The sequence below is a fragment of the Diadema antillarum genome, unplaced genomic scaffold, assembly GCF_040938485.1.
Source record: "Diadema antillarum isolate AM-2024a unplaced genomic scaffold, OU_Dant_1.0 seq00001253_RagTag, whole genome shotgun sequence".
NCBI classification, from domain to species: Eukaryota; Metazoa; Echinodermata; class Echinoidea; order Diadematoida; family Diadematidae; genus Diadema; species Diadema antillarum.
Window position 1 is genome coordinate 725,456 of NW_027272039.1, and position 115,344 is coordinate 840,799.

A 115,344-nucleotide genomic window follows, 5' to 3' on the forward strand; every position below is an offset into this window, starting at 1 on the left:
AAGAGCTGCAGGTGTTAATTTGTATTTTCGACTATTTCAGAATGTTGGCATGCTTGACACTCCATGATACTATGATATTTGTGAAATGATGTCACAAACAATTGTGACATTGCAAGGCATTTTTGACATCACAAAGCAATTGTGACATCACAAAGTAGGCCCTACTTGTGACATCGCGCGCTGCTTACTTTGTGAAATGTTACACAATAATTATTGTGACATCACAAAGCACGTGTGACATCGCGCGCTGCTTACTTTGTGAAATGTTATAAAACAATTATTGTGACATCATAAAGCACTTGTGACATCGCGAGCTGCTTACTTTGTGAAATGTTACAAAACAATTATTGTGACATCACAAAGCACTTGTGACATCGCGCGTTGCCTACTTTGTGACATGTTACAAAACGATTATTGTGACATCACAAAGCACGTGTGACATCGCGCGCTGCTTACTTGTGAAATGTTATGAAACAATTATTGTGACATCACAAATCACTTGTGACATCGCGAGCTGCTTACTAGTACTTTGTGAAATGTTACAAAACAATTATTGTGACATCACAAAGCACTTGTGACATTGCGCGTTGCCTACTTTGTGACATGTTACAAAACGATTATTGTGAGATCACAAAGCACTTGTGACATCGCGCGCTGCTTACTTTGTTAAATGTTACAAAACAATTATTATGACATCACAAAGCAATTCTGAAATTGTATTTGACATCTCGTCCTGCTTCGTACGGTCGCTGTATTATATATAGATCCCTCAACAACCACCACACGATTTCTCCCCTTTTTCCCCATTTCTCGCTTATATCCTAAACAAATTGTATACAAGTACACGTGTGCTTGCTATCATTTACTGTTACAATAATTATATCACTGCTTCGCGACAATTGTTGTAATGCTTTAGTGACTTTCCTTTAGATTCGATTTTGCTGAAACTGTCTGTTTGTTTTTATTTTACTCAAAGCCAACTTGATCATTGTGTGGCATCCACGATAAGTGAAGGTTTGTTTAAATGCTTATGAGAACAGTAAAATCTGGTTCGCAATGTTGACATATAGGTCTGTGGGTGTCAAACTTACGAGCAGTAAGTGCTGTTTGCGTGATATGAATCTGCCATTTGAACGTAGTGACCAAGACCAAAGACACAGAGAGAGAGAGAGAGAACAAAATTTTTGTTTTGTTTTGTTTTGCTTTGTTGTTTGTAAGTCTGTCTTGTTTTGCTGCGGTTTTTTGCTCTTTGTGTGTAAACGCGCAGACGCAGCACTGAGGAATTAGGCTTATACAAGGGGTCGGCAATCTCCATAACAGCGTCGGTTGCGCGCTGGAATACAGCGCAGGAAACTAGAGAATATGTCAGAGGTATCAAGAGGAAAGGGACAAGCAATGGAAATAGAGAAAGAACCCCACTCTTGACTAAAATGACAGCGATAATATGACAAGAATAAACAATCACGTCATCTTCCATCAACAGAAAAATGGATAGATGATGTAATGGACAAGTCCTCAAGAGGTTAATAATGTCAGGGCTAGAAAATACTTGGTATTAATGAGAAATTATGTTGGAATATAAGTCGTATGCCTTACGTACAATAATTATACAACCTATCGACCTGAGGATATTAGTACTAGTACTAGTACTAGTACAGGTGTACTACTATAAAGACGTAGGCCTACAAAAATAGCTGAATAAACAATTGAGATTATAAACTCTCCAGATTTGTGATGAAATAAGCAGGGTTGTAGCAGAGTCCCTCTGTATTCAGATGAATAACAAAGTTATCGTCAACTGCGACGAACTTATATATATACCACGTCAAAATCTGTGAACGCAAAGCTACTGCGCAGGAAGCCATACCAGCTCGTAACCGAAATATAATAGCTCGTTTGATAAATAAAATGGAGTCACCGCCGATGTTAACTTCATCTTTTGTTTTGAGCCTTGACTTTTTTCATTTCCCAAACATTTATAATTCCTTCCTCTGCCCTTTCATTATACCACAAATTGCGACATAAAGTTAGTCTATTAATTGAATCCATATAACATTTCCATGATGCATGATCGCGTAAAGCAGCCACATGCTGTCTGCTGCATTGTATTGCATGTACCCCTCTCGTCTCGACCCGATCACACGCTGTCGCTGGCCTAAAACGTTACGCTGAGTCCTGAAAAATATATAGATTTACTTTTTTAAGGACGTAAGAAACTCATATCGTACAGAAACGTGTTTGTCTGATAAATTGAATCGGCTTCTTTGTTTGTTGTCACATTTTCATGCAGTTTTTCCAATGTTACTTTACTATCGTCGCAGGTACATTATTCGCGGACAACGTGCGTGATGCGGATGTTTTGCTCCGTGCTAAGAGCATGTTTAAAACTAGACTGACCTAGAATAGTCAATGCAGGCATAGCGTTCAACGTTAACTTTCAATGTGCGATTTACGTGGAATTCTGTACTTTCTTCATTGGGAGTCCACATCTCCTGGACTTCTAAGGATTCAAGGTGATTCGTGAACATTCTTCGGACTTTTAGGGGGAATCTAAGCGACAGGAGGATCGCGTGCGAGCACTTCGTGAAGTCGCACGATAAACTACATACCAAACTCTTTGGATAGTATTGTGCACGGTTCACGTTGAAATTGTCTCTCTCCGCTTCTCAATTGCTCACGTTGCAGGACGTAAACATAGGAATTCGGATGTGTTGTATACAGTGTGATACGCGATTACGCCTGTAACTCCCGTTTCTCTCAGGATTGACATTAATTTGGATTTCAGACATTGTCGTATATGCATGCAGACTGCCTCGATTGAAACAGGTAAGTCAATGTTAATGATTTTATTCCCTGTTTGTGGCGCCACGTTTGGATAACGAGTCGTTTGTTTGGTGGGGGAGTTGTGATCGTTGGCGTTGCATTGGTGCAGTGTAGTACTACACGCCAGTCCATTGCGTTGCACAACTCGTAGGGGTTCCTCACTGCTGCTCACATACACTATCGTGTTTTATTGCTCTGCCACTGCCATAGACTGTGGAGACGTAATGGTGTGATGGATTTGGCACACTGACAAAGGTGTGTGTTGTATGACTATGGTGTAAGATAGATTAGGAATCCATGCTGATTCTGTAATTGTGTGTAGATGCAAGATCCTAAAATGACACAGATACAGTATACAGTACCATTCATTGCTGATCATTATTGCCATATGAATGAGTGCTTCACATTGTAGTCTAGCAAATTGCTGGCAAACAGTAAACAGTAGCTAATATACACTGATACAGTAGATCTGTTTGCAATAAATTTCTGGTATCATCTTTAATTCAGTGTAATGTCAGTACAGTATATCCTACAAAAACTAAACCTGATGTCAAATGGTTATATTTTCATGCTAAACAAAATTGATTATAGTAACTGGCACAAGGCATTGTATTTATCCTTCAAGTATACTGACATATTCACTGCTAAAATTCCTCTGGTTTGTTTGAGTGTGGGAGACTGGTATATAAAGTTTCTCTTTGATATTGTGTGTGCATAATTTGTGGTAAAATGGGCTTGAATAAACTTGACTTCTTGGATTTTCAAACTAAAGACTGAATACAATTGTGTTCATGTCTGGTTGAGTAGAGGGGTGATATGGTATATGAGTGAACTACTTGCATTGAAAAAAAATGCTGTTATGGTTTATAAGCATTTGTTCTTGTCATAAAGGGAAATATGCATCCATGTAGATATAATGTCTCTCCACAAAATCCCTTTAAGTCTGGTTTGTTGTATTTGAATTGGTGTTGAAAAGAATATGTAACATGCATTGCATAACTCCCATATATTTATCATTGATATTGTAGAATATGGTGTGTAGTGTTTATATTATGCTACAACCAAAAGTCATTGTGAAGGAAAGACTAACTCATATATTGTGATGAGACAATAGCATTCATTATTTATCATCTTTTGGATGGGAAGCCACTCAAGCTTTTATCTCTTGTATGTACGGTACCAGATTGTCCTGGTTTCTTTGACCACTACAATGTAAACACTGACTTCATCTTTTCTTTTTAACAGCTGGTATTTAGCTTTTTGGTATTACAATAGTACATGTGGAATTTATTGTTTTTTTTTTTCTTATTGCCTTTATGTATGATAATATCTTTTACTATACCATTTGAATACTTAGAAGATTCAACTGATTTAGTGGATGCTACTAAATGTGCCTTCTAGTTTTACTCATAGCTTCAAGCAGTGTTCATGATATTTTTGTCATCTGTTTTAGGTTTTGACAAGTTTTGCAGCTAGAGAATCTTGGAGAATCATAAATCCACAATCATTACTCTTTCATGACATTTATGATCTACTTTAGGACATTTATGATATCATTTATGACATTTTGCAATAGACCGACCAGTTGCTTTTTAGGTATGCATTTGGAAAAGATGTAAGGCAAAAGAAAATGAATGAAAATAGGAAGAAGAGAAAATACTGAAAGAAAAAATGAAAGGAAGATAAGAATTGGAGAGGAATCAAAAAGGTACCTGGAAAGTAGGGACAAACTCAGTACTGTCACAAATTAATTTGCAGTAGTCAGATAGATACAGAAGAACAGCAAGATGTGTACAGTCACATGCATTTGCACCTATACAATGCCAAGATGCACATTTCAGGTTTGATCTATTCATTTACAATGTACATTTTCTTTCTCTATCTATTTTACTGGAACAATTCTGTTATGGCTGATTGACTTCTTGGCAGTTGCACAATGTAATGCTTTGTGTAATTTTGTATTTGTTTCTATCTGTTGATTAACTTTAAATCATGTGGTACTCAGGCTCTATGTACACAGACTACTTGGTCTGTAGGAGGTACATTATGTAAAAGCACAGTTTACTGTAGTTTTGTTTTTGTTGAGGCAGATTGTTGTTGTTTTCTTTGTAATCAACATAAGTTATTTGTACGTAATACAAATTGTAGCTGCTTTACATTTCAGCATGAGGTACAGTTGTACATGGATTTTTTGTTTCTTTTTTTATTGTTTCGTTTTATAGAAATTACTAAAATATTACTTGAGGACTATGCCATACAAACATAGCTTTTTTTTTTTTTTTTTTTTTGGTTATGAAAGCCATTTTATCTACCGAATCAAGGGGACTGATTTTTGTGCTAAACCACTAATTTATGATGTAACAGGATGCATTTTAGGTGCATTTACATTGTAGGCCTACTAGTTGCATTGTCCTTTTACTCAACAAATAAAGTAATTGAAAAGATTATCAAGCAAGCATACTGAAATCAAGAATTTGACTTTAATGGGGAAGAATACTGGTTAGTGTGCAATATACTATTTAATATCTGATCTTTGTTGATAAGGACATACAGTAGGAACTCTTGAAGATATGGTATAATATACAATGTATGTATGATGAAGAGTGCTTCTTTGTAATGTAATGTAACAGTGTCAAGTGAAGCACAGATTGCAAGTGAATATTATATGGCTATACATATATTTTGGATAAGATTAGGTCACACCACTTTTATTATTAAGAATATCTTAAAGAACTGAAGAAGGTAAGCCAGTTCTTTGTAGATTTACTTTAGCACTTACTGTGCAGCTGTAGCATGACCAATACCAAAGTAATGATAACAATGTTCGTACATTGTAGTGATAGTCCTCTAGTGCTGATTAATGGTCTAGTGCTGTTTGATATTACAGGAGTACTAATGATGTAAATTGATGATTATTATCTTTATCCTGATGTGGTTATGAATACCAGCAATGGTTTCAGATCTTTAACATGGGAAAGCAGATATGTGTATCAAAGTCACAAAGGGGTGTGAAGTTCAGACACGGGGTTGCAGGTAAAGTGTTTCATGTTGTGGTTTATGGTTTCATGCACATTTTGTAGGCCTAGGCTTACGACTTTCTTGACATTCATTGATAGAGTGATTCATATGGCCCACAGACTTTTTCAAATACAGTTGGGAATATGCGTATATCTGCCTTTCAGTTTAGCGGAATGTTCCCAAATTAGAAATTAATGACCAGCATTCCATGTCGTTCACAGGTGTTAAGATACTCAATGCATTTTTTCCCCTTGAACCGAAGATGTGGAAATGTGATGACATATGATGGAATAGTCAACAGTGCTACCTGTCCTTTTATATGTTTCTTATAAAGTATGCGGACAAATGTTTGCCATGGAGTTGTGGTCTGAGAGTGGGGCAGGGCTGTATCATAGTTACAGTGTATATTGTAGATCTGTGCTGAATGTGAAATCTGTGGTGTGAGAATTGGTTCAAAACACATACCAGACATATTTCCTCTCAGCAAAGAACAATATTCTTTGTAGATGAGATAAGTTTTCCAGAAACAAGATGATTTTAGCAAGGAATAACAGATACCTGACATCAACAGACGCCTGACATTTTGATTAAATATCAAACTGATTTTTCATTTCACTTTTTGCCGATATCATAATATTTTGTCTCTGCTTTTATCAAGAAGAACTTTACTGGTGTATATTCATATACATGTACCATGTAGATCTTCTTTTTTAATCACAAGCTCTTATTTGGAACAATGCATAATTTATGATGTGTACACATAGGTCACTGTCCAAGAGAATGCTTGGCTATTTCTTGCTTTTGTGGTAAGGACATGAAATACAATGGTATACATTGTATTATGCACCTTGCAAGTTATACAGTGTGTTGCATAATGTCATGATATGAAAGAGTATGTGGATTTTTTATTACTTATTTTTGTAGATTTTTTGAAATGGATGCCATTCTGTAAGAATATGTTTGTGGTAACACTTAATAGTTTGTTCCCAAAAATATTTCTCTATGTTGTGGTGTTTCTCTCTTTTTTTTTTTATCCTTTTGATTTAATGCTGCCATTACTTCTTTTATATAATGTTTAATGATGCGAAATTTTAAGAAAATAAAGCATGGCACAACGTTATTTGGGGACAAAATGAAACAAATCCAAAACCTTGTGACTTGAATAAAAACAGACGTGTCAGACAGAAATGTTCCTGATATTGATATCGCTGTGCTATTAAAGGGCATTAACGTGATTCGTGTCTGTGTTGCGTTTCTTAAAATAACTTTCAATATCGAGTCTTCTTAGCGTATATATGGTCTGTCCTGTCTCCTCCTCCTGCCTAGCTTTAATTGTATTTAATGGCTGTGTAATGCGAATTTGATTTGGAATACCTGGGTGCTACAATGGCTCGGCCGTATTTGGTGACGAGGTATGTACCAACTGCGACTAGTTCCTAATTTTTGTCACATCATCTTCGTCTGAGTCAGGCACGGAGTGCCGGCCAAGTAGGAATGAATGAATGTGCAACTTGGGACGGGGGACTGTCACTCAGCTGTTGCATGACAAGGTTCTTTCTGTGCATCCTCTGCCGCCTCCTCCTCCTTCTCACGTTCTCTCTCTTTCTTTCCTAGTTTTGTGGAACAGGGCCAAGGCTGATACGGTGTAGTTGTATAGAAGCAGCGCATCCTGCGGTATGATTATTCCATGTTGAATCATTGTCAAGAGCGCTTGCTGCCACAAGGCTGTCCCGACTTGCCATCACTTTCATTTTCAAAGTCGTGGCATTTCACAGTCACAGGCTGCAGAGATCTTCTTTATTTGAACATATATCCATTTAAGGTGATATTTTATCGAGTCATTACAATGGCAATTGACACACTATTTAAGACTGTTGTTACATGTACGTGAAGAGGGGGTGGGTGGATGTTGCAACATGAGTTTCGGTGTATTCTTGAAACTGCTGTCGTAGACAGATACAGTATCTTAATGCCTCAGTTTTTACAGCAGGCAGGGGATTACATAGTATTAAAGTGCTTTACTGTATCTTAAGAACCTGGTCTGCTGTTGAGTTGCAACAAGCTAAATCCTTGTACAGCAAACACATATTGGTGATGAGACCAATGAGGAGCTACTGCCCAGCAACTACTAGATACCTCAGGACAGACTATTTGCATTTTGTAAGGAATGTTATTTTGTTCGAGCCTCTGTCTGTATTGTGCAAATGAAGTGACTAGATCTCATTAGCCCTCTCAGTTTCAGAGAGAAAAAAATAAACAAAATATTTTTTTCTAGCAGAGCAGGTAATCAAGTGTGATTGGTTGGTCCTGCCTGTCCACAGCTGTCCCAAAATTTAAATGAACCCACCCATATGCTCCTACCAGGTGTTACCAGCACAGATATGAATATGTGGGACCATCCTTACAGCCATAGTAATGATGGAATAATCAGACAGGGCTTATGGAGGGATAGGTCACCGTACAATCCTCAGTGAAAGAAGTATGAAACAAAGCAGACATTGTAACATATAGCTATATTATACTTTCAGTATTGAGTCTCATCGCAGAAACTAACACACTGCATTTTCAATTTATATTAACTGTTACATGACTGTAGGTCAGTCAGAGATACCTACATGTAGTTTGATGAAAAGGAATGGCTTTTCCGTGAAAATGACTCATCAGTGCAACAAATTCAGATTATCTGACAGAAGAAGTGCCAGGTGTCATTAAACATGGTATTTGTAAGGACCTAAAAAAAGTGATCATGTTTGCATAACTGTCACATATTTTGTGTAATGAGTGAGTGTGGAGCATTGCACAATGACCAAAAAGTGATTTCCTTCTTTCGAATACTGTTATAATGTAAAAAAGAAAAAAAAAATCTTCTTCCTTCAGGGATATCATTTCCAAAAAAATCCATGAAATGTAATGAATAGTCTTGAGGAGATAAGTCACTGACACACACACACACACACACACACACACACACACACACACACAAAACAAATGTACTGTATTGACAGTTTGTGCTCACAATTCTCAAGTGGCTTATACTGTACATGTAAATGCATCAGAGGAGTGAGCAAGGCTGCAATATACATTGTATGTGGCCAAGCAAATGTTGTGTGAAGATACAGTGTTTGACTTTTGACAGGCTGTCCAATTATCAGCACTCTGTATTCTTGTCCAAGTTTGTCAAAAAGATGCTACATGTATACTTCTGCATTGTTTTGCTTTGTTAAACTTCTTTGTAGGGTGCTGATTTCTTTGTAGGAGTGCATTTCTCGATTTGAATGTTGTGTAAACGGTGCTATTGCACCAGCACTGCTGGAATGTGTGATTAAAATACTGTGAAAGGATTATGTATCAAGCTTAACTGCATATCACTGCTGGTTGTGTACATCGGAGTACTTAGTATGTGTACGATGCTTCGTGTACTACAATAATTTTCAGCAGTTTTATTCAGAGCTTATGCAATGACGGATGTTTGAGTGGGCTTTCAACTACACTGTAAAAGGGTTGTTCTATTCAAAGGGGGGGGGGGGGAGAAGGAGATGGTAGTGTGTATCAATTGTTTCTCCTCTTCAGTTCACACATTTATGAAAATTTTTTTGAGACCCCCTTTCATCAGCTAACATTTTATTGCTGGACACGGTTTCTCCTGTTGTGTTTCAACACTAGGTGGTTTCTCCTGTTGTGTTTCAACACAAAACCTAGTGAGAGGGTTCAAAGTGGCAAGCTTTATTACACAAATTTGAATCTCGTGGTGATGAAACTTTTTAGAGGGCAATAAGTCTTTCTTCATTGATTGCATTTGTACATATAGGCCTACTTATAAAATGATATTCTTGTCCCTTATCATCTTATATTTGTGTAATGAAATTCCTTAATGCTGGCATATATGCTTTGTTTTGGACTTTAAACTACATCATATTGTGCTTTGTTTGTCAGCAAGGATTATTCGTAGTCGGTTGAGTGAAGAACAACAGACAAAACTTGCATAGATGGTGCAGGCTGTGTCGTGTCTGCCCATCTTGACATGGTGTGTGACTGGATATTACTGGGTCGATACGGCAACACCTTCGTTAGTCAGCCAGTGTGGTTTCCCGCAAAACACACACAGAGGCTCATAGCAAGGGTTATTAATGTGGGAGAGGGTCAGCATCACCGCATCGCACATGTATGCACAGTACGCTGTCGTCTTCTTGGTGAGTTTTTATGTAATATCAAGAGTGACGAGAAACTCGGCCCTTTGTTCGATTAACCCCTTTATTCACCGCATGCATCATGCCTGCATCTACCATATGTGCAGACAAGCGGCCAAAAGCAGCGCCTAACTTCTTGGGGGTGGGGGGGGGGGTGGGGAGATATTGTCTTGACCACAAAATGCCTGGCATGTGGAAACTACTTTCATTTTCAAAGGGAGAGGTGCTGCTTCGGGTTCCACTCATTCTCATCCAGCAATGCATTGACAATGTACCGATGAGCTTGCCCAAGCTTCAATCCCCTTATCCCATGCCCCCCCTCCCCTCCGCTTTGTTCCTTTTGATGATAGATGCACATCAGGCATTTTTAGTTGCATTCTACTGCCTTTGTTGTCTTTCGAGTACCACCATGGTTTATGAAATTAAAAAAAGAAGAATGCACCGTTGTCTGATGCTGTTTGATATTTATTTTAGCTGTTTCTTCTTTTTCTACTTGTTGGCAGTGTGTGCCAAGGCACTGAGATTTTGCAGCAGAATTCATTCTTTCTTGTTCAGGTGTGGCCGATGGCGATTACCATGACTTTTTCTTTGAAACTGGAGATATAATTGGTATGTTGAATGATGTGACTGTCATCAGCTATTTGTATTTATTACAATTGCTTTTGTCTGTGTATATAAAGTACCATGAAGTGATTTGTTTGAAATTAGATTCAAAGGGGGTTAATCCATAGTATGGCAGTTTTGACAGTAACATACAATTGCTTCATTTACCTTTCCTGCTACAGCTGTACATTGTATGTCGTAGTACATAAACTTCTATGTTCGTGAAGTGAATTATTGGAAATGCTGTACAATCAGTCCAAAGTTGTGTAATCAAACAGTTCCTGTCTCACGTTAGTTGTCTACAATCTTTGCTGTTGTCATCAAATCATGCACAAGATCTCATACTGCAATACTTCATACGATTTGATTATTGTTGCCCTACAGTTGCACATGTGTGTGTGAGACGATGAAGCCGTATGCTGTTTCAGGTGGGATGATGCAATTCCTTAGATTTGCTTTATTTCTTTTCAAATCTAGATACATTTTATTCATAGCTGATTGTGTGATGGTACAACGTACCATTCAAACCAAATCGAACAACTGAGTGGAAGGAGTGCCGATGTGGACTATGGAACTCAATTGTTCGATGAATTCTTAGTGCATTTCATATCTTTGGATGATATCATCATGAATGATATGTTTTTGAACTAGTTTACAGTGTACACATTTAATCTTAAAAAGAGAAATGAATAATTCTTACAGTTTACAATTGTGCAATTTAGTACACTGTGTGTGCATACATTCACTTTTTTTTTTCATAGTTGATTTCGCATGATATTAAATGTTACTTAACGTTTTCGATCTAGTAGGTATTACATGTGCATTACATTAAAGTATATGATGAATAAAACAATTTTTTTTTGGCTTGAAATTTTGTGCTGTAATGGGTGATATTCATGTAAACATGTAGCAGAGGATGTGTCAACTGACCGTCCAACTGAACTTTACTATCTCTCTGCTATATCACTGTGATCAGTGGGAACCCAGAATGTAAACATGCATGCTCGATATTTGGCGAAGAGCAAACTTAATTATTTGTCTACAGATCAAAGTTGCATCGTGTCAGGAGTGAAGACTCTTCACAAAGTCTGTTATTACACAACTTCTTGTGAAAATCCCTTGTGGTGTTTTTTTTGTTTTAATGTTTTGAAGCCTCCTGTTCCCCTCCCCCCCCCAAAAAAAAAAAAAATGAAAGCAAAAATTATGGTAAAATCCAGTCTTCTTTCGTCATCACTACAGAGCAGACATAACATCATTGAAAGATTAAAAACATTAAAAACAGGAATAGAATATGGTAGGAACCGAATTTTTCAGTGGCAAATTTGACAGGGTATGTTTTCTTGGGGAAATAATGATTTGTCTCTTCCTTTTAATCCTCTATGTTTACAATGTCTGTTTGTACTGTGTATTTGCTTTACTGGCAGTTTGTAATTTATTATTAAAGTGCGAGTTTTTAATAGGTATGCACCACAGTGTAGTTTTGAGCAATTTACAATGTTGGCAGTCTGTGAACTCGAAGAGTTTGTGGGATAACACCCAAATGTATTATTCAGAGTTGGATTCAGACATTTTCTGTGTTGTATCATAACAAAGCTATATTTAGGCATGATAAGGCCCAGATCTTAATCTAATAGCTGCCATATATAATCTCTCCCATGATTGCCTTATCAAAGGATTTAATCTGTAGAAGGCATGTTGTGTCCACAAGCTACTGTGCACTAAAAAATTGTAGATCATGCAATTAAAAACTGCAAAATGCTTTTCACTACGTATTGAGCTTTCCAGTCTATGTTTTCAAGGTGTTGGCAATCCCTGATTTTTAAGAAATATTTATTTATCATTATTGTTATCATTATTATTATTACTATTTTTTAGGGAGGGTTGTATAATGTTGAGAAGTGCTTCACACACAGTTTAGCAGATCTTTCCATTGGGGCGACCTCTTATTCTTGGCAGATCTGTGTACATGTAGAGGGAGCTGTCGGCCGCGACAGTACTATTAAGCTCGGGGGACTTTCTCTGGGTGAGCCGTGAGTGTGTAAGGAGACAGTACAGTATGTACTGTATGCAGTGGTTTCGTTTGGGTTGCATACCGCTAGGAGGCCTCATCGAGTGAACCTGACCTTGTGGTTGTGTTGTAAGGTCTGTGTACTATCCTGGCTGGGGCCGACATGCGGATACCGTTTGATTCTGGCATTTATTTTTCAGCTGGTTATCATTTCCCCCCATTGTTTCTTCATCTTTCATCCCCGTCCATACTTGTTGGCACTTCGTACTGGAAAACTCATGTTGTACAGATATATTCTGGGCTGCAGTTTATACAGTGTAGGCCCTACCTGTACAGTAATGCACATTCAACTTTAGTGTACATACAGTGTACACTGTAATCATACAATGTATATATAGGCCAGAGAAATGCTATTGTAAGGTGGCTTGATGTGGCTTCTGTGAAGCATGTTCCCTCACTTTATAACTGCTTTGCACAAGGATCTTTACATACTATTTACAGACATGTATGTATTGTGTACGAAATGCTTAACAATATATGTGATATGATAATACTTTTTCTTCGGCCTTGACCACCATCCCCCCCCCCCCCCCACCTGAAGACCTACTCTAGCTTTCCAAATAAGGTCCTGCTGGGGGTCAAGTTGATTTCCAGAGAGAAGGAAAAAAAATTGTTGTAGGTCATTCTGCCCTTTGCAGACAGTTATGAAATTATTAAGCTTTAATACCAAATGTAAATTTTCTCCAAGACTTCGAAGCAGTGGAATTATATTTTCTTCATCTCTTTCTCTCGGAATCTCCAACTTTTGAAACTCTTTCTCTTTTCACTTTGTTTAATATACTTGCAGGTTTATAAGCTTAACCTGTAGAAAAGTGGAAAAGATGTATAAATGTGCCACAAATGTCCAGTTCAAAAAAGGAATTTAGGTCATCTTTTCAAGGCTTGCTAGTCATTACAGTATGTATATCTAGCTACTGTGTGTAGATGCTGTAAGAGGATTATGACAACATTTCTGGGAATAGAGGTTTTACCCCCCTCTTGCAAAAATGTTGGCCCCCACACCAGCTGCTTTTTGTGCCCATTCAGCCCCCTAACCAGCCCTTTGTAAAGGGGTTTCATCCAGCAGGACTCCAGTGCTTGCTTCTGCCTCACAGAGAGGCTAATCACTGTACAAGTTTGTCCAGCTGAATAGAAGTGGGAGTGGTCATTTCTACCTGGAAGTCCACTAGATGAATGAAGTGATGTCCTTTGTAAATTGATCGTATACTTTGTATCTTTTCCCCCTGAAAAGGAGGACAAGCATGTATTTGTATTACAAGGTCGGGATCCTTGATCAACCACAAAATTGTTGTTGTTACCTTTTTGTAATTATTTATTTCATGTATTTATTTGCTTATTTATTTATTTATTTATTTATAAATTTATTTATTTCTTTGGTGTGGGCTGGAGGAAGGGATACAGGAATCTGCTCTATTATTCCAGCTGTTGCTGACTGCTATTCAAAATAGTATCAATAATAATGATATCAATAACAGTGATATGTATTACATTAAAACAATATTAAGACAAATCTAACCAGAGTAAAAACAGAGGACCGTCTTCAGCAATGATGACAGGAATTATGACCTTTTTGATATGACGATTGTCTAAATATTGACAGTGATATATGGTAATGATGATGATATGAATACATTGTATCATGCTCCTACAAATGATGTGTTTTGAAACTCTTCCACCACCTACTGCAAGGGATTCTGTTCTCTTAGTACACATAGGCCCGAATTCACGAAGGTGGTACAAATGAAACCATGGTTTAAACCATGGACAAAAACCATGGAGCGCCAAGTGTCGCACGAAATATTTCATTACGATATTGGTCATTGCGTCGACAAAATGACCGTTTCGTTAACGAAATCATCATTTCGTGGACGAAATGTTCATTTAGTTACAAAATAATGATTTTGTGGACGAAATGACTGATTTCGTAACGAAATATTCCATGCGACACTTGGCGCTCCATGGTTTTTGTCCATGGTTTAAACCATGGTTTCATTTGTACCACCTTCGTGAATTCGGGCCATAGTGCTGACAGTGTGTTTGCATAGGGGGAGAAGTTACCAGTGATACAAGCCTCATGTCACAATATCCTGGATACAAACCATTCATGCAGCTTCCCACACTGTTGATTGCTGTGATAATTTGGATTATTACACGTTATACAGATTTACAGGTTGTATGTCACAACTGCTATTATACGTTGTACATGTGTGTAAACATTTATTCTGATAGTATTTGATCTAAAAAAAATGTGCGTAAATGAAAAATCTGTAAATCTGTGTATAAAAAGAGATTCTATTTGACTTGTTGGTTGGATGTGGCTGTACCTGTATGAAATGTTGTCATGTGTGCACACATCTTTAAGGAATGAGGCTAATACTGTGTTTCAGCTGTGGCGTTCCCACGAATGCCTCAATCCCTGGCCGCAAAGTGCGGTGGAGATGGCCAGCACGCAGACATCCTCCACGCCTCGGCCGCTATTTTCCCTTCCTATGAGGATGTAGTACAGACATTATCCTTCAAGACTACATGAAACATAAATAATGCACAGATGAGTCTGGATGGATGGAAGCTCAAGTTGTTGTTCTTTCGGGGCTTGGAAATGAGCTCCTCGTGAAGCAATTTCTCACAGACCTAGCCCTGGTGTGATAGAAGATCAAAATATGTATTAAAGACCTGATTAATTCTAAAGATTGTCCTTCCCCTCTCCAATCTCTACCCACCTCCTCCCAAAAAAGAACAAAAACAAACAAAACAGGAATTTGTTTTGAAGAGAAAGTGTGCATAAGTATTTTGTGATCTGTATTTCATTTGAAAATAAACTTTATCACACGAAGTAATAAATTTCAGAAATTGTGAATTGTAAAATTCATATAAAAAAACTTCATTAACTTTTTTTCAGTGACTCATTTGATAACACAAATTTTCAAATCTTGATATCTTCTTGAATTCTTAAATTAACTTTGGTCTAGGGTAACTCAGATTTTCTTTAAAAACAGTAAAATGCACAAAAACAGTGACTCTAGTTCATAATTGGAAATACATAAAAGGGATGTCTTATTGACTAAAAAAAAAAGAGAAAAATATTTGAAATTTCAGCAAGTGGAACACTAGTTTTCATAGAATTGAACTTAGATAGTAAACAGTCTGTAGCCACGTGCTGCATAAAAGAAAACACTGAACATTACAAGTATTCTGTGAATGAATAGGGCCCGACATTGTTCAGTAATGATATCCATAGTACAAACTATATATCAGTGATATACTCAGTGTTATGTACAAGTATAGGTTATACTTACAAGACCAAGAGTATTCTGATACATACAATGTACGTACAGGCCGTATTGACTGTAATTTGCTAGAACGTGCCTTTCCATGCAAAATCTCTTTTCATAATACTTGGCAACGATCACTTGGATATTTTGTATCTTCTAGTTCAAAATATTGATGGAAACCTACTCTCAAGTGTGGATGAGGATTTGGGCGAGTGTCCACAAAATGCTCAAGAGATTTGACCGTGTATTAAAGCATTCAGTGAGCAGTAAATGTATCCCTGCATATAGGTAAACACTGTCAATGCAGTGCGCTCTTTCCATGTGGCCCACACCTTTCATGCCATGCATCCACACTGTCCATGCCATCTGTACTGTCCATGCATGTGGAGCTCTACAGAGGACGAGGAGACGTTGGGACGTCTTACACTTCCCCTGGCTGACTGGACGGAGTCACTGTCCTCTGTGGGGCGGATTGCCGGCTGGGCAGACGGGGAGAGAAAGGAGCAATGTTATACGGTTGTCCCTTCTTCTCTCTCTCTTTTCTCGGTAGCACAGCAGCAGCGGCGGCGGCGGCGGCGGCGGCAGCAGCCCCAGCATGCCAGGGCTCCAGAGGCTTTGCAGGGCATCCATTGTTCCCACTGCTCACTCCCTCCCTCTACTCTCCCTCTTCCTCCTCCTCCTCCTCCTCCCCGACCACTTCCAGAGGATTGTCTGCCGCCGTTGCGCCCCGCCTGGGAGAATGTACAAGTATACTGTGTGATGGCACACTAAATTTTCTTGACTTCATTCAGGGGGATTGAACTTCAACCCATGTAACACTAGCCACTGGTCAGGTATAGTTTGCACTGGGAAAATTCTTTGAGGCAAAGTTTAATCAAGTAAATGTGTTGGCCGTCAAGATCCCTTCCCTCCCCCCCCCCCCCCCTTTTGTCCCCTGTCATCTTTCTTTTTCGTAGAATTTGCCATTGGTTGGTTAACCACTGCTCCCATTGTATGCTGAGCATGATGAGTCAGTTGTGAGCAACATGCAGCTTTCTCCCGATGGAATTTGTCTCTGACTGACTGCACACTTATAGATAGATACTTTATATACCTGATTCATTGGAAGGGGGGGGGGGGGGGAGGAAGGGCAGTAAAATGATATGAATGCTAGCTGTTAAGATATTTTCCATTGTCATTGAATGTGGTCATGTTTGTGCCGACTTACGATGGTTATAACCTTTTGCTCTGTCTGTATGGTTTGTGGAACGTGACTACAACTAGGCAGCAATGTCATAACTTTCCAGAAAGGACATAATACACAATTTCAATGATGTTGATTTACATAGTATCAAATGAAATACACTCTGCAATGATTTACTCCTTGAACTAAATCTAATTAGTATGATTTTTATTTCGTATTGTATGCAGCACATTTCTAGAGGATATTGAAGTAATATGGATGATAAAAGGCAATGTCCAGCCTTGGCTTTGAATAAAAACAGGATCAAACTCGTAGAACACTTTACATTTCATATTCTGATCAAGGAAGATCAAGATCAGTATTATATTTGATAATAAGAATGTGATAAATTTGATCAGTGCATCAACTATTAAGGTGTGAAAACTGACATTATCCTCATGTCTTCATGGATGGACTTTATATTTGCTCTTGTGGCAATTTGCTCCTGTCGTATTTTTTTCCCCCCAAGAATTTCAGGTTAGGGTTAGAGCTGTGATAGGGTTTTAGGTTAGGTTGATGTGAGGATTAGGATTAGGGGAATGATTACATTGTATGTTTGTGGGTAGAATATATATGTTTGGCTTAGCGTGCAAATATTTAATGGGAACAGTTGTCCCATGAGCATTGTCGTGCAACTGTCTTCGTGACATTGTAATGAGCACAGAGACCATAATATGGCAGTGTGTTTACATGGTGGTTATTGTGTTGAGTTGCAGCATTCTCTTCACATTCATATATGATGTTTGTACTACAAATTTACCTGCATGTTTAAGTGGCATAGTAATTCTTTATGGGATGAAATAATCAAGTATGTATTAGGCATATAAGCTAGAGCGGTTGGTAACATTTGATAGTCTGTGCTGTCAGCAGTTTTGTTCATGATTCTGTGGTGTGTATCATATATGATGGAATTTTTTTAAACTGAAGTGTCGTACCATATGGCTTGTAGGATTTGCAAGTTTTATTTGTTGTTGCTGGCATACAGTACAACTCTGTATATAGGGCATCATATAAACTAGTATGACTTTGCAGATAGTATTTATATGTCACTGGCACTGCTTCTTTTGAGTGTGTAGTCTGATTTCATGCATTCTTCATTTTTTTGTCGATTCAGTACAATGTATGTATGCCAGTGTTTGTCATTCAAGGGTAACAAGGGCAAATGGCAATACTCTGTAGGCCTACAATTGTACTCTGTGAGTACTGGTGTATGTTTTGAGTGGTATTGATGATAAGTGAAGCCTGAGTTAGTCGCACACAGCATACATGTACCAAACTTTGAACAGAACAAAAATGTGTGTACATGCTTTGGAATTTTGAAAGTGAAATTGAATTGTACAAAATGCTAGCAAAGCCTTCTCTTGTGTCATGGAAAAGACTTCTTGTATCAAAGATTCTTGCTTTTCTAACTGAGAGTTCTGCTCAAACCAAAGTGTGTATAATTTTGTATGCAGATTGCAACAAATTTATGAAATTCACAGTAATCCTGTGTAAAGACTGTGGTTTGAAATTTCAGAACCTAATGAATGGCTTCAGACAGTATTGAGTGAAATCTGGTTTTATGTATGTATAGTTCTTACCTTGATTGCCTTGTGTGAGAAAAGATTTAAATAGCATGCCTGTATAGACCATTATGCTTTACATGTAAACCATTTTGGAAAGCAGGAGTTTGACAAGTACAAGTACTGTTTTAGAGATGCCATATATTTTGCAGGGTTTGTATCAAATCTGCAAATTTAGAAAGTTGGGACCTATTCGTGAATTTAACAACACATGGAAATATTGCTCTGATTCTGACATGAATGTGACGCGCACACGTATGCACATGTACTGGTATGCAGTACACAGCACATTTAACAAGGTGTTATTGTACTCCACGATCATGAATTTAACCACTCAGGAACTTGTTAGGTAATCCTGATAATTTTGCAAAAAAGTAGACTTGCTATATGTTATAGGACCCTGTACAGTCACTTTATTTTTGTGGAAAAGAAATGCTCATGCGATACACTTGCATACGCTGCCTTTCATCAAGTTTCTATGTTATAAAATCTCATTATTATTATTCTACTCTCTGTTCATAAAGAGAGGTCTTTTAAAAGTTTAATGTGACAGCAATGCGATTTATGTAAATGTCTTCACATGTTTAGTACTTCATAGACAAGGTTATTTTTTTCTCACTTTGCTGAGAGGTATCAATGCATTGTATTAAAAGTAAAGAGCAAACTATTACTATGATGCATTGGTGTTGGTGCCGTTTTAGAAAGTATTAGTTTTAGGGGGCAGTGAACTGTCAGCGAACAATGCCTCATTATGTTTCACATTGGTCCAAGCATTGTGCCACTTTTTCCCCTGCCATTGTCATCCCTTTTTAGGAGAAATGCCTCAGAAATTAGATGGGTAAGGTGTATTCGGTGGAGCATGTAGTGTAACTAATACGGAGAAATGATTTGTTATGCTTCTCGGGAGATCTCAATCTCTGGCAGTTGAAAGTCACACCCTAATGGCCCATTATGTTTCGGGAAGCGACGCTCGTTTGTGTCTGCGAAGTGCATTCCTCTTTGACCCCCCTTTGTGTCGTGGTCTTGGAATGAATGGAATGTTGTTAAACTGAACATTATGTTTGCACATTGCATTGCTTGTTTAACATTAGAGCCATAAAAAACTGATATATCATGTCTTGTGTTATGCGAATTAGACATGTATTGTCTTTTCTTGTGTTTTTTATTCTCATCTTTGATTCAGCAAGGTCGCATGGCATAAATAAGGTACAGTTCTGTTCTGTTTCATACTTATAACATTCATGTAACCAGATTTGTAAACACAATGCCATAAGTTTGGAATAGACAGATATGATGTGAACTAATACACCTGTACAACTATATGCATGTCTAGAAACGTGAGTATTGCAGGAGAAAGGGACAGTCCAATTACAAAAGCACATATACTGTGTACAACCTTATAAAACGTATGACATTTGAAATAAAAGAATTGTGAGAAAGAAAACGGGAATAGCGGCAATATAATAAAGTCATTTTGCATGATGCTGCCTGATGTTACATTGTTGTATATTCAATAGCTACTCAATAAAAAAAAAAAACCCAAAACCACAAACAACAAACAAACAAACAAACAAACAAAACAACCAGACCACTTGAATTTAACAGATGTGCTAATCTTTTTGCAGTGACATAATGGACTTTGTTTGTGGTCATTTTAAAATAATTCATCAGTGAACCATATTCTATAACTCTGCAGTTTAAGTTCTGTAGTTGCTAGTCTTTCTTATACATGTGGAGAGGTTTTTATTTTGTTTTGTTTTTATTTATTTTTTGATATACCTGAAAGCTTGAAAAAAAAAAAATTCAGCCACTTCTTCCTGGAAGTCTATATGGTCCATTAGGATGGTTTGCAAGAGTAATTCACATAGAAAGAGGATATTGATGCAAAGAAGAATGTGCTGTAAGAAATTGTTATCCTACAGTGTATGTCACTGTCTGTAAAATTACTACAGAGGGTGACAAATGATAACAGTTTCGTACAATTGTCAGGGGCGGATCCAGGAATTCCGTAAAGGGGGGGCGCAAACAATATTTCTGGTGCTACTTCCGGGTTTCATCTCATTTTTTTCTTTTTATTTCTTTTGTTTCAACAACAAATAAAGAGGGGGCGTGTGCCCGCTGCGCACCCCCCCCCCCCCCCCCCCCCCCGGATCTGATCAACAACAACAACAACAACAACGAAAAAAGAAAGGTATATCAACTTGAGTGCAGCTAGGTATGCGTCACTATGGTGCTTGATGCCGTGATTTTCAAGGTTGCCATCACTGCGAGCAATGTTCAATTTAGCTGCCAGGCAATACTTTGGTATTCCCCCAAACAAAGTCACAGACTTGTAATCATACAGAATTCATCTTCCCAGATACATTTTATGTAAGTGCGAGGAATCTTCTGCTGTGTCATAAAGAAAGGCAGACTTCAAACAGTTCACCAGATAAGCCAGTATGCAGAAGTAACATCTTACACTTGGATGCATATTACTATTACAATTAAATACAAAACAAAATTGGACTTGGTAAGTAGAGTTTTAAAGGCATAATTTACCATTTGCAGATGAAACAAAAACCCAGCATTAGTGCTTCAAAATAGTTCTAAAATGTGAGTTAGGGATAGAAACAACCAATGTAAAATTTTAACCAGTATAATCAATGTTAAGTATTGTTAAATATGCAATATGTGAACAATAGTTATAATAAAAATGTTTCAAGACTAAACCATGTACAGTTATGGTTTAATAAGAAAAATGGTGATATTTCCTTATATTTTAGGCTAAAAAAATTTTATATGGTAGAATGTTTTGTGATACAACTGACCTAAACATATGCATCAAAAATGATATCTTGAACATTTTTTAAATCCCTGCTCCCAATGGTACAGGACCTTAAAGTCTTTTATTTCGCTTTAACCATCTTAAGTATGAGGCAGCAAGAGGCAGTATCTAATTGTTAATATTGGCCCTCCTATTTTGTGAAGGAAATGCTTCACACATTAAAAAACAAAAATAAAACATGCACACACACATAAAAGAGAACAAAGTAGGGCCTACACATTCTATACATTGACATGTAGTGGAACTGGAAGACAACTACAGTACATTGTGAACCCTTCCTTGTAAGGCACAAATTCCTTGGTGAGAGGGAGGGAGGGAGGGAGGGGTGAATGGGTGGGTAGGAATCCTGAAACAGAGAGGTATGCACGTCGATAGATATTTTAGGTGAAGGCAACGTAGAGAGGAATCTTGGGTGGCGTGTAGCTTAGCGACGGGCAAAGATGGCTTTCATCAGGGGCAAGTGCTCCAGGAGGACTGGTAATAGCTCAGGACTATTGGGTTGAGGTGAAGTTCATGGCACAGATATGATAACCTTTTTTCCATTGAGGACTGCGACGGACGGGCGGGCCGGCGGTGTCGGGGCCTACTGCTGCCGTCACGGTGCATGGAGAGGGGGAGGCAGAAAACAACGTGCCAACAGGTGAATTGATACTTGTAAATGCATCGTTTAGGCTTCAATTCAAATTTGTGCCGCGGGCCATCATGACAGTTAAACATTGCACTTGCACATACGATGTCACACACGCACACTTACACACGCATAGACACAAGGGAATGAGGGAAGAATTACATATGACACTGTATTGTATACGCAGGAAATCCAGAAGTGTAATAGAGACAGTGCAAGAGAGATCTATAGAAAGACACAAACAAAGTTAAAAAAAGGAAGTGAATTAAATGAAAGGAGAATGAAATGACAAGTGAGCATTTTGTTGCATTCAGAATGACGGAGCTGAAAATGAAAATGAGACAACATATGTGATAGTTTTCAGAATTCCAGGATTAACATGGGAAATAGAAAACTGTGCATGCACAAAGAAGACATTTTAAGCGCTCAGAAATGCCAAACAATTGTACATGTATGAACAAATGAGATTGACACAGACATTTTGTGGTTGAAAAGCAACACTCAGTGCTAGGATTCTGGTTGTATCTGAAAAGAAATCAAATGCTATTTATTGAAATATTATATATGATAGAAAAGAAGAAAATTGATATCTTTTTCAGTGCTTGATTATTAAATTGTTACCATGTTCTTCTGAATTGAAATTCATAGAAAATGCAGTTGTAATTCTAGTAGGCTCGAATGTTGAAATCAACACATCTCATATTTTCTGTGTGTGTGTGTGTGTGTGTGTGTGTGTGGAGCTTATTTGCCAATTATAAAGTGGATTTCCTCCTTTATGCAGCAGAAGTGGATCTAAGCATAATACAATTGTATGTGTATTGTCAAATATCAGTTGTCTGTACTGCATATTGGCAACTTAAAAGTGAGTTTGTCAATGTAGGTTCATTGTGAATGTTCTGCAAAGAATGAATGGTGGACAGAAAGTAAACAATTATACAAACAGTGGTGTTTTTTAAAGATATTTAACACCCCATTTGACTTGCCACTGTGACTTCGATCTCCAATGCACCCACCAAGTAGGTCTACTGATCATATGTAGCTATGAATGTCACAGCAATAATAAGATGTAACCATTATTTCATTTCATTTCATTTCATTTATTTCCACATTAAAAACAACAATCATTACAGTTTCAAGTCATAGTATAAACATATTCATTGTGGGGGACTAATTAAAGCCTTTCAGGCTTGTTTGGAAAGGGCCCCAAAGTAAATACAAGACTTTCTCAACTTAAAAATACAGGTACAAACTATTTTGAACATTACTAGCTTTCCATGGGGAAAAAACATGTATATTCCCTTTGAAACATGTTTGATACCAGACATGAAGTGATGATATTTTTTATGTGATGTTTTTGCTGTTTATCAGTGATTGTATAGTTATAGGCAATTAAGGAAAAAAGGAGAAATTTGGCCTTGTATACAGTCATGGAATTTGTAGCTTCATGCTTGTATGAAAAACAAACAAAAACACCACCACCTTCATAGAACATTTATCTTTTGTTCAACTAATGTAGAGTGGAGTCGTATGTCCTTCACTAAAGTGTGCAATTTATGAAAACATAAAGGCCTTGACTTCTGGAGACAAGGCTACAAAGTCAAGGCTACAACAGTTGCACATTAAAGGACAAGTTCACCTTCATAAACATAAGAATTGAGAGAATGCAACAATATTAGTAGAACACATCAGTGAAGGTTTGAGGAAAATTAGACAATCGATGCAAAAGTTATGAATTTTTACAATATTTGTGTTGGAACCGCTGGACGAGGAGACTACTTCAGCTTGTGAGTCATATGCGTACAACAGTATAAAGAAAATGTAAAAGAAAATTCAACATATTTTCACTTTTTTCGCATAATAAAAGAGCACTTGACTTGCCTCTTTCTAAAGGCAGGGGGAATAATATATCCCATAACATTTGTCGGTAACGAGTCAGGGGAATGTGTACTTTTTTCAAAAGATGGAATTTTGTTAAGTTTGCACTAAATTCGTGGAATTTTCGTAGGAGGGTGAGGGATTTTGAGGGAGCGATCCCATTGCCATCTGACCTTCTGAGTCACAATGAGCAAAGGTGGAAATGCAACATGCATCTAAACCCCCTGGGGAGAGTGGTGTCGTACTTTTGTGGAAGAGAGAAGAGATGGAGGGAGAGATAGATGGTAGGAATAGAGATGACACAACAAATGAAAGAATCATAACAGATAGATAGATAGATGGATGGAGATAGTTGGTGGGAATAGAGATGGGATAACAAATGAAAGAATCATAGCAGATAGATAGATAGATAGAGAGAGATAGATGGTAAAAATAGAAATGGGACAACAAATGAAAGAATCATAACAGAAAGATAGATAGATAGATAGAGATAGATGGTAGGAATAGAGATGGGATAACAAATGAAAGAATCATAACAGATAGATGGATAGATAGATCTATGGAGATAGATAGAGAAAGAGAGAATGAGACTGGAATAGAAATTTTGAGAGAAAAAGTGAAAAGATATTTAAGGATGATGAGAGATGTGAAAGTAAAAAGAGAATTGACATTCAGTAATAAAAATTTATCTTTAGAGGAAGAAGGAAACAGTTTGAAGAGAATAGAAAGAAAGAGTAATCAGAGTTGTAGAGATAAAAGATATGATTAAACGAGAGGGAAGAAGCTGTTGCGGAAAAAGGAAGAAAAATAAGTGCAAAAAAAAAGTAGTCATAACCCATATTGGGAGTTAGCATAAGAAGGAAAAAATATATATACAGTATAAAGAGAGAGAGAGGGAGAGAGAGAGAGAGAGATTTAGTAGGTTGATAGATATTTGGGGAAATAGAGGGAAAGATTTTTTTTCCGAGAAAGTGCATTCTAGCTCAAGGCCCAAATGGACATGGATTTACCTCTAAAGATGAAGAAATAAAAGAAACAGAGAGAAAAAAAAAACTCCTAAGAAGTAAGGTCTGATCCCATCAATTGCAGGATTTAGATCGCAGGGATGACCCTGAAACAGACAAGTTTAATACTGGAGGGGTAAATATAAAGTGCCTTTGTTTCATTCTCTGTTTACTAATGATAGTCACAACCGTTGTATGTACGAACATGACCTTTCTATACTGAAACTTTATAGGAGATAGATGATTGAGTAACAAATATATTTTTGAGATGTCAAAATATTCACAAAAATATCCTCATCTGTATCAGCAGAAACAAGTGAAGATTACTGAAATTGGTTCAGTGGGACATATGAAAGCAAGAAAAACAGTGACTCATTTTTCTAATGAAATTTAATGAAATTTTGATGATCACTTTTGACCAATCATAACCCTGAGGAATTTTCCAGTAGAATTCTTAGTGCATGTATTCTGTATATGCCATAAATTTTGCGAGGTTTTTATTCTGGCAAATTTTGCGAGTCGGTTGCTATTCGCAAGTTTAAAAACATGCAAAATTATTAACTCTGATCACAACATGAATGCAATGTATATGCATGCATTCATTTCGCTGTGCGTTCCTATGCTCCAAGATCGCGAAAACTACTCACGAAATTGTTGGGAAGTTCCAATTCGCAAAAAGTTAGACTTGCTGTATGTTGTATCCAGTAAGTTGTTTCAGTGGTTTGACTATACATTGACACCATAAGAGGAAGAGGTGTGGCATTTGTAGCTTGACACCCTGTATAGTACACTGTCATCTGCAAACGTCACAGGTAATTTATCATGCACTGGTGTTCTGAGCTGCATGTTGATTATCAGATCATGAAGTTTTCAGCATATCAAGGCGGTCAATGGGAATTCATATCAATGGCGGTCAGCAGTCAGCTTTCAGACTAAAGTGGGCATCACTCTACACACAGTTAAGAATATGTTCATCAAATATGATTACAAAACATTTTTTTTTCAGTCTGAAATTGGACCAAGTGACTGGATTGTTAAAGCCTAATAATCTCCCTATTTGGTGTCAAATACAATTGTTATGATACTGCTCATAAATATAAACCAAACTATAAAAGCATGATTTATTAATATACACATATTATCACAACCATACAATGTATGTCTTTGTAAACTTTATCAATATCAGCTCAAGTTTTTACCATTAATTTGTTCAAACCTGTGCTTCCTGTATCAAATTTTTAAATGTTCATTTCCCAGAATTGTTGAAATATACAAGGTGAATTAAAAAGTGAGGGTTAAAAAAACTAAATCAAGGTGAAGTGGTTTTTGCATTAAGATGCTGATGGCAATAGTGATTTTGTATGTGTGTATGTGTGTTCACTCACAAGAATTGTCTGTTTTTGCATCATGTTGATTTATGAAATTCCTTATTTTGGGGTGTTTGAGAACAAACCTTTTGATATATGTCTTGTATTTCTTAAATTGTGCGCTGTAAGGGTCCCTGCATATTTATTTCACCTCTTGCAGTGCACACCTTGGGGGTATTTGAAAACATATTATGGATGTAATTATGCAGATGAACTGTTCCATGTAATTTTTCCATTTTTGGTTTTGGTATAATCATAGCTAAACCTGCATGCTGAAAGTAAAAGATACAAATGTATTGTGAAGTTTGATGAACATCAATTTTACAAAGATCAAGCAAAGTTAATTCCTAATACTCGTAGATGGTCCCATGTAAGAGTCAATTTAGATGAATGCTTCACATTGTGTTTCATGCACACACAGACTGATTTTAAAGAGCTACATGTAGCCTGCTTATCCATTAAAAAATTCAGATGATGAAAATTGGAGTTTGAGTAGATATTGAGAGGCAAATATGAACTTTTTAATACTAGGTTGCAAAAATTCCCCTCTCTCTACCATCTCCTGCCCCTAAGAAATTTGGAAAAAAAAAGAAAGAAGAAGAACAAGAAGAGAGAAATGAGAGGAAGAGGTAGAAAATAGGAGGAAGGAACACGGCATCACCTGGAGTTACAAAACAAACCTCGCACTATTTCGTGAACGTGATTCACCAATTACTCTGAAAAACTCTTGTGTGCTTGCTGCTGCGCCCCAGCTTCTGTCAAGTTCCCCTAGTGACCTCCAGTTCACCCCTACAGCCCGCTGAGTGATAGTCTCGCACTCCAGACCCCCCCACACGGACATATTCCCCCCACCCCTCAAAAAAAAAAAAATTATGTGATGCAATACATAGCTTTCCCGGTAATGCGTGGAGATGAACTAACGACATCATCAGCGAGCAAAATTTTTTGGAATGTACAACTTGAACTGTTCTTATCTTCTTCTCTGACCAACACACGTAATGCAGTGAGGCCATTTGTTTTTCTTAATAAATGCCGATGTAACATCTGCTACAAGAATTTGCCGAGAGTGATAAAGTCTGTGTGTCCATCGTAGGACTGTATTAGGATAGAAAAAGGGCTATGACTTATATTTATGGTGCTCCTGTAAACAACATTGATGGAAATTGATGGTAAATTTGCGCGGGTAAAGTTTTATGACGCAGCACAGTCACTAGGAGAAATGTAGAGGCTCAGTGTCGTAAACCCTTTTTCATTATCTGCGCTGCTCCAAATGTGCATGCTCACAGCATCCATTTTAAGTTGTCCTTTAATATTTGCAAGTTTTACTTGATGATTACAAAAGTCACCATGCATCAGCTAAAAATCCGTATTTTACAAGGTGTGATCCAGATCTATTTAAATCATTGGCAAGGGAGGTGTGTCCAAGTGATGATGCTGATGTATAAATACTGCACATATTATATTTTCTAGTAAATTTTTTAATCATGGTTGGTGTGCATGCATGCTTAATGAGGAGCTGGTGTAATTGTGTATGCGGTGAATGCAACCTGCAATGATGACTGTGCTCTGTTCATTTGTACTCTGTGATTGCTTGTGCAGATCAAACATCGGATTGCGTGTGTGTGTGTGTGTGTGTTGGTGTGTATGTGTGTGTATGTATGTGTGTGTGAATGAGTCTTGTGTAACCTGCCGTGGGTACATTGAGGAACATTTCAAGATTATACATGTAGGCATGGCTGTATTCTGAGATTTCATGGAAGGGGGGGGGGGGGGGTGGGAAAGCAAAGAACAAGACAAGGTCATATGCAGCAATGATCATGATGCTTGCATGAGTAATCTGTACCGGTAATCATTTTGTCAACAGCTGATGTTGGAATTATTTACCCTGTTCAGAATGTAAGAAAAAAAAAGATATATGTAGCTCACTTCCCTAAACAGGCAAGGACCAATACCTGCCTTATTGGCAAGTACTCATTGATTTTCCTAGTCCTACAGTAAGTTTCAATTGCCCTGATATAGAGGGCAAGTTGATGTGGAACACCCTGCCAGTGCAGCGCCGAACGCAATGCTGCTTTCAAGTCGGGCGTATACGGATTCACTGTAGACTATTCTAGTAATGCATGCCATGAATCATACTGTAACTCGTCCTCGTCTTTGGTTTGGCACAGAATAGCTATAAAGCGTATGACTTTTCGTCACGACGCACTTTTGCCAAGTGTGTGCCTTCTTCGTGCGAGTTCCTGTGAGAGCCACTCGGCAGATTCAGCTGCGTATCTTTTCGCAGAACAAGGATGCCGAGTATGGCTTACTCTGGACTCTTTGTCGCAGTGTAGTGCGAGCGTAGCATCCAAATTCCGTGTGATGTCGTCTTCCGTTCTGTTCTATTTTGTCAAGATAGCTTGACAGATAAAGGTCATGTGTGAATGCATTGTGAGAAGTTTTCTCCAGTTGGTAAATGAAATTTGAATCCAGCATGCTGTCTGTGTCATGTTTATTTGTTTGATTGTTCAGTAATATGAGGGATGTGGATAGTGTTAGAGATGATAAAGTTATTTTACGAATGATGATTTGGCCTCTTTTAAATGGAATATTTATGGAGCATTGTGTTAGTCTTGGTTTGTTTGCAAAGAAAAATGCTCCATCCCCCCACCCCCCCCCCCCAAAAAAAAAAGAGAAAAAAATGTTTGCAAGGAATATAAATATTTAGAAAGACTTTTTATTCATCATTTGAATAGAAGAAGATGAAGATTATAGGCTGTGTTTATCTAACATGAGAGAGAAAATCACGTTTCAAAACACGTTTGGAGCGGTGTTTGCAAACGTGGTTTGAAACGCGATTCTTGGGGAGCCGCGTTTATCTAACCATCATACAATCACGATTCGAGTGGTGTCACTGCGCAGCTGCTTTGCGCCGTTTGACCCGAGAAGTAAAGGTCAACTGCATACCACCAAACATGCCTCATCAGTCACACACAAATAATGGGTGGAGAGCACAACCGGAAACAGCTGGGATTTGACCTTGAGATGTAAACATGTCTCAAAACGGCATTGCATTTATCTACTCACAGAACGGCGATTGTGATCTCAAACGTGTTTCAAAACGCCCTTTGAAAGGCGTTTCAAAATGCGTTTGAAAACAAGGTTGCATTTATCTAACCCCTGAAAATGCCTCAAACGCATTAAGGATCGTGATTCTGCCTCAGAAATTTTTTAGATAAACGCAGCCATAACGTGTATCTCTTAAGGCTGTGAGTGGACTTGCTGATGGTATTCCTGGACTACACACACCAGACAGAATGTATGGGACTGAGGAGAGCCCATCACAGTTTAGAGTGAGTGAAAGGCTGAAAAGAGCTTGTAATTAAAAGAATTTTACTCTTCAGAGTGCAAGTTATTCAACTTATCCGGAAGAGAATGCATGCATCATTTTTACGCCTACAGAGGGAAATGATGAATGAAAGTTCAAACTTGACCAACTGTGCTATCACATTTTGTCTGTTTTGATGTAAAAAAAGGACTAAACTTCTTGTAGCCAAAGAGGAAGTAATGAAATTGAATATATCTCTTAGGGTAATTAAAGTCTGAATGGAGGAACTGTAATTCTGTCAAAACCTGCCTCTATTTTCTTCTGTTTCTTTGTTTGATCAAAATCCTGGATGTTCAGATTGTTAAAACTAAAAATAGAAAGACAGTCTGCAGTATATACGAATGATTTATGAGTTGGCCATGCTCGTGACATCATGGCGGGTCTTTTTTCGGCCTGGGACTGTACTGGTAAGAGAATTTGATTCCAGGGTGATCATCTTGGGAAAGCTCAGTTGAAGTCACATCCCTGCGTTTGCCAGAGGCTGTCTGTGTACATATATATATGCATTCACTTGAATCTGATAACTGATTTCAAGAAATCATTATCTCTTTCTTTCTGTTGTTGTTAGTTACAATGTACATGCTGATAGTTCATTGTGCACTTCATGAACCATTTTCTGTGTGTTGACAGAGAATAGATCTTAGTGTCTGTGGGGAGATATGAAAATGAGACTCTCACTGTTGTATTCCGGGAGAAAGAGTGCTCCCTTTATAGATATGCTGGACTGACGATTTTAAGAAGAAAGAAATCACGTGGGATCAACATTTCAATTCTCCAAATATGCATTGTATTTTGTAAAGAAGGCTTATATATTTAGTTCATTCAGATTTATCCTACTGATTATCAATCTGATTCAAGTTATCCCAGACCCATAGAATAAAAACATGGAATTTTCATTGAATGATTCCATACATTTAGCGAGAACAAGCTTAGCAATCACAACTGCCCCTAAAAAGCTCATTAAAACACAAAAACCAACAAGGGTAAAACCAAACCAGCTTTGTAGTGCAATGCAGGTTTAGTACATACAGTATATCACTTGTATGTTGATTTCTTTGTGTTTGAATCTTCCAGACGATTAAGGTATTTTACATGAGAGTCTGATGCCTCATTCTTTTATATTTTTTCTAACTACTGTGTAGCAATTTTTCGGGAATATGTTTGTTAGAAGGCACGATGCGGCAATAAATCAACAGGGTCATTGCTCGGAACACAGTCGGAAATGCGTAATTTCACTCCTCCACTGCCCCAGTTCTAGGCTGTGCCGTTTCGAGTTTGAGTGCCGTTGCCGTGCTTCGCGAAAAATCTGCTCTCGACATTTTTTGTCGACTTTGCCACTGTTAGGACTGGGTCAGTGGAAAGGCAATATTGAACCAGTCGCGGCAATGTGAAGTTTGACACGTGTGCAGATCTTGCGAGATTCTCTTTTTTTAATGTTCATTGAAGATAAACTCTTGTCCTCATAAAGAATTAAGTCTGTTTTCATCTTTGTTATGGCAAGACATGGAGACAACAATGGTATCTCTTGCAGTCATTTGAAATTTGCAGTAAAGTTCTTTTATCAATGTACGGCTAAGAAGAAAAGATGCTGTGAATGCTCATCATTGAGAAATTTCCATAATCATACATGATCACATTTCTCCATTCTTGTTGAGAAGTAAATGTCAATAATACGTATGGTGAGCTGAAATGTTTGGTGCCTATAATTTGGTGAATTAAGCTTGGCTGGGCCAGCGGAAACAGGTTGTTGCTTCCATGAAATATATATATATATGGCAATAAAGATTCATGGCAGAGCTACAACTGTAGGGTGGAATGGGGGTAATAGATTGGGGATTTCCCCTCCAACAGAAAAAAAAGTAATTGTAACTTGAGCTGTCAATCAGAATACAGTAGCAAAAACTGTATATGACATATATTTTGGGATTCTAATATTTTGCAAACTGGGGCTTGTAAGATCTCTTTTGTAAGTGATTAAATTCATGATTGAGAGCTACCGTGATGAAATGTGAATAAGTATTGTCTCTTTTCAGGTGAAAAAAAAAGTTAGTGATTTACCTCTTTGGACGAGATAAACAATGCATTTGCGTTACAGGAGGCAGTATATTTGTGAGTTGTTTATTTCCCAAGTAACAGTCAATCCAAGTCGAAAAAAAAAAAAAATCATGGAAAAATATATGGTAGCTGCTGTATCAAAGCAGAAATATTGTCTTAGGTACTATTTACACGAGAGAAGAATAAAAAAAAATTGTTTTCATTAACCATCACAATATGATGAGGCATGTGAATATGCATTTATTCAAGCTTTGTATTCTCAGTGTAAGAGGACAGCATTTTAAACGGAATACTCGGATAGTCTTTAGGTTTTATCTGATTATATCTACCATGTCGACAAATGTGTAATTTTTTTTTTCTCTCAATTGAATACAATCTCAGCAGGTAAAGTTTTTTTTTCAAAGCAGTGGTTATAAGAAAGATTATTTGGTTGGATGATAGATGCAAATTCATACAAATGCTTCTTTCTGTGTTTGAACATATGATTTTGGGAAAAAAATGGGAAAAAAAGCTATGCATTTTTTTTTGTTTTTTGAGGGGGTCATTCACAGATGGTTGACCTTCAACTCTTGCAGGATCTTAGCGGGACAAAAGCTTTTGTAGGTGGAAGGTGCAGTGTAACAATGAGTCTTTTGAGGAACAATGAGCCTTGATAGATGGGACTGACTGCAGTGAATGGAGTAAATGACAGCTTCTCTGAATTTGGGTCATAGGGACGGACGCAGCGGCGGATCAGACACCAACTCTGAATGGGATGAGACTGTTACCAAAGCGAGCTGTAGGGAATGACTATAGGCTCCCCCGATGGAAAGCGCTGCACCACCAGAGTTTTATTGATAGCCCGCTTTTCGCTTGGCTGATCGCTGACAAATATGGGCCACTTCGCAAGGTTGTTCGTGCGCCTTTTCAGTGGGCAGTACCTGTACGTCTCATCATTTCCAAAGAGTGAGGGTATTTTTTTCCCTCTCTCTCTCTCTCTTTCTCCTCTAGCTGTTGACAAGGCAAAGCATGTTTTTATTAATACATATTGTAAACTCATAGCCTTGTGTCCTGAAAGGAATATATATACACAAGGGTGGTAGATTCAGGGCTGAGAATCAACACTTCTTGTTTACCAGCACGGGTCATAATGAGGAAGTGGTTATAAATGAGCCAAAAAATCTCTGCTATTGTCGCCGCTTCTCCACACTGAACTTGTCCTCAAACGTTTGAACCGGGCTTTTTACTTGGACTAGCAGCCCCCCCCCCCCCCCCCCCCATTCCCAAGCTAAATAGATATATAAAGATGTTGACAAGTTTGAGAAGGCACGTGCGTGGAATATTCTATTGTCTTCGAGTGTTGTATCAATATTTATAGAACATAATGACTTGAACGACACAATAGCAGTGTTTGAGGTTGCGATATCATGCATCTCCCAATTATCAGCTGCAATGTTGTCCTTGGGGTGACATGATCTTGTGTTTTAAAAATCAAACGTTTTCAAGACAGAAAAAAACCAAACCACTTTGTCATTTTTACAACATTTTTGCAAAATAATATATCACATTGACATCAAATTGTGAAATGAAATGCTGTAATTGTGATGTTATATACAACTCAAATCTGTATTGTCAATTGTCCTATTCATAATTGAGTAGGAGGGTTTTCATGTGACTGTTTAATACCGTATATAAACGTGCAAAACACATTTTTCTTCAATGACAACCTATGCATTGCCATGGGGGAACATTATTATTTTAGGGGAAAAAAAGAGCCATTTTAAGAACATTTTTTTTTCAAAATTAAAAAATGCACACCAAAATAATCTTAGATTGACCTGATTTCTTAGTTTTTGAGGAGCTGACTTGAGATTTGATACATGTGACCCCGAAAAAATATTCTACATGTACAAAACACATATTCTGTCCATGCTAAAAAGTGCTTTATGATGGTAACAGCATTTTCCTATAAAAAGCACACAGAAGTATTATGGATTCTCTCAGTTTTTGGCAGGGGTATTAATCACATTCAGTGAAAGTTCTTGTTTGTTTTTAGGGAAAAAGAGAAGTACAATTTGTACTGAGGTTATTATGTTCATACGGTTGTAATAACTTTTGTAGCATTATAGGAAACCTCGCTTCTAGCTTCTGCATCACAAATTTTCTTGGCTTCAACAACCCAGCTGGCTGGCAAGCTGCTGAAGAAAATGCCATTGTTTGTCACTTAATAGAGTGCTCACTTGTCCACTGTGCTTTTGTTGTTTAACTGGGCCTTTGTTGTGGGGAAATTAGGCTGTGGCTGTATTCTAATACAAGGTTCCTCCCTCTTTGACTTCACTAAATAGTAGAAGTCATTAATTATCCAGCAAGACAAGAGAGACAAAAACCCAATCCAATGTCTGGAGGAGGTAGATGCTGTTCATAGGCCACAGAGTGGTCATGGGATGCCATGTAACTTAGGTTTCTTGAGGCGATTACGTAACATGGCCTATCTAGATGTTGTTGACTTCCGATGGAGTGTGGCATGTTAGCTACATCCAGGCCTCCGCCAAGACTGTGCAAAACCTTGCACTCATTAGTGCCGTTTATGCAGACAAATCTGAATTATTATTAGACCTGTCTTTTTCCAGCAACTTTGTGAATAATGTGTGACATATTGTGGGAGCCGGGCACATTTATATGTTTTTGTTAGGGAAGGGATATTTATTCTCACTAGCGTTCTACCGCAGGAGGACGCATGGAACGCTCGAGGACGATTTTACGCGTATATAGGCGCATCTGACATGATGTGCGCGCTGGTGATTTTTTTCTGTAAGAGAGAGATCGTCCTACCGCGGTAGGACGACTGGCGTCCCTCCGCGTTCTACCGCCACATTTTGGTCACGTCTCATGCTTTGTGTGTACGTGTGTGTGTGTGGGGGGAGCCCGGTTTGGTCGTACGCCGTGTGATCCCAATCAACAGAAGTGAGAATTCGAGCAGCAACGCAACCAGAAGCTGGGTGTACTACGATGCGTATGGCCATTTTTAAAGACTAGAATTACACGGCTTGAAATCGTTTGTGGCCGTATGGATGCCAGTTTAATCACAAATGAGGTGGAAAAATATCGTCGCGCAACCTTCAAGCTGAGACACTATTCTATTGAGATCACTCAAAAAATAAAGTGTAGGCCCTAATTTACATCCAAGGATGAAGTGATTATGATTAAGTAGGTCTAGGCTAGTTAGTACCGGTACCTGAATCCTGATTTCACGACAGTGAAATGAGCTATATAATGTGACATGACAATTCGCGAGTCTTGTGTTGATATAAATGAACGAAATCACTGAAAAAAATATCTACACGTGACTCATATTCTTTGTCAGGCAATCGAATAGCGAGAGTGCAACGTTTGACATGTTAAAATGCCAATGGGAAAAATGAGCTTCAAATATCGAAGCTCCTTTGTTAAGAAAAAAAAACCCGACAAAACAAAACACAAGTCACAAACAGGACATCGTGAAGCTGCATTTTGACAACTCTTATGATTATTTACATAGAATACGGCATGTGCCACGGTCACACACCTTGCTTAGACTCGCCTTTTTAGACGTAAATTTTGGTGGATGAATTTCACTTCTGATGAGCGAATGTAATATCATGTCTTTCTTGTAGTTTGTAGATTGTATTTTGTACATTGTTATTACAGCTTGATCGTCACATTGACATTATTTTACCGACACGGCAGTTCTTTTCACTGTCGGGATACTGTTTTACGGAAATTAGTTCTTATAATGGTACATACACCTACAGAATATTTACCACGCCTCGACGGGCAACTCATTCCGTTTGTAAGGACGCCCAATTAGGTTGTATTAAACGATGTGCAATTTCGTTCCTGATCTCCCTATCATTACAGGAGTATAGGCTGCTGCTAAAATACCGTTGCAATCCCAAGAAAACCGCTGGATTTTACGTTCAATTGGTTGGGCTTTTAGGGGAGATTGCCTGTACATACCACTTTGAAAGACAGGAAAGCAAATTCTTCTCAAATCAGTAGTAACCTGTGATATATTCCCAACAATTCCATTTCAAACACGCTGTTGTTTTCCCGGCCTGCAGCTGCAGGCTATTAACAGCACAATAACAATATGAAGAGAAACGCGTACACTAGTACTATAGTTGAATGATTGAGAACAACAGTTACTGTAATCAAGTCAGTCTGCAAGAGAATCTGTGAACAGTCTACTGAGTATTGCAGAAGAAGAGGTGCGCAATAACCACGTGCTGTCATTCAACATGTGCGTGCCTGGGAAGAACGCAACTTTCATGTTCAGCTCCCACGCACGGTGTCATGTAAGATGTTCTTTGAGTGGTGGGAGACCGACGTGCAATCAACACGTTACGACGCGAAATGTACAGTTGTTTTCTTCTCTATTTTTTTTTTTTTTGAGAAGCACAGCGGTGTTTTCAAACACACTATGTTATGTTAGGTTGGTTTTCGAGGGGTGGGGTGGTGGAGGGGGAGGCGTAGTACAAGACTTTGAGCAAGGAGATGCTACATCTTTCAGTTTTTTCTCGGGATGCGCAGATTGCTGTAATTATAATTATGGGATATTACACGATGAGAGTTGAATTAAAACACGCAAGTAAACGTATGCCCACATACACGCACTGACATAAACACAAAAACACGATATAGTTTTGACGACATGAAATATACTGGTGATCTGTAATTTTCTTAAAATTCAATGATTAAAAAAGTCCTTCCATCTGCCACGTTTCCCTCTCTTCTACATCGCCATTAGGATCAATTTCAGGATCAAATTTGATCATTTCTTCCTCTGTTGTAATTGTCAAATACTATTACATGTACATGTATTGCTCTTTATGATAAACTAACTTACAACTTGGATGGAATTGCCGAATAACCAACCGTTTGACCTTTTTTATTTTCGGTTAAATTACGAATGCCATTACCAGCAAAGAATAAGGGGAAAAAACATTGACGACAGTAAAATAAAAGCGAAGAGCTGATTGTGCGTATGCAGTCTCTTCGGATAGAAGAAACTTGACCCCCCCCCCCCGCCCCCCCCCCCCCCCCCCCCCCCGCCCACACACACACACACAACACACACTAAGTCGTGTGGGCATTTCCACAAAAACAGTTGCCAGACTCCAGGTGCTGGACGAAAGAATGCGCGCACTTCTGGTAATAAACAGCGTATGACATAGCCTGGAAACATCGATCGAACAACGATCAGCTTGTAATTGGCAAAGATCATGATTCTAAGCAACACATCATGATTGTGTATAGCTTTTCTTTTGGCCCATACTAGACAACATCGAACAGTCGATTATATATGCTTGAATACCAGTATTTTAATGCTCACTGAACTATAAAAGGGATTGATTAATCACTCAATCAAAAATGGAATTACAGAAATATTACTAGTATGAAGGGTCTCGTATGCCGAGACAAATTCACTACGAGAATGTTATGCAGCCGCATGCTTATTGAGAGCTACATGTACCCGATTAGACAGCAAAATCATGACAATTTCATGCCCCTCAAAACTGCGTATCCCTATTCAAAGTTCGAAGGAACTTCACCTGTGAAAAAAAAAAAAAAAAATATATATATATTATTATATATATACTGTAAATTTCCACTAAATTTTACTTAGATATTTTGGCTTGCAACTTTCGTTCGGGGTTTTTCTTTTCTTCATTCTCATTTTTATTTCTTTGCTCGTAAAAGACTTCTTGATATCTTCAACTAAGTCATGAGGGGCATTCGATCCATCGAACTTGCAATAACCTCATTCCTTTGAATTGAGTGAAACCATGTGTTTCGTACGGGTGCTGTTCGTTATTCCGAAGGTTCGTTATTCCGAAGGTTCGTTAATCCGAAACACGCAAATTCCCTATACTTAGAGGCTCGTTAATCCGAAAATGAAAAAGGGTTCGTTAATCCAAACATTTGTGGCGTTATTCCGAAGATTCGTCAATCCAAAAATGAAATTCGGAGCAACGAACCTTCGGAATAACGAATCTTCGGACTAAAGAGCCTTCGGAATAACGAACCTTCGGAATAACGAGCTGTAATCGTTTCGTACTTCGGCACATCCACGCAAAGCGTGGCGTTTAGCGATCATGCATGTGGCAGATTTTCAGATTATAGTTAGGGGAAAAGAAACTGGAATAATATACTTCGGAAATGGTGATGTTTAAAGTTAAAGCTTGAAAACAATGCATGTCTATGTTTTATAGTAAACGATAATTAAAAATACCCAACAAAGTTTTGCATTCGCTCTCACAAAAGCTCGCTTGAGAAGATCAAAGTATCCCCCTCTCCTGAAAGGCAGTTGGAGTTTCCGCACCCCCCCCCCCCTTCCGAAGTATTTGGAGATCTGGGCCCTGTTTCATAAAGCTGTTCGTAAAGTTACGAACAACTTACGAGCGACTGGTGATCAGTTCTGATGTGCTATACTTATCAGAATTTCCATAATTCAGTAGGTACCTACAAGAACTGATCACCAGTCGCTCGTAAGTTGTTCGTAACTTTACGAGCAGCTTTATGAAACACCCCCCAGATATTGCGTCCTTGGTATAACATCAGATATTGCGTCCTTGATATAACATAAAGCAATCAATGAACGCTGAACATGGGAATCTTTATTCTTAGGGCAAAATACGAATTTTGGAGCTGCTGAGTATATGTCCCTACTAATTTCTGCTTACGAGCACATAATTCTGTGAGGAATTCAAAGTTGTATTTGATGAAAATTTGTTTTGAATTACGAACCTTCGGAACAACGAACATCATCCCATTTTGACTGGAAGGGACTGGCATTTGTTTTTACCGTTTGGAATTGCAGATCGGTGTGTAAAGAAAGAGTAAAATATGGCCACCACGTAGTATTTTGCGGAATTCTATCCGGACTCTTTGTGGAGTTTTCCGACAGTTCATTATTCCACAGGGAAAGGTTCGATAAAGGGATGGTACAGTTTTGTTTGAGATGGGACTAGATGTTTTTTTTTTCTTTTAGATGAGATCTCTAATGAAATAATAGAGAACACATAATTCTATGAAGAATTCAAAGTTTAGTGATGAAAATTGGTTTTTAAATGGCTGAGATATCAGGGAGGTGGAATAAAGCAGTTCAAGAAAAGTTATAGACCCACTTTGACGATCGTTTGTTTTACACTGTTTTTATATCAGCCATTTCAAAACAGATTTTGCTCAAATGAATGTTCAATTCCTCTTAGAATTGTATGTTCTTCAACATTTCATAAAGGTTGCTTGTGAGTATCTTGCTATGAAAAAAAAAATCACCCAATATATTATACCACTCCTTTAATCGAATTAAGACAAACTTATACAGCAGTGAATAACCTGCGGCGAAGACGGGGGGGGGGGGGGGGGGGGGTCATCGTTATAAAATGATGATGAGAAGGGGGCTGATAAATGACAAGGGGAACACGCAGCCCATTATTTCAAAGAGGATGATCAGGATCAGCAGGCCCGTAGCGGGGGTGGTGTTAGGGTGCGTATACATTATACGCCACCCCCCAAAAAATAAATACTGTAAATAAATAAATAAATATAAAATAAAAGTCTGGAAGGTCCACTTTTTCAAAAAATACCGTAAGACATATTCATAAGCCTCATCTGTATGCACTACTCCAATGTCCACTGTCTCGTTGGATGACCCCGACACCTGACCACTCGGTACCCCTCACCTTACCTTCGCACACAAGTGTGGAATAATGAAGTAACCTATATACAAGAAGCAGAATTTTTTTTCTTCATCATCACAGTTTCGTAAGAAGGGAGAGGAAGAGGAAAAAATGAAAATAACAATGATAAAATCAATTCCACATATTCAGATTACGATTATATTCCAGTTCGTCTCTTGGTGTATATCGTGTATTCGTGTGTGAATTTACGCCTACCGATTGTAGTTCGTTATTCCGAAGGTCCGTTATTCCGAAGGTTCTTTAGTCCGAAGGTTCGTTATTCCGAAGGTTCGATAATCCGAAAAAGTGATAAGGTTTGTTATTCCGAAGGTTCATTAATCCGAAAATGAAGTAAGGTTCGTTAATCAGAAAAGGAAACAAAGCTCGTTATCCCAAATGTTCGCTACGGACCCAATTTCATTTTCGGATAAACGAACATTCAGAACAACGAACCCTATTTCATTTTCGGATTAACGAACCTTCGGAATAACGAACCTTCGTAATACCGCCACAAATGTTCGGATTATAACGAACCCTTTTTCATTTTCAGGTTCTGTAGGTATTATAGGGAATTTGTGTGTTTCGGATTAACGAACCTTCTGTCAGCTTTAAACGGGTATGTGCGTGATTCTGTATGCGTGTGTGTTTTCATTTAATTTTCATTCCTTGATATCTCCATTTTTAAAACTTTTTGTAATGGAGTATACGCTGATGAAAACATTATCAAGTCGCGACTCGACCACTCACCTATCATCTTAACCCATCTCCGCACACACGTACTCTCTAAAAAAATCGAGTGAAAATATGCACTCTTAAAGGAGTGAATACAAAAAGAGTGAATTTAGTGTGAAATTGGAGTGAATTTTGAATGCAAAGTTCATTTTCACTCATTTTGGAGTGACCTCAGGGATCACTCGAAGAATTTGGAGTGATCCCTGAGGTCACTCTAAAACGAGTGAAAATGAACATTTTCACTCAAAATTCACTCGAAACTCACTCGAAATTCACTCTTTTTTGTATTCACTCCTTTAAGGGTGAATATTTTCACTCGATTTTTTTTTAGAGAGATTCAAAGAAGCAGATATTTTTTCTTTCATCACAATAATGTCAGGAGTAGATATAAAATTCATCAATTCCACAAATAGAGATTACGATTGTATTCCAGTTTGTGAATCGTGTGTTCTTGTGTTTGTAATTATGTGTTTACATGCACCTCAACATAACACCATTTTTTCAACATATACATATGGTTACAATTCGTTATTCCGAAGGTTCGTTCTTCCGAAGGTTCATTAATCCGAAAATGAAATAAGGTTCGTTATTCCGAAGGTTCGTTAATCCGAAAATGAAATAAAAGCTCGTTATTCCGAAGGTTCGTTACGGACCCTATTTCATTTTCGGATCAACGGACCTTCTGAATAACGAACCCTATTTCATTTTTGGATTACCGAACCTTCGAAATAACGCCACAAAATGTTCGGATTAACGAACCTTCGGAATAACGAACAGTACCCTTTTATATATCAACTAACGAACCATCACAAAATCGAACCTTCATTTCGGATTGGCAAACCTTCGGAGAATTTAATAGGCCATATCATTCATCATTTTCGGATTCACGAACCTTTGGAATAAAGCACTTTCAGAGCAACACGCTCTAAAACCACCCTTTTTATTCGGGCATTGGGAGAAAGTTCAGAAAAGAATAATCTTTGAGGTATAAGAAATCAGTTTCATTCTTATTCGACACTATCGATGATTTCTAGGCGTGGTGTTCAATTTCCGACAAAAAAAAAAAAAAAAAAAAGAAGAAGGAGGAGGTTCGTTATGCCGATGGTTCGTTATTGCAAATCCGATACACGCAGATTCCCTCTGCCGACTATATAGAAGTTTGTCAATCCGAAAATAATCAACAAGGTTCGTTTATCCCATTGCACTTGTGGCATTATTCCGAAGGTTCGTTTCTCTGGAAATGAAATAAGATTCGTTGATCAGAGAATGAATCACGTCGTACGAAACTTTTTCTGATAAACGAACTTGCAGTATACCGAATCAATTTTCGTTATCAAATGAACGAACCTTCGATCCTTTCTTCCTCTCATTTTTTTATATATTTATTTCTTTTTTTATTATCGAACCTTCTGGTTATTAGGGATAATCAAGAAAAGACAAAATCCTTGAGGCAAGATAAGTTAACATACATGGTTCGACATAGTTTACTTTTTATCGAGGAGTATTCATATGGCAGTGAGTGATATCTTACAAGGAGGTATGGAAAACGTGGAGATATAATCGTAACAAATAAGTATAGTATCTTTTGGTTTAGAATGGTTGATTTTTTTCAGGCACGGTATACATTATTCCGTTGAAAGGAAATTCTGATGTTTCGTTATTTCGGGTGCATGTACGTCACGATACCGACACCCACGAGTCATATTTACATAATATACAGTCCAGGAGTCATACACCTCACGAGTCATACAGCCCTGAGTTCGACATAGATGATGTCCACTGGCGGGGAGGGAAAATACCGAATGTTCCATCCGAAGGGTTTGGAATGCTATTGAGGGAGGTTATAAGTCTCGAGACGAAGTCGAGGAACTTACAGCCTCCCGAAATAGTGTTTCAAACCCTGATGGTGGAATGTTTGGTACATGTTCCCGACAACGAAAGTCATTATCTGTGAGATTAGGCCTATATGGGTTAGTCAAATTATCACACTTTCGTACGCATTACAATTATCGGTCATCTGCTTTATATTTTCACATTGTACGGAATAGGCAAATTTATATCCTATCGATTGCGTGAAAAATATGATCGTACAATCGTTTGGTATCGTTTGTCATTTCTTACGTGAAAATGTTTTCCCATGGGAGAGCATTACAAAAATGTTCTGCCCATGGGCGAACATAACCAATGTGCCTCCATCACGTGACTGTGTTTAGCCAATCAATCAAAACCGGTATTTGAATAACCCATTTAACGTGAGCAAAAAAGGCCTAACGAGACCGACACATTAAATCCCGTGTTGTATATCCATCGAACTCGTGGACTGTTTTTATTTATGTCGAACTCGTGAGCCGTTTTTACCGAGTGTCGAACTCATGAACTTCATTGGCCCAGCGTCGAACTCGTGGGCTCTATGACTCGTGACCTGTATGACTCATGGACCTGTTTTCAATGTCGAACTCGTGGGCTGTATGAGTCGTGGGTGTCGGTCTCGTAGGATGACCCCGTTATTTCGAATCTGAAACACACAAAATCTCCAGATGTTTGTTAAAGAAAATATAAGGATTCGTTAATACGAATATTACTGTGGCATTATCCCCAGGGTTTGTAAATCTGAGAAAAAGTTTGTTAATCTTAGAACGAACTCTCATGTATAGGTCTGCGTGGTACGAAACTTATGGCCTATTAGTTTCGGGATTGCGGAATCTTCAGAATTACACATTGTGTTTCGCTTTCGAATCAACAAACCTTCAAAATTACTTAACTTTTCTTCTTCTTTTTCCATATTTTGTTAAGCGAACCTTCGGAAAACCGAAACTTTTTTTTCTCTCTTTCATTTTTTTTTCTTTATTAAAAAACAAAACAAAAACAAAAACAAAAAACTTCGGATTGTGAACTGTCAGAAACGAACAGTTACTGTTGTTTTTTTCCCTGATCAGTGGTGATAATTGAGGTAATTCAGTAGAAAAGAAAATGAGGCACACAAAAAAACAAGTTACTAGTATTTGAATCCTGACATCAATTAGTGGGTTTTTTTTTTTCTTTTTACCGATAAATGAAAGATCAGACAGATAAGAAATGAGAGGAAAAAGAAAAAATAGCCTGTGATAACGAATCGTATTAAATGTTTGACATCCTTGGTCTTCGCCCTCGGTCTTCGATTTGCTTTCCTTACCTGTACATCCCGGGTCCCCCAGGCCCCAGACTGCTTATAACCTCCAGGAATGCACCAGTGCGCGCGGTTTCCTTTGTTGAATGCTCTCTATTCTACCGCCCCACCCTTCCCCCCAAGTCTGGCACCTTGCCATCGTGGGATTTTTCATGTTTTCCTTCTTGGTCAAGTTGGTGTTCACAACTTTGTCTACGTGACTGCGTTCTGTTTTGTTTCTCCGAATTCGCTGCGTGCTCTACAGACACGTGGTGCACAAACAGTTACTGTATGGCTGTTTACGAGGGGGGTCACCTATACTCACCTGCAAACAGCTTACGGCGAGCAGAAAACGCCAGTTCTCTGCTGGTGGTTACTTTTACTGCCAAAATATTGGGCTTTGTCACTACGGAATACTATTCACACACAAATTGCACTGGAATATTCAAGTACATTGTATAACTACTCGTACTTCCGATCATAGCGATCTCTCGAGTGTTCGTGTTTCATCGAAAAGTAAGTGTTAGAAAGTTGTTGAAACTGCGTAGCAGCGCTAGACAGTCGTTAGTTTAGGGCTTCCGTATGCTCGATTTTTATGGGTTTATTGATATTGGAGCTCAGGGAAAATGTGGGGGAAAAGGATGACTTCAAAATAATTTGCTTGCCCGATTCGGTCAAGCATTTTTTTTCCTTGTTCCAAAACGCTTGCCCAACTTTACTACTAGCTTGTTAGTATGAGAAAGTGTGTGATAGATTGCTTCACATGTCATGATCGTACTGTACAAACTCAAAGAAAAAAAATTACTCGCAATTTTCCTGAAAGTGAGATCGAACAAAAACTTTAAAATGATAAAATTAGATAAAAAAAATGTCATGATCGTGCTGGAGAGAGCCCAAAGAATTTGCTAGATTGTATATTTGTAGTCAGACAAATCACACGCAGTTTTGCTGAGCATGATTTCGAAAGAATTTGACAAAACTTTGTCATGATCGTGCTGTGACAGAGCTCAAAGAATTCGTAAAGTGCAAACAAGTCAAACGCAGTTTTGCTTATGTTGAGATCGAAAGAAAGTGTATAATGTTTATTAATACGATCGTGAGAACTCAAAAATAGAAACGCACCGTTACTAACCCCGCGTGAAACACACGAGCCGTTCAAATACACTACAACATGATACATGTAACGAGTGTATCGTGCATGCATCAAACGTTAGAAAGGTTGTGTCACAGAGATGATCCGATCGATGGGGAAAGGGTGTGCGTGCACCACTTCAGTATCTGCCCGTAGTTGCGTGCACACGAAGAATGAATCATGCCCGTCCTACCGCGGCAGGACGATCAGCGTCCTACCGCGTTCCTCCGCACGATTTTTTTTCCCCTGCCGCTGCGCATAGAAAAAAACGTTCAGCGCGTATACGCGTTCGGCAAATCGTCCTACCGCAAATTTGCGGGATCCCGCGGTAGAACGCTAGTGAGAATAAATATCCCTTCCCTTAGAGATAAGTTGCACTATATGAATTGTGTTCATCATCATCATCATCATCACCATCATCATCATCATCATCTTCATCATTATCATCATCGTCATCATCATCATCATCATCATCATCCTCATCATCATCCTCATCATCATCTTCATCATTATTATCATCGTCATCATCATCGTCATCATCATCATCATCATGCAGACTGTGATACACATGCAAAGATTATTTGTGCTCATTCAGATGAACAGAAACACCCCGCTATTATGAATTGCCAATGACATTAATTTATCAGTCAAACTGCACATACCTGAAATCTACCGAAATGATGACCCTCTCCCTTGTGTTCCGATGCTGTTGCGACGTGAGTTGGCTCAGTCGGTAGCGTGTCTGCCTCACGATCACGCGGCCCGGGTTCGAACCCGAGTCTGGACTGAGCAATGTTGTGTGTAAACATACCGTCCCCTCTAGCAAGAGGCAAAACACTCTGTCCCTCGGATAGGACACAAAATGGAGGTCCCGTGTATGAGAGAGTCACAGCTCATGCGCGTAAAAGATCCCGCTTCATTCATTCATCGCAAAGAGCAGGGTGTCTAACCCGGTGAAGTGGTCCCACCCCACATCCAACTGGACCCCATGGAAGACCAGCTTAGTGTAGCTGAATATGGGCTATCCAGCCATCTTCACAGATGGAAAATGAACAACAACAACAACAACAACAACGTGTGTCTTAAATGATGAGATAGAAAATCTTGAGATTATTTGCTATGAGTGTTCAGATACTCGCCTTGGTGCGAATTATCGCAATATTTCTCAGATGATCGGGACAATTCCAAAATGATTGCAAGATTTCTTAAAGTTTTAGGTCATGATGCTGATTGAGATTGTTATCACGAGTCAGAATTTTACATCTACACTGGCAAAATCTAGTAAAGGTACAGATCACGATGAAAATCTTGCGATTTGAATCATGCTTATTTTTTGTCAGTGTGAAAGCTACTGTTTATTAGGCCCGTTATCATTAGGAAATATCACAAAATGTAAAGAAACTGTGGTGTTTGATACATTCAATACTGCAACTCAATTTTGTGTTATTGTTGAGGCACTGCTACAATTTGACATGCATGTGCAGTTGCAAAACAACCCCAAACTTTTATGGCAGCCCTTGTGATTGATTGAAAGCTATCTTTAATGTCAATGTTATTATGGTAAATAAAAGCAAAGCCATTATGTACATGCCAGCTGTTAAATCCAGCAACTAAAATAATGCACCAAGTCCTGAAAGTTGATATTGGTTCATTGTCGGCCAGTGCTTTGTATTTTGATTGTCTTTTTAGTGCCAAAAATTAAAGCCAGCAGGAATAGAGAGTAATTTCTTTTTATTGGGTCAACAAACAAACAGAAAAGATGAACATTTCTCAATGCTGCCGAACAATAAGATTTTATGATCCTTTCAGAGTGAAGGTAGCGATATCGTCGGGGCTGCATTTGATTGTGCAACCATGTGTTGCAACGAAGAGAAAATAATTTGTATAGAATGTCACCGAACTTGGTGTGTCTGTGTGTACTATGTGTATGTGTGTGTGTGTGTGTTTGTGTATGTGTAGAGACAGGGAGAACATAGACACAATATAGATTGTATGTTAAAGGTCCTGATTACCTTTGGGAGCAGTAATTTCAAAAAATTTTAAGATATCACATTTGATACATTTATATGTGTAGATTTGTTGTATCATAAAACATCCTACCATATAAAACAATTTTTGCAATAAAGCCTAAAATATAAGGAGATATCAGTATTTTTCTCCATAAACCGTAACTGTAGACAGTTTAGTCTGGAAACATTTTTATTATAACTATTGTTTACATTTTGTATATTAAACAATATTTAACATTGATCATACTGATTCAAATTTTTACATTGGTTGTTTCTATCCCTAACTCACATTTTAGAACTATTTTGAAGCACTAATGCTGGGTTTTTGTTTCATCTGCAAATGGTAAATTATGCCTTTAAGAAGTAGCTATTTATCTGTGAATGTAGGAGAAATAGATAGATAAAGAGAGAATGATTGAGTAAGAGGAGAAAGTAGGACAAGGTGAAATGTTCTTTTTCATGATATGTTAAGAATATTTGATCTCACGGCTATTGACATTCACCTTGCCGAAAGTGCAGTGACGACCCGACCGAGAGAGGTCGTCACGTAAGCACCTTCAGTGGGAGAGAGTTGATGGGGCGCAGGGATCCAAGGGAGAGTCATGAAGGTAGGATTAGAGAAAAAAAGGGGGAGAGAAAGAAGAACTGAAAAGAAAGGAGGGAGTAATGAAGGAGGAGGGAGAAAGCTGCTCCGAGGGAGATAGCGTTCAAGACAGCTGAGGGAGGGAAGGATGGTAGAAAAGGTAGAGATAAGAGTACAAGAGGGATCTTGTAACAAAGTGGTACTTAAGCACCTGCCCGGGGCAGGGAAATCCAAGTCGGGCAAGTGATTTGGAACAATGAGAAAAAATGCTAGCCCGCATTGGGCAAGCAAAAAGTTTTGAAGTCCCTTTTTTCACTTTTCCACCCTACAAACCCAAGAAGTCAACCATACAGAGAGGCCCCAAGATAATAACTGTTCAGTGATGCAACACACTTTACTTTCATTTCAGCAACTTTCCAACACTCTTACGTGAAGAATCCCCAATATGCAGTTCAACACAGTTTCAGTAGTGTGTTCTACTAATATTGCTGCATTCTATTCTGTCAGTCCACATGTATGTGAAGATGAACTTTACCTTTAGGTGCTGCCGGACTGTTAGGTGTGTGCTGATAAGGAGCAGAGTCATTCTCAGTTTGCTGGTTACCAGGAGCATCAAATCACAGAAATGTGTTATCTGGGACTCTATGAGTTAAATACCTCTTCTCTTGACCTACCCTGACCTGACCTGACAATGAAACAAGGAATCTGACGCTTCTGATCCTCTTGCCATTCTATGGTCTTCGCAATAAACATTTTTTTTTTTTTTTTGTCCCCACATATATGTGCCTGTATTCCTTCTCATTCCAAGCCCCATCTTCATGATCTACCCCAACATAGGCACGGAATGTCCATGGTATCATTTTTTCAATACCCGTCCATCAGACCCCCTTTCATGATCCTCCACCTAACCACTTTTCACAGAGCCTAAATTTTCACCCCTATACTCCCATAATACATGTTGTGTCTTTGTTTACCTTTTTTGATGTCCCTGGCAACGCATGTCCAACCGTCGTCGCCGCATGTCACTCATTGCAGATCTGACAGTAACCGCGTTATCGTCGATGACATTTTTGTCAACAGCGTGCAGCTCTTTAAGGCCACGAGGGCTTTGCTCGCACTCCGAAACTCCTGTTTCACACCTGAGCATCTCAGCGTTCGTCCGCCGAGCTGCAGGAGAATTAAGTCGCATGACTGGGCGGATGCATTTGAGTAAACACGAAATGTTGTGGCACTCTCCAACAATATTTTTGTAGTTGCTGGCACGTGGGTATGATTTTCAATCAGTTATTTTTCTTCTGCAGAGTGGAATTTGAAAGCTCTGTCCACCTCTATTTTAACAGTCCTTGCAACTTTGCCAGTTGGGTTCATGTGCAGGAGGAACACCAAGCGATAAGAAATGGGCACATGCAACTGTGCAGTGTGAGACTGTTCTCACACGTACCGAGGGTGCGTAACTTTGAAACACGATTTTAATGATGCATAAGTAGAATCTTGATCAAATTACGCATTTTTACTGTGTTTTATGCAGACTGGAATCGCGGAGGGTGATTTTAATCGTGGACTCAAATGATGGTCGGGAAGTGTTTTCCAATCACGATTCGCCAGAATTACAAAACGAAACAGTCGTTTGTACGGATTGACCTTCAAATTGTGCTCTAGGGGGTGGAGCCTATGGCGACCTTTCAACCACTTCTGCAGAGAAACTGCACTCCTCAAATGCTTGCACTGCATTCAAAGCGCATGCTACTTACTGCTCAAGAGTGATTAATGAGAACTTGGAAAGAAGCCACGCCTCCTCTCCTCACTCTCAAATTCAAAACTCTATTCCTTGGTCATGTTTATGCATGATAAATTGAATTGTAAATGCAGTCGTAATTGTTGTTCAACATTGCAATAACGTTGCTTGACTGGTGTGAAAACGGTCCAATATTAGCCAACAAAAGGATTGAGGATATACATTCATCAGTTGCAAAACATATGAGCAGGTTCCCACTTTCATGTTGTACACAAAGATATTTATACCCCCCCCCCCCCCATCAGACGTTTTGTTCTGAAGTTGGGCAATCTAAGCATGCGTAGGTACAAGTAAAAGTGACTGGAATAAGGGATAGCGAGGGAAAAAAAATGCATAGGAGTTGAAAGACTACACTAAGATAGATTTGGAAAAAAATTTCTTTCGAATGTTCTGTGGGCTAGCATCCTTCGTGCCCAGAGTGTGGATGTAATCGGTCTGTAGAATGCATTCAAATTGAGCCGACTTTCACACCCCTCAGTCCCACATGCATCGCTTCTGTATTATAGAAGTATGATCGGTAATCTGGGTGATTAACATCGTTTGCAGATAGGCAAGTAGCCCACTGGTGCCGCAGGAAAACATTCTGGGGTCGGCTGCGGGTCACGTTCTGCAATACAGTCTGCAAATTGTGAAGGAGAGAGAGGGAGCGAGAGAAAGAGAGAGAAGAGAAGAGATAGGGTTGGGGAGACTAGACTAAGTTGTCACCCATGTATCATTTTATTATTATTGTTTCTTTTTTTTTGATAGCATTGGGTAAATATAAAGTGCATTTTCAATTTTTTTTTTCAGAATGTCCTATCCATGCTTGATTTCCCTTGAGTTATGTTTTGATGGGAAAAACATTTTTTTCTTGTCCAGGTTGCATGTGACTACTGCACAATTGGCATTTTTTTTTTTTTTTGTAACTGGAGGAATAGAGAGAGAGAGAGGAAAAAAAAGAATGAAATGTGCAAATGACTGCAGAGGTGTTTATAGAAACGCTTTTTTTTTGATACACAGAACGAATGGGAAACTTGACATTGAGTGTCTACACAGAAAGGTCGGCTAGACTTTCCGATTAGTGCGCAGTAGATGCGATGTGTGCTTATGTGACTCGTGCAATTTGATTTTAATGGTTCATTGAGCAAAATTATCACTGTGAATAACTGTGACAAGAGTATAGAGCTATTCTTAGGGAGGGAAAAAACAACAAATTTGTGGCAGGGGGGGGGGGGGGAGGGGAGATGGGGGGGAGGTTCCTTGGGTGCAGGAATTCATTGATCACGTGAGCTCGCTCGTCTCATCTCGGAGTCATGGTGCGGTCAAATCCAAAAGTGTGAATGTTTGATTTGTGGATTTATAAGCGATGGCGGACTATTAGATTCAGCTGGTGTTTCATTCATGACGTTTGCACGACGCCCTGCATGTGTGAATGCATCCTGTGATCGTAGATCTGTCTGAGAGTCATGCTTTGTTTTGTTCTGTTTTGTTTTGTTTTTTGCCGTTGCTGTTGCTGTCACTGTGCGGAAGAGGGTTGTCGATAATTCTCTGGAATGACATTGTGGGTAGTCTTCATGAGGTATGCTACGGACATTGCTTCTTGAACATAATGTAGTTGTGCGTGCAATCTGTAATTCATGTAGGCCTATAATTTCAGGAGTTCGCCTATGGAGTTCCTTTTTGTATTCACACGCATTGTACTTTATACTTGGGGCTTGGTGTCTGTATTCAATATTAATGATATGCTGTTACTTGTATCTTTGTTATGCCTCCGCCACGAAGTGGTGCCGTAGGCATTATGTTTTCGGGTTGTCCGTCCGTCCGTCCTTCCGTCCGTCCTTCCGTCCGTCCGTCCTTCCGTCCGTCCTTCCGTCCGTCCGTAATGAATTTTGTGGACAGGGTAACTATCAAAACCTTTTGAGGTATCCTAATGAAACTTGGCATGTATGTGTATTAGGGGGTGAAGTTGTGCCTATCAACTTATGGGTGCACATGCTCAAGGTCAAAGGTCAAAAGGTCAAGGTCAAATGCTTAAAATTTCACTATTTCCCCCATATCTATGCAATGCCTGAAGATATTTTCTTGAAACTTAGTGTATACATGTATTGCCCAATTAAGATTCTCTGGTAAAAGTTTGGGGTCATGAGGTCAAAAGGTCAAAGGTCAAAAGGTCAAGTAAAATATTAAAATTTCACTTTTTTCTCTCTATCTTGGAAATTGTTCAAGGTATCTTTATGGAACAAATGCATGTACTGACTGGCAGTGGTTATCTAGGGAATTTGGGGTTTGTGGGTCAAAGGTCAGGGGTCAAAGGTCAAGGGCAATACTTCAAAATTTTACTATTTTCCTTATATTTATGCAATGCCAGCAGGATTATTTTTTTAAAAACTTGATGTATGCATGTATAACCCACTAGATATTCTCTGGGATTTTTTTTTTTGCCAAGAAGGCCAAAGGTCAAAAGGTCAAAGATCAAGTGAAAGTGCTGAACTTACTCCTTTCTCCATATCTCGGAAGTGGCTGAAGTTATCTTTAAACTTAGTACATATGTTCTGCGTGACAGTGATTCTCTTATGAATCAAAGGCCAGATGAAGATGATAACAATTTACTGTTCAATACGGAAATTGCACTTTTACTCCATACCTTGAAAATTACTCAAGTGTGTAAACTTATGAAAGGGTCAAAGTCGAAGTTCAAGTTCTTAAATCCCCAAATACACGCTCTCCTATTCATCAATTAAACATAGGTCAAGGAAGGTGAACATTTGATACATTTGTGACAAACATGTCATTTTAATATTTTGCCAATTTTGTGAAAATGTAATCACACATTGTCCACATGTACTATAGACCTATTAGGAGAATCATGCATTATGGCGGAGGCATGCCAGTCGCCATAGCGACATTTCTAGTCTTTTTTAATTTTGATTTTGATTTTATCCCGTATACTGACTTATCAGTCCACAAATCAAACGCTCTCGTGCAATTTTGGGACGTAGTGTGACGCATCAAGAATCATTGTCAATCTGCAATTTCTCACCACGCTCAAGCTGTTTTGAGTAATTAGAGTAAAATGAGACGGAGGGATTGATAGATGTTGCAGCCGAATTTTAAAGACATATAAAGATTACAAAATTATGGAATTCAAAATTTCCACTTGTTTTTATTGAATACACAGAAATTGGTTGAAAGAAGCAATTAGTGTCCTACTGTACCTCACATATGTCTTTCATTTGTTTGTGCACAGAAAAACATTTCTTATTTGGTTGATGATATACAGTGTCGCACCTGAGCCTCCCCCCATATTCAGCTAAAAGGTCTGTGTATGTACAAGACTATAATTGATGCTGAAGATGCATCATATTCTTTCTCTGTTTTTGCTTATGTCAAAAAGGGATTGTTTAGTGTAAGTCTTACAGTGTATGTACAGTTCAGCTGGAGATTTACATGTATGAGCTGATGTCATCACATTTTGCCACTTGATTCAAACATGTGGATATGACTCATGTCACTGATTGGTAAAAACCGTAGACACCTAGGGTGCGTTCGAGCGCTCTAAAGCGAACCAAAGCGAACTGAACTAAAGCGTACTGTACCGATATGTGCCAGATTTGAAGCGTTCGAGCACTCTATCGAGAAAGCGTACCTCACCAGTTATTGTTAGAAAAGGTCACGCAATTTTGTAGCAAGAATGTCATCCACCTGGCGCTTGAACTTCTTACAGCTGTCCCGAACAAAGAGAACGATGTCTTTGCATTGTGACGTATGCGCATGATACGCGCATGCTTTACAGTGAACTTTTGTTATGCTTTTGGAGCACATTGGGAAGTGGTCCACTTTTGGCTCGGTACAGTACGGTACTGTACACTTACATGTAAAAGGAGCGTTCGAGCGCTCCTCTGGCGCGGGTACAGTACGGTACAGTTCGCTTTAGGAGAGCGCTCGAACGCACCCCTAGACATTTCATAGCTCTCTCTTTTTTTTAGGTCGAATTTTTTTTTGACACCTCATCTATTTTCATTCAGTTTTACTCTGTTTATTTCAAGTCGACCATCTCTAGATAAAAAGCTGCTCTATATGACAGCATTAGTCAACTTTGCTAACTTTATGCAAATTTATCATGTTCCTTCCCCTGGGAATGACACTGATAAGCCATTCCACTATTCTGCTGTCAGACATTACTATACATGTACTTGGAATCCAGTTACATTAGTTGTTGCTGTACTGGGCAAACCTTTGGCAAGCTTTCTCTTTGGAGGGAATGCATTTTGTTGAAGGGCACTGACTGGCAAAGACCTTGTTTTTGCTGTATGACAGATACCCTGTTCATAAACAACATGTATGACAACATTTTTGTCTCCAAAATTGTAGAGACTCTACAAAAGGATGAGTCTCTTTAAAATTTGTCAAGACTCTTCAAAAGAATGACATTTATGCAATCTTTTGATGGGTTGATGCTCTGTAAAAATACATCACTCCATACATGGAGGTGATCCCTGCTCCATACAATTGATGTGCATGCGTGTAAATGCTCTGCTATAATCAATACAATACCCAATGATATGGAAGTAATTTAGTGAACGTTGAATACATGTGCTTATCGCTACTATTAAAGTGCACAATGAAGGAAAATTTTCACATAAGATTTAAATACTAAGTGAATTCTGAAAATGCCATTAAGAATTACTTGGTGTTCACCTCATAGACAACATAGTCATGCTTTATAGTTTTTCATTTGCATTTGTTGTTGAAGAAGAAAAAATGATCAGCTAGAATTCTCCTTCATCTTGACAGTCTCCTTTCTACAGAAAAAGGAATGCATAAAGTTTGAATATGTTCCCATACTGGTCTATATCGACACGCATCAGGAGAATACTGTAAAACGAGGAATGTTCACCTGCATTTTAATTTTGCGAATTTTGCGAGTGCCAGGATTCATGAAATTGAAACTCTACACTGTATGCATTGAATGCCAGTGGCAATTAGCAAAAATTTCAAGCTGCAAAAAAGGCTGTCGGCTCCATTTGGCAAAAATTTCATGCCACGAATATATCTTGTTTTCCAGGAGACCAGATTACTGACATATTATTTATCCCTTTGTATAATACAGACTGGTTACTGTAGTGACAAATCAGCAAGTGTCCAAGAGGATGGCCTGATGTGACAAAAGCTGATGAGTGCATGCTTGATTCCTAGATTCTGAAATGCACTTTTATGTATTTGAGCTGATATGTGCGAATTCAATTCCTGGATAGTGAAATGTTCATACCAATCAATGCTATGAAGGTGAGAATAAGCAAGGGAGGGGGGGAGATGGGTTTGCTTGAAGAACAGTTTTACAGTCCAGCATGTCAGTAGATGCCTGCATGTCCTGGAATGCAGATCCCCCAGGTACTACCCCTTGACCCTGTGAACTTTACTTCCTGGAACCTGACAGGTTCCAAAACACTACATAGTCTTCCAGCATGACCCCTAAGTAGGATTTGAGTGTGCCCAGTGCAGCATAGTCTAGGAACTCAGACTGTCTTTCTTTCTTTCTGTGGGAAGTACTGTATAAGCTGTCATTATCGCGAGGGTTTAATTTTCGCGAATTTGGCGAATCACAGTTGGACCGCGAATTTAACAACACTTGAAAATGTCACCATATGCTAAGGTGGTAGTGCACTTATGAAGGCCTTTGTGTCAAATTTCTAAAACAACATCTCGCGAAAACGTCCGTGACCTCTCTCGCGAAAACGTCTGTGACCTCCTCATTTGCGAAAATATCTGTACAAGAAATAACAGCGTATACAGTATACATCAACCCCATAAAAGGTACGTGTAGCTATTGGTATTGACACTTTCCAACGACACAACCAAGTTGAACAGTGTTTCCCAGGTGGACAATGCAGTAGCTGCTTGTGTGTCTGGTTGAGCAACACATGCTTTATGTTTACATGGGTATGGTCCTGTCTTTGTTGCCATCTGCTTCATGCAAATATTACAATATTCCCAGAGAGAAATTAGTGTGTTGGAGATCATGTGCACCAGTTGTCTGGTGTACCTTGGGTCATGGGAAATGGAAGTTACATGATATAGTGAAATTAAGTATCTCCTCAAAATAAAAAACACAAACAATAACAAAAACAAAAACACCCCCTGAGAAAAAGAAACAAGATGAAAGCCCAAAATATGACTGGCCAGTTTTACATACTGTTACGACCAAAATCACTCCGAGAATGATCGCACAAAAGAAACAATCAACTGATGTTCAGGCGGTTTATTAACAGTGATATTGTAGGTACAGACTGGTAATCGGTTTCACATCAGTACAATAATGATCAATAGAAACAAATATAAGTCAGTAATGGAATCACTTACGTACGCATTACACGCAATATCCCTGGAAATGTCCAAATACGATGCTCGATGCACAAACGAATGATCCGCGATGCACCGATGAATGATTCCTCTGACGTAACTCCAGAGGCACAGGTTACGATAGTCCACGGTATAGATCCGGGGTAAAATCCACGATATACGTCCACGGCGAAACGTGCAGAGTCCAAATGTTGTGACGACCACATCCAGTTGATGCGTTGAATGATGATTCACTTAATATTGTCCACCTAGGAATCCAGCCCGTCACAGCTTTGCCGTAGCAATGTCCATTGACATAAAAATGGTGTCTATCTCCAATGAGGGCACATTAATTCTCTGCAGGCAAAATGTCTCCCAGGCCTTATCTCCACAAACATAACAGGTCAGCAGGTAACACAGGACTGACTATAACAAGTCGCTTCAGAGCCAAAAGTGACGTAACTCTCAGAGCAGAGGTGTTGGGTACTCTGCCTACTGCAGAATTCCTCTGGCTTATATACTATCCATTCACCCCCTTCTAGCACATTCTATAACTCTCTCCAACCTACTAGCCAGTCCAAGTTCCAGGAAACCTGGATGACTCACTGCCTAACTATGTACAAAACATCATTACCAAGAATAACTACCAATCACATTGGGCTACAGGGACAGTGCCTCACTCAGCCAAATATGTAAGCACTTCCCAGAAAATTCTGGAAAGGGTGAAATCATTCTAGATTGAGTGAGTTATAATGTATTTCCTCTTACATGCATGTACTGTGTAGTTACATTGTATACCACCTAGAAAATTCTCCACTGGTCTGGTCAGCCTGTATGTACTATATCTATACCACATAGAATGTTCTCCATTAATCTGGTCCACCTGTGTACATACACATTAAAACAGCCAGGCATACAGTACATCATACATGTACGTGTACATAACTACTAGTGTGTACATTTGTGACAATACAAAACATCAAGTGATGTTGATTTGTCTGTACTGTAAAAGTGGATATTTTCGCTTGACGAATTTTATGCGCTCGGCCCGGTAAGTAAGAGTTTCGTATGTTTTTTAATCCCGCGTAATCGAGACAGTACAATGTAAGTACGGGAACATATGGCAAGCAAAAATATTCACATGCTTTTATTTTTTGTGCTAATTTCTGGTTGCGCAAAATGCGCAAAAATTTCAACACTGCCAAAATTTCCACTTTTAGTAATGATTTCTAAGAGGTACGATGTACCAATGTGATTGATTGGTTGACAAGTGAGGAGAAGGAGGAGGAGGAGGAGCTTGGAGGAGGAGGAGGAGCTTGGAGGAGGTGGTCTAGCGAAGTAGGCGATATGATGACATTCGTAGCATCTGTAGTGCACATGGTTTACAATGCACAGTGGATTGTGTTACCAAACACTGATGTCAGGACTGCAGGTTCAGCATGCATAGAGAAGGGTCACCCTGTGTCAACACCTGTTGGATATGACAAATGTAAACAGAGAGAAGTGTTACGAGAGTAGTGTCAACAATACTTTTTTTTTGCATTTATGAAAATGAGCATATAAAATCCAACAGGATTGAGTATTATTATTGATTAGTAGTAGTATTGCTATTATTGTTATTATTATTTTTATCATGATTATTTTATTGTTAATATTGTTATTATTGTTGTTATTATTATTATCATTATTATTATTATTATTGTTATTATGATGATGATGATGATGATGATGATGATGATGATCATCATCATCATCAGTATTCCCTTGTAATTGCTGTGTGCACACATGTAGGCCTATGTGTGTTTGGGGTGGGGGGAGGTATTCTTGCCTTGTGTCTTTACTGGTGTTGAACTTTGTACCCTCATAAAGACACTGGTCTGTCATTGAACATGTTCCAAGAGTTTGGTTAATATATGACTCATTTTTTTCCTCTTTTCTTTGATGAGTGTATATGTAGGGCCTAGATATCTACTGATAATGCCCTTGGGCAAATCTTGGCTCTTTACAACTGTTATAGTACTGCCCTGCTCTTGTGTTAGTATTCTACACTTCTATCTCACAGGGTACCCAGTACTGTTGTATAGGCCTATATTTGATATTGTACGTGTGCACAATTAAACTATAGTATGTCATATATTTTATACTTTTGTAGATGTATATATATCTTTAATATATCTTATATTCATGTTTGTATAGATGTTTAAGGGATGCAAGTGTCACTGTTCATGGAAGTGCGGCCAATTGTTGTTGTTTCATTTGCTCCAATTAATACCCATACATCAGGTGTGCTCAAAGCTTCACACCAGCCAGTCCCTCAGCCGATGTAAGGGCAGTTTACTGACATCAACTTCTGTGTCAGTCAGTACAAGCATTGAATGCCCTGTCTCCTATCATTAACTGAACTTCCGATCTCCTCATCCTTTCTTGCGTTTACTCCCCATACTTCGTGTGAGGTTGCACATGCTTTTCCATATTCGCAAATCCTCACATAGCATGCAGAGCGCAAAATCCGCACAAATAAAACTGCCCCGCATACCCAATTCCCATTGATAGTGCAAATTAACTGCAAGACATTGGACCATCAAATGTCTCTTGCTTATGGGGTGTTTCACACTTAAAAGAAAAAATGTGTTTGTGCTTGCATTTTTGTGCAAATTACAAGGTTCACATGCTGTTCTTAAACTTTAAGTTTATGTAAAAAACTTAACTCTTGATGATTAGCTTGTAGGTTAACACCGTGTGGACGCACTCGAAAGTTAGCAACCTTAAAGTTTAGTTGATGATTCGAACCATGAGACATCTTAGGGTTTACATACTCTCCACGAGCCATGGGGGTTTCCACTTGTAGTTTTGCTCCGTGTGGACACAATAGTCAAAGAGCTTGTGAGTTAGTGTGAACCTCGTGTCTCGTTCTCTGCCCTATATTGGATGGGCATAAGGCTATCTAGCAAAGACTCTGCACTTCCGTTGTAATCATCGAGTGGGGCTCGCTCGTAAGTTGTAACTTACAGTTTAGGTGCGCACATGAACCCATGTCGTGAATTCACGAGTGGAGCTAATCATCGATAGTTAAGTTTTCGACCTAAACTTCAAGTTTTGCAACTGCGTGTGAACGTAACAAGTGTGATCGTAGGACCAGCAGATTTCTCCATTTTTGCATCACGATGCAAAAACTGGGATGCGGCTACCATCAGACCCATGATTAGCCAGACATGATGTGAGAAGTGTATTTAACCCATTGAGGACCGGCTAATTTTGCTACGACACACATTTCCCATAGACCCCTGCCCGAGTATACTCAGGACTCGTTTTCAACGGGTTAAGAGGACTGTTAAAACATTATGCCTTTGGGCCTATTACAAGCAACAGAAATCTCGAATAGTATGAAGCCCGTTTTCAAACAGATATTTCTATGAGTTCCTTGCAAGTCTAAGGGTCTTTTAACATAGTGAGCCAACATTGTCCTTTCAGAAGAAGTCCTGCAATCTCCAAAAGCTTGGCAAAACATTGGACTTGTTCCTGGAAATGGATTAGTATCTTATTGACCGGGACTGAAAGCAAAAGTGCGGCATGTATTATTGCATTTATTTGTCAATACTTTTAATAGTGTTAAAGGTCAGTCCAACCTATGGAGAAATTACTGTAAGCAGTGTAGAAAAAAAAATCAAAGGAAATTCAGGCACAAAAATGTTGGTGACATTCTAACATCGACAAGAGTTAGACTTAATCGAAATTTGCATTTTCTCTGAATGATTTGAAATCCAATCAATATCTTGCCATTTTTTTTTGTCTCGCCCACCGGAGGTGAAGGCGAGACTAAGGGATCCAAATGGCGTCCGTCCGTCGTCCGTCCGTCGTCCGTCCGTAGTCCGTCCGTCGTCCGTCCGTCGTCCGTCCGTCGTCCGTCTGTCGTCCGTCACAAATGTTAAAGTTTACCTGCAAGACTCTCTTATGATGCATAACTTGGCATCTGTTACAGCAATGGCAGCCACACTTGGGTGATAGAAGCACTAGGGGTATCTTCATGTTATGGTGTTGTCAGAGGTCATGTGATGATGTCAAAGGTCAATTGAGGTCATATATTAAAGAGTATGTGCAAGACTCTCTTTTCTATGTTAAAGTTTACCTGCAAGACTCTCTTTTGACAAATAACTTCACATAAGTTGCTTGGATTACAACCTAACTTGGGTCATAGATGCACTGGGGGTACCTTCATGTTATGGTGCCGTTGGAGGTCACAGGATAAGGTCAAAGGTCATTTGAGGTCAAACGTTAAAGTTTACTTGCAAGACTCTCTTATCACATGTAACTCGACACATGTTGCTACAATGGCAATCAAACTTGGGTGATGGATGCACTGGGGGTACCTTCATGTTATGGTGCCGTAAGAGGTCACATGATAAGGTCAAAGGTCATTTGAGGTCATACGTTAAAGTTTACTTGCAAGACTCTCTTATCACACGTAACTCAGCACATGTTGCTACAATGGCAATCAAACTTGGGCGATGGTAGATGTCTCTTGGGAAGTTGAAGGTAACCACAAGGTCAAAGGTTACAGACAGGGGTCAACGAACTTTTAGGGCCCAATGTTAAGTTTTTAGGGCGCATTTCGTTTATGGCTCATAACTTCTGATCCCTTTGTCCGTTTGTGACCAGACTTGGATGGAAGATGTCCCTTGGGGAGGTGAAGGTCGTCACAAGGTCAAAGGTCACAGACAGGGGTCAACAAACTTTTAGGGCCCAATGTTATGTTTTTAGGGCGCGTTTTGATTGTGGCTCATAACTTTTGATCCCTATGTCTGTTTGTGACCAAACTTGGACGGTAGATGTCCCCTGGGAAGTTAAAGGTCATCACAAGGTCAAAGGTCACAGAAAGGGGTCAACAAATTTTTAGGGCCCAATGTTAAGTTTTTATGGCACGTTTCGATTATGGCTCATTACTTTTGATCCTTTGTCCGTTTGTGACCAAACTTGGATGGTGAATGTCCCTTAGGGTGTTGAAGGTCACCACAAGGTCAAAGGTCATAAGCAGGTCAATTAACTTGTGGGAGTTATAAAAAATATTAATTCCTTGTACGCGAATGGGCGAGACACAATTCGGCGATTGCCTTGTTTTGACAGAGCATGCAACCTTGGCACTGAAACATACAGGCATCCTCCGTTTAGAAGAAATTGTTGAACAATAATGTTCTAGGCAGTTAAGCTGCTGCGAATGAATTTTCTGTCAGTCATGAGCTAGTTTTCTTCCTCTTTTCATAAATATTTGTCTTGTGTTGATGGTGCTGTAAGGAGAATACCGAGGAAGAATGGGTATACACTCATTTTCTCGAAGCTCTTCAATTTTCTGTCAGTGTCTCAGAGGCCATTCCAGTTCAGTTTCAGTCTCAAGAGAAAAGAGGAAGTGCTAGGCAGCGGCTGTCACAAATATGTTCTAAATGACCGATTATGCCAAAAGCATAAATTCCTGAGGATAATGGAATTCAATGAGCCCTCTGAAATACTTAATGTAAACAAAAGTATACAATCAGCTAAAGACCTTGTTCTCTGAAAACATTTGACATACCTGTGGGTACAAATATGAGACAATGATCTGAGACAGAGCTATTTTCTGTTTGAAAACAATGTGTGTTGCAGGTCTTACCATCATTTTCATTGTTGAAATGTTTCGTTCAGAATTATATAACGTGGGGAGTGAAGCGACATTTTGAGAAGCACTTCATGTATTATGAGTTGATGGCTGCTGATGAAATTCTCTTAAATAAAGAATCATATAAACACAAGGAATTGGACAAAAGTATAAAATATGTGGTGAAAATTTCCTTTGTAGCAGCGAGCATGTTACAATTTTTACATCCTCTGTGTCAATATTGTGTGATTGTGAGCTCATTTTGGGGGAATTTTTTTTTTGACAGTCGAGGAGAAAGTTTCCAAAAATTGATTGCTCGATGATGTGTACTGTAAGAGTGGTTTCTTTCGCATACAGATACTTTCGCGGTTTCCATCGGTGCCGACTTTTTCGCGTGTGTTTAAACTCAAAGCGCGAAAAGTGCGAAAATAAAACCACTTTTATAGTATTAAAAAGATTTTTTCTTGCGTGTTTATGATTGAATTATAGACAGCTGTGTTTACACAGAGTGACTTGTGCTATATTGAGGCACGATACCGTTTGCATTGGACTGTATTGAGATGACAGTCTACAGGGATGTGTGCTTTTTACAAACTGTGCCACTGTTCTACAAAGAAATTGACATGTTTACATCATGTAAGCAAAAGGCAGGGCTTTGTTTATTTACGAAACTGTGGCAAACGGTGTAATGCCATAGAGAAGTTGATACAGCCCTGTCAAAACAGAGGAAATGCTCTTAACTTGTCAATGTACTTTTTTCCCCCCAGTGCCTGGGACCAAACAAATCTGTTAGGTAAGGGACTGTCTCGGCCACTGCAACAATAGGCCTTATTTACCTGACTGACCCTGGATGTGTATAAATAGGCGATCAATAATGGGATTGCTGGGGAGTCCGCGCTACTGACTTGGTTGACCACCCGTGCCCGACAGACTGGTGTTGTTAAAAGCCGGGCAGGAGACCACTGGTCAAGACTAGTGGGTTTGGTAATAGTCGGTCAGTGTGCAGGCACTGTGATCTCCAATGGTCATTTGATGGTACATAAAGTATCAGCATACCAACCTGCTTGTCAGCTGTTTCCGTGGGGATTAATATGCTCCTGCCCGGGACCATGGTCAAGCAATAAGACTGACCTTTCAAAAAAAAAAGAGAGGAAAAATAGAGAAAAAGTTGATGACTGTATATTTTAGACGACTCATTCTGTCTGAAATTTATCATTCTGCCTTTGGCAATACACTGTACGACTAATGACAAATTTATTGGCAAGTTTTGATGACCAATCTATACTTCATACTCTGAGTTGATAGCTGATTTTTTGCCGTTGTCTGGCATTTTCCCCCATTTTCCCCCTTCTATGTCGTTTCCTGAGTTGTTGTTGCCATAATTTATCTGGAAGTCCCTAATCTGAGCCTCAATACACATGCTTATTATGTAAGATCCATCATTAAGAAAAAAAAAATGATGATAGTTGATTTCAAAAGACTTACTAGTATTCAAGTGAAAACATATATTGAGGTTTGGCAGTGTGACAAATTTCAAAATTTATTTTCAAGTTGTAATGACTGCAATAAAACAGCTGAACTAATCTGTTGTTGTTGTTGTTGTTCATTTTCCATCTGTGAAGATGGCTGGATAGCCCATATTCAGCTACACTAAGCTGGTCTTCCATGGGGTCTCATCTTTGGTAATTCTCAATAATGATTTAGTAGACAATTGGTTTCCTGTGTCTGTCACTTATTCCCTCCTTGTTTTTAATTGTGTGGGACCATGAGCAAATGAAAACAAATTTGTACTCGTAAAGAAAATAGAATAAAAGAAATGGATGGGGGGCAATGTGGGGAGGGGAAAAATGCTGCAGACATCCTATACTGTATAGCTTCCAAGCACTTATATAATGAGATTTGCCTGCTTTGTACTTTTCCAATGTACTCTTGAGCGGTTTCACTAAGAAGAGATGCCCGAAATTTTCACCTAGTCTTGTATCTAGACCTGTCCCTTTCTACCACCATCAGATGGGCTGGTTTGGAATGTTCAGGCACTTGACCACAAGCCATGCTTTATTGCACATGCCTTATACAAATCACTTAGAGGACCCTTGCCCTGACATGGGATTGAAAGAATTGATTGATACTGTTTATACTCATTGTATAGGAGGCAAATTATTGTCAGGGTTTTAAAAAAGAAAAAAAAAGATGGACTGATGTCTGTGTTGCAGTGTGGATCACAATGCTGTTGCAGTGATTTGTCTGTGTGTATCAGCACAAGATGATTATCGGTTTCTGCAAAGCTCTTCAAAAATTTATTATAAAAAACCATCATTTGTGGATTTGTGTGAACAGGGCGATTATGGCTGTGAGATGCTCTCATTTCCTACGAAGAAAGCACTGTAACATGACTATCGTAACTAGGATATAGCAAAAAGCAACCATCTGGTAACAGTACTGTCAGACACAGACTCCGTTTGTGCCCATAGGGAATAGCCTTGACTCAAGTCTTAATGTGTGAAAAAAGTGCATTAAAGGGGGGGGGGGGGGAAGAGGTAGGAAGGAAGGGGAATAACTTCCTGTAGCCTTGAAAGCAGGCTAATCAGGGGACTGCCAGAAGGGGAACTGGTGCCAGTGGCAATGACCATTCCAAGGCCCCTGCAGACAATGCCCAGGAGAGTAGCTTTGACCCCAGGCTCGATCAGGGATTTTAATTAATGAGGATGACAGGTGATAGTATGAATGGGTACACTGGTTCAGGACCAGAGATTTGGTGCAATCAGAAGCCTTTGGCATGGTCCTCACTTGTTAGACCTGTTCACACATGCAGTTACCCAAGCATAGCATTAAAAATATCAGATAGTTCTTGTATGTGTGCATGAAAAATTCAAACAATCATGATCTTTTCTATGATGCCAAATGCAGTCAATTTTTATTATTATTTTTTTTATTTTTTGAGCCCTTGCTATGATTTGCCTTGGAAAGTGGGTGTGAATGGCACATGAAGAAATTTTTTGTTGTTGTTGAAATGATGTAATCCTACAATGCAACTTGCTGCACTAGACACAGGGCAAGGGTGCCCAGGGTCATAATTAAGTGATTGTTTTAAGCATTACTTAAGTCACTATTTGAGAAGCATTACTTAAGTCATTATTTGAGATGCACAATTCTGAGATTTTAAGCATTTGAAGTGATTACTCTTGTGTTTGAACAGGCCTTTGTTTTTGTAGGAGCAGAACACTGACTTTGCTGTTTGCATCCCCCACAGACAGACAGCCCATCATTGTGCTACAGACTCTACTACAATGTAATTATTAGTCACAGTGTACCCACAATTTCTGTAAAATGTGCGATAGCTTTCTGTCCAAAACCAAGTCAAACAATGTTGTGGTCTTGACACATACTTTCATAAAGTTCTAAGATGTTTTACTTTTTTTTTCTGCTGAAGTGTTTTATGGACTGAGAAATCATGGAAGAATTTGGATCAGACCTTCTTCTTTGCCACTGTTTCCTCTGTTGATTATACTATTCATGACACAGATACTTGCCACAAATCACTACCTGTCTGACTTTGTTTGTTGGAAGACAGGAAAATCAATTGAATGCAGTGAATTTTGACGAAGTATATATAGATTGATGGATGATTTTGTGGTTGGATCTTGGATCTATAGAAAAGACATCAGAAGGCCACCACCAGCCAATCAATACCCAACAGAAAGGCGGATAGAGGTGAACACAGGTGGGATAGGAACAGGTGTGGTGTGTATGTGCGTGGTGTGCATTAGTGGTGTATGTGTGTGTGTGTGTTTGTTTGTAGGTGGGTGTCGCCGTTGTCGGCTGGTAGTGGAGGACACGCCCACCTCATCATCTTGGTCAAATGTGGAGTCATTTTATCCTCATCCTGGCATCAATAATATCATCTGGGGACTTGCTCTGTTGGCCCACCGCATGCCATAAATCATATTCCAACCCAGGCTGGGGGAAGTCGCCTGGGTGGGTCGGTTGTCGTGTAATAGCCTTCAGAGAATAGAGACATCACCCGCTCTGTCACCCCATCTATCGCCTCCCCCCTCCCCAAGAAGAAGTAGTTGTCCTCGTAACGAGAATTCTTATTCAGAAAAGCGGGGTTGAGCAGCATCTTCAATTGCAGAAAAGAGCGATGAGAGTAATGATTTTTTCACATTGTAATTTGTGAAGAATGGAGAAGCATTTTGTTTTTTCTTGGTATGATTTAAGAAAATGGCTACAAATGGTCAAAGTTTGAAATAATACTCCCATTTGCTACAAGTATGCTGAAGGTGCCAATGAAAGCGATAAGATAAATTCAAGCAAAGCAGAGAGTATTATAGATGTTAATTGTAATTTCGAAACATTGACAGTACAGAAGACAGTGTTAGATATATAATGCTTAGTGCTGAGTTTAATTTGTGTAAAGCCATTGCTGATGTTTGAGATGCAACACTTGATGTGATGGTCGCCTTCTGAAACGAGACTAACGGTTGATCACAGGGGCTAGTTATTTTCTTCAAATTTGTTATGTGCTTGTAATAACTGTGAATAAACTGTTTTATAATGTAAATAGCACAGTCTACAAGAATCTTCAGCCTATTGAAGGAGGTAGACTTAATCAGAAGAAGAAGAAGAAGAAGAAGAGCTGTGATGTTACCACTTGTGATTTGAAAGCTGTTCTGGCCATTAGCTGCAAGGTCTGGGATTGTACCATCTATAATCTGAACTGCTATGATGTCATATATAGACAATGAATCATTACGGGGGGATTGACGAGTCGTAGCGTGCTCGTCTGTGACAATGCCTGAGTTAGCGCTGTTCGCCGCTTTTCTGACAGTCTCGACTGTGGGCCGCAGTCGTCATGCAATCATTTATACCCGTCATCAATTTATGTGAGTGTCTTGTTAGAAGTGCATGTAAATTTATGCAATGATTTTTTTTTCCTTTTCCTTTTCTCTCCCCTGTACCCAGGTCCTTAACTGAAGTTCTGTGCATTCTGTGTGCATGTAAGTAAACCCCAACCCTTCTCCCTATCGACAAACGTCTTTTTGGCTGCGCGTGTGAGACAATTGATTAATGCTCTTTTACTGACAGGCACTGGGATGGCTGTTTTGGCTCGGGTTAGGCCGCTGCGATTGCTGTTTTGGCACGAGTTACTTACCAGTAGGCCTCCCTGTGTGCTTGTCTTGGGAATGTGTCTGTGAAATTGAAAGTTTGTGAATATTTGTATCTGTATTTTTGTTGGCATGTCACTTCGTTGCTCTTACAAGACCTGTCAATTACTATATAAGATTCAACTTTATCGCAGATTTTGCTGTCGAAGTAGCGTGCGTCAATTTCAACTCTTAAATCAAGTTGGGTATTAAAACTGAGAGAACAAACCGATGGCATTAGTATTGTTTCAACTTCATATTTTTCTCTTTGCTTCAGATGTGTTCTAGTAGGCCTAGAATAAAAAAAGCTTTACATTGCCAAAGAAAGAATAACTAATTTCGCTGTTGATAAAACGATATGACTTAATTGCACTTTGCTTTGATTCTGTGCCACATTATTCTGGATACCCCTAATAGTTTATTATTATGATAATATATATTTTTTTTTTAATGATGGCTTGTACTCTTTAAAGGTCATGTTTCCTTTGGGAACAGTGATTTAAAAAAAATGTTCAAGATATTACATTTGATGCATATGTGTTGGTCTGTTTTATCACAAAACATCCTACCATATAAGATTTTCATAATAAAGCCTAAAACGTAAGGAGATATCAGTATTTATTTTTCTTGAAACCATAACTGTAGATGGTTTAGTTTTAAAACATTTTTATTTTAACTATTGTTCACATTATGTATATTTAACAATACTTAACATCGATTATACGGATTCAAATTTTTTCAGTGGTTGTTTCTATCCCAAACTCACATTTTAGAACTATTATAAAGCACTAATGCTGGGTTTTTGTTTCATCTGCAAATGGTAAATAATGCCTTTAAGGAAAATTGTTGGTATTAACGGACAAGTTCACCTTCATAAACATAACGGTTGAGAGAATGTAGCAATATTAGTAGAACACATCATTGAAAGTTTGAGGAAAATCAGACAATCCGTTCAAAAGTTATGAATTTTTGAAGTTTTTGTGCAGTACCCGCTGGATGAGAAGACTACTGCAGTGTATGAATAACTTAGATGTCACATGCGTACAACAATATAAGCAAAATATAAAGAGAATTTCACAAAATTCCATCTTTTGAAAAAAGTACACATTCCCCTGACTCGTTACCGACAAATGTTATGGGTAATATTATTCCCCCTGCCTTTAGAAAGAGGCAAGTCAAGTGCTCTTTTATTATGCGAAAAAAGTGAAAATATGTTGAATTTTCTTTTACATTTTCTTTATACTGTTGTACGCATATGACTCACAAGCTGTAGTAGTCTCCTCATCCAGCGGTTCCAACACAAAAATTAAAAAAATTCATAACTTTTGCATCGATTGTCCAATTTTCCTCAAACTTTCACTGATGTGTTCTACTAATATCGTTGCATTTTCTCAACCCTTATGTTTATGAAGGTGAACTTGTCCTTTAATGGAAGGATGCAGCATCCAGTGATCTGTTCTAGCCAGCTGTCTTTACACTCTAGTGATTATAATGTTTCTGGTACTGCACTCATTTGCTGTGTACACTACTAAATGACAAAAAATGTAGCATTAGCTCAAAAGTATTTGATTTCGTCTGTCATAGCTATTATAGTGCGGTCATACCAAAAAAGGCATCAAATAACATGGCAGACAGACTAGATTGCCATTTCGGACACTGAAATGAATGCTTTTCATACTTGAACGGAGATGGTTGTGGTTGTATGGGATAGTCTCGCCTACCCAGAGCCTTTGTTGATAATGTGGAATCTGCAGTAACTCTTTCTGTTACTTTAGAAGGGATGGTACAGTTTTGGGTGAGATGGGGTTTCATATTGTAACTTTTTAATTGTTTTTATAATTAGAAATCACCCATGGAACTTAAAGAGAATACAATTCTAACAGCAATTCAAAGTTTTTTTGATGATTTTTTTTGTTGTTGAAATAGCTAAGATATCAAAAAACAAAGTAAAAGCATAGTGGTCTTTTAGATTATGAAAAGTGGATCCCACCTTTTATTAGGAGTGCTTTGGTTTTAGATATCTTAGCCATATCAAAACCAATTTTCATCTAACAAACATTGAATTCCTTTAAGAATTGTATGCTCTTTCATATTTCAGAAGAGATTTCGTATTGATCACAAAGAAAGTTGGAAACCTGAAGCCCCATCTCATTTAAAACTATGCCATCCCTTTAAGAACTGTGTGCACTGCCAGATTGATGAAGAATCTGCAGGAAATGGCATAATCGGGTATTTGGAACTAGATTTGCAGAGAATCTCTGGAAATTCAACTGGGTAATATTTCCCTTGGTGGGTACTATCTTAGTCTGTTTTTTTTTCTGTAATACAGAAAATAGTAACTGGTTAAGCCATCATTTTCTATTTGAGCATTGATGAAATTACTGGAATCCCCTGCCTAGAGTTGTGTTTCTTGAGCACATACGAACACAATGTACATTGTAATGGCTATAAACATATATATTAGACCGCATCTCGCATTGACATAATTTTGTATCATAGAGTGATTGAGTCTTGAAAAGTATGACTTAAAATTGAAAACACAACAAATGTGCATATTTTTTTTTTCTTGCCCAATTGTCAGATAAGCAGTGAGAAAGAAAAGTATACTTTCTTTTGTTACTGAAAGTCTTTATTGCCAATTACAGTACTCTCCGCGTAATTGGGTATCGCTTAAACGGGTACTCCGTTTAATTGGGTAGTAATGTCAAAATCAGTTCCAATGCACATTAAAATTACCTGATAATCGGGTTGCCTCTCCGCATAAATGGGTAAATAATTTTCTTCAAATATAATTTCTACCCACACTTTATCGCAGATGTTACGACCAAAATCACTCCGAGAATGATCGCACAAAAGAAACAATCAACTGATGTTCAGGCGGTTTATTAACAGTAATATTGTGGGTACAGACTGGTAATCGGCGTCATATCAGTACAACAATGATCAATAGAAACAATTACAAATCGGTAATGGAATCACTTACATGCATCCAAACTATCACAAAGTCGCTACAGTTCCCTGGTAGTGTCCAGATGCGATGTTCGATGCACAAACCAATGATCCTTGACGCACCGATGAATGATTCCTCCGACGTAACTCCAGAGGCGCAGGTTACGATAGTCCACGGTATAGATCCGGGGTAAAATCCACAATATATGTCCACGGCGAAACGTGCAGAGTCCAAACGTTGTGACGACCACGTCCAGTTGATGCGTTGAATAATGATTCACTTAATAATGTTCAGCTAGGAATCCAGCCCGTCACAGCTTTGCCGTAGCAATGTCCATTGATACAAAAATATGGAGTCCAATGAAGGCACATTAATTCTCTGCAGGCAAAATGTCTCCCAGGCCAAGTATCTCCACAAACATAACAGGTCAGCAGGTAACACAGGACTGACTATAACAAGTCGCTTCAGAGCCAGAAGTGACGTAACTCTCAGAGCAGAGGTGTTGGGTACTCTGCCTACTGCAGAATTTCTCTAGCTTATATACTATCTATTCACTCCTTCTAGCACATTCTATAACTCTCTCCAACCTACTAGCCAGTCCAAGTTCCAGGAAACCTGGATGACTCACTGCCTAACTATGTACAAAACATCATTACCAAGAATAACTACCAATCACATTGGGCTACAGTGACAGTGCCTCACTCAGCCAAACATGTAAGCACTTCCCAGAACTTTCTGGAATGGGTGAAATCAATCTAGATTGAGTGAGCTATAATGTATTTCCTGCTACAAGCATGTACTGTGTAGTTACATTGTATACCACCTAGAATATTCTCCACTGATCTGGTCAGCCTGTATGTACTAGTATACCACATAGAATGTTCTCCATTAATCTGGTCCACCTGTGTACATACACATTAAAACAGCCAGGCATACAGTACATCATACATGTACATGTACATAACTACTAGTGTGTACATTTGTGACACAGATATAACACTTTAACAAATCATGAATGTCAAATTTTCCACGGCTAATCGCATTCTCTGAAGACCGATCATTTGGGGAGTGATTAAACATGAAAACACATGTACAGTACCAGTATCAACTTGCCACACGTAAACAAACATGTAGCTGGCACTCACATTGCATAGATAGACAGGAGTTGAACACACTTGGGCTCCTCCCTTGCTCCGAAAGAACATAAACAATACGAAAAGTTTGGAATAAAAATCAGGCCATGCACCATCAGCTCCATAATTTTGCTTTTCCCTAGTCACTTCTGGAAAGGTAACCCGGCGTTCTATGTGACTAGTGCACACAAAGAAACATGTTCATTTCGGAAAATGCCTGCGTGTTAGCATGGAGTCTATTATAGTCAAACAACAAAGTTTTCTGAAGACATATTTGTCCATAAAAAAAGAGTGTAAATTATTGCTCGTGACTGACTGAGCAAGTGTAAGGTGTTAGGCATACAGTTTAGGTGTTTGAAGCAGTGTACAATGCATGTACGTACACATTGTATGTGTCAATTGTGAATGAAACGTGTTCCTCTGTTAATCGGGTACTCCGCTTAATCGGGTAAGAAAGGCTTTGCCCGAACCTACCCGATTACTGTACTAACATGACATTGAAAATACACTGAAACATAGAGTCTGTTCCCTGGCCATGACTCAAGCAAAGAGAGCATGACAGTTATTATGTTGCACAGTGTGTGAACAAGTTCTTTAGAATTTTCATTATTCATTTTTGTCTTGCCTGCATAGCAGAGGCGAGACATAGGTGTCACTTGTCTGTTGTTGTTGTTGTCGCCCTCATAGTAAACAATTGGGTGTATGTATACACTGTGACTTTTCACAGATTTGAGCTATGACCACCAAACTCACACCTCAGGTAAATAACATAAAAGTGTCAGTCAGGTTTGAATATGGGCAAAGTCCAACAAGGCCAGAGGTCAAAATGTCAATGAACCTTACCTCATATGCATTGTACACATAGTATTGTGGTGTACTCTCAATAACTTTCCACAGCCTTGAGCTGTGACCACCAAATTCATACAACAGGTACATCACCTTAAGATGCTGGAAGTCAAATTCGAATATTGGTGAATTCTGACAAGGTCAAAGGTCAAAGGTCAAAATGTCAATGAACTTTTTCTGATTTTAAGCGCCATATATTGTGTGCTCTCAATGACTTTCCACAGCTTTGAACATTAACCTCAAAACTCACACCACAGTTATATATCGCCTAGTGACGCTGGTCTAGTGGGAATATTGGTGACGTAGGACAAAGTCAAAGGTCAATGAACATAAATGGAAAAACACGCTATAATAACAAATTGCGCTATATGGACGGGCAAGACATCACATGGCATGTGTGTTGCTTTTTTTTCTTGACTGCTTGAGTTGAAACCAGTCAGATTTCCTTCCTGGAACATAAAGTACATCTTAGATGACTTGCACGTAGTCTTTGGGTCAATGTTCCCCGGTATTATAGACATGAGGATGCTGCATGGCTGCAGTGAATAAATCTAGCGATGCTTAATTAAACAAGCAGTAAAAGTAATGCGAGTGTTGACGCTTGAAGTCCTGTCCAGGCAGTTTTCTGCTAGCTTTACCCCGATTGATTGCGTAATCGGCATCCGTGATGAAGTATCTCGTGCCCAGTATTCTGTCTATCACATGTGTTTTTTGATTGTGCGATGTCCGTCCTCATGATCATTTACCAAATGAAGCCATGTCCAGGGCATGTCAGCGAATACGCAGGAATGTAAACTGGTTGGGGGGGGGGGGGGGGGGAGGGGGGAGCGAAGGAGGGGAGGGACTCAACACCACAGTCTGAAAACAAGAAAGTTAGATTGATTGAGTAAAATCAAGCTACACCAATCTTAGTGTAGCCATTTTGTAAACATTGGATGATGGTCGCTCTATCTGTACCTTGTCAACAATTTCTCTAATCCAGGGGTCGTTGATCAAGTTCCTATTGCACTCTAACCTCAAAAGGAAGTGAATTCCCGATGACGACAGAGTGAATTTGTAATGGTGACGTCTCGGTCAGAATGTGAATAGAGTCGGAAAGAATTTCTGACAGATAGTTTCGATTTCTACTGATGTTTCATCGTGTTTCCCCCGGCAGCATAATTGTGCATCGTGTTTGTGGATGGATTTTACCTCTTGTTTGTACTTTTCGGCTGAAAACAGAGGGAATCAGAGAAGAAAAAAAAGATAACCCCGTGGTATCAGAACACTTTAGATAGATCACGGAAGCGGCCAGGCAAATGAGATCAAGTGGCAATGACTACATAACATCCGATGGTAAAGTTTTGGGAATCTAACAGGAAGACCTAATGCAAAATGGTTTCTTTTTTTTTTCCACAGTCACTGGGGAGAGGATACCATGAAAAGGATATGCACACACAAGCTAGAAAGAAATAGTTTTAGAAAGCCCAAAGTGTTCTCAATTAATCCTTTAGCAACTCAAGATTCTGTACACTGCAAAAAGTCCGGTGTTAAACAGTGAACACCGAGCTGGTGTTAAATTTTCGGTGCTCATTTATGGTGTTAAATTAATACCTCCGGGTGTCAATTCCAAATATAAAACTGTTTTTTGAAGAGTTTCTTAGTGACTGCACTTCTTGTTGATTTTCAATTTAAACAAGACGATCAAGAATTTTACATTAAAATACTAGATTTTTGAAAAAATGTGAAAATAAATTTACACCACAGTAACACCAGCTGGTGTGGTCTCTTATTGAAGCTGGACGGGTGTTAAACCATTGATATTAACACCAGCAAATATCAAATCAACACCATGTGGTGTCATTTTTGAATTAACACCAGTACATTGTCAAAATATCACCAGGTACAGTGTCAAATTAACACCACGAAGTGTCAGGTGAACACTTTTCAACACCATCACAGTGCATTTTCAACACCTGTGGGTGTGGTCCTCTATTGAAGTTTGATCGGGGTTAGATTTAACACCCATGGTGTTAAATCTAATACCGATGTTTTTACAGTGTACAAAATGGCCTATGGTTCCCTGGGAGGTACAGCAATATTGCTCTCATTTCGACAACTTTCTAAACGATAATGAAATATGTCACTGTACGCTTATTTTTGTCTATTATAAGTTATGTTTATTTGAAACTAAAGCCTTTACTTGTGTTGACCTTTGACCTCTTTCCAATTACATAGTGATATATTCTATATGAAAACATAAAGATTGTAAAGGATGACACTATAAAAAAAATGTACGTGGGTTTCGGCTGTTTTAGGGAGTTACGATGGGTGGTTCCAGGCGTTTCAGTGTCTAGTGGGTTAAATGACTAGTTCAGATTAATTTTTCATGACAAGTATGTGAGGTTTTATGATTGCAATGCCATTGATTTTGAGATTTGAATGCAGAACATTAAAAAAAATATTTAGGATGAGATTTGGTTTATCAGCTTTTCCAAAATGAAAGCAGTATCTGAGAAGTGAATGTATTTCACAGTAGCTCTGTATGAGTTTTTGGTAATTTTTTTTTTATTGTTGTCACATACACACACAGTGGTTTGTAATATAGTTTTTTTCTTCCGTTTGCTCCCACCTTCCCCTCCCTGACAAAATGTGTGAGATAGAGACATACGTGTCACAATGATTATTATCGCTGTGAGCCACGAAGTCAGTAAGCCAGTTCACTTCTTGGAAAGAATGTAGCATTGTGCTTTCATGGCAGCGATGAAGTCCATTTCCCAGTTTTATTAGGACGAGGACCAAGTGTGTATTGTGCATGACTGCTGTGCATTTGAATGAACGCCATTTTAAAGACTGCTGGGGTTATAAGAGTCCTTCTAATGCACAGAAGTACAGCAGTACTATTGTTCCATGGGCAAGGGCGAGCATTTCTAACGGAGAGGGAAAAAAAAGGGAGATAAAAAGTGCAATGGGAAGTGGTTTTGTGTGCAGTGATGTCCAGAAAGTTTTTTTTTTTTTTTTAATGGTCTGAGGCTACTGCACCAGTGAACTTTTTTTTTTTATTATTCAATTTTGTCTCCCCCCTGGTATTGTTCAGCAAGGCAGAGCTGTGTGTAACCGCAGTCTCGTGGACTCCAAATTATTTGTATAGCAGAGTGTCTGATCAGGCACAAAATGCAGGATAAATGTGCAATATTTGCGCCAATCGACTTTTCATTTGGTGTGAGGGCAGACAAAATGTCTGTGACAACATGGGCGGATGATATGTGATGAGCCATCCACCAAGCATGGTAACTGATAATGAAGAATGGGAAAAACAAAAAAACCCAAACACAGTTTCATTTCCTTTCCTTTCTTTTTTTTTTTTTGCAAAGAGAGTAGTAGATTATGACAGTATAATTGTTTTCAGAAGGATGAACTTAATTCTGATCAGAAAAAAAAGTAGTTGAAATATGAACAAGGATATGATGACACAAGAGGCGTGTGTTTTCATATTTTTTTCCTTTTTTTTTTTTGAATAGCAGTTACCGCAGCCATTGTTTCAAATATTTTTGGTCTCAATGATGTTTACTGTACACCTTCTTTGTTATGAAATGTTGGAGCGCGGGAGACAATCGTCTCACCCATTCAAAGTAGTTTGAGCGTAAAGTAAGTGTCGCACACTCTGAACCGAACCAACGACGACGTGACGTGGTGGATCAGATCGTTTGGGTAATGTTTCACTCGTAGTCGTATTCTTACAATCGTGAGTGAGAAAAGTGCTCAATCGATAAATTTTCGCGATGCTCTCGTCTCATGTGGCTTGACTGTACCCTGTAAAGCTAACAGATAGGAATAGACAAAGAAAGAGAGCAATTTCATAGCGGGACTGGAGTGAGCAAAGGAGAAGCCTGGTGCGTAGACTACGCAGTGCGTTCAACCTTTCCTATCACATCATATGCTGCAAGACATGGAGCTGATATTAGGCAGGGTGAGTAACGTGTGAGATGCTTTATTAACATCTACACCTACACCTACTGCTATGTGTGTTGTGGGGAGCCCGTGATGGAGAGAGGTTGGATTGATTCGTCAAGATTCCACACGGGGGGGGGGAGAGATGAGCGACAGAAGGAAAAATTGTGAGAGAGAGGGAGATAGATAGAATGAGAGGAAGAAAGATTTAAAAGGAAAAGGGGGGAAGGTGATGAAAAGTTCCCATTTGTTTGTGGTGTGTAAGATTATATTCTGTAAGCCCCTTGCTAACATTTGCAGATGGAAAAACACAAAACCCAGCTTTAGTGCTCCAAAATAGTTCTAAACTGTGAGGAAAGGATGAAAATAACCATCATGAAAATGTTAATCAGTATATATATATATATATATATATATATTGTTAAATGTACACAATGTGAACATTAGTTTTATTAATAACATTTTATAGAATAATAAGTCTACAGTTATGGTTTATTGAGAAAATTATTGATGTCTCCTTATTTTGTTTTGATATTTTTGATTTTTAATTTTTATACGGTAGGGTGTTTTGTGATACAACTGAACTATACATATATGCATCAGATGTGATAATTCCATCAACATTTTTTAATCCCTGCTTTCAATGTGAAATGGTAGCTTTGAGAATGTGTGTGTTTGTTTGTGTTTCAGGGCCATATATAAAGGGAATTTAATTGACTTTGATTTTCACTTGCCCCTGGCAATTGGGCAAGTGCTTATGTAGCACCTTGTCTCCAGCAGACGAAAACTAGAGAGTATCACGAATTTGCATGGAGTCTTGCTTTGTGATTATTGTAAAAGAAAAACGAATTGCTCTCATGTATTTTGATGTATGTACTTTGACTATCCCCAGCTCTTGAGTGTGTAATTTTTTCCTTTACTTGGGAAATAGATGAATATAATACCTGTATTCTTCATCTATGCTGAAACATTCAGAAAGGGATATGAGAAAGTCCTTACAATATTTATCAAAATGAAACTTCTACAGGCAGAGTATTTCATAAATGAGTGATGTGTAGTCATGGTAGCATGGACACTGGCAAAAACGAAAGGCTACAAGAACATCCAGTAGAATTGAGATGTGGGAAAATTACAACAGAGCAAGAAGGGATCAGTCTTAAAGTGTGCTGAGAAATGTCGAGTGTGAAAACTGCCGTGAAAAGAGGGTGAACACTGATGTGATGTGGCTGAGAGAGCGGCCGCCAGGCTCTCACCGGGGCTCGGGAGGAAGGCAGGGGAGGGAAGGAGGTGGCAGGCGATGCGCTGCGATGCAGCGTGTGACGTCTTCAGCGAGAGTCAGCGGCCTCAGTCACATCCCCCGTCATGCTCTCTCTCTCTCCCTCCCCCAACCCCCCCTCCCCCTGCTCCCACGGCGAGTTCAGCCAGGGGACAAAGTTCATCGCAAAAGTGCACAGCACGCTCTCTCCTCTCTCTCCCCCATCTCTTCCGCTCTCTCTCAGTCTTCTCCTCCGCTCTCCCCCCACTCTCACCCCCCACTTCCACTTGCGCACTCCCTACCCCAGTCGTCCGTTCACTCTCTCCACGTCTTCCCGTCTCCCACTCTCTACTCGTTCATCTCTCTGCAGCCCTTCTTTTCCCCTCACTCTCATTACTCCCTCTCTTACTTGGCCTCTCTCTCCCTCTCCCCCTCCCTCACCCAATCCTTCTTGTCTTTTTCCTTCTCTTTCTCTCTTTCACCCCCTCCTCTCTCCTCCTTTCTCTCCGTTCTCAACTTTCTGTCATCCCCCGCTCCATCTTCTGCCTTCCCTCTGCGTCCATCTCTGCTCCCGATGTAGGTGTTAGATGCACGCGTTCTCTGCAAAATGGTTTAGTCATGGCACATGTGAATAGCTGGGGGTACGGACACTATCCCCTCTCTTTTTCCTCGGGGATATTGTCACCAACCTCCCCCCCCCCCCCCCCCACTAGTGCATCTTCTTATCCTAGTATCATATCCTCCTTGTCTTTAAGCCAGCAACTAATTTTCCAAATTGGATCATGAGAGCAGAGTTTGGGAGGGAGTGGGATGGGGAAGGGGGGTGCTAGAATGAAAGGGATGGTGGGGAAAGAGTTCCTCTTGTGAAATAATTGAGATGAAGATGGCACGAATATTCCACCCTCATGATATTGATTTTCAAGCAGTTATGATCATTTGGGACATGCGCAAATGATCTAGTTTCCTCCCAATTAGTGTGGAAGCGGAAGCGTTGCATCTCTGCTAAAATCATCACTGTCGTGGACCAGGAGGAATGCGTCATATTTTGTACAAATTATGGAAGGAGCGGGGCATTGTTACTATGCATGCAGTTGAGTCAGGCCAGAAATAGCATCAAAATGTGCCAGGCACCGAGATGTGTATGGAGTCATACTTGAAATTAGACGCAGACATCAAGGTTGGCGTGATGGAGTTGTCACCACAACCAGAGCAATAAGACTGTGCTCTTGTTTTTAAGGTTATTTAAATTTACTTGTGTCTACCTGAATGTGTGTGCATGTGTAACAATCTGGGTGGTTGGGTGGGTGATTGTGCAGTGCATGCATATAATCATGTGCATTATCTCAAAAACTTTATATCTTTCAAGTAGCCCTATGATGTTTGCTATGATTGTATGTTTGATTATGCGTAGATGACTTAGATTATTATGTAGGTTTATGAGATTGAAGGTCATGAATTTACCACCCCACAATTCTATGTCTCGGCAATGGACATTGGATTACAATTTGATCAAATATTTTACAAGCAGTTTGGTCCAAGTGTAGCAAGGGTCAGAGTCAGTCTGAAATGTTTGCTGTATCTATCCACCTGAACTGTTTATAGAATGTGCAGTAAAAGAGTTTAAAAAGTTATACTTGGATAAAACAATTTAGCGACAAGATGCATAGCCAAATTTTTAAGGAAGAGAGGTGCAGCTATTGCACTCGTGAATGAACATTCACATTGTTATAATTTACGTGAATGAATTTCACTAGTCCATCTTCATGTAGAAATTAAGTATGCAATCAGTTCCCGTACAGAGCACCCCTTGCAGAAGTTCTTTAACTGTGTGTGAATAGTGATCGGCAATCTGTGGCAAGATTTGTCTATTTTTTTGTATCAGTATTTTTGTTTCCAGATATGAAAAAGAAAAATGTATGTAGCTAGATAAACAACAAATATTAAATATTAAGTGCTTGGGCCAGCAGACCAAAAAATTAATTTTTTCTTGATATCTGTTCTCCATCTATCTGTCTGTCTGTCTATCTATCTATTGGTCTATCTATATATCTATCTATCTATTTATTTATCTGTATATCTATCTATCTGTCTTTCTACATGTACGTGGAGAGAGAAAGAAGGAAATGCATACAAATATGTATATTTTTAATACGGAGATCAGTTACGACATAAAGTGTAGATTCTTGTGTAGATATTCTGTTATTTGTTTGCTTTAGTGATCAAGCTGTGAAAAAACAAACACAAAAGCATTTCAAGGCCTCATAGCAGAAGAAACCCAAAACGAACTCCTCATTTGCTTTTCGCTCAAGTGTTGCAGTGCACCCGTTAATGAGATATTTACCAGGGACCAAGTGTGACACTGGCTTACAAGCCAATGACTACTGTAAAAGTGGATATTTTCGCACGACTAATTTTTTTTTGCACTCGGCTGAGTAAGAAGAGTTTCGCGTGTTTTTAATTACATGGAATCAAGACATCAACTACTGAAACCTTTGACAAGTCAAAATATTTGCTTGCTTTTATTTTCACGCTAGTTATTGGTTTGCACGTAAAATTTCAACACCGCAAAATTTTCTACTTTTGCAGTAATCAGAAAATGCTTTGCTCACAGCAGACCCATACAAAAAATTCCAACCGCATGGGTCGAGATAGAAATGGACTTTTGCTGATTATGATATTGAAATACAAGAAATACTAAAGTTGGGGCCCTTGTGATACAGTTCCTGTGAACATGGTAACTGTCTGGTCTGCGGGAGAAGTAAGATTCTCTTTCTGTTGAGGGTATTGACTATGCCTTAGCTATCTGTCCAATATCTATCTCCCCAAACTACAGCAAGATAGTCAAATGCAGGATCTGACTCTGTCGATTTCAGTATGAGAATTTAGCTGTCCAGCAGTACCTGACAAAGATTTTAGCCTTTGATCAGATTTTGCATTGATGAATGCGCAATAGATGACACCGTATCAGTTCCCCCCCCCCCCCCCCCCCCCCCGAGAGGAAGATGATGAAAAAGATTGTTCCTGCACAAGTTTCATTTTATCTTTGTCTATGTCTGTTTCCTATTCTTTCCTCTTTCTGGTTTGGTGTGTGTATGTAGTGACGCACCACTTCTCGTAACGAGCGATGGTCGAATGCATGTAACGGTGCTGGCATAGGAGCTAGAGCTTCCAATGTAAGCAATGCCAGGTATGCCTGATATTTTCCGCGTAACGAGGCGGCCAGATGCGGGGCTTGTTTGCCGTGGGAATGGCCTTTGCATGCGTGGCGCCTGATCGGCTGTGCTCCGGCGACACACACGGGGCTCTCTGCTCACTTTACCCAGCCCACGGGCTGTGGGGAGGAAGTTTATGAGGTAGAGGTGTTCCTTTTTTTGTCTGTTGCTCTTTTTTTTTCCTCCTTTCATTTCCACAAATTTCCCCCTATCTCTCCCGTTCTGAAGCTATAGGCATCGTGACATCTGTCTATTGTGTGATTGTCTGTTTGTGGAGTTTACCTGAATTGGTATGTTTGTTTTCGCTTTGCGTACTTCATCTGGCTTGGCTGTTTTTGACTGCAAAACCACAGGTACAACGAGAAACACAAAAGGACCAGACAAGGTGCAAATGGAGAACACTTTTAAAAGAGAAAAACAGGATGTGTATTATAACACTAACACACACACACACACACACACACACACACACACACACACACAAACATACACACATGCATATGTGCAAGAGGTCAAAGGTCAAGTTCTATTACCCTATTGACTCTGTTACCACCTTATGTTTTACAACCACAAATTTGAAAGACTTTGCATCCTAGCACATTAATTTCTTCAGCATCTGGAATTCCCCCGCCAATTGAATTGATGGAATCACTGCAGTGGATCAGAGAAGTTCGGAGTACAATTATTTTATAGTTTGGAAACCTGAGTGCAGCATACATCAAATGTGACATTATTAAAGATAGTGGGTTACTGCTAGTGCTACATGCTTTATGTGATACAAACTCATCTCTTTGAAATAAATGACCTTAGTAGTTCATTCTTAAAATGCTGTCTCGTATTTCATGATCACTTACAGACTGTACTACTTACAAATGTATTACACACTAATTGTTAGATACAGTTCAGCTATTGGATATTGTGTGGAGTAAAAAAAAATGGCTATGCTGGAAGTGTTAGCAAATTATATGGTGAATTTGTGTGAATGAATCAGATACATACTGTAAAACATGATATATTCGCAGCACGAAATTTTCGCGAATTGGAGCCAACGGCCTTTTTCGTGGCATGAAATTTTCGCGAATTGCCACCGGCGTTCAAAGCATATAGTGTAGATAAGAAATTTCGCTTGCATTTTAATTTCGCGAATCTTGGCGCTCGCGAAATTCGCGAAATTAAAATACACGCGAACATTCCTTGTTTTACAGTCATTTTACCAATAATGGAGGCAATTGAAATCAATGATAACAAAATCAATTACAAATTACTGTAAAAATAGTCGGTACACATCAGATCAGAAGTGTAATCATTTACATGTACTACACCTCCATGACTACAACTGTATAATTGCATCTATTCTGTCAAGCTATTATGAGTAAAAAAAAAAATACCACACCACAACAAAACTATAAAATGCAAACTAGACTGGGTGAGTAAAAGATTCATTCATATGTCGAAGCCTATTTTCATTATGGGATTATTAGCTTTTAGGATCTTTGATGTTTTCTTGTTCATAATTCTTCCCCAAACATTCCCCATTGGTATGTTTGTTATAAGATTTAAGATAAAAGAAAAAAAATCTGAATTACTGCTTGATTTTCTCCTCCAATGCACTCCGTCTCCTCAGGGTAGATTGCATACGTACAGTCAAACCTGCCTTGGTGGCCACCTGTGTATAGTGGCCACCTGTCATAAATGGCTACTGAAATGATTCCCCCTCCAAGCGAAAACCATGTTAAAAACCTTGTCGTTTGCGGCCACCTGTGTACATGACGCCCACTTTCTTCATCCCAGTTTGGCGGCCGCTATAGACAGGTTTGACTGTATTTGGTTAACAGTGACTGCAAAGAAGTACAGTGATCCTGCCGCTCACCTTTGTGTTTAAAAGAAGGATAACCACTGTTTTGAGATTGACCCCCCCCCCCCCCAAAAACAAAAAAAATTTCTTTATTTGAGTTTGAGTATGCACTGATATCAGATTAGTGCACCCCCCCCCCCCCCCCCCCCCCCCCCCCGAAACCATGCATTCTTGTGAAATGAGTAGTCAAGGACACAGGAGTCATCATTTTTAATTTTCAAGTGTCTTCAGCGGAATACAAAACGGTTTCTGAATTCTGTCCCTTGTGTCCCATAATTGCACTTTAATGACTGCAGACTTAAATGTTTTCATAGAAAAAAAGGGATGTGATTTGCAATGGTGGGTGTGCCAGCCTCACCTTTTTAAAATGTCATAGAAATACCATAGAATAAAGCTCATTGTTATGGAAGGCCATTGATGTTTCTAACCAAGGATGAAACACACAGGAGTGAGAAAGACAAAAATATCCAGATTTCTATTGATGCTCCGAAGGATTGGCAGCTCTTTGTTGTGTCATTTCGAAATGTCACCCCCGAGCATCCCTTCTGCAGTGGAAATCGTACGTGATGAGTGTGCTCAATAAAAAATCTCTCGGCCTCCCCCGTCCGTAATTGGCGGATTCGCGCGTCGGCGAACGAGGCGAACGACAAACAAGCCGTGGAAGCTGCTGGGGAGAAAGTGGTGCGGGGCAATTCCGAGAAAAAGAGTCGATGATGCAAATGCGGTTTTTGCCGATCGTACAGGTTCAACGGGTTGTTCACATAGCTCTGAGTCATTGCGAATGTGTGACCACTCCTTTCGGAAGGCTACCTACCTGATCAATAGACAGTGCTTCCATCTGACCATGCATGTGAACATTTATGGTGCTTCCTTCTTCTGCTTAGTGCATGCACTCATGTAATATGCATAGATGAGATCACAGTGGAAATCATAGTACAACATGTATTCAGTTTTTAATCACATAAAACATCTACCATAATATCACTTTACTTCTTCTTCCTTTTCTCTTTCTTGTTTTTCTTCACCTTCTTCTTTTCAGCTCCTTTTCCCTTTTTTCTTTGTCTTTTCTCATTGATTTCTTTTTTTTTCTTTTTCCTGATTGTCTTTTCTTGATCTTCTCCATTTTCCCCCTCCTTCACAACCTCCATTTCTCTGTCTATTACTGTTTAGAATCTACTTACCTATTTAAGTCAACACAAGCCCTTCCCCCTTCTTCTATACACCCATTATTTCTTAAAAGAAAATTGAAGCGCTCTTCTACCTGCCTTCGAGAGTCAATGTTTAATGCAGGGGATCACTTTTTTCACAAATTCTCCTGTCGCAACATGTGCAGAAAAGTGATCTCTTCTAAGGTTTTTATTTTATTTCATTTATTCATTTATTATTATTATTATTATTTTTTGGCTGGTGACCAGCATGATGTTCAGTAGAAAACTTCTGGAGATGATTATCCAAATTATCGAAGATGATTATAAAATTTTTGTTATGAATTTTGTTCTTTTCCCCCCTTTTTCGCTCCGCTAGGTGACTAAACAGGATGATTTTTTTTTTCTAATGAGTTTTTGTATTATTATTATTTGTTTTTTTCATTTTAGGTGAAGTTTTGTAGACCTGCTTACTAAATGTTGAATTCCAAGTGCAATGGATTGTGAATGTGAATAATGCCATTATATAACTGTTTCAAGATTTTTTAAGTGCAAATAACATCAGTAAGTTCTGTGCATCACTTCCAAAACTGTGTGTATTTGTTATATGTATTTGAATCACATTAAAGAATGAATATGTACCAATTACGGGAAACATGATTTTGCCAAGTGAAGAAAGCCGTCCCAATTTTTGTGTGCTGGCATAATTAGACATCTGGGACTGGGGTGACATTTTCAGACAGAATCTGGTCCCAGAATTCTCAGACTTCATCGATTTGGGGCAAGGGGGAGAACGATGGAGGAAAACCTGGTTGGAATGGTGAAAAGGATTTGCTGTTAATATTCTGGACTATTCGTTCGCAATCTAGCTGTGATCTTTGCCGTGCTATAGGCGTTGCTGCAAGCATTCGTGCACTCCGCCTCGTAACTGGTCTCTGCTCTCACGTGGCAACGGTCCTGTGTTTGGATCACGTCTGCTTGCAGCAGACTCAAACACGTTCCGAAAAAGGGTCCGACGAATTCGGCTGTTGGTAATTCATGGCGAGATGAATGTGCATTTCTATTCTTTATGCTTTTTTCAACTGTGAATAATGGAATAAAGAGGGGATTTGGCGTTGGAAAGGAAGAGGAAGTATAGAAGCATATTTGAACGGAATTTCAGTGTATTCATCACGGGGGAGCATTTTTGATCTATGCTCACATGATTCTTTGTGTTATGAAGAATGTTCACATTTTTGTAACAGTTTCAGGTATGTCTGAAGACCTGTATGAAAGGGGTTTGAAAAATAAATGCTCACAGTGCTATGTGATCTCTCTTTTGTTGTATATAAAGCTTTGTGATGATGAGTTTAAAAGACGGATTTGATCAATATGTTTTTTTCTATTTTTCTCTTTGCCGAAAGGTTCTCAAGAGGTCAAGTTTTGTCTGCGAGACAGCATGTGTTTAGTTATGCGAGTGACGACCAGACACGGTATAACCTTCTTCTTTTGTTCTGTATCGTGATACGTCACTAAAGTAATTGTGATTAATGTGCCGGAAAGAGTTGAAGAGTTCATGCATTGCTCACGCTGCAACACATTTAGAGTCATGCAGTCAACACCCCCCCCCCCCCCCCCCCCAAATCAACTCAATTGTCCTCATTTATTTGCATCTTCGGAATGATAAATGATTCGAATATTAATTCTGCTCCCCCTTTTTTTTTTTGTGCTTTGCTCAAACTGGAGCATCTACCTGATGGGGGAGACCACTTTATCTGGGCCAGCGAAATTGACCCAGCAGGACGTATCTGCAGGTTGCGGCCGCACATATCCTCCGAGAAACGATCTGCTGCCACTGAATGGTCCGGGGGGTTTTCAACCCCAGAAGGAAAACTCCTGTTCGCAGGGGGGAATGAATGATGGGCATTAATTCGAAGTCTGCGTTTCCGTCTCACAAAACCGTGAGCGAGGTTCATCTGATAAAAACCATCATTTGTGCTTGTGTGCTGGTGGGATGGTGTGAAAGTTTAGAATTTATGTCAAAGAGACTGCTTGTATATGTGACCCTGCACCTCAAAACAAACAAAAAGTCGCCAGACATGAAGTTTTAGTTAAGACCATATTCTGAAAGAGCAGATTTTAAGCTTCAAAATGATGTATAAATCAAATCAAATGGACTCTCCTAACCTCTCTAAATAGTGGAAAGAAAGCACAAACTCAGGAAAAGTGTGAGCTGAGAAAAGAGGCTCTGAAGTACAGTGTCTATTCATGGAGCTATCAAAAAGATGGAGTAACAACGAAGGCCACCAATATTACGTAACCCAACTACGAGCGGTCAGTTCTGACAGACTTCAAAGCACCGCACTCGCTGGGACGGCTTAACTCGTCCCGCAGGGGATACTTTGGCAAACGATGCTCCGAGCCGCAAAAATGACGTCATACTCACCAACATTGCACATACAATATAGTGCTGTATCGAGTCGAAAACTCGACTTGCAACAACATATGGCTGCGCAAAACTTTGCTGAAGACCACGCGCATGCGCATAATATCCACAGGCAAAACAGAGGAGATACCGAGTGCAGTGCACTTTGAACGAACTGAATTGGCCCATGAACAGCGAAGGTACTGTACAGTGTATTGTCGTCATGCTTTGTGACTGTGGTAAAGTACATACCCTAAGAATAAAATTCTTAATAAAAATCCCTCACATTTCTCCACATATTTCAATATCTGTCCGTAAAGCTGACATTTGAAACTACAATCTTACGTAAGTGTTGACTGCGTACAATTGCGTACATTTTATCTATACCGTTGTGAAGCCAGCTGTTATTTGTCTTTGTGTTTGTTCGGGACAGCGTGACGGCCATTGTTGATCGTGTCGAGAGTGCAGTGTTTGTTTACATGCCGGTCGTATCATATCGTGATTTACATACTAAACGACGGTATGACATGTTAAACAATTTGTTACACTGCAGATTCACTATTTGTAGCTATAATTAATTCAGAATCATGTTAAATCGAATATGCTCGAAGTCGACGGGGCAGTTGCAGTTTGTGTAGTCCCATGCATTGACGTTCCATGGTGGAACCATGGAGCTAGGTAACTCCATGGTAAGAACCAGTTTGCGAACGCGCTGCGGATGACGTCATTGTGCGTACGCACTGTCTCATCTGTCATCGCTCTCGCTCACGGGGGCTTAGCGAGGATTATTTTTTACGAGTCGGCTTCGAGCATCACTTCAAAAGGACCCCAACCGTTGTTACTCCATCTTTTTGGTAGCTCCATGGTCTATTCAAGCGCTTAATCTTTACCAAACCGTGCTGGCTGTGCGATGAATGGGACAAAAAACAGGAAGTAAACCACCAGAGTAACAACAATGTAGGGATTATCAAATCAAACTGAAATTAAAGATGCCTCATTAACACATTCTGTCTATAATTAATGCCAACTTTCAAAGTAGTAGCACTATCCTTTCAAAAGTTATTAGAGTTGAAAGTGAAGAGTGTGGACAAGGTTTTTCACAATGGGAGTGGAGCTTCTAGACTGTATCGTTTTTGTGACTGTTGACTGCTACTTTGTGCACATTGAATTGAGAATCATTTCACAACAAGGCTGTGAAGAGTCAGTTTTTGCAAGCTAAAGTAGAGAGGAAGGAAAATGGTAAGGAGAGTGGGAAGGTTTGGGAAAAAGAGGGAAAAACTTGGAAAAAAGAGGGGCAAAGGAGGGGGGGGGGGCAGGGGAAATAAATGTTCACGGCAAGCAGTCCATTGTGTGATGCTTATCAATATCTCATGTCAATTCTGATCACTCTTTTGACATATTTCATCTTTAGCATCTGTGCAAGTGTGTGTATGTATATTGATGGAGGGAGGGGGTGGGCGTGTGTTGTAGTTTTCTTGTTATTCCTTTTGAAACTACTTATCATTTCTGGCAGTGTACATATTTCTGAGTCCTTGGCTGTGGACAAGCTTAGAAACATACAATTTATGTATATCGTGCCACATGCTGTGCATTGCTGTCAACATAATCTACTGGGTAGTCATTTTGTGAGAACATTCTTTCGATTTGATTTTAGATGGATGATCACATACACACACACACACACACACACACACGCACAAAAAACCCCAACAATTAAATAACAAGATGCATATCGTCCTTGGGGTGACAACCTTGTATCTCAAAAGTCGTGAATTTTCAGGAGAGGAAAAAACTGTTTAATTTTGTACAGCATTTCTGCAAAATGTATCAATGTTGACATTAAATAATGTAAATCATATCATTCCCTATTTACACACGGGAATGATTGGTTGTAGATTTAAAATTGATAAATTTGGATATATGAATGTGTGAACTGGACTACCTATCGTAAAATCAGGAGCGTTTACAGCATGAAACTTTCGTGAAGTGGAGCTGGCAGCCTTTTTCATGACATGAAACATTCACAAATTGCCACTGGCATTCAATGTATTGTGGAGACAAAAACTTTTACGTGCAGTTTACTTTTGCAAATTTTGGCTCCTTGTAAAATTTGTGAAAGTTCCATGCACACAAAAAATTTCTGCAGTTTTACAGTATTATCATGAAATATACCTTTGATTTGAATGGGACAATGAGTATTAAGTAAGCAGGGTGATTGAATTACCAAAAATTTAAAATGTTGAAGGAAGGGGGGGGGGGGGGGGTAAATGAGAGGTTGAAGAAGATGAGGAGGGGAAGTTGAGGGAGATGGGGGAAGGGGGGGGGGGGTTGTTGAAGTGAGGTTGGGGCAGGGGACAAAGATGCGGCTGGCCGGATAGAGAAGTGTGAACTGTCACAGGGGGACAAACCGCGTGGTGTGAGACATATGTATCAGGTGGAGCACAAGTTTTGCAAACGTGAGAGAATGCGTGCAGGAAGAAGTGGGGAAGGGAGCACACACATAGAGGAAGTATGTGGGGAAAGAAAATTGAAGTAAAGCACGCAGAGAATTTCCAGCCCCCCCCCCCCCAAAAAAAAAAAAAAATGTTGCAGAAGTTAACATATATTTAATAACATGATAGAAGACATCATTTGATGTAGAAATTTAAGCAAGAATAGTATTTCAGCATGAAATTACTGGCATAAGTATTTCATTGTTTGCAAAGATTGACAAAAATATTAATGGACATGTATTTGCTTGGTCCCATGCACTTATTTTCATGCTGGAAAATAAACTGTATACGCCGAATCTTTCGCGAGGTTTTAATTTTTTGCGAATTTCGCGAGTCAGCTGCTATTCGTGAAATTAAAAACACGCGAAAATATTGACTCTGATCCTGATATGAATGTGACGTACGGGTACACATTTCTCTGTTGAGTAAAGGACTCCAAGATCGCGAATTAAACCACTCGCGAAATCGTCGTTAAGTCTAGATTCGCGAAAATTTAGACTCGTGAAATATAATATGGCGTATACAGTAGTCATTTACGTGGTCTTATGCAAGTTTTTGCATGCCTCCTTGATCTTAGCTATATAATGCTAGTGTGTATACCTTGTATGTATGGTTGCAAGAGCTCAACATTAGTGATGGCCTGGTGGCCTGGGTCACTAAAAATTGATGTCAGGCCACCAAAGCTACCTTGTGGTGGCCCGATCAGGCAGCTGAGATTCAAAATTGATTGTTCGTTTTGCTTTTATTTTCGGGCCACCAAAATATCGGATTTAAAGATGTTAGCGGCCCGAATGGGCCACCAGACGAGAAAGTTAGTTTTGAGCCCTGGGTTGATATACATGTAGTGGTAACTTGAGAAAGTGGAGGCATCCCCGATGAATATACATCAAAGGAGCATTCTCTATTTCATCACATGTTTCTTACAACCATTGCTAGATCTCTTCACTGGAATTATGAGAACTGGGATTGTGGCAATTCTCTTCTGTGTCGAAAGACTGTGTGTTTGAATAATTCATAGGAAACTATGAAGACAGTGGGTTGTGTGGTTAGCGTTGGTCAGCCGTGGTTTTGCTGTTCAATCAAACTCCAATATTGATAAAGAAGTCGCGAACCGTTCTGTGCTGTTTCAATTTCGTTTTTCTTCAAAGAAAAAAAACATAACCTTTTTGTATGTGTAATGGACCTTTGGTGACCAACAAAAGAAGTACATCAACTGTCTTCTCTAAATGTCAGACAATTATCCGTAGATGCTGTGGCCTCCCGTTTCCCTTGCATTGAGGGAAGTTCTGTAATTTCCCGCGGGCCGTTGCCGAATGAGGAGAGTTCCATGATCCCGGCTCACAAATCGGGCCGGAGCTGTGGTCTGAGGAGGGATAATTAAGACGGGGGAGAGGATCGGCCCTATGATGTGGTTTTTCTGAGAGAGGGAAGCCAAACTTTAGGGCTCCCTTCTCGATATATTTATTAATAAGGGTCTTGCGCTTTGTGAGCTGCAGTCATATTTGATGTCTTACCACCACGACCACGTATCATATTCGTCCCCTTTGCTTTTCTGCATCTGGATCTCTCTCCGTCGTCTTTGTTTTCGTATTTCTCACATTTGCTCTCATCACTTTTCCGTCTGCATCTTTGAAGTTGGAGCATTTTTTTTCCCCCGATTCTTTCCTATTCTTTCATTTTTCCATCTCATCTCGTATTCAAAATTTTCTTTCTTACTCATTTCAGTATCTGATTTTTTCTCCATCTCATCCTCTCTATATTGCGCTGAATCTCTTTGTCAGTTTTTGTTTGTCATAGTCTGTCGGTCTTTTTGTATCTTTAACTCCACTAGTCAACGTGTTATACACCTGAGTGGTATGTTATCTCATCAATTTTCAAGTGTTCATCATCTTTGCTTTGTCTCTGTTCTCTTTTCCCGTTAATTCCCCCTCCACCTCTCGTCCTTTTTTCTCTTTAAACCCTCTCTGTCCTTTTACTTTCTATTTCCCCCTCAGTGTCCTTTCCCTTATATCCTTATGCACTATGGTATCTTTCTTTGTTTTCATTCTCTTTCTATCTTTTTTTGTCTGTCTTTTTTTTTGTTGGCTGATATATTATCCTTTATTCGCATCCTTGTTTTTGCACTCTTTCCGTGTCTTCCATCAATTTACTTCTCTTTTACTACTTTCCAGCCTCCTGCCGTCCCCGTTAATTTTCGTCCTCTTCCAACTCCTTTCTTTGTCTTGTTGCTCTTCTATCCTCTCTCTCCACTCTACCCCTCCCCCCCCCCCCCCCCCCACCCCAAGATAGCATCATCTGCCCCGTTATTAACCACAAATGGCTCAACCAGCCTGATCGGCAAACAACAGCCAAACTTTTGATTCATCAGGCATGTATGTTGTTATATCATTCTTCTAGTCTCCTTCTCCTTTTTCTTTCTCTCTTTAGCCCCCCCCCCACCCCCTTTCCACTTTTGTACAGAGGAAAGAAAAGGACTCCTTTGTTGCCGTTGGATACTGTATGATATAATGAGATGCCAGGCTCATGGTTTTATTTTCAAAAGGGTCATATGTGCATATGTTTTTATGATGAAAAGGATAGGGTATGTGTGTGTATGAATTTGTGTATGTATGTATGTATGTATGTATGTATGTATGTATACACACATATATACATGCATACATTGATACACCTACAAAGTGTATGTATTCATTAGCTATATTATATTCGTCCTTATATGTTACATTAATTTCTGATCTGAGGTAACTGTGAATTTCCCTGTGTTTCTTTTGTTTCATTTTCCGTACTCGGGCATCTTGCCCTGCTGCCACGACTGGTTTACTCGGATGTCTATGCTTTTCTGTGATGAGTTCTCACCTGTGATTGGTGGGACACATCTCTGATAATATGCCATGCCATCATGTTGTGTACCTTATCAGGCAACATGACAACATTTTTTTTTTTTTTTGTTCTTCAACTCTGCTTATAAGTGTGCTATGACCTTGTACAGGGATTGGTGTTAAAGTTTCGCCTGTCTGTAGATTTTAGGAATCAGAACAGCATGCATCACATTGTGCATGCAAGGTGATCAGGGGTTTAGAATTTAATGAACAAATGCGTAACTTTCAGCGACCTCCTATGTTACCGCTCAAGGAGTCATCAAGTTTGCCCTCCGAGAACTCATCAAGTTTTTGAGCTTTCCTGCATTTTTTGGCCACGAGTACAATGTTGTGTGATATATTAATCACATAGACCATTATTTTAGGTTATGATTAATAGATTGCTATCAAATCTCCCCCAACTCCCTGGGATATTTTGGGAATTAGGTTACAAGCTTACACACTCTGCAAGATATATTTAGTGGAGTTGCAGCTGATTGGCTCATGTATAAAAACACCTGCTTATTAATAATGAAAATGAAAGATGCTCCACCTGTGTAGGGGACTTCCATAGAAACAGCAAAATCGTTTAAACGAAGTGGAAGAAATTTTAATGAAAATTAGACAGAAAATGAAGTATTAGCACTTTTGCACGTTTCTATAAAACACTGCCATTGCTCAGGAAGATATGCATATGCAAATTAGATTATGATGTCATTGCCTTGCAACTCTCCTATTGGTTTGTACAAGAAAAATAATGAGAAATCTTGTGTGTGGTCTGTTATACAACAACTATAACAATTCTTTTGTTAAAAGTCACAGTTCCTACGATATCAAAACCTTAACATTTGTTTGATGAATAGCGAGGATGCAAGTCATTTTAAGAATAAAAGGAAATTCGGTAGAGATGTATCAGAGCTGCATGTAAGTAAGAAACATTGGAAGCGATAACATCACTTCAGTGTTTGCTATACCTTTGTATTCAAATCCCCTTGTCATATAAGCATGTAAAATGGTAGATTTCATCACTTTTTGACATTGTGTCTGAGATGGAGGGAATATGTGCCATTCTGTGCCATTTTGCTTCAACTTTGAGCAGAATTTTACAGTGATCCTTTTGCATGTGGGATCTGTACAAAGATACTTGATTATACATGTAGGTGTGAACGTGCCTTGCTTTAGAAAAAAAGAAATGATGATAAACTCGCTATTTCAGTGAGTGAGCTCATCAATGCTACACTGATTCTATAGGTCTGTTTCTCAGTAGCTTTGATGCGTCATACAGGGGAAGCTCTATTTTCGGCTCCAGGTTGGCTAACAAGAGACAAGGGGTTTGCTACCTTGAGAGATCAGGATTATGAATAAGAGAATAAAATAGCAGTTTGTGGTTTCTCCGCCTGGTGTATATTACTGTTAGGTCTATGAGTATGAGCAAGAGCCATGTTCCCCACATGCAAGGGGGGGGGGCATTCACCACTCGCTGAATGTTGGTTTCAGTGAATGCTGAATGTTGGCTTAGGACCCTGCTACATGTATCAATTCTTTGTGGCTGCTGTGTGTGTATTTGTATGTGAATGTGTGTGGGTATGTGAATGTGTATGTGTATGTGTATGTGTATGTGTGTGTGTGTGTGTGTGTGTGTGTGTGTGTGTGTGAGTGTGTTTGTGTGTATGTTCTTAATGACTGCCATACAGGAAAAAAGGATAGAAAGGGAAGAAGAAGAAGGAGGAGGAGGAGGAGGAGCAAAGGGAAGAAAGGGGAGATGAAGTACAATTGTAGTGTCCCAAAGAATAGAGTGTAGTGAAGAGTGGGAACATGCCCTTCTCCCGTAGAGGTGAACAACATCGAGAAGACACGGCGAGGTGAGGTTCGTAGCGATTCGCTTTTGTTGCAACATTTGTTGAAGCAGGTGCCTCTGAATGTTTCCTTTGTCACTTGTAGCATTGTCTAGATAGTCATTCGTGAATTGTTTTGATTGACACTGATGATTGTCACAGAGCGATTGTCCTCTGTCCCGAAGCCATTTTTCTTCTCCCATGCAGAGTGCCAAATTGACAATTCACCATTGTCACTCGTGTGTGTGATCTCTTTGTAGTTAAAGTGAACAGAGCATTGGGATTTTCCCAGCTCTAGATTGCAGTTTGTCCAGATTGAAACAGTAATGTTGTTAAAGTAGGGCGCAGTCAAGGTCCATTCACACACATCTCACAAATGATGTCTTTTTTTTTTCTTTCTTGTTAAATGTAAAAATCAGTAATTCTTGTTTGAAGTCACAAAAAAGAACCAATTTTTGCAATATGCATTCCATCATAAAAATCAATCAATCTTGACATTCTTTTTAACCTTTGCATTTTTTTTTCAATCACATGATCCAACTTGCCATACTAAGCTCAGGTTGTGGGATACTGTAGTCAAGGTCTGTTAATGGTCATTGTTTTTGTAATATGCATGCATATTTATAAGACTTCATATACTGCACTCACACTAGTCACAGCAAAGTGATTTTTATTTTCTAAAAATTTTGTTTGCCACTGTGTTTATGGTATGGAATTAAATACATTTTTGCACTCTGATTAAAGTATGATTCTTGCATATGAATGGGCATAGTGATTCTACAAGAACACTTAATTACCAAAGGTAGATGGTCAGTGTTACCTCAAGTTGCTTTGAAGTTGAAATGAAAAAAAAAAGAAGCAAACTATCGACATTTTAAGCAAATCCCAGGTGTAGCAAGCTTCTCTATTATAATAAAGGACAGGTGCTATGTAGATAGATAGATAGATAGATAGATAGATTAATTTATACACAAATACATAAATAGAGAGAAAGAGACAGGTATATACAGTATATATGTATATTTGAATATGACATAGGCAAATAGGTAGATGATAGATAGATAGATACTTTATAGATTGATAGATAGGTAGATAGATACAGAGAGAGAGAAAGAGATAGATAGATAGATAGATAGATAGACAGATAGATAGAAAGGAACAGAGAGAGAGAGGATGTGGCTTTCCGGTCCAAATATCTGATCATAATCAGAGCTGTTTTGATTTGCACGAATGAAGAGGGGAACCCCTCTAGGGTGGTGCTAGATAATCTAAACTTCTGAACAATTTGTTGTGTACAGCCAGGTTAAGCTGTGACAGAAATATATGAATATTTTTTCCCAGTTATGGGTTGAATGTTCTCGGTGGCAGATATATTTATACCATGAAGAGGCAACAGGGCATTACAACCGTAATATGGCATTCTATAAATTCATCCCTCCTAAAAAGAAAAAGAAAACAACAACAACAACAACAATAACAACAACAAAAAAACAAACAAACAACACCCAATGGTTTTGAGGTATTGACAGGAAGTGGACAACTCTGACTATAAACTAGACAAATCTGACTGCTGAAGTTCGGCTTGAGAGATTTTGGTGTCAGTCGCCTTCAGATGAAAACAAGTTCGCTGTCAATTCGACTTTGACTGAAATTATGTGGTCGGTTTTAACGATGGTATGATGAGTGGGCTTGTGTTCAGAGGGAGTGAATTTATGCACTTTTTGTTTTTAGTGAGTCAAAAAGGGACTGAGCTTCAATCCTAGCAGAATCGTTGTAAGGGAATTTTGTTACTTAAAGGTCCTCCTGTTTACCTTTGGGAGAAGTGATTTAAAAAATGTTTAAGATATCACATTTGATGCTTATTTGTAGGTCTGTTGTATCACAAAACATCCTGCCATATATACAATTTTTACAGTAAAGCCTAAAATATAAGGAGAAATCAGTATTTTTCTCATTAAACCATAACTGTAGACGGTTTAGTCTGGAAACATTTTTATTATAGCTATCGTTCACATTTTGTGTATTTAACAGTGCTTGACATCAATTCTACGAATTCAAATTTTTTACAGTGGCTGTTTCTGTCCCAAACTCACATTTAGGAACTATTTTAAAGCACTAATGCTGGGTTTTTGTTTCATCTGCAAATGGTAAATTATGCCTTCAAGCAAGTGTGTGTGGTGATGTGTATTTTTCTCTTGTGTGTCATGTGGAATGCATTTGTAATCTGTGTTTAAAGGACAAGTCCACCTTCATATACATAAGGATTGAGAATATGCAGCAATATTAGTAGAACACATCAGTGAAAGTTTGAGGAAAATTGGACTATCCGTTCAAAAGTTACGAATATTTTAAGTATCTGCCTTGTCACTGCTGGAAGAGAAGACTACTACAGTGTATGATGTCACATGCGTACAACTATATAAGGAAAATAAAAAGAGAATTTCATAAAACTTTACTTTTTGAATAAAGCGCACACTTCTTCGACTTGCTACTGACGTATGTTAAGGGTAATATTATTCCCCCTGCCTTCTGAAAGAGAGAAGCCGAGTGTTCTTTTGTTATGCGAGAAAAATGGAAATATGTTGAATTTTCTTTATTCTTTCTCTATATCGTTGTACTCATGTGACATCACAAGCTATAGTAGTCTATTCATCCAGCCGTGACTGAGCAGAAACTTCAAAAATTCATAACTTTTTAACGGATTGTCCGATTTTGCTCAAACTCTCAATGATGTGTTCTACTAATATTGCTGCATTCACTCAACCCACATGTCTATGAAGGTGAACTTGTCCTTTAAGGATGAAAGGGAGGAGAAGGGGGAGGAATAATGAAATACAGAGTAGAAAGCCACATACCAGACTACTGTGGCAGCATTTCACTTTATATATCTTCAACTCAGCAAAAAAGATGTATTAAGAGCCCTATTCACACTTTTAAAAATTACCCTCTGTGCCAGTCAGAGCATGGTTGCCAATGTTAACCCATTGAGGATGGACTGATTTTGCTATAACACACATTTCCCATAGACACCTGCCCAAGTATTCCTGGTACTCGTCTGCAGTGGGTTAAAGGTGTTCAGAGAAGAATGCCAAATTTGCAGGTTCCTGGTTATAAGCTGTGCAAAATGGTTACATCAAACATCAGAAGAGAAAGGAGATAATGGGCTGGAGAGAGCAATTTTTAGCTTTGAACAAAATCCAACAAATCATTGAGCAAGACATGGCTGTCTCAATGCAGTGATGAAGTTCTTGTGGCTTGATATAGATGGAAGTCAAGATTGTGTACACCTGAGTTTGTGAATGTGAGTTTGCTGTAGCTTAGCAACCAGGAAGCTAAAAACTCTGCTCTCGAGGGTGCATATATTTGCTTTTTTCCCCTTTTACATGTAGCCTGTGTCTCTTCCCCCCCCCCACCTTCTTGCAAAATAAAACAGTGGCAAAAATGAGGGGGTGGGCAACTCTAATAGCAGTGTATTGTGTGTGTGCCATTGAACCTTGATAGTCTAGAGATTGTACGGTTTGCTAGCAGCGGGGCTGAAAATGGTCGGAAGTATGGGGAATGCTTGTTTGTATGGATAGGGAAATCCGTGCAATGGATCACTTCATTTCTATTGAAAAAGGATATTATATATATTTCTCTCTTTCCCTATAGCTCTCTCATTTTTTTCCCCTTCTTCTACTCCTGATCATAACATCGTACAATTCCAGTTTCAGAATTTCTGACACCTGATAAATGTCATAACGTGCGCAAGAAGACAATCAATGTTTACCCATTCTTGATAAGCTGGCCTGTGGTGAGGATTAGGGTATCGGGGACATCGGAATTGCAGATCATTCCCCCTGGTTCTCACTCATTTTGCCCCGCCCCTCTCGAAACTGCCTTCTTCGCTTCGCAGCTTCCCTGGGCTGCAGCGCTCTGCGACTTCTTGGATGTGCACAGCCCGTGTGATCTCCCCCCAGGGGCATGAATGGGGACAGAGAGGTGGAGCGTCCACACCATGCTCCATTGTCATGTCAGAGTCTGTTAGATTCAGCGTTATATAGTCCTATAGACCTATCTGGCACATTTGAGGTTTCATAGGCATTGGTTAGGAATCCATGCATGCATGTCCTTTATCATTAAAGGACAAGTTCACCTTCATAAACATAAGGATTGAGAAAATGCAACAATATTAGTAGAACACATCAGTGAAAGTTTGAGGAAAATTGGACAATCGGTGCAAAAGTTATGAATTTTTTAAATTTTTCTGTTGGAACCGCTGGATGAGGAGACTACTACAGCTTGTGAGTCATATGCGTACAACAGTATAAAGAAAATATAAAAGAAAATTCAACATATTTTCACTTTTTTCGCATAATAAAAGAGCAATTGACTTGCCTCTTTCTAAAGGCAGGGGGAATAATATTACCCATAACATTTATCGGTAACGAGTCAGGGGAATGTGTACTTTTTTCAAAAGATGGAATTTTGTGAAATTCTCTTTATATTTTCCTTATATTGTTGTACGCATGTGACATCTAAGTTATTCATACACTGCAGTAGTCTTCTCATCCAGCGGGTACTGCACTAAAACTTCAAAACTTCATAACTTTTGAACGGATTGTCTGATTTTCCTCAAACTTTCAATGATGTGTTCTACTAATATTGCTACATTCTCTCAATCCTTATGTTTATGAAGGTGAACTTGTCCTTTAATGAAACTTCACATTGACAGCTATGTTTCTCTTCCCGTGAGAGACTTTCGCACCTGATTAATCTAACTTTAATTGGAAGAACTGTCTAGTTCAACTTATTCTCTGTCAGTGTGAATGAGGTGTAGTTACTAAATATAAAGCAGTTGCATTTTTTTTCCTGATTACAGAGTTGGACACTAATGGAAAAACAACTTACCAGAGAATTTTTGCCCCCTTTTTGGAGGGTTCAAAATATAGTAGAATATATAATCAGATTTGTTATGCTGCTTGCAGAGAGCCTTTAAGCTGCATTTTCATTTCAAGCAGAGCCCATCGTAAATTTTTATTGTATTCAGTCACAGTCCTCCAAATATGGAGCAAATTTGTAATTCCGGTGCCTGCTCATGAAATGTTATCCATTGTAAAAAAAGAAAAGAAAAGAAAAATAGTAAGATTTGACAAACTTTACTGGCATACCAGTATGTGATCGATATGATCTTTATGAAGTAGAGAGCATGAGAAAAGGATTATTAGAAAACATGAGGGAGGGATAGAGGGAGTGTGCATTGTGGGCGTGCCTGCTTTACTGCTATTCTACCTACAGTGTAGGTGTGTGAGCTTCCCGCGGAAAGGACTTGATGGGAGGGGGGGGGGGGTAGGGAAGGTGCCTGTGACTTGAGACACAGGTACATGTTTCATACGTGATGACAGACGTTGCGTCAAATGGGGCTTGAATTGGCAACAAATTTTTAATTTGATTTCTTCGATTCACTCACAGAGAGTTCCTGCGCCGTTCCTTCTGTTTGCGAGATCGCGATCACGTTGCCAGTGCTGCGTCCGTTACCTGTGAAAGGGGAGGGGCAGAAGAGAAGGAGATTTGTTGGAAGAGAACCAGCTGGGATGGGAGAATGTGGAGAAAATGTGTGTATTTATGTACATTGAGAGAGATATGTAGCTGGAGACAGAAAGATATAAAATGAGGGTAAATCATTGGATAGAACGAAAATAGAACGAGAAATGTAGATAAGGAGAGACATAGTGTAAGAGATTGAGATAAATGATTGGAGATGAAAAGACAGAAAAAGAGGAAGAGATAAGTATAGAAAGATAGATAGGGAGAGATATAGTGTAGAAAGGAAAAAGGTAGATAAGGAGAAATAAAGTGTAGGAAGAGAAAGGTAGATTAGGAAAGATATGTTTTAGAAAGAGAAAGCTAGATAAGGAGAAATATAGTATAGGAAGAGAAAGGCAGATAAAGAGAGATAAAGCATAGAAAGAGAGGTAGATAAGGAGAGATATAGTATAGAAAGAGAAAGGTAGGTAAGGAAAGATATATTGTAGAAAGAGAAAGTTAGATAAAGAGAGATAAAGTGTAGAAAGAGAAAAAATAAGGAGAGATATAGTGTAGAAAGGGAAAGGTAGATAGGGAGAGATTTAGTGTAGGAAGAGAAATGTATATAGGTAAGGAGAGATATAGTATAGAGAAAGAAAGGTAGATAGGAAGAGATATAGTGTTGTAGTGTAGAAGATTGAAATAGATCATTAGAGGTGAAAAGATACAAAAAAGATGGGGAGGTAAAGAGATTGGAGCAGAAAGATATAGGAGGGAGTGATACAGTTGGAAAGACAGACATACAGATGAATGATAGAGATGGAGAGATAAACAGATAGAAAAAAATAAAGAGATAAATAATGAAAGATGAAATAGGTAGATGATAGAGATAAAAAAATGTACTGATCGAAAGATTATGACAGTGATAGAACGATAGAGAAACACTAAGAGGGAGATAAAGAGATAGAGTGATAGAGACACAGAGAGACAGGTAGGATGGTATACAAGCTGAAAAAAACCCCAGAAACCTGGTAAACAAGAAATTAACCCAATGAATAATCCTAGAAGACTGTCTACCACTGAGAGAAGTCTACGTGCTGATGACATGAATAGTAGAGACAAGACTATCTCATGCAACTAAATGTTTTGTAATGATGTCACATAGTTTTTTCCCTGTTTATGCAGGATGTTAAATCATATTCAAGCTCTGAATTCTGTGACTAAATAAAAAGATCATGTTTATCAATAAAAATATATTATATTTCATCAAATACGTGCTGACACAGATTCTATGAACTGTGGAATGTCGTGCTACCAGCATTTAAAAAAAAATTGGAATGATTTCCGTTGCATTATGCCTAGTGTGGCTTTCTAGACTGCTTGTATGTATGTATGTCAAAATATGTGTATGTATGTCTACATGTGTATACATGAACATAAATTATGCCAAAGCCCTTTCTGGTTTCAGGTGTTTGTTTATTTGTTTGAACTCTCACTTCGATCTGTGCTATATCAATAATTGAAAATGCTGTCTGTGCTTTGTATATTGGTAAAGTTAAAAAAAGGCTGTCCAGTTCAATAAAAGAAAAACAGATATATTGTCTCAACTGTACAAAATTGACCAAAGTTGGTGTTATAGAAAGTTGACCGCCATGCAGCAAATCCAGTGCAGTCACCTGTGAAAAAAAATCCTTCATATCAAAGTGATGAAACAAAAACAAACAAAGAAAAGTGGAACTAAACCCCAAAGTCTCAAAAAAAAGTTGAATCAGAGAGAACAGCCAATCCTTGCAGTTATCATCAGGGGCAGGGACAACAACTCTGCCAAGGCAGCCCTGGTATGGAGTGAACTCCATATTGGGCTGGACATGTTTGGAGTTGGCCCAAGCGGCTTTTGACCCAGTCACCATTTCTGTCAGCAGCGCAGCAGAGTAAGAAGATATCATATCAACGTTTATGATGAAATAAAATGTAAAGCTGAAAGATTTCTCTTCCTAGAGTATACAGTATCAAGCAACTTCAAATTTGATTCAGTGATTTGAACGAAACTTTAATAATCTGTTAAAAGAAAAACTGGGAAGAAAAGTTTGAATTCTGCAATATGGGCATTTTGTTTGCCATGCAAAGCTTATATTCTGACCAAGAATAATGATGGAAACTTATTTAAAAAAAAGGAGTTTTGAAGAGAATTCCCATTTGTGGGAAACATTGTGGGGAAACCGGCACTGGAACTTTTGAGATGAAAAGACAGCTGATGTGTGGCCACATCGTTGCATTGATTGCATATCACCGTGGCAACAACACCCACCTGGTGAAGTTGCCACGTTTAGGGCATCTTAACATGAGTGCCATGGCAGTTTCAGATTGTGTAGCATGTAACCATGGCAACTATCTCAAAAAAACAGAGCTCAAGCCATCATTGAAAGATGTTGCAAAATGCTGATGTATTCATTCCCTTGTTTGTTTGTTTTTTTCCTCTACCATTAGTGAAATTGTAGGAGACAAATGAATGCAGAATCATACACAGAGACCACAATAGCGCTGAAGCATCTCAATGCAAAGTAACAATAGACTGCTAAGATGTTACAAAGGTATTCCTCCCACTTGCCCATAGGGACATTTTGGCGAGGGATCCGCGTTGAGTTTTAGTTGCCCTCGGCAAGCTGGAAAGCAGGCAAGAGGGTTTATAGCCCCATATGACTGTCAAAGCAGTTGTTTGTCATCAAAAATATTATTTACAGTACTGTACCAAGTATTTGGTATACAGGACAAAGTTTGCAGGAGAGAGAGAAAAAAAATCAAATGTTTACATCTGTAGTCCTTTGTACAAAGAGGTTTGTATAGCAATCATTGATAAAGAGATTGTGATATATCTACTGTACATGGTGGCAGACAGAAAACAACCAATCAGTTTTGAGCTTTTTAAGTTTGTTACTTGCCTCAGTAACTGCAAAGATTGCAAGTTACGATCATTGCAAACGGCTTGAGGAACTGTTGCTCTTGGTCAACCCTGATAGTTTTTAGATATTTTAATGATTGAATCATGTCTTCTGCCTGGTGTCATGTGATATATAATGTAACCATAAAACAAACAAACAAACAAACAAGCAAGCTAACAAACCAGCAAACAAGGCACACATTGTACTTGTTCTTGAACATTCTTTTTTTTCCCATTTCCAGATTCTTCTTGTGATCGTGTCCATGGTGACAACAAATTTTCTGAGTAGAGAAGCATTTCCGCAGTTTGAGTTTGCTTCCTTACATTCAGCCTGCATCCATGTACACGGCGTCACATATAATGGAATAGTGAAGCTCAATGTTATCAGTTTTGCTGTGGAAGGTTTAAAGGCATAAGAAATGTTGCAAACTGCGTGGGATAGTCTTCACAAATAACTATGCCGTAAATGTGCCGACAAGCACAATGAAAGATAAGGTCATGCACGTACGCAAAATACTCGGATGTAAATTGTAAATGTTTCCTGTTTTTGAGGAGAATATGATTACTCACAGGTTGTTTTGCAACATATCAAAATTTTATGCACGTTTCCTTCGGAAAAGAATTCCCGCGGCAACTCCAGAGCTCGACTGTGGGTTCCGACTGATGCTTGCCAGACATACCAACCCCACTGATATGCGGGATGGTGCATTCTGCTTGTAGATATGATGTCAGTTGTGAGCGTCTTGGTGGGATTAGAATTACAACTTCCTACCATTAGATATGGAGAAGAGAATCTTACACATGTTTGAGTTCATCAGAACAGAGACCAGGTTATGCAGATTGGAAAATCTTTTGCGCCTTTTGTGACAAAGATCATTTCCTTAACAGCCAGAAAGCTTGTCCTGCATTAATAATGCATGCACACTGGTTGCCAAATAAGGTTATGTTTACTGAAAATGGCCTGTGTTATGGTGTTTTGAAATTCATGGACATTTTTACCATGGAGATAAAGTGATGGGGTACTGTGAAAGTAGTTATTTTCGCGTACAGATATTTATGTGAATGAGGTGGTCACAGACATTTTCGCATGATACAAATTTGACTTCAAGGCTATTGTTAGTGCACTAATGCCTGTCCATTCACTATATTTTCGTATGTTGCTAAATTTTTGGCCCAACTGTGATTTGCAAAATTTGTGAAAATTAAAAGCTCGCAGAAGTAGCAGCTTTTGCAGTATTCAATTGGCAGTTTGTACTTAATGATATTTATGTAATCCGGTTTGCAGATATGCCTTGCAGTGCCAGCTATGAAGTCCTGGCAAGCTTCCATGCTGTATGGAACAATCTTTATTTGAAAGATATCTATACAATTCACATGTTTGTTAACCAGTGTACCATATTTATGACTTGACTATTGTTTTGAAGCGATGTATTGAATATGACTTTGTTGTTGTTTTTTTTTTTCCTTCACTCCATTGTAAGAAATGAAGAGTTTGTTCGCAAAAACCGATGTCCATTTTTGAAGACTTTGAAGTACGGTCTCTGTCATAAAGTACAAAATAATACCTTGTAGATGATATATTGGTCACTACATATAAAGGTACATTTCTGAAGCAAATATTTTCTTTTTATTCTCTTTATTTTTCGTGACCTTTCATCGCAAATATCTCCATTTGGCAAATATGGACTTATCGGTTTTTGCGAACAAACTCTTCATGTGTTAGCAGGTGTCATAGAGGCTAGAGGCCTTTCATATTTCTGAATATTGAGGTGAAACGAAAATAAAAACCGCTCTGTCATTGGCTGTTGTCAAAAGGTTTCTGTACGGTACTAGTCGTGATTCTCTTTTTCTGTGTGTGTATATCTGTGTTTATGCATTTATGTACAAATATGGGTGCATGTGTGTGTAGTTGTGTGGTATACTTTGTATGTTTGTTGATCATGTAGAATGTAGGATTTTTTTAACTCTCTTGTTTGTATATGTATTATTGTTGAAATAATTTCTAATTCATTTTGTCAAATGGAAAAAAAAATATATGAAAATGAAGAATATGAAATAGCATGATGTGTACATGTATGTGGAGGAGAGGGCTGCCTTTGAAAGTTCCCCACCTACTGGAACATGTAGGTTTCTGTATGAAATTTATGAGGATTGCAGAAACTTGTACGAAATGTGTAAAGTTGAACTCAAGCATCTTCCTTCACTCACTGGAACCCCCCCCCCAAAAAAAAAAAAAAAAGAAAAAAAGAGTGAGAGTATGAATGCAACAAGCACATTTGTTGATGAACAGATTAAAAGCATGTATTGACTATAACCTAGTTAGTATTGAAATATACAGTGTATACATGTACATCATTCATGATTTTTTTTTTTTGCCTTAATCTCTTTTGCATGATCTTTGTATTAATATTAGACCCTCTCCTTTATTTTCAACTTTCATTTTTTCTTTTGTATAAACTTTGATTTGGTGTTGAGATAAAATTTTCTGCAAATGAAAAGACACTTTGCAGAGTTCCACTGTGTCAGAGTGAGAGTTAAAACAAAATTTGCCCAGTTTATCCTTGTGCACATTCCGCCGTGATTTACGATTAATTTTAAGCGTCACTGACGATCTCATCCTGTTTTGTATTTTTTAATATCTTCCTACAGGCCAGTGAACTTCCCTCGTACCCTGCAAACTGACGTCGAAACGGGCCTTGCGGATATGCAAATCTGAGAGTTGGATGCAATAATTTCTTCATTGGATGGTGTGCGCTGAGTGAGCCCTCTGGAGTTCATTCGTGCTCGATTGTCCAGCGGAAGAAAGCACTTGCCTGTTATCCAGCTCTCGCCTACTCTGTACAGGGCAGTAACATTTTGTGGAGAAATCATTGGTAAGTTTTGCTTGGGGGAAAAAAATTGGTTCAGAGTCAGGGGCATCTTTTCGATAGAATCTGTTTGAGACTGAGCTGAGAATTTCTGGAGTAGCTGTGATCAAGCACTCAAGCTTGCATGCATCAATTAGTTTTGTAGAGCTTTCTCACTGTTGTTTTTTGAAACTGTGAACATGTTGCCCCTCCCCCATCAATATCAATGAACTTGTTTATGATTATTATCTCCTGAAAGTGTTTACATGTCTTTTTTTTTCATAAGCTCAGTAGAGCATGAAATACACCAAAATTGTACACTGTGTAATACCCATGCTGTCATTATGACATTGGAATTATGGAATACTATGCCGACTACTGCTGTATTTTACCTTTAATGTGAATGCACCTTTTGTCAAATAAATTTGGAAGTTACATACCCCCGTGGTTACTTGGAATTACACATTTTGCATATAATGATAGGTAGCCTTCTTTCCTTGAATAGTATAGTTTCAAATGACATGGAAATGGGGGGGGGGGGGCAGCAGGAGGGAGGAATAAAGACGTGTGCACATATTTTAGATATAATGTATTAAAGGGATCATATAGTTTTGGTCGAGACCTAATTTCAGATTTCTAACATTTTTGTCCCCGCCGAACGAGTTCGAGCAGGGGACTATGAAACGGGCTCCGTACGTGTGTGTGTCCGTCCGTCCGTCCGTCCGTGTGTGCGTCCGTGTGTGATCAAAATCTTCAATTTGCTACTTCTCTGTCATTTATGAGCCAATTTTGATTCTGTTTGCTTTATATGATAGCACTACATGGGAGCTTTGAAACTTCTACACAAAATTTCAGTCGTGACCTTTGACCTTGACCTTTGACCTATATTGTACATTTTGCTACAAAATGCTACTCCTTCGCCATTTCAAACCGATTTCGATTCCGTTTGCTTTATATGATGGCACTAGGTGAGGGCTTCAAAACTTCTACACAGAATTTTGACCTTTGACTTCTTTGACCTTTGACCTTGATTTTTGACCTATATTGTACATTTTGCTACAAAATGCTACTCCTTCGCCATTTCTAACCCGATTTCGATTCCGTTTGCTTTATGTGATGGCACGAGGTGAGGGCTTCAAAACTCTACACAGAATTTTGACCTTTGCCTTCTTTGACCTTTGACCTTGATTTTTGACCTATATTGTACATTTTGCTACAAAATGCTACTCCTTCGCCATTTCTAACCCGATTTCGATTCCGTTTGCTTTATGTGATGGCACTACGTGAGGGCTTCAAAACTTCTACACAGAATTTTGACCTTTGCCTTCTTTGACCTTTGACCTTGATTTTTGACCTATATTGTACATTTTGCTACAAAATGCTACTTCGCCATTTCTAACCCGATTTCGATTCCGTTTGCTTTATGTGATGGCACTAGGTGAGGGCTTCAAAACTTCTACACGGAATTTTGACCTTTGCCTTCTTTGACCTTTGACCTTGATTTTTGACCTATATTGTACATTTTGATACAAAATGCTACTCCTTCGCCATTTCTAACCCGATTTCGATTCTGTTTGCTTTATGTGATGGCACTAGGTGAGGGCTTCAAAACTTATACACAGAATTTTGACCTTTGCCTTCTTTGACCTTTGACCTTGATTTTTGACCTGTATTGTACATTGGCTACAAAATGCTACTCCTTCGCCATTTCTAACCCGATTTCGATTCCGTTTGCTTTATGTGATGGCACTAGGTGAGGGCTTCAAAACTTTACACATAATTTTGACCTTTGCCTTCTTTGACCTTTGACCTTGATTTTTGACCTGTATTGTACATTGGCTATAAAATGCTACTCCTTCGCCATTTCTAACCCGATTTCGATTCCGTTTGCTTTATGTGATGGCGCTAGGTGAGGGCTTCAAAACTTTTACACAGAATTTTGACCTTTGACTTCTTTGACCTTTGACCTTGATTTTTCACCTATATTGCACATTTTGCTACAAAATGCTACTTCCGGCGGGGACATATATTACGCACCGCGTAATTTCTACTTTTCCTTGTTTTTTGGTGAGATAATGAGAAACCTTTAATGAAATATGAAAGAGCATGTAATCCCATGAGGAATTCAACATTTATTTGATGAAAATTGGTTTTGAAATGGCTGAGATATCCAAAACAGAGTGATTCTAAGAAAGTGTGCATGGGGCCCACCTTTTATTATGATCGCTTTGTTTTTCTTCGTTTTCGGATGTTTCAGTCATTCCAAACCCAATTTTCAACAATAAACTTTGAATTCCTCTTAAAATGGTATGATCTGCACTATATCATAAGTGTTTTCTTGGTATCTCGCAAAAAGTTAAAAGCCCATTTCTCATCTCCACCAATACTGTACCATCCCTTTAATATTATCACTCTGAAATCGTCCTTAGAATGCAGTGTCATGTCGCTTGTGAAAGTGTACATTTCAATTTAATTAGAAAATCTTTGAATTCTGTGTACATGTATCTTCAGAATGCATCCAAATATGTATTCTTCTTGGAATTGGGATGGATAATATTCCCTCCCCAGGGGTCACGGCAAGGTCAAATCCGTACCGTGTTTGCAGTAGCGGGCATTATTATTTGCCCCGTAACGAGGAGTTTCCACTCGAAGATGACAATGTTGCAGATCAGCAGGAAAGCGTATTTGAGCGCAAATACGACAGTGGAGGGAGCTGTTCGTGTGGCCGTTGTGTAGCAGTAGATGATAGCCTGTCGTGTCATGGTATTAAAGATAATAAAAAGTTTTGGTACCTCAAAAGTGTCCTTGAATTTCCTTGTCTTAGTTTGTGTTTCAGGTTAAAGTACCTTTCATATAACTAACACTGTGAGACTTACTCGCCCCAAAGTGCTCTCATGTCTTAGTAATCATGCAATTAACTGCGATCAGCAGCCCCATACGCATAGCGACCAGCAGTCCCATACGCATAGCGTAATTGGGCTTCGCATTGTAGCATTCAGGATCATGACAGATTTAGTATCGCAGGGTAAATGTCAACTTAAAATCCCATAAATTCTTCAATTTGAAGACTTACCAATTAAGTTGACGTATTGAAAACAGGCTTCGGGCAACGTTTGGTTCTGCCTATAGTCCCTTTCTGTTCGAATTCATGACTGAATGTGACTCGGTCGACAGGACCTTAGGAGAGCTACATACAGTACAATGAATACTAGTATACAGCCAGTGCATGCGAACACATCACATGCACACAAATTTCAAATCCATGAACGGATAAGATGTTTGTGTGCGCATGCGCTGGCCATGGTATCCAGTGTATAGCTCTCCCAAGGTCCTCTCGACCGAGTCACACTCAGTCATCAATTCGAACAGAAAGGGACTATTGGCAGAACCAAACGTTGTTCGAAGCCTGTTTTCAATACTTCAACTTAATTGGTAAGTCTTCAAATCGAAGAAATTTTTGGATTTTAAGTTGACATTTACCCGCGATACTAATTCTGTCATGATCCTGAATGCTACAATGCGAAGCCCCATTACGCTATGCGTATGGGGCTGCTGGTCGCAGTTAGCTATGCGTACAATGGGCTGCACGCTGCTGGTCGCAGTCAGAGGTTTCGTACAATATTTATCGACGCTGTACAGCGTCGGCTCTGGTACGAAACCATTATTGCATGATTACTAAGACATGAGAGCACTTTGGGGCGAGTAATTCTCACAGACAACGTACTTTAACCTGAAACACAAACCAAGACAAGGAAATTCAGGGAAGCTTTTGAGGTACCAAAACTTTTTATTATCTTTAAGAGGACTGGGTGTCGGTGTGTACAGATGAAGAGAAAGAAGATACCAAACAAACCAAGCCTTTCTCATTATGTAGCCTTACCAGGAAACTGTCAAATCATTTGTAACAGTTCATTTTGTTAGTGGTTATTACAGAAGAGATCTGAGCTGTTTGCGCCCACTTTCTCTTTAGACAGCAAAACGAAGAATTTTTATGCCTCCGCCACGAAGTGGTACCGGAGGCATTATGTTTTCGGGTTGTCCGTCCGTCCGTCCGTCCTTCCGTCCGTCCGTCCGTCCGTCCGTCCGTCCTTCCGTCCGTCCGTAATGAATTTTGTGGACAGGGTAACTACCAAAACCTTTTGAGGTATCCTAATGAAACTTGGCATGTGTGTGTATTAGGGGGTGAAGTTGTGCCTATCAACTTTTGGGTGCACATGCTCAAGGTCAAAGGTCAAAAGGTCAAGGTCAAATGCTTGAAATTTTACTATTTCCCCCATATCTATGCGATGCCTGAAGATATTTTCTTGAAACTTAGTGTATACATGTACTACCCAATTAAGATTCTCTGGTGAAAGTTTGGGGTCATGAGGTCAAAAGGTCAAAGGTCAAAAGGTCAAGTAAAATGTTAAAATTTCACTTTTTTCTCTGTATCTTGGAAATTGTTCAAGGTATCTTCATGGAACATAGTGTATATGCATCTACTGACTGGCAGTGGTTATCTAGGGAATTTAGGGTTCATGGGGTCAAAGGTCAGGGGTCAAAGGTCAAGGGCAATACTTCAAAATCTTACTATTTCCCTAAATGCAATGCCAGCAGGATATTTTTTTTTTAAACTTGATGTATGCATGTCTAACCCAATAGAGATTCTCTGGGATTTTTTTTTTGCCAAGAAGGTCAAAGGTCAAAAGGTCAAAGATCAAGTGAAAGTGCTGAACTTACTTTTTTTCTCCATATCTCGGAAGTGGCTCAAGTTATCTTGAAACTTAGTACATGCTGAATTTATGTATGTTCTGCCTGACAGTGCTTCTCTTATAAATCAAAGGCCAGATGAAAATGATAACAATTTACTGTTCAATGCAGAAATTGTGCTTTTTCTCCATACCTTGAAAATTACTCAGTGCATAAACTTATGAAATGGTCAAAGTCAAGTTAAAGTTCTTAAATCCCCAAATACATGCTCTCCTATTCATCCAATTAAACATAGGTCAAGGAAGGTAAACATTCAATACATTTGTGACAAACATGTCATTTTAATATTTTGCCAATTTTGTGAAAATGTAATCACACATTGTCCACATGTACTATAGACCTATTAGGAGAATCATGCATTATGGCGGAGGCATACCAGTCGCCATAGCGACATTTCTAGTTGGCTTTGTTTTTGTCTGTAAGGGAGAAATGTAGATTAGTATGTCATAAGCCAAAGTGACCAATCAAATTGGCTATTGATTATTTATAGGCCTACTTGTTATAGTCCAAAGTGGGTGGGGGGGGGGGGGGGGGATAAGGAGAGAACAAGTTCAGGCGGCCATTTTTGTGTGAAAACTGCCGAATATGATGAAGGCCTATTCAGATGATGCAGTCAGCGTTTCATATGATGTCATTCATATGCTCCATTAGTCCTGTTCACGTCTGTAGACCATTCTCTATTTTTGGCTGCTCTTGTCGCGTGGTCATCCGTAGCGATCCTTGTCGGAGCTGGCTTGAATATCTCCAGTAGAATCAAACAAACATAACATGGGAAGTTTCCATTCAGTGCTCCACTTCTTTTTCACTGTTACCCTCTGGTGTCATTCTCCAGTGTTGTTTGTGCATTGCGCCCATTCAGAAGGCCTGGGGTTCAAGCCCCGCCACAAATCTTTGCGTCCATGTGCGGGGTCATCTTGAGCAGTATCCACAATGCTCCTCACTGCCCAGATGTCTGAACATGAGTACTTGGTACGAACTTGGAGGTTAAACTTGGATTGTCAGTTGCAGTTCATGTATGAATAATAAAATGGAAGACTGGCTTGACTTTGTGCAAGGGATTTGATTTGCTGCACTTCAAGCGCTTGCTGGATTGTTTTGATGGTAGTAATACTGCATGATGTAGAGATCTCTGAGTACTACATCATTGTGGAAAAATGTGGCATAAAAGCAGCTTTATCAGTCATTATGATTGTTATTATTTCTACTATTGTCTTTGTGTGTTTGTGTATCATTTTATACATGGACACATCTAAACTTTCATTACATGCATATGTGCATGTTTGTAGGTATGTGTGTTGTGTGTCAGTCTGAATGCGGAGCTGCCTGCCTGTCTGTCTGTCTTTTCTGTTGACCCTGTTAACACCTATTAAAGGACAAGTCCACCTTCATATAGGCCTACATGTGGACTGAGTGAAGGCAACAATATTAGTAGAACACATCAGTGAAAGTTTGGGGAAAATCCGACAATCCGTTAAAAAGTTATGAGTTTTTAAAATATCTGTGCAATCACTGCTGGAGGAGAAGACTACTACAGCGTATGATGTCACATGCGTACAACGATATAAGGAAAACAAAAAGAGAATTTAACAAAACTTGACTTTTTGAATGAAGTGCACATTTCTTCGACTTGTTACTGACTTATGTTAGGGGTAATATTATTCCCCCGACTTCTGAAAGAGAGAAGTCGAGTGTTCTTTTATTATGTGAGAAAAGTGAGAATATCTTGAATTTTCTTTATACTTTCTTTATACAGTTGTACTCATATGACATCACAAGCTATAGTAGTCTTCTCATCCAGCTGTGACTGAGCAGAAACTTCAAAAATTCATAACTTTTGAATGGATTGTGAGATTTTCCTCAATCTCTCATTGAATTGTTCTACTAATATTGCTGCATTCACTCAGCCTACATGTCTATGAAGGTGAACTTGTCCTTTAATTTATGAGCTGTCAACCTTTCTATCTCTCTATCAATTGCTTATAATCTATTCTGTCGTACACATATATGTGCACCCATTTTTTAACCAGTGCTCTGGATCTGTATGTCCTTTTTTTGTTATCTATCTCTCTCTCTCTTTTTTTTCTTTTTAGTCAGGGAAATGGATAAGATAGCTTTAGAGAGTGTCACTCGAGAAAAGGAAACTGAGTTGACTGGTGAAAATGAAAAGCATTCACAGAGAAAAATCTTTTTTTCTTTTTCTTTTTTGCCTGGAGGCATAGCTGGAGATCCCCATTCCTCATGTTTTGTTCAGTCATTCAGGAGTTGGTAGTGAAACAATTTCGAGAGTGATGTCAAAAGAGATGAGCTATGCCTCTTTTTATCCCCCGTTTCTCTCCTCCCTGATCCCTTTCAATGTCAATGCCTTCTCTCTTTCTTTTCATCTGTTTTTTTTTTTGTCAGCAAATTTCTGATTTATGGTCACATTTCTTTTTATCCCCTTTCATCCTCGTATGATAAGGCTTAGCAGAGGAGTGACGCCCCATCCGAACTTCCATTTTTGTGTCTGTGTGTGTTCGTTTGTTACGAAACAGTCCAACAAAACATAGTGGAGTTGTCATGGTTGATCACAAGATTAAAAATGAAAAACTTTAATGAATTATAGCCAATACTGTTCATGAGATTTTCAAGGGTGCAAGTTCATACCAAGATGTAGCCATAGTTACTTCTAGGAGTCATCGGGGTGGGTGGGTTGGGGATGGGGCAAGGGGGGGGGGATGGGGGGGGGTGGTGGGGTAAGGAGTGTCAAACCCTACTGGCAAGGTCCAGCCAGCCCAGCCGCCCCCAAAAAATAGATAAAAAAAACCTACAACAACAACAACAAAACAAAAACGAACAAACAAACAAACAGTTAAAACAGTGATATGAGTGCACATGCTCTTAAATGAAATATTAAATTGCTGCTCTTCATATATAGTTCAAGAGTAGAATTGCACACTGTCTGCAAAAAGAAAAAAGAAATAATTCATTCACACTGTAGTTCTAGAGCTTATTTTGATTAAATTCATTTCACAGTAGAATAGCTTTACCAGTAACCAAAATTGTTTTGGCAGACAGGGAGACATCTTTGGGGAAAAGTTGAATTGGCAATCTGTGATTGTTACAGGTCCCTTTTCAATTGTGTTAACTGTTCATTTCATTTGATTTCATTTATTTCATTTCCAACGATGCAAAACATTTACATGCACAAAACAACGCAATATCAATCCAATGTAGTAACAAAGAAAATATGTGAAATTAACAATACTATGTGTCACATAAGAAGATGAAATTGAATTAATATCAAAGTTGCACGAAATTTAGGAGACGTGGTGAAAATGCCAAGCTTGTATTTTGCAGTCTCTTCGTGGACAAAATAACTGTTACTGTTATAGCTGTTGAAGGGGAGGTAAAAATACTGTTTCCACCAAAAGTATGCCTTTTCATCCCTAGAATAGTGCAATGCAGTGTACAAGGGTGGCATCCCTGTATTAACCTCGTGTTTAATTTAATGAGACTGAATTATGCTGTCATTGTAAATTTGCCTCCAACAAAATTGTACACTATTCAGCTATTGCTCATATAAATGTCAGTGTTATCTAATGTATAGTTTTGAAACTATTAAGGATCAAAAGTGGGAAATGTTTTTTGTAACACCTATAGTACAAGCTCCCGTACGTTTCAGACCATTTCAAGCACTTCGAAAATTTCCGTGCATAAGCACAGTACGGAAAACAGAATTTTTATTTTTTCGCATGTTTTGGCTTCCTTTATATTATTTCCAATGATCATTCATTTACATTCAATTTGGTACATTAACAAGGCTGTACGAGGATGGTTTGATTTTGCTGCAACAGGTATTTCCTATAGACGCTTGCTCGAGTATACTCGGGACTCGTCCTCAATGGCTTAACTAATATAGAGAAGTGAGTGTGATGTTTACATGTTTAGATTGGAATTATAATGCTTGAATGAATATCTGTCAGCTATACTATATACTATCCTTGCCAGTGAACTTTAAACTGAACTGGGTCATGTTATGTATGGTTGTGTTGATTTCCTTTTGCCAATGTACATTACAGTGTAATTCCACACAAAGCCCTTGTGACAAATCTGTTTGAGAAGTGGCTTAATGAAAGTATGGGTTCAGCAGAGGACAGCCAGTTGTCTCAGAAATGGAGAAAAATGGGGGGGGGGGGGGAGGGGGAGAATAGGAGAATAATCAAGCTTGCAGCTTTTGTTTTTTATTTACATTTTTTGTCACCTCTTTTCAACATTTCTTGACCTGTATCATATGGATTCAATATTTTCAGACACCAAATGCAGATTTGTTTTGTATAAAACTTGAGTGGAGGTGAACAGAAATAAAGATAAACTGTCAAATTTGATTGCAGTTGGAATCTAATATGTTGTTTCCTTATAGCACAAAGTTTGATGAAGACATATCTGCCGAATTTTGTTGCTACACATTTTCATACCTTATTAAAATGATGTAAATCAACCTTTCCAGCTGAGTTACTGACAGAAAATGAATAAAGCTATATATTGTAATTGTGTGTTTCATGCATTTTACCATCATTATAGTGCTCATAATTACAGTCAGAACAGTTTTATTGTTATTATTATTATTATTATTATTATTATTATTATAATGATGATGATGATGATGATGATGATTATTATTATTATTATTATTATTATTATTATTTTTATTATTATTATCTCTCTTTTTTTTTTAATGGAGCCACAAAAATGTTGAGGGTATCTTTAGCAGTGAAGCAGGCCGTGCCATTGATGTCTGTTTGTGGGCCATAGCAGAGAAGGATAATGGACGCAGATGAACTTAGAGGAGTCAGAAGCTCAGAGGATTTCTGTACATGTGCATGTGTGTGTAATACAACTGTATGTACATGTATATTTATGTGTATGTGTGTGTTTGTTTCTCTGTGTGTGTGTGTGTGTGTTTTGTGTGTTTGCATTATAATGCTCACTTTTAGTATGACCATAGAGCTGTAGTTGTAGCTCCTTGATATGATAGATTGTATCCTACTCCCAGTGGAGAACATAACGGGTGACAGAGAAAATTAATGAGATCTTCTAGGGATGCCTTGATAGTGCCCCGCTTTAACCCTTTCAGCACTAGATTCTCAAACTGTAAATGTCATTGTACATGAGTATTGAGCTGTGGTTTTGAAAGGGTTAGTGTAATATATTCTCTAAACTATCCTCTCTGTCCCCTCCTGCAATCAAAAAATAAAACAAAATAAACAGTGTTTTCTCAAAATATACCATATGGTATGAGTGTACTTTTATCAGATGAAATCAGCTACCAAAAGCATTAAGCAGATATGACTGTATGATTTCTAAATTTCCTTTGATAAATTCCTTATTGAGTTTAAAAACATTTTTTTTTTTTTTTTTTTTTAAGGCAATGCTGGTAGCTGAACATCTTAAAGTCTGTACTGGAGGAATGAAGGATTGTTAACACTTGGTAAAGCCCAATAAGTCAATGTATTTCTAGTTCTTGCCTACAGTTTATCAATGTCGTTATAAGCCGCTTAGGTTATAGTTTTCTTTGATGCTGCCCCATTGAGGTAATGTAGATGAGACCGGCTAACGTACTGTACATTTGCAGAGAGAGAGAAAAGTCTTTCCGGTTGTACTAATCAACAATCCCAACAACACAGCGCTTTAGCATTCAAGGAAGATACACATAAAAATTCAAAGTGTGCTGGCCTAAAGTATGCTGTACTTGGCCAGTAGAAAGCTGAAATTGCACATGTGCTGGTCTGACATTAGTACGCCGATGAAAAACAAAATGGCGGCAGTCAGGAGCGACATTCAAAAGAGACTGCCACCAGTTTTTTTTTTTTTTTTTTTTAGCAATTCAGAGGAGATTACTTGCATTGTTGGTTGGATCAATTAAACTTGACCTGGATGATATAACAGCAGCTAAAAGAGGGATTGTAAAAGAAAAACGACCAAAAATGTTGTGACCCATTTGCTTGAGAGCACTCATACCATTTCCTCCGTGTATGTAGTTAGATTCTGACTGCATGCGTGTGCATTTTCAATGTGATGATTGCTAAAAATTGTGGGTTGCTGGACAAGATAATATGCATTATTCCCTGGTTCAAAACTACAATTGTAGCTTGGTGAAAAACAAAACGTATGAATCCACCTGTCTTCTGTCAGTTATGACTTCTGATATCGAACAAGAATAGAATACCGTATACGTCATATATTTCGCGAGTCTGAATTTTAGTGAATCGGGAATTCCCGATGATTTCGTGAGTGGTTAAATTCGCGATCGTGGAGTTCTGTAATGAACGGAGAAGTGTACACGTGTACGTAACATTCACATCGAAATCAGAGTCAATATTTCGCATGTCTTTAATTTTCGCGAATAGCACCTGACTCGCGAAATTCGTGAAAATTAGAACCTCGTGAAATATTCGGCGTATACAGTACTCATCATGGTGATAATTCCCATTCACAGGCTAACAAAATTAACAGTTTTTTGAAAATCAGTTTTCGCTCCTGGCGGTTCCTTGGTATGGACATAAACAAAAGAAAATCATTAGCTCTCGCGATATGCACCGTGATGTGAAAATCGATGCAACGTATTTTCGTCTGTGCCTTTAGCACATTTTTAATAGTCGCATGGAATTGGCACATTAAAAGTACCCTGTATTGTTATTATCATTATTTTTATAAATTGCCCTGCATAGTGTGTGTGAAAGGTATGCAAAGAAACCATCATTTCTTTTTTTAGGCTCAAGTGAGCTATTGCGATAGCTCTTCGTCCGTCGTCCGTCGTCCGTCGTGCGTTGTCCGTTGTGCGTCGTCCGTCGTGCGTAAACTTTTTACATTTTCATCTTCTTCTTGAGAACCACATGACCGATTTTCACCAAACTTGGCAGGTAGCATTCCTAGGGGGATAGGATCTCAATTTGTTCAAATGGGCACCATGGTGCACCAGGGGGGCCCAAACCCCCTAAAATTAAGGAATCTTTAAAAATCTTCTTCTCTAGAACCAGAAGTGATGGGGCTTAGTTAATACTATGAGTTAGTGCATTGATGACTGTAGTTTCAAGTTTGTTCATGGGGGAATCAGGGGTGCCCCCCTTGGGACCCAGGGGAGGGAGGTGGGGTGGGGAAGGGTCCTTAATGGGGCCTAAATTGTACATTTTCATCTTCACTTTGAGATCCCCATGTCTGATTTTCACCAAACTTGGTAGGTAGCATCCCGAGGGGGATAGGATCTCAATTTGTTCAAATGGGCACCATGGCCCACCTGGGGGGCTCCCAGGGGGCCCAAACCCCCTAAGATTAAGGAATCTTTAAAAATCT

The 115,344-nt window shown here is 38.9% G+C and overlaps 1 long non-coding RNA gene across 1 annotated transcript; it reads left to right on the plus strand.

Moving 5' to 3' along the window:
- Nucleotides 1–2,393: 2,393 nt before the first annotated feature.
- LOC139745337 (uncharacterized) lies at nucleotides 2,394–103,327 on the plus strand. The gene is made up of 3 exons (XR_011711884.1): nucleotides 2,394–2,826; nucleotides 65,881–65,915; nucleotides 103,070–103,327. It is a non-coding gene; the product is annotated as an uncharacterized lncRNA (long non-coding RNA).
- The last annotated feature ends 12,017 nt before the right edge of the window (nucleotides 103,328–115,344 follow it).